A 144179-nucleotide genomic window follows, 5' to 3' on the forward strand; every position below is an offset into this window, starting at 1 on the left:
TGACTTTCATTACATCACTCACAGGAATAATGAGTTCTAGAACACCAGTTTGGATGGAAGACTTCCAAGAAATTGGTTTCTTGTTTGGATCACACTTCTCAAGGGGGCACCCAGTCTTACACAGGACACACCACCCTGTAACCCTGCTGCTCCCAAAGAAAGGGGTGCATGGCTTACCCCCAACCTGAAAGCTCCAGGAGTAGCTGTGTTGTGTCTGCAAAGCAAGATCACAACAGAAATGAATCCCTGGCTGGAAAATTGCTGGAAGTTTGCTTAGCTCCAAAAGAAACCCTGAAGGTGTGAGGTCTGGTGCTGGTTGTACTTTTTTTCCTGTGTGAGATAGTGGTACCCAGCATCTCTCTGACTCTTTCTGCTGATGGATGCAATGTAGTGCTGTGAATTTTATCTGGGTTTAGATCAGCTGATGCTCCTCTTTAGAAAGAGCCCTTTATCCTCTGGAGCTGGTTCTTGCCCAGTTCTTGCAAGGATTCATCTCAAATGACAAAGCCTTTACCAATGCTGTTCTCATTCTGGCCTATCTATAATTCTTAGATGTTATCTGAGAAGAGCAGGATGGTTTGGCTGCAGTGCTGTGCACGCAGATGGAGAGGCTGAGCCTCCCAGCCCCTCTGCTCCCTGCCTGGTCCTGCCTCAGCCATGACATGGGCACAGGGAAGGGACAAACGTCCAGAAGGCAGAACTTTAGGAGTGAAGGGAACATATGGAAATGAGAGACTACCAGTGACTCTAGAGTTAAATAAAACCCAGAATGGTTTACTTGGAAGGCCTTAAAGCCCATCCAGTCCCACCCCGTGCCATGGGCAGGGACACCTTCTACTGGACCAGGTTGCTCCAAGCTCTGAGTGTCCAACCTGGCCTTGGACACTTCCAGGGATGGGGCCGTCACAGCTTCTCTGGGCACCCTGTGCCAGGGCCTCCCCACTCTCAGGGAATTTCTTCCCACAGGGAAAAATTTCTTCCTAAAATCTAATCTAAATCTACTCTCCTTCAGGTTAAAGCCATTCCCTGTGTCCTGTCCCTTCATCCCTTGTCCCCAGTCCCTCTCCAGCTCTCCTGGAGCCCCTTTAGGCCCTGGAAGGGGCTCTGAGCTCTCCCTGGAGCCTTCTCTCCTCCAGGCTGAACACCCCAAGCTCTCCCAGCCTGGGTTCAGAGCAGCGGGGCTGGTGGCCCTGGGTGGACCTGGTGGCTCTAGGGAAAACTGGTGACCTGCACTGCCCATTGTGTTTGAAAGGTGTTTATTCCCTCTTGTGCATGCTGCAGTTTTTGCCTCCTTGTTTCACCAAACAGCATGGGCTCAGCACATCCCATCCCAGCACGGTGCTCCCCCTCAGCAGCCACCCCTCTCACGCCTTCTTTTGCAGCCAGGCTGTATCAGTTACATTAATTCGGGCCATAACTGAAGGCAGTGGCCATCAACCTCTCTTTTATTTTGACTTGCAAAACTCAAAACATTGGCACAGCCAGAGGGAGCACTAAAACAAGCGGGGAATGGGCGCTGTGATGCCCTTCTTGTCTCACTGCACAGCACGTGAGCACCCTGAGAGAACACCCCCGACTGCCCAGTGCAAACCCAGCCTGTCCCCAGGCCCAGAGCAGCACCAGGAGCTTTGCAGAGGCTGATAGAGCACCAGTTTCTGCAGTGAGATAACTAATCAAGGTCATTGTGGGATAACTCTGCAAAGCAGTGGATTACAGCAGGGAGGACTTGGGCTCAGGGCAAGTGGTGTTGGCACCCTCCGAGGCTGGCTGAGAAACTGGCTGGGGCTGCAGCCAGAAAAGGTGAAGGGGTGCAGGTGTGGGATGCAGTTCCTGTGAAAGTGCTGTGGTAAGGGAACTGCTAATTAATTCAATACCAAAATACTTGCCTAGGTAGAAGGCTGCTTGTGAATCCCATGCAGATTGAAACAGCAAAACTGCAGCTTTGACGCTGCTCTGAGGTTTCCTTTCCTGAAAGACTCCAAAGATGTGAATCTTAGCAAGGGAGTGAGAGAACTGCAAACCAGTTCCCTCTCAGCCATATGTGGTGGGACCCCCATTCAGCCCACATGGCAGAGCTCCCACCTCTGTCTTCACAGCAAACTTATCTCTAGAACTGTCCTGAGACCCATTCCCCTCCTCTGCCTCAGTCAGAGCCCTCCAGATTCCCACTGCAGGGAGCAGAAATTCATTTCCCTTCGCACACCTGAGGGGTAAAGAGCACACATATCACTGCCCCTGGGGAATGTAAAATAAATTGAGGAGCACTGGCGTGCTCAAAGCCTTGAAGCAGCTGCATCAGTTTTATATAACAGGTTCTAGTTGTCTCTGACAGCTTGACCTTGACTGTCAAGGCAAAGTCATCTTTTCCCTGAAGGCTCCTTTCCTTGGGCAGGTTGGTCCCTTCCCTGCTGCCAAGGATGTCCTTCCTTCCCACTCACCCTGCCCTGTCTCCCTCCCAGCTCTGGGTGCCATTTGTTTCTTCCCAGTTGCCATAATCCAGTTTTGTTCTGGGAAAGACTGAGAACACGCTGCTGCACCATCACCTTCCAAGAGCTCACACAAAGCAAGAGAAGGGGTTGCTTCCCAAGTTAGCTCTTCTTTCCCTGTGCTGCTGCAGAAGTACAGGCAGTGTTTTCATGGGTTGTTACTCCTTCCATTTCAAACAGGAAGGGAGGAAACTCTCATCACTGGAGCAGTGATGGAGCCCTGGGGTCCTGGGGATCCAGGAAAGCTCATCTGAGCCACACAGCACAGCGGGCTGGGCTCAGAGGTGCCACAGGAGCAACTCGAAGTGCTGAAACCTAGGAAACACAAAAGGCTTTTGTCAGTTTTCCACTTTACGCCCTATTAATGCTTCATCCAAAGACGAGCTCTTCAGAAGTTAATGGAAAACATCTAGCCAGCACTAAATTCTTCCTGCCAGTTTTCGATGAAGAAAATCCCTAAGGCTGCAATTTCAATCAATCTGTTTGAATATACATTTTTATTCCTTATTACTATTACTTCTGCTTATACAGAAGACAAACCTTGTAAGATTCAACTCTCCTATGGTTAAGCAATTCTCTAGCTTAACATCCAGCCTGAATGCATTTCACTTGTACAGGGTGCAGGAACATTATATTTCACAATATATCTGAAATAGTGCTGCTGGTGGACCTGACAGGCAGTGAACACTTTTCAGTCTGAACATTTTACCTGATTTAGGGAATAAATAAATGAATAAATAAATAAAATCTGTCTTGAAAAAATTCTACAACCATAATCCAGCTAAGGATACCTTCTGGAAGAAACCCAAACCTTGTGAGCATCTTGTACCCTACCTAGTCTGACAATCCTCTACATGAATAGCAAATAAACACAATTACTGCCTTAACAGTAACCCTATGGCTAAGGGAAACCAAAATGAGGGGGGAAAAAAAGAGGCAATTGTGTTCTTTCCTTACTTATTCCTTGAAAGAAAACAAGCAGCATCTCTTTCATTGTCTTTCTGCCCATCTGTTTTGAAATCCCCCACAAAAGCTGCTCATTGTCCTTGAGAGCACTTTCCCACTGCAGCCTTGGTTTGGTTCTACCCACAGCTTTGGGAGAGCCTAACATCAAAATCAAAGTGGAGAGAGGAGGGTTGAGCCCAGAGCCCCTGTGAGGGTCCCAGTTGCTTCAGCAAGCATAACAATACTCCTAAGACTCAAGTTTTGCACAAACTTACTTAGTACCATCCCAAGGTACAGCTTACGTTAAGTTAGGGCTTGAATATTTCTCAATTCTTCTGCAAATAAATCATTAGATCTGTACCCATCATTTACCAGCCTATCTCTGCCTGTTCTAATGAGCAACACATTGCATTTATCACCCACTCTGTCATCATTTCTCATGGTGTAGTCCATGAAAATCCTTGAACAAACCTCTCCCCTGCACTGAGGAGCTGCAGGATTTGACCCACTTAAATTTAATAAGAGACAGATTCTTTCTGAAGTCGCTCTGATGTTAGTAATTCACATGGGTTTCTTTTTTTAGATTAGGTATTATTGCCTGGCATTTAAGGCTCAGATAATTAAGTAGATTTATATTTATATTGTCTTATTATTTACTCATGTCTGTTACTTAAAACCTAATAACAAACAATGAAATTATTACTCAGATACTTAGGATATCCAAAATTGGAATTAGGATCCAGTGCAAATGACTGCTTATTCTGACTTGATGGATAAATAAACATCCATCAGTAAAAGCAATGAGGACAGCAAATAAAAAATAAACCCTTGCTCTCTTTATGCTGTGTCACATGGCCAGGACATTCAGCATTGCCTTAAAGGTGGGAAGATGCAGACATCAATAGCAAGGATGGGAAAGCAAGTTAGAAAGTCAAATCCAGTATAATTTTGGACATGAAGGTCTTGGGATACAAGCAAGACAAGGTTTGAGGGAAGAGATAACATCTTTATTGCACATAGGGACAGAATGGTGAAAAGAAATAAGCATTCAGGCTCAAAATGCTTTTTCAGCTTGCATGCTGTAAAGCTTGTCTGCTTTTCCAAGTATATCATTATGTCTCAGGAGCGATATTATCTCTCCCTGCAGACTTGATAGTGCTTAAAATGTCAGCTCTTCTTGAAGATGTCTGCTCTGCACCTTCCATCTGTTCCCACGGACGAAGCTGCTGTCCATCTCTGCTTCTCACCCCTCCCACAGCAACGTGGGAAAAGGTGTGCTTCCCTAGAGGAGGGTTTCCAAATAAAACATGTCTTTTAGATGAATATTAACCTCATTTCCATACCTAAAGCTGTTGGCACAGACCACAGAGCATGGGTATTATATGTCTGCCATGTGAAATACTATTTATACGAGCCAGCTCTCAGAGTAGGCACAAGAAAAAGTTACCAGTTGTTTCAGTGCAATATATGTACAGTAAAATCAGTCTAAAATCCATAAGAAAAATCTTTTACTGGGAAGAAAAAAGAGTTAAGGAGAAAAGAGTTGGTGTGTGTAGCAAAATTCGTTTGAGTTCTTTCTAAAAAGAAATATCAAAATCTAAAGCAAACAGGAAATAGCCTAAACTCATATTGTAGATGCTTAAGTAGCATTTACTTTTATTAGAACTGCACAAAAAAAAAAAAAAAAATCAGGCTTGTGTGTTCATGCAGTGTGGGTTAGGGGATGGTATATTCCCTGTTTTTGAGAGGAAAGAAAGGTAGAGTTTAGCTGATTTGCCCAGTCCCACCACATCCATACCAGCACATGGAATTAAACCTTGCTCCTTTCCCAAGGAGGTGCCCATCCCACTGTCCTTTGGGCAGAGCAGCCCCATGAAGGGCCAAAGCCAAACCAGCTCTCCCAGGTGAAGTCCCACCATGGTTTTACTGAGGGCAGAAGGGAGGAGTGAGGCCTTTTGGCCAACAAGGCACCTTTTACACCCAAACCATTTTGCAGCTTTCTGCCAGGGCGAGGTGGCCTTACAGTGAGCACAGGCCCAATTTCCACCCCCAGAAATTAATTTATGCACTGCTCAGGTGGTGCCTGGAGGCCTCAGCATAGGTGGAAATGAGGCCTGGGGATCAGTTCCCAGCTCTGGGCCGGCTCTGGGCCGGCACGGCCACCACCCACACACAGGGGACGGGTCCCAGCCAAACACCGGCACCTGCACTCCCAGGAGAGACCCCAAGCCTCCTGCCAGGCACAGATGGGCAGGAGCTGCTGCCTGGGGCAGCCCAGCCTCTGTCCCCCCGGCCCTGTGCAGTGCCATCCACATGCCAGCCGCGCTCACGCACACGGAGCGCCAGCACCATCCACCCCCTCTTCTGGCTCCTTCCCTCGGCATTATGTCAGTCTGTTCTACACCACCGGAGCCAGGCTGCTCCCCCGTCTGAGCCCTGCACTCATAAGCTCAAAAATATCCCTCCCTTCTGTTCCTGCCAGCTTCCAGCCAGGGGGAGTTCTGCTCTGCTCCATTTTTAAGCCATTCTCATGCCACACTGCCATGACTTCACGTCAGCCCATAGACTCGTCTCGCCCAGAGCCCAGACATGAACTGCATCCCCTGGACCACAGCACTCATGGACTGCGGGATGTGATTCCTGGCAGCGAGCTCCTGGAATGGTGCTTTTCAACCTTCCCAGGGAGGCCTCCAGAGTCACGTCTGTGCCAGTGTCCCGCGCTGGCCTCCGCACGCGGAGCCGGTGGCACCGTGGGGGGAATGGCTCACCCCTGCTGTGGGATGTGCACTTCTCCTCACTGTGTCTGGAAAACGTGGGCACAGCAGGAGGAGTGGAAATGCCTGGAGGTGTGCTACTTCCCTGATGGGTACTAATTAAAAGTACATTATGAACCATTCCGTTTATTGGTGTAGAGTCCTTAAAATTTTGCACTGTTAAGGCCAGTTTTAAACATTTATTATGCCTGCCAGCATTAGCTGACAGCATGGCTGGGACCACTGCAGCTCATTCAGTTGTTGCTTTTACCAACATTTTTCCATATGTCTCCCTCCCCTCCATTTCCCCCTTTCCCCTCTTTGTTTCCCTTTTCATGTGGTTCCTACATTTATGGTGGTCCTCTCTGGAAAACTGATAATGATCAGGTGAACAATCCCAGGGAGCAATTTTTCTCCCCTGCCATCCTTCTACACACCAAGGAAAGCCAAGATCTAGAGTGCTCAGACATCCAACTTCTTCCCAGGTGCTTCTGCTCTCCCCCTTTTTGAAGTAGAAATACTGCATTACTTTCATCCCTGTTATGGGTTTGTGGATGTCAGAAGTAACATCAGATGTGATTTTGCCCTGTGCTTTCCCAGGATATCCACTGGGAATATTGTTGTTCATACATGCAAAAGCAGGTCACAGACATACTGAACCCAACTGAAACGGAGTCAGGTCTTCAAAACAAACTTCCTCCATATTCAAAGTGAAACACTGAGCTACCTTGAATCATTGAGACTATTTAATGCCACCTTCTCTTCCAGTAAATGCATACTAACAATTTCAGACACTTTTCCCCTTCTGTTCCAAATCAAGGAGTTGTTTGTTGTTTCCAAGATCTTCCTTCAATACAAGAATGCAGGACAGTAGCAATTTCCCCAGGAAGCTCGTAAAAATCCTTTTTCAGTATATTCCAGAACACTATTCCAAGAAAGAAAAAGCAAAATAGAGCACCCACCTCCCATATTTCTGGGAGTATTTACATGTATTATGGATCTTGAGATGATTAAATGCCACTGAGTAAGCAAGGAGACTTTTACCAAAGAAAACCCCAAGCTTTGTTTAAAATAATAAGTTATCTTCTACCTCAGCATCCAACTATAAAGTGAGGATTACCAAAGACACCAGTGTTTCTGTGAAGATGGTGCTCATGAGATGATGGAGGAGTCTGTGCTGCACACAGGCTATCCAACACCTTCCCTCCCGGGGCACTGATCATCCCAGCCCTGGTTTTCCCTGGGAATTCCAGCCCTCCAAGCAATTGCGGCGAGCTCCTGGCCCTTTTCCACTCAGTCCAGGATATTCTTGGCAGCAGTGATAAGGGCACTCGTTCCAAATAAGGAGAAATCTAGAAACTGGTTTGTCTCGGCACTCTTGGAGCCAAGCAAATCCGCCAAAGCTCACGGGGCCGGACACAGGTGGGGGAAAAAACACCCACAAAGAGCCCAAATGAAGCAAGAGTGAACTTCTGACTGTCTGTCTCGCCAGCACCAGCCAAATCTCATTAAAGAGTCACGATGATGAAATACATTGACAGTAAGTGCAACAGACTTGATGAAAGACCTTAAAATGTTTATGCTAATCCAAAGTTTCAGTTTCACGTTCCATACAAGCTTTCCAAACAAGCACAGTGCCAGACAGCATGGAATAATGATCTTAACTTTCATCTTTCTAAAAAAAAACCAAACAAAATATCAAGCACCAAACCCCCAGGTTGACATTTTTTTCTCACCACCTGCAGATTTTGCAGGACAGGTAAAAAAAGGCTTTCCTCAGTTTGCTTGTGAGACAAACCTGTGTTGGAGCTACAAGCTCCTCCAGAGTCTGCAGAAACAACGTGGAGCAGCTGGTGCCTGATTTACACCATGGAGGAACTACCCCAGTACCTTCACAGTTACTCCACACCTACCAGGGAGGCACCCCTATGCAGAGACTGAACGATTCAGCACTTTGAAAACAAAAGAAAACCCCCAAGAAAGCTCCAGCCCCAGTTCTACTCCAAACATCTATTATTTAGTCTGACTGCCCCTGCTCTATTTCCTCCACTTTGATCAACTAATGACCAAGAAAAGCAATTACCAGCATAAGGAAAATATATTCTTGGTATCTTTGAACTGCTGTGGCAAGTGTAAATGCATTCCTTTCGTGAGAACAGAGGAAATATTTCTTCAGTGGCTGAGAAATGAGGGGGAAACAAGTAGGCGGAGGTAGGGGAGAGACCATTATTTTATTAACTAATTAGATCAGCGTTGAAAGAAAATGAGCCTGCAAATCTCTGCATTATTGATTGTGAAAAGAAGGCTGCAGTATACAACAGAGGTGATGAAACACTGAGATTTGCATTTGGAAATGGCTTGTCCTGCCTGGACAGGGGAGTGTGACAACTTCCAAAATAATGGAGTTATTGTCAGGGGAGGGGGGATAAATCCATCACTGACAGGTTTGGGAAAACGGTGTGTGCAGGTAACAACTGGTCTTGTACTCTGTTCTTCAAATCTTCCAGTGCAAGCACGTGAGAGAGAAGACGAAATCCCTCTGCCATTTCTCTGGTTTTTGTGCGTTTCCAGGAACATCTCCACTGCCACTGTTCCAGTCAGCCACAGCACCACCGAAAGCGCCAGAATAAACGCAGGCAGCTCTGCAGTAACAATGGGCCCAAAACTGAGAGAACCACTTCAGCACCAGCTGTGGGCTGGGCCAGACACCAGCACAGCAGTGCCCCCACCCTGCCCCACACTGTTCCCTAGGGTGCAGATGATGCTTAAGGACATCAGCTGAAAATTCCAGTGCCCTCTCAAAAACGAACACACGGGAGCAAATATTTAACATTAAACTCTACATTTCTACAAAAACACTCCAAGAAAGAACAAAACATAATGCCTTCAAAAAAATTAAAAACAAAGAGCGGGATTTGGGGAAATATAAATCCTGCTTTATTAGTGATTTCCCAGGGCACTCATTCAACAGCACACTCTGAAGTCCCGAAGGCACACAGAGTAGCTGCCTTCCAAACCTGCAACGCTGCAGCTTAAAGCCACGGTGTAGTTTAGAATAATATTATTCCTCAGGATCTGGCCTGGCAGCCCAGAGGCACTGCCAGCAGGGCAGTGAGCTCCTCATGCTGGTGCAGGCTCCCAGGCATCAAGAAGAAAGGGTGGATGTTTCTCTTTCTGGCCTGTGCTCTTTTAAAAGGGAGAGAAGTGATGAAACAAAAACCTCCTGGCAGGGGGGTAAAAGCAAGAGAACCCATGGGAGGCAGCTGCAGAAAGGAGAGGCTGCAAGAGGAATTCCTAAGAGAAAGAGATGGAGATTGTGGGGGGTTAAAGGTACCAGAGTTACCAAACAGACTGGGAGCTCCAGGGATTGCCAAGGATGAGAAGGTTGGGAAGTGAGGCTGCTGAGGGCTTTCAGAGTCCTGAGAAGGTCATCACTACATGTGAAAACCAACTGCACCGCCTGCCAAGGGACTTGGACTACCCAAGTGAGGTGCAGATTATCTGCTCAACACACCCATGGCAGAGATGTGAACACCCACTGCCTCCCTCTCTGCACACTCACAACTCCAAACCACCAAACACACAAAGAAAACCTCCTGAAGTTTAACCACTGACACCCAAACTGCTCCTACACCCCCTCCACACAGGGTGCAAGGCTGACTGAAGGCTGGGGAGCCCCACGCTGCATTCTGGCAGCTGTAATTCTGCCTGCTGGCTTTGAGTTTCCTCCCAGAGTGGAGGCCTGGCCTTCATCCTCCTCTGATCACTTCATTTAGAGTGCAAACAGATGTTTCTGAAAGAAAATACAGGTACCTACATGGAGTAATCATGTTTTTAAATGGCCTTCGTCATTATATTGGTCAGCATCTTCCAGATGTGATTCAGGCAACGATAGCAGCACGTGTCATTTGTGTCTTTGTTCCTCTCCCCAGAGGAAAATTAAGGTATGATTAAAGCTGTGCCTTCACTCGGCCCATCCATTTCAACGGAGCTCTGCATCAACAGCTGTTGGGAACCTGTTGAAAGCTCTTTCTCGAGAATATTAAGTCTTTTCCTCAGGAAATCATCCCTTTCAAAGTCATTGAGGTTGGGGTTTTTGTTGTTTGCTTGTTTTCAGTGCTCCCTGAGTTAGCAGGAGATGTTGGTGGTAGGCAGCACAGCCCAGCACAGCTGCAGGTTTGTGGCACCTGAGGAAAAACTCAGCCTCAGCCCTGCAGCCACCAGCACCACCTCTGGGTCTGCTGTGGGGAATCCTTGGGTGAAGGGAATCAACGTCAGTGGGGTTCATTCAGCCTGCACATTCCATGGTTTACTCAGACTCCAGGAGTGGCAGTGCTTCACCTTGAGTGTCCTTCATCAAAGATTGATATCAGTGTTTTTCCCATACTGAAAGTATTCCACATACATTTTCCTCCTGGCTATCAGTGCTGGGGAGGACCTGCCCTCTTCTATGGTGCATCTGGCTGCAACCAGTAATTCTGCAATCAGAGTGAGCCAAAATCCCTCTCTGGAGTGGAGCCCAGTGGAGTCTGTGCAGCCTTAAGGAGCCCTCATTGACAGAGGGAAAGGCATCTCCTCCCTCCCATTCCCTCAAGGCATTTATATCTCCTTTTAGGATGTATTTTCCTTACATTGGATCAGCTGGTGTCCCTAATATGTTTCACAGCTCCTTTCTAGTAATGGTGGCACAGAGGAGAGATGAGTACTCTGCACACTGGACTATTATTCCTAAATTAAATTAGATTTTATGTTTCCCCCCTCCACCCTTCCCCAGAAAGGACAGCATTCCATACTTGCTCTATTAGGAAAAACTTCCAACTCCTTCAGATGGCCCTTTCCATAATCAGTGTTTCTCTCCAGAAACTCGGTATTTCCTCAGGAGATTGAATGCTCGAGTTACAGACTATTAGCAGTGAACCAAATCCCATGAACCCTGCACAGAACTAATTTCAATTCCCTCTCACACATTCTGGGTTCACTAACCTGCCCCTGGGTCACCTGTAAGCACAAGGATCTCACCTGAGACCAATTCTTCACCCGGAGTGAGCCCGGGGTTTATGTCCCACGGGGCTGGCCTCGGTCTGTGAGCTCAGAGACCCTTGTGCTGCAGGAGCTGCCCCAGCCCAGCATCACCAGTTCAGCCCCTCCATCCCGTTCCCATTGCACCATCCCACGTTCCAAGCAGTTAAAGCATCCTGCTGTGCATTTATGCAGTGAACAATTCTTGGCTGCCACACAGGAACTCACTGATGTACAAAGGCTCTCGTCCCACCCCTCCTGTCACAGCGTGTAGGGCACCACAACAGCATCCTCTTCCTCCCCAACCCCAGCTAAAAAGGGAACATTCACTGCAGATGTTGTCATTTTTAACCCCACCATAACGGGAGCCTCAGCTCGTGGGAAGAGAACGTGCAAGAGAAAGAATTGTGTTAGAAGGCAAAAGGCTGAAGTTTGTGACTTCAGCTTTAGATAATTGGAACCAGATATAATTAAATCCTGCTTTTCAGTAGCCACTTCAAAATGAGTGTCTCTGTGATGCAGAGAACACGGAAAGTGTGAAGACACTTTTTATTTGACCTCAAAATCTATTTTTACTCCAGAATCCTAATTCTCCATGGCTGGAACTTTCTCTTCTTCCTGGCACGGGTGGGAGCAGTGGAAAGACAGACAATAAAAGGCAAATGAATGGGAAAAACTCCCTAGGTGTGAGGCAGGTCTGCAGAAGGACACAGAGGGACACAGAAGGACAATGTGTGTGTGCCCCTGTGTGCCAGGAGCTGCCAAAGGGAACAGGGCTGGAGGAGGCTCAGCTCTTCCCCTGCTCTCCAAGATGCCCTGAGCTGACAGAGGCACTGGGACCTTTGCACAGGAGGCTCTTACAATCTGAAGTTGAAGAGCTATTGCAGAATGGCCCTTATTACAGATTTGAGCCATAAAATCTGTCTGAAATTCACTTCTGTCCTGAATCCGATATGATTGATACAACTGACTGAATAACTGATGCAGAGAAGTAACAGTGAATGAAGGTCTGTTTGGGGTATCCTGGAGGAAATGTAAGGATTTGGGCCCATTAGCAGCTCCCTCCCCTGCTCTGGTGCCCCAGTGTGAGGAGAAGGAGCGAGGCTCAAGCTGAGCAATCCAATGCCTTTCCCTGCATCAGGCTCACACAGGAATGCTGGCATGGCCTGGCCAGCACCTGCAATGACCCACAGACATGTATTTACACACAAAGAGACTACAAACCACTTCCCCCCTGGTCCAGAAAGGGTAAAATATGAGATAAAAACATCCCTCTCACCCGTGTGCTGCTCTTTCAACTTATGTTATGTGCATTCCAGTCAAAAGAAAACCTGATGTTTCTTTCGGGAACAGACCCATTCAAATTTCCAGCAAACACACAGAGTAACATTTCTTCTCCTTTCCAATGGCTCATTTGATCTTGCTCAGTCTCTGGGATCACTGGATCTCCCAAGGAATACAACAGCAGAGTGCAGAGAGGTCAGATTTTATCGAGGCAGGAACATGTAACCTGCAGAGCTGAGCAGAGCAGGCCTTGCCCAGGCAGGTCACAGCAAGGCCATTTCCATCCTGGGGAACACACCAATAATCCGAATTTTTACACATATAGAACAGATGCCCCAAGTCAGCTATAATTCTTTATTAGGTTTGCAGCTGTTGTCTTCCTCATGAGTTTATCAGCTTGCACATCCCTTGTGTAGCTGTTCTTAATTCACCCCAACCAGGCAAGGGGTGGGGTGGCCACAATGGAGCAAAGGGAACAAATGAAACCTACTCAACTCACTTGTTAGAAATGGAAAAGGAAAAGCAAAGAAATTACCAAAAAAAAAAGAAAAAAAAAAAAAAAAAAAAAAAAAAGAAAGAGAAGTATGGCTGTTCAAGAGGGAATTCAGGAAAGCTATTTCTGATCTAAGGAAGTGTAAGGGGCCATGAAGGTACAGCCCAGGCCTGAACTCTGCCCTGAGACCTCCTGTGCACATGGACACACACCCATTCTCTGTCCAGGCTACCCAGCCAAATAAAGGGGAAGGAGCATTCCTGGAGATGGGGACTGAGCCTTTGGGAGCTGGACCGGTTGAAGGAGACCAAAATTCCAGTTCAAGGCCACTGACACCATATAGAAGCACGTCCCCCCTGTGGGTGGGGCTGGGGGGGTGAGGCTGCTCAAGCTCAGCCACGGGCACTGCCCCAAGACAGAGCAAAGGGTGCAGTGCTGGCTGCTCCTGCTCCCCTTGAACTGACAGGGAGAACTCTTTGGGTTGGAGAAAGGCAAAACCCTCCTCTGGTTAATCTGGAAGCAGAAGAATGTGAAATTACCTCCTGTAATCCCTCCCCTTGCTCTGACCAGTTGCACCCAGCAGCCCTTTCCAACCTTTCCCAACTACAGTACACTGATGAAGACACCTTTTTTCCTAACTGAGCATTTTCCCTATAATAGTATGCAAAGCCTTTCCTAAAACTTTCTTCATCAATTACCTGTCTAGAAAATGAAGAGTTGGTGCTAAAAACTGCCAGATCCTTAATATGATTGACTATGGCTGGTTTTAGTCAGCAAAAGGTCTCCCAGTAACAAATGACCTGTCCATTCATTCTCTGACAAGGACTGTCGAGGCCCGGCTATCATTTACGCTCAATCAAGTCCTAATGCTGATGGAAAACTCCGGGTTTTGGTGGCTCCTGACGTGGCCCAGTGGGGCTTGGAGAGATGTGTCACCACTGAACGTGTACAGGATGGATCTGGAAGGCCTGGAGCTGTAAGATAGGAATTAACTGGAATGACAAATTGCACAAACGTGTTTCTCAGTTGCCACTTCCCTGCGACATGCTTATAAAACTGTTAACTGTGGAAAACAAAAGATGGATGGAAGAAGATCTTTTACTAAATGATTTTTATAGAAAAAACCCAGAAGTTTGATGTCTGCAAGCTCACAGACAGTCCTTGTTTTACAGCTGGGGAACATAAATAATTTTTCCCTGCTAACGTGATTTTATGATCCCAGATACAGAAAGATTTGCCCTTTATTTTAAGAACGTCCAAATTAAAGGAGTGACTTGAAGTGGTAGAGACTGGCCTGGGGACATAGTGAATACAGAACATTAACTCTCACCATATAGGTGATGTTTACAAGATCTTTAGATGCAGTCTTTTACAGTGTAATAAAATTGCTGAATATGGCATAAAACCTCATAAGATTTAACTCCCCCATTTCCTCCTGTGTACACATCGATCGAAGTAAGATTGACTGTAAAAAAGAACAGGTTATTGTTTTCCCAAGAGAGGTTGGATCAGATGATCCTGGAGGTCCCATCCAACCTGGGATTCCAGGATTATTAAACTGCAGAGCAATAAACAATCCATATTCTGTAGCTATGCTTTTGCTTCAAAACATTTTGCGGAATAATTACAGCTGGAACAAAGGAAGCTCAGGAAATTGCAACACTGGAGCTTTTTGGGGAATGGGGAAAAAAAGAAAACAGCCACAAAGAAGTTCTGATCTTCATTTCTAAATTCTAATAAACACTTTGATTATATTATGCTGTGCCAGATCTGGCCTCCAGCTTTGGACTTCACCCAGTTCCCTGAAGAACCAGAAGAAACTGAGCTCAAAACTTTGGTTGTGCTCTTTTCTAAATGGCAAAATGCAACCCACCAGTTTCACTGGCATTTTTCTCTGCATCATTTGGCAACACAACTGGAGGAATTTCCCTGAAGCAGAGAAGCAATACCCCTTTTTGTCTATTTAAAATTGAAAGGGATTGCTCAGGGACATGCCCAAGCTTTAAAATACAGAGCAGTAATGATTATTTCATTGTTTCCATTTGGACACTCCTTTAAGAATTATAAAGCATCAAATCTGCACTTACATATAACAGAGTGAGGAACAGAGGAACACCAACACCTTTAAAGACAACTACTAAAAATGGCAATGTGAGCTTTTACCTTGAAGTATAATATTCTGGAAAGGCCTTGGTCTTGCAAATACTTTGCACATGAGCAATCCTACTAAAGCAAGACTCATCCATAGGCTTTTTCACTGGTGGAGTTTCCTTTTATTTATATATATTTTAAGGCAACACATTATGAAAGTTGGAAGGAGGAAAATAACCCGGGAGCAGGAGGTGGGTCCACCCTCAGTGTCCACGGATGGCCTCGGACTCAGCCCCTCAGCAGAGACACCCCAGTGAGGCCACTGGCCCGGCCAAACCCAAACTTGGTGTCAGAAAGAGGAATCACCCAATGTTTTTTCCCAGTACTCCCATGGGAACACCTTCCCTCTCTAGTGCAATACCCTGCAGAAGTGACTACACCTAAAAATAACTGCTAAGAAAAGGTTCCAGCATTTATCACAAGGCCTTTCTAACCCTTCCTTCGTTCGTTGGCAGGTGATGATGTACAGAATTGCATAAGGAAACAAAACATAAAAAGATAAAAATTAACTTAATTTACACAACCAATAAAAAAGTTTAAAGCAATGATAGAAAAATAATATAAAGGCTAGATACATGAAATGCCAGTTCAACAGTATTAAGCTTTGGTAGAACAGTTAAAGAGCATAGCACCAATAAAATCCAGCGTCAGCACAGGCTTCAGTAGGCATGAGCTGTGATGAAAATGTAAATTTTGGCAAGAAAAGTAGTGTAGGTTCCCTGCCGCCACAGTTTCATTTCCACATCCAACAGGAAGTCTTTGGGCTCCTTGACCTGCCGCTGCAGGTACACGATGCCCGTGTAGGAGTTGAGCCTGCGGGTGCTGAAGTAGCCCTCCTCGTTGCCCTTGGTGATGGTGAGGACGATGTTGTCCCCGGCGTAGGCGGGGGAGGGCCCAATCCGGAAGATGTGGGCTGGGACCACGATGTTGGTCTGGAAGTTGAGCTGGTAGTAGGTGATGCGTACAGGGGTGTTCTGGCACTCCAGGTAGTTGAAGCAGTTGATGCGTTCACACCTCCTGGGGAAGGAGAAGGGAGGCACCCTCAGTGGCCAGGGAACAGCAGGGAAGAACACAAACCTCGGAGCACTGCAAAGGATCGGACAAACCGCAGTCCCAAAGCCCGGAGTGTGACCAGCAGCTGCCTGCTCTGCTCTCCCAGTGCCCAGGAACATTTGTGAGTGTGTAACTGCCAGAGAACTGCAGAGTAAGGCAGAGATCAGGGACGTGGGCAGCTGTGTGGGGAAGCTCCACAAGGACCAGCGAGCCAGAGTCGCGCTGCGAACGGCACCGAGCCGGGCAGCGGAGCCAGTGGTTCATCTCCGACGGGGCTGGGGCAGTGCTCCAAGAAAGTAAGAATGAGACCCTTTGAAAAGGTAGCTCAAACACAGGAATGGGAAATAAACTCCTCACCTGGCAAAGCTGCTCTGGTCTGTAAGGCAGGAAAAGTATGTTTTAAGCCATAAGCAACTAAATATGGGTTCCCAAAGCACTGGCAGCCACCGAGGCAGGAAACGGGTAGGGAGATTTTGGGGCTCCCAAGCCCCAGCTGCTGAGGAGCTGGGGATGTGCCATTCCCAGAACCCTGTGGCCTGGCAAGATCAGTATCCTGCTCCCCTTCAACACTCCCTGAGGAACTGCAATCTGAATATTAAACAGGGAGACCCAAACCTGCAGTAAAAGTGGAGCACTGAGCAGCCTGGCTGCTCCTGCTCTGACACACAGCAGAGAGGATCTTACTTTAAAACTTAATTATAAACAGAGCCATTTTGGAGCTGCAAAGAGAGCTGCAGGCTCTGATCTCTGCTGTTCCAGCAGCAGCTGGAGGGAAAACAGAGGCTCCAGGGCTTGGAAGAAGGAAAGATAACCAGACACGAACTCTGCATGGGGAAGGTCTAGGAGCTCCAGGTGCCAAAGCAGCTTCTCAGAGCTCTGAGCACCCACACCCACCCACAAACTAAGCCCTCCATAACACCATGGCCACTGGCCTGGCTCTGTTGCTCTCCAAGGCCATACTCACATGTCAGACACCTTCCTGTAGTTGGAAGGGCACTCGAAGGAGAGGCAGCGGAAACTGCCCTGGATGTTGTAGCAAGTCTCTGCAGCTGAACAGTTGTGGGTTCCTATTGCACACTCATCAATATCTAAGAAGAAACACAAGAAAAAGATGTTCTAAGTTCAAAAGTAAGAATTAATTCCTAATAGTTTTCAGGAATAAACAAACCCCACCAGGACATAATTAACCCATGCTCACTGACTTTTTGAGCCTGGAGCAAGCTGGGCTGTGCCAGAAGAATGTATCTGTGCGTGAAGGTAGCTCTGGATTAAAGCAGAGCAACCAAATCAAATCTGGATTTAAAGCAAGCAAATACAAAGTGGTCACTGCTGTCCCGCAGGATCCAGGAGATGTGAAACATGGGAACTTAGAACAACCCCTCAGAACAAGGCACACAGTTTCGAAAACGTAAATACAAATATCTCCCCATAATGAGATGTAATTACAGAAGACATAATAAAGAGCATTTAAAGCTCAAAGACACTTTATGGCCCAGAGCATGAGCGTGGTTACCTAAATAACACATATCCACAAGCCCAAGCCATGGGCCCTACAATGCTGAAAACCAGATGCAGTGACAAGGATCCAGCCTGAGCAGAAAGCACTGGCAGGGCCCTCACAATCACACTGTGTACTCCCAAACGTTAGACAATGCACGGAGGCTTTAAAATGAAATAAATTCTAACAGACAAGGCATGTAGACTGTGTAGGGCCCTGAAGCTCTGCCAATTGTCACAGAGCAGAGAGACTCTTAGAGGGAAACTATAACCTTCCACTCCCTCCCTTCCCCTGGGATGAGAACTGATCTCAAACACTGAACTGGCTGGTTTAAAAGTCTTGCAAAGAAAAGTATACAATAGGAAGTAGGAGAGAATCAAAGACAAGTAAATCCCTTGCTGGTTCTCAGCAGTGCCCGTAGGTGAAAAGCAAATTTCTTCCATATTGCAATCATTGTCATGAAAGCACTCCCTGCACCGCCTTGGCTGCGCTGCAAAACACCACAGGCAGTTTCTGCAAAAAAAGATCCATATGTTGAGACACTGCTCCATGAGATACAACTCATCTTTTGAAAAAAGGGTACAAGGAACATTTCACCAGTGACTCTACAGAACTGGTCAGATGATGAGCAACTGGAGCCAGATCTTTAGCTGGGGGACACTGTGATTGTCTTCCTGCGCTCGACAGCCAACACCAACCCAGCCTTCCTCTGACCATGTTTTCAGACACACCTCACTATCTGCCCAAACTTGTAACTACAGACCTGCAGAGCTCCACACAAGGGGATGTATCCAGGGGGCTCCAGTGCCTGACTAAACTCCAGCTCAGGAGCTGCCACACACGTGCTCAGTTTCGCACCTCACCCTCCGTGTGCTGGTGCCAGGCGGTAGAGGCACCTGGAGAAGCTTTTCCAAAGGTAGAGTAGCCCAAAGACTGGGCTACTCTGTGCACTGGGAACCCCCTACACACAGGAGGGTCATGCAGGGGAGCTCCACACCGCACAAACACCACCAGTGCAACCCACTGCTCTGGCTGGGTGTCTGTGTCCCCCTCCTCCAGCAGCACTGGGTGCCTCCAGCTCAGCCTGGGAGAGCTGTGCTGGCTGACTGACACTGTGACTCACTCTCTTAACCCTGGAATACATTCTCAGCCCAAATCTCACTGCTGGCAGAGGTGGCAACTAACATGCCCGAGCTCAAAGTTAGCAGGAAAAAAAACCAAACAAAGTCAGAGGAGTTACAGCTGCAGTTTTCTAAAGGTGAATTTTACGTAAGAATTTAAGTGCATGTGGACATTACTGCAATCATACTTAAAAACACATTTTAAAATACTTCTAAATGTTTTAAAAGGATTTTAATTGTCATGTAATCTGCTTCACTGCTCTACAGTCAGGATTAAGTATCCTCATGCTGCTCATGATTTACACAGTGCAAATTCACTGCCATTACCACTCAGAATTCAAGCACAGGAGATACAAAACCGAAGTTACATGAAGGGTTCCTGAAAGAGCAAGCGCAGGAAATGCCTGGCAGTTGGTGTAAGGACTGCGGGAATGTGCAGAGGACTAAAGGTAATCAGATCCTCCATGGTTACACAGGCAGTGCATCCTTTGGAAATGGGGAGTTCAGCTCAGAACCACACAGCTGCACACCAGATGAAAACCACCAGACTCCCAGAAGACACCTCCATGATTCTGAAGAAAAGGGGTGTGTGAGGGGAGGGTACTTGTCATTTCACTAACATTTATTAATGCCAGCAGGATTAAGCTTAGGTGACATTGCTGGATGGCCAATTCCAATTACAGCTCCAGCATTTAATCTCCCAGTTTTCTGGGGCAGAAAACTGTAACTCATAAAGAAGCCACAGATTTCTACATCTGGCGCCTCTAAAACCCGCGATCATTTAGTGCTGTGCCAAGGTGCACACACAGCTCATGTGAGTAATCAAGTGCCTCAGTCTGAAGGATGAAGTGGGCTCCTTGGGAATTCATTTAAGCAATTAGCTCACGTTGACAGCTGAGTTGCCACAGCACTTCCTTCTAGCACAGGAGAAAACCGACTTTGCAGATTCCAATATTTGGCAACTTTGTCAAAGACTGACTGGAACGGGGCTAATATAAAACACGGAGACTTGACTGAACAACTGCAATGGCTGAGCTCATTCCAAAGGTATCAGGGATACAAGCCCTGCAGTCCCTGAGCTGCTGTTACCTCTGCAGGTCCTGCCATTGGCTGCCATGGTGTAGCCCTGCTCAGGACAGGCACACTGGTAGCTGCCGGGGACGTTGATGCAGCGGAAGGTGCAGAGGATTCCGGCGCTCTGCGCGCACTCGTCGATGTCTGCGGAGAGAACACAGGCACACCCCAGCAAACAAACACAGCACAGCTCTGCACAGGGAGGCTGCAGGACACCAGGAAATTCTTCTCACCTGACACATTCATAACGTATTGCTAAACGTGAATGCAACCATGGAGGTTTGGCATTGATGTAGCACTGCTGATGGTGCTGTCTGAAATGCTGAGCCCAAGACTGCTGCCAGAAATACTGGCTGCAAGTAGTACAGACTCGTGGAAAGGAATAATGAGAGTAGGGCACGTCTGAGTTTTTAAACACTCTCTCTGGTGCCTCTGGAATTGAGAGAATCATAGAATCACAGACTGGTTTAGGTTGGAAGGGAGCTTAAAGCTCATTCCAGCCCCTGCCATGGGCAGGGACACCTTCCATAAGACCAGGCTGAACCTGGCCTTGAACACTCCAGGGATGTGGAATCTCTCTGGGCAACCTGTGCCAGGGCCTCACCACCCTTTTAGCAAAGAATTTTTCTAGGATTTCTTGCTGGGCTTCCCTGTGCTAGGACGGGTGTTGGCTTCCTCACCATTCCTTAAACAGAGACTCTCCAATGTGTCAGTGCTGGTAACTTCAGGTAATGGGGTAAAACCCCTCCTTTCTCCATTCTGATCACTCTGCTCCTCATTCACCATGAACAGCAGTCAGGGCAAACCTTCACTCAGCAGTGCAGCCGTTCACTGATGCAATACAGGGATATCTTCCCACCTGATTTTTTCAATCATAAGCTCTGGCCCCATGAAACCATTACAACCACCTCCCTGGCTGTGCAGTCACACAGGTGTACTCCATCCACTGAACTGCACTGTCCAGCAGCTGGAGTTATCTTTTGCAGCCTCTGCGGCAGCTGGAACTCAAAACCATCCTGCAGCAGCACCAGGTGCTGCTGAGGGTCAGAGATCTCTTCCTGCTACAGAGAATAAACACACCCACCCTAACCTGGTGGGGCAGCACCTTACCTTTACAGGAATGCCCATCTTCTCCCAGCTGGAAGCCTTGCCTGCAGTAACACTGGTAGGAACCATAAACATTGGCACACTCCTGGCTGCAGGGACTGTTGTCACATTCATTCACATCTGCATCCAAAAACAAACCCACAGCTATGGCCACAGTGCTTCAGAACTGTGCTTTCCACCTTTTCCTGCTCCTGGAAACCTTTACCTTCCAGTCAGAGTGACTAAGGAAGGACTAACTTGTCCCTATTTTTTCTGCTCCCTAGGCAGAATGCCAGCAAGCCTGAGAACGTCTGTTGCACATGAACTTCATTTATCCATATGCCAATGGAAACACACACACATGCAGACATTCGCTTCAGGCTTTATAGGTTTCAGTTCACTAAAATATGTAATTGTTGCCTTACAAAAACCATGGAGAACTAAAAAATTTTCCATTCGATTCAAAATAATTTTTTATAAGTTTTGTCACTACCAAGTTTCATCTTTATCAAAATTGGAATGAAGGGTTTCCTGTTCTAACTTTGTTCTGTTCTCCTTTTCTGTCATCTGAACAGGAAGTGAAAAGTACGTGGGGACAGGAAGAAAGAGAAGAAACTTGTTGACACTCATCTGACAACTCCAGTGTTTGACTGTCTGCAAATTTGAGCACACAAAGTTTACTGTATTTGTGTTTCACCTCAACTCCTTCTCTAGAGGCCCTTAATTCCCACTGCAATTTCCCCTTCATGGAAAAGCAGCCTGGTACCTTCGCAGTGCTTGCCATCGTAGGAGAGGCGGAAGCCGGCGGAGCAGGTGCAGTGGTAGGAGCCAGGGGTGTTCTCACACGTGTGCTGGCACAGGCGCCCCGGGTAATTCCAGCACTCGTTTATGTCTGCCAGCACAACAAGCAAAGACACAATCAGCTGAGGGACACGAGCAAATGAGGTGCAGGAGGATATTTTTTAAAGTGTCAGAGATTGATCTGCAGAGAGTGAAATGCTGCAACCTCAGGCTTGATGCGGTCTGACTCTGTGCTCTAATTGGTGCACGGGAGGGACAAAAGACAAAGTGCTGCATCATGGCTCTTGGGGGAAAGTGGTGAAACCTTCAGACACACCAATTCCCACAGCAGCAGAAGCATCACCCACAGGGAAGTACTTTGCAGATGGCTTTAAGGGATAACCTGCAGTTAAACGAAGCCAAGGGCACCTTGTACGAAATCCCAGCTGGGAGTGACAGGGCTCTGAATGCGCTGCGCAGCGCCAGCTCTGGAGGTGATGCCATCCTCTTCTGAGGCACTGCACTGCAGAGCTCAGGACTGCAATGGTGCTGAACGCTGCCTGGGGCCCAAGGCTCAAGCAGTGCCAGCTCTCAGCTCCTCCCGTGCCCCACATACCAATGCAGCTGCGGCTGAAGGCGTCGTACTGATAGCCCATCTTGCAGTCACAGCGATAGCCCCCGGGCAGGTTGTGGCACAGCTGCCCCTCTCCACACCGGTGCACCCCCGTCTGACACTCATCCACATCTGTAGGGCCAGACAGGGCAAGCTGATTAACTACAGTTTGCTTAAAACCAATGTTCATAAAGAGAAACAAAAAAGTCCATTGAATAGCAGGATTGGAAACTGGACAGAAGAACTATCACCAGCTTCTCCCACCGTGCTCTTCTCAGAGGCAGCTGTCTGGTTCTCTAAGTCAAACTTGGGAAAAGCAGAGCATTACCTTCAAAGGGAAAATGGTAACTGGACCTGCAATGGGCTCTCCCAGTATATTCTGCATTTCAGTGTAAACACACTGATTCTGAACAAACCATGACAGTCAAACCCCCCCTTCTGATGTTCTGCCATTCCATGAGTCACACCAAGCCATTTAAAGCACAACAAGAACCAGCCAGAACCCTTCAATTAAAGCAACTGCTATTTCCATCTCCACTTGCCCTCTCAGTCTTGCTCCTGCTGTCTACCTTTAGCTCTTTCCCAGTGTTGATCTTTTTTCTTTTCTCAATCAGCTCCCATTTTGATATTCCCCATGGCCTCTCAACCAAAATTCAATACCAACAAATTAGTTGCTTCTCCACTCACACACAACATTTCCAACCTCATTTAAACATCCTCAGAGGACGATGAGAGTTTTCAATACAGGCTGATTTACAAGACTTGCAACATGACTAAATAGCTCATCAGTATCTAACAAATCCTTCTTACCATCTGTGACAAGAAGCATCAAAAAGTCTGATTAACCCTCACAATTGCGTACTTCTTCAAGTATTCCCAGCTCTGCCACTTCCTAAGCCAACAGATCCTCCTTTTTTCCTATTGGTGACATCTTCAACTACTTTTACAACCCAAATCCCTGTTCATGTAATAATCATTGGGATGGATCTCTAAGGCTGGAAGTTCTCCATGCTGCCCTATTTGAAATCATAAATTTGAGCACTAAATCATTTCAAGGGTTGCTGGGCAGTTCTCCATCAAACAGCAGCCCTGGAGAGGCTGCACCTAGACAGACCCTGCTGGCACTGGGGTCAGGGATGGCAGGGAATGCTCCTCACCACGCAGGGAATTTCTGACAGGAGCTGAGATTTCTGCTGGAACACTGAGTCCTTGTTTTCTTTGAATCAGAGCTAGCACCAAAACAAGGAAGTCTCTAATGCAGGCAACAATTTGTAAAGCAGCAGCTTTATTTGTTATGAATCCATGTGTGCAACCATTTTATTAGGTTGTCCAAAGTTTCATATTCCATTGCACTCAGACTTTAATTAGTTCTAGGGCATTACACCATCAGAAGTGTGCTGTATTTCACACTTACAGCAGTTTTCAGCTAAATAGAAGAGGTATTTTTCAGTAACTCATTTGCTAAATCAGAAAATCTGAACATTTTAAAGACAGATGAATCGTCTAAACAGAGGAGATGACCCTACAAGTGTCATTCTGCAGAAGAAACACGTGCAGATGATGTTTTTACTACTGTGAATAAATCTGATTCAGGAATCTAATTAGCCATTGTAATGCCTCAAAGAAACCAGTCTTTATCACAGAGAGAGGAAATTAGGACCATATGCTTTTCTTCTTTCTTTTCTGTGCTCTCTGCCTGCTTTAAAAAAGCCATTCAAAAAAATACCAAACAATACAGACCAGCAACAGGAACAGAGTGCACACAGCAAAGACAGACAAATCACCAATTAACATCGATTATGCTTTCCCAAAATCGAGCTAGAGAAGCCTCCTTAAGCCTGCTCCTGAACAGCCTTGTCAGGTGTGTAAAGCAGAGGCAGAGGGCCATCTGGAAGCACACTGCATTGTGCTATCTCACTGTGCTTTAGAGGCAGAGATGCTGGAGGATTAATGGCAATTTCCTCCTCTGCCATGGATTTACACACAGTCACTCCTTTTTAGGAACAACTGTGGGGAAAAACTGGATTCTTTTTGTACCATCAGTTTGGGATTTAGGAACGTAATCTGCCCCAGCCATTACAGAATCACAGGATCATTATGGCTGGAAAAGGCCTCCAAGATCACCCAGTCCAGCTGTTGATCCAGCACCACCAGGCTCAGCACTAAGCCATGTCCCCAAGTGCCACACGTGCAGGGATGGGGACGGCAGCGCTGCCCTGGGCAGCCTGCCCTCGTCAGCAGGGCATGCAGAGCAAAGGCTGCTGGCACTGCAGCCTGGATGTCTGTGCTGCCCAGGGTGGGCTGCTGCCCTGTGGGAAGAATGGCATTCAGGGAGACCTCGGCATGGTGGTCACCCTAAAAATCTCGGGGTCACCACACTTCAGGTGGTGCAAGCATACACAGCCCTGTTGACTTGGCTGAGGAAGGACTGATGGAAAGCAGCTGAAGAACTGCGTCTGCACAGCAACTGAGACAGACAGGACTTTTGGAGCTTCCCTTTGTAACAACTGAAATATCTTGGGCTGTAACAGGACAGCAAAGAACACTGCACTGCTATGGCCTGAACTTACAAAACACAGTATTTGGAAGCTTTCTCAATTTCCTCAGTTGCACACATGAACTGTTCCTTCCAAATCTGCTACTTCCAAATCTTCTCCACCTTTCCACTGGCCATGCATGGTCTGGACAGTCCTGGGGGTAAAACCATGAGGGGAGGTGGAGGATAATGAACAGCAAAAAGGTGAATGCAGAAATATCTGTGGAAATGGGGTCCAGCTGTACCACTGGGCTGCACTGCAAGTTGCTAACCATGACCAAATTAATGGCTCTCAACATGGTTGAGAGCACCACAAAGCACATTTTGTTCCTCTGTCATCCTTCCTTTATTCCAAGGGAAGGTAAGGGAGAATCACTGGGGTATCACCACTAAGCAAACCACTGCTTTGTCAAACCACTGCTTTGTCATTTCTTTTCTTTTTTCCCCCGCTGTCATTTTAGGATTTCCTACCTCGTGTAACTCAGAACATGGGGAATTGGAGAACACACAGCCAGCCTTGCCTTGGGCACCAAGGACCAAGCTTCCCAGTCCTCGGTGCCTCGTGTGCTCATTTACAAACAAATGCTAACAAGCACTGAAATCTGCTATTCTGAGTCAGTAACTCCCTAAATACGCTGGAACAAATACAAATCAGGATCAAGCTGCATGCCAGCCTATATGAATATTTCATATACTCATTCTCCTCAGAATTCTTTTCACAAAGTGTGAATTTATCCTAAACACCCTCACAAGTGGATGTAATGGGGAACACCATGTACAGAACATCCCTACAAAGAACATCCTCTTGGTGCTACTCCTGTGAGCCCACAAACCCAGCATTCCTCGTTTGCTGCAGGTCACTTCACTTCCAGGGAGGTGCTACAAAAACGACCAAGGGATCGTGGTCTTGACTGACAGCAAGAGTTTAAAAGGAAACTAAAACACGTTCTCTCCAGAGTGGAAGCCAGTGGATGCCATGTGCTGAGCGTACCAAGAGGAACTCCATGGACTGATCGGGCATCAGTGCAGGATCCTGCAGCACAAACAAATCCCAGAGCTGCAGGGACAGCAAATTCCTGTTCCTCAAACACATGTGGGAATCTGGAGGTAACTCCAAACATCTCTTTAGAAGTGAAACACACTTTTTCCCTGAGAGACCCCCTGCCCAGCCCCGAGCCTGCCCTCACCGACGCAGCGCGTGCCCTCCTCGTTGGAGTGGTACCCTCTGCTGCAGCTCAGCATGTTCCTCTGGCACGTGTAGGACCCCACGGTGTTGATGCAGTTGAATCCTGGCTTACAGGGCTCAGGGAGAGATGTGCATTCATTGATATCTGGTGGTGAAAATGAACAGAGCAGTGAGAGATGCTGTTTAACCCTTCTGGTCTGTTTTCTTCCACCTGTCACTTCTTGTTCTTCATTTCAATTTCTTGTGCGACCAAGAGAAGGCTGGTGAAGGTCTGCTGTGGGAATACCTTGAAATTCAACATACAAGTATTCACCCCTTTAAATGGGGAGCAGTGCTGACATTAAATTCACAGCAGGGTTTGAGGAACACTCCACATCCAAGGTGGTCAATCCACAGCTCCTGAAGGGCCCAGGAGCTGGCAGTGCTGCAGCACAGGGCACAGACACGTGCTGCCCACACTTACCAACGCAGTTTCCCTCAGGGTCTTGCAGGAACCCATCCATGCAGCGCTGCTTTGACTCGCAGTAGAAGGACCCCTCTGTGTTCTGACACACAAAGTTCACTTTGCAGCTGTGAGTTCCTCTCTCGCATTCGTCGATATCTGTGAATCACATCAAAACACCAAACTGGCATGAGCTCAGCTCTAAACTACAGCAGCCCTCATGGCCAGCTAACTTCCAGGAAGGAAATTAGGAGGCATTATTTAAACAGACACACGTTACCAGTGGGAAATCTGAGGGTTAAGTGTGTTTGCTCTTGAAAATTCACTTCAGGACTTGTCAGGTCCTGTGGCAAATTTGATTCAGGTCCCTGCTGCCTCGTTCACAGCATCTCTTGCAACCCACAAATATCAAAATATCTGCAATTTTAAAATCCTGAAGATCCACATTACAACTAGGAATAAGATGCTCATAATAAAATATGTACCACAGACTTTCACAAGCAAGATAGTCTCTTATTCCGCATATACCTCAGGAATTCAGGTCTGTAAAAACCTCCCTCCTCTGAACTTGATACTGATAGGGCACCTCACTTGAACAGGGCTGGGATTTCACTGTGTGCACACAGACATGCAGGCCTCTGTGTGTGTGTATATATATATATATATATAAAAATACATATTTACACTTATGTACACACAAAACCCACTTACACAACTCTGAAAACTATGCTGAGAAATTCTGAATGAGGCAATAATATTAGTAACAAATCTTGCTTTTTATTTCTTACTCTGCAGCCAGAGCCCAACACAGCCTTCTCATTTTTTACTGCATACATGAAATTATTTCTCAAACTCTGCTCACCAACTCAGTGCTTGCTTTCTAGAGACATTAAAAACACTTCCTGCAAGTTTCAAACTTATAAATTTCCAGCCAACTGCTCTGTAGTAACTGTGGTGTAATGGCATTGCTGCTGTTTTCCAGCTGAAGTAACCCCACCTTGGAGCAGTCTCAGCTATAAATGCACTTGAAATTCAGATCATGGGAATATTTTCAAATGCTGCTTTAACATGTACTGGTTCCCCAGAAATATCTTTAGTAGAAGATAAAGACAGACAGAGGGAAGTCCAGGATGGAGGAGTCCCCAGGCAGCCAAGGGAGGAACTGCTGGATTTCTCTTCCTACTCCAACCCCTTAAATGTTCAGGTCACGAGGGAACATTACCAGTCTCCCACAAGCTACTCTATTAATAAGTCTGCCTACCATAGTTAGAGACTGAGGCAAATAAAAACGTGGGATCGAGTATTTCATAAACCTCTGCAAATTCAGTAGCTATCTGCAGGCAATTTTACATAGAGCAGCTCTGAAATTTCTTATAGGTCACTCACTTACAGGCTACTTTAAAACGATTTGTAAATTTTATAATCCTCTATAATCTAACTTTAGGACTATAAAGTAAATTAGATTAGTAATAAATGTTAGAAATGCTCTAGAATCAGACAGCAGAACAAGACATTCACAAAACAGCCTCTTCAAGTAAACCAAGCTTTACTTATGACAGCTGTTTATAAAGGGAGATTTCTGATAATTTCTATTTTATAACCTTATGTTCTATGCCAAAAGCTAAGATCTTTCCTTAAGCATCTCTTACTCCAGCTGTCAGGAAACTGTAAAAAGTGCAGGTGCAAGTAACAGTGAGTTCTGTCCTGAAGGCAGGACACGTGTGTCCCTTGCACACTGCCGTGCTGATGTTCCCTTCTCTGTCTAACACCCACAGAGACCAGGAGAGGGGGCATGAAGAATACCTTCTTAACCCCACGACCATTCCAAATGGTTAAATGTAAATGTAAAATGCAAATAAATGCAGACAGAGATCCTGAATACAGGAAGGATGACACTGGCAGCCCTGTGATCCATTCAGGCCAGGAATTTTTGCTGGAATCACCAGCAAACAGCATCAGCTGAGCCAGGCAGGGGAGCTAAGGGGAATTCCTCCATCAGGGGGATCTCTCTCTAATGCCTTAAAAACAGGGCAAACCCTAATTCAGACGGTTTCATCCATTTTCTAGTAATTCATAGTTATCACTGGAAACCACTTCAAATAAGTGAACGTGCAGAAGGAGCCTGCAAAGCCAAACACTTCCATGATGAGCAGCCTATTTTAGCTACAGCGCTGATAGCACAGAGCAGCAGCACCAAAATGCTCTGCAATCCCTTCCCTTCCCTTTGTGTCAGAGCTGAGGGACACAGTTCTTACCCACACACTCGCCATCCTTCAGCTCGTGGCCGGGCTGGCAGCTCAGCTCCTGCACGCAGCGGAACGACCCCATGGTGTTGACACAGTGCTCTCTCCTCTGGCAGGTGTGCCTCTCTGTCACACACTCGTTGATGTCTGTGAGAGAGAGGGAACAAATCAGTGCCAAGGCATCTCCCTCTTCCTGCCCTTTTGGAAGGAGTGGAAAGCTCAAATGAAAGGCTTTGTTACAGTGCTCTGATGGAAGATGGTTTTATCCCAGGGTCTTTAGTTAGCACACAGTGACTGAAGAGACACAAACCACAGGGAGATTTCCTTCTCCTCCCCTCTTGCCAAACCACGGGGATGGTGCAGGCACTGGGCACAGGGATGGACAGAACTGAGTACAGGCAGGGTGGGCAGAGGATTGATGACCAGCTGAGGGGAAGGGATGGGAACTCCTGGACAAGTGAACGAGAAAGTGAGGAATGCTCATGGCTCCTCCCCAGATTTCCACAGCCCAGGCCACTGACCAGTCCTGCTGCCTCAGGCCAGGCAGACAGGGGCTGCTGGGGTGGCCCTGCTCCAGGATGGGAGCTGAGGCTGCCCCGCTGGGCTGGAGCATGCTCGTGCTGATTCCCTAAGGAATGCATCGCTGGGACCGGATATGCAGGAGCTCATGGAGAGAGGAACCCTGATGGCTCAATCAAGTTTGTAAGTTTGTATTTAGAGCTTTAAAGAGATTTGATTTCAGCAGGTGGAGTAGTGGAAAAGTTTTTTTAAAAAAACCACTTGAACACAAGATTGCAGAGTGTGGGACAATTAGGGAAGGAATATGAAACACCTTTAAAATGATACGTTTTGATAGGATTGGATGAAATCATCTCAAATGCAGGTTTTGCTTATGTTAATAATGAAAGCTAGAACAGCATGATGAACAAATACTTAAAAGCAACAAAAAGGGGCAGATAAACTTTCTTGCCAATCTCCACAACGCCTCACACATTCACGGTTCTATATAAAGCTAAGAATTGCTAGAGCTAACAAAAGCCAAATGTGACCAGAACCATTACCAGTCCTCTGGCTGCTCTGTGCATGAAGCTGTTTCCATACTGCACAATAAAGCAAGCATTGTTTAAATCACATTTTCATTTTGGCTGTAGAACCTCATTCTCAGATAAGTACATCAGATATATGACTTCCCCTGTGGAGCACGAAAACAGGAAAAGCTATTTGAAAAGATTTTTTTCTTAAAAAATGTGTCAGCTTGTTTTCTAGCAAAGAAAGTGAAGAGGAGCACCAACAAATTTCAGTTCCTGGTGGGCTCAGATAACTGGTGATGTGCACTGAGTTTTGCAAGATCTGTATGAGCTTCATTCCATTTCACTTCTCAGTTATTTTATAATATTGTATTATATTATTCCTTTTGTTTTCCTTCTGTTTGCCATTGCTACTCCTCACATACTGTGGCCTTGCTTTCCAAAGCAGCTGGTTAACCCACAGCAAGGTCCTGGCCATCATCCCAACCTCTTTCTACCAGTCCCACACGAAGTTTGAGCTCCTCCTCTGAGGGGCAGGTCCTTGCCTGCCCCAAAGTTCCTACAGGGTTATGTCCCCTAATGCTTGTGCAGTTTCCCAGTTTCTGTTCATTACAATGAGGAGTATTTTCACAGGTGGTCCTATGGGGGTGGCAAAACCCCCTCACGTGCTGGGAGATGAATACAAGGTGCTGTGGTAGATCCCTCTCACCTACTTTGACTTTGTTCTTTAAGAATTCTGGGGGTTTTAAATTCTATTTTAGAGAAAACCAGCTACGGATGGCCACTTAACAGTGCCAAACCAGGGCAAGACTTTCTGCTGGCTGTACCACGGATCTGAGATTATCTGTTCTTGCAAACCACGAAAAGGCCTCCCATATAAACAAACTGCATCACACTGCAGCTCATGAGCTTGAGTCAGCCCAGCACCACGTCCAAAGAGAAAGTGTTTGTCTGAAATACGAACTGAAGAGGGTAGGAGGCATTCCACATGATTAGAAGGTGGAATATTAAGTAACAGGCAAAAAAAAGGTTGTGATTTCATGGAGAAAAAAAAATCTAATATAATTTCATGTTTTGTCTATATTTTTGATTCAATTTTCAAAACTCTGAGTACTTGAAAAAATATGCAGAACTGGCTGGAACACATTTGAGGCAATTAAAATGATGGAAACTGGCAAATTACAATGCAGAAGTCTTGCTTTTCTATGGAAGTTTTGTGCACGTGGCACGTGAGACACCGACAAGCTCTAAAGCCTGACTGTGAGCTGGGCTGAGCTGCAGGGCTGGAACCCTGAGCCATGGCCATGCAAAGCCCTGCTCTGCCTGTCCAGTGTCAGGGCATGAGCCTCTGTCTGTGCCATTAGGCCAGCTGCCAGCCCAGCAGAGTCCCCTGTTCAGTTCATGATGCAAACATGCCCTTTTCTGTTCACTTTTCTAAACTAACTCCTAAATGCACTGTAAAATCCAGAGTGCCCACGACCTGTCTCCCTTCAGTCCTGGGAGCCAACTGTACAAGGCAGGAAGATGCTTGGCAGAGCACTAGGAGTAACAGGAGTTATGCTTTCAGTCTGAAACACAGACCATCCCAACACTGGACCAGCTGTAGCATTCATCCAACCCAATTACGACTCTGAGGTAGGGTTAGATGGTATTTACTTTAAACAACAGGAAAAAGAGGAAAAATAATTTGGTCCTACACTGCAAACAAGTCACACAGTTAATTTCTGAGGGATCTGCTCAGTCTATGTGTGTGGCAGCAACATTCCTCACTCAACGTCAGCAAAGCCCAGAATGAAATGTAATCACTTAACAGCTCTTTTTCTCCCCAGAACCGTTGCTGCAAACAGCAACACACACACAATCCTGAGCACATCTGCTGCATCCAAGAGCTGGCATTTTTGCAGAGGAATATCAGCATTTACCTAGTGCTATTTATTTCAATATGCACTTTGACATCAAAAACTAATTTTGATGCACCTTCTACAAAAAAAGTCAAATGTAGACTTTTCTTGTCCTGCCTCTGCAGTTTCTCATTATTTTTTTCTCTTCAAATCGCCTCAGCTCTGTTTGTTTTATGGGACACATCTGTGCAGAGGAGGCACTCAGTTTGGAACCACCCACCCTGCGCTCACACCCAGGTTCAGGAATAAAGTGACCACCTACTGCTCCCTGTCAGGAGGGAAACTGAGGTGGGAGTAGCAAAGACAGGAGCAGAGCAGTCAGTGACACGTGGCTGGTGGGAATGACTTTGCCTGAAAGTCAAGGGAAAAGCAAACCCCATTAACAACACCCGGCCTGGCTCTTATCTCGGGAGAACACGGAGCTTTCAGGCCAAAGCCATTTCGGGATCTGCTCAAAGTGACACAAGGGGGCTGTGGGAGAGCTGTTTGAACAGCTGCTGACTCCTCTCTCTGCATGGCTGGCTTTTGGGAATGCTGGGCATCTGCTCCTGAATGCACCTGGAATTATGATCCTCCACGTTTGACTGAAGGAAATCCTGCAGATCAAAGATTATCAGCTGCTTTGCTGCTGTGCAAAGATTGTTCCTCCTGTCCCTAAAATATGCAAAGAGTAACATCATCGAACCCACAAGAATTCGCAAACAAATCACCAAAGGTTTTCTTCTGGTGTTCGAGACAGCTCAAGGTGGAGCACAAAAGCAGTCAGGCTGCAAAAGGATACCTCAGGAGAAGGAGGCAGTGAGCAAAACACAAACCACAGTATGCCTGTGGCTTTCCCCTTGGACTACAAAAGTAGGAAAAAATGTTAAACACGGCAAATGTTCTCCTGGCACCACACACGGAGCAGAGCTGGATGGGAGGAGGGAGCACACAAAAAAAAAGGAAGAGAATTTTCAAAGTTTCTTAGATTATTTAAAAGGGTTCCTGTAAAAACTGCCCTGCACTGGAGGAACACAGAGGTTTGGTATTTAGTGAGGGAGAAGGGTTTTCCAGCTTCACCAATGAGAGTTGTGTCTTTGCCTTCATGAGCTGTGCCTGAGGTTTTTCTTGTATCAGTCATAATAAAGCTGTTCTAATGTCATGGGGCAGAGGCAGAACGTGAATCAAAGGAAGCTCCTGGCTCCTGGCACAGCAGCTCCTGCCAAAGCTGCAGGCATTGGCTCAGTTTCACAGCACTCCTGGGAGAGGTGAAAGAGGACAGCTCCATCCTTCCTGCACAGTGCAGGGGAAACATCAGAGGACTCAGAGGTGAGAGCCTGGAGCACAGCTCGAGGAGGGGCAGTTCCTGGAGCTGCCAGGCTCCCATGCAGGAGTGTGGTGCCTGCAGCAGGCTCTGGGCACACCCTGGGCAGCACCCGGGCAGCTCCAGCACCAGCCTCAGCTCAGGCTGAATCGCCTCATAAAGGCCTCCTTCCTTCCAGTACTGTTCTCTCAGCCATTTCATTTAAACCAAATCATTTCATTAGTTTTCCATTCTTACCAGTACCTCTGATTTCAAAATAAATATTAATAATAATAATTTAAAAAATCAAAATCCAATGTTGACAATTTAAGGAACGCCCAAAAGATGGCAAATCAGTTCTTCTCAGGATTCTGACACTGCAGAAGTTTTCCTGCTCAGGCCCAAACGCCACGTGGTGCTCATTAATCAGATGAGATCACAGAACTTTAAAGACAGGGACAAAACCAAAGCTGTGGTGGTCACAAAAACAGTGTTATAAATGTAGGGAGGGGGACAGGGGTGGAGAAGGCACTGCATTCACACAGGACATTACAGCCACAGGCACTGATGCTTCCATGGATGACTGGAGGTCTCCAGGTGCTCCATTTTTCCAGGCAACACTGCTGCTGCCTCCTAACCCAGCATCCAGAAAAGTCCCCAAAAAAGGAAACTGTTCCATAAGCTGAGGCCCTGGCTGCTGGAAGCAAATTAAATCCTCATAAATACACTTTAAAAATACACTGTAAAAATTGATTGGTTTCTTACATGAACTCAAGCAGCAGGGATGATCCAGCAGAATTATGATGCATCCTTGACTTTTACACAAAGAAATTTGTGCCAGAATCAACAAAGGACTCATGTGAATTTTAAAATGCCCTCCCTTTGGATTGGATCTTTTCCAGAGCCTGGACTCAAGAGGATTTTTGAGCTATATTTCTGAAGTTTTGTTGTTTGGTGGTGTCTGGAACTCGGCAGTACTGAACTGTCCAGAGAGATGAGCTGCTCTGTTCCCTGCGCTCAGTCTGCAGCCACCACTGCTGCTGTGGTGATCACACCTACGGGCTCGGGGCCTTTGCACAAAGTGATTTGCATCCTGACAATGCATTGCTGGGGAAAAAGCCAAACAGCACACAACTCATGAGGTGAAGGGGCTGAGCAAATGGTGCACATGTGTTTGTACTGCCTGCCTCTGAAATGTTGTATGCAGAGATGGCCAGAGAGCCTGGAGCACAAATGGTGTGGGGGCGTTGCAGAGCATGGAGGGTTATGATGCTGTGGTGAACGGCGTGTGCCTCTCGTCTTACCAACACATTTCCTATGCCTGTTGAGAATAAAGCCCTCTGCACACATCCCACTGTGGCTGACACAGGAGAATGATCCCAGAGTGTTCACACATAATTTTCCGCTGGAACAAGCCTGAGCACCTGCGAGGCACTCATCCAAATCTACAGCAGCACGTGGCAGCCAAAAGGGAAAAACAGAACTCCATTAGAACAGCTCCTGAAATGAAACAACATTTCTTTCACGCCGGAGATGCTGAGATGAAGTGTGCTGGAGCTTCCACATCAGCAGCAGGCTGTAATACATGCAGTGTTACACTGAAAATAGGGCTGGAATAAACCCTCGGAGATCAGCTAGTCCTTGCTCACACTCCTGTGCTTTTGCCATTCCAGAAAGAAATGTCCTTAAGAACAGGCAGGCAGGCACACAGAGACAGTGCACACTCCTTGACTTGAAGGAAACCTGTTCCAGTGCACCACCACCCTCACCATCAGATCCTGACTTCAACAGAGATTATAAATGTCCCTTGCTAATGTTTAAACTTACTGCTTCCATTGACAAATACAAATTTTTTCATTTCCTGAAGGAAAACTATTGCCTTGAAATGTCCCTTTTGATTCTGACATTAATTAATCAAATTAGCTTCCACCACACTTGAGTAAGCAGTGCACTGTGAATATTTCATTTGGTAATATTAAAATCCCATTTTCTTCGCAGACTGTCTGGAATTTCATGAAAATGATTTGTTATTCAATAAGATCTAAGATTAAGAGCGATGTGGATCATTTGTGAGCAATTCTGAGCATTGGGAGCTCCTGCTTGCATTTCACTGCTACTGCTCCCATACTTAGAGATTTATAATCAAGGTATATCACAGGGCATTGCTTCTGACCCCCAAAGCCTCCCTGGGCAAACATATCCTTTGTCACTACTCAAGAACGTCCATTTAAAATTTACATCATGTGAATGGTCATGGTGCAGCTTTGGAATTCACTGCTCATCACGGCAGGCCAGAGCTCCAGCAGCACGTGGAACACCTGGAGATGGCCCAGCTCCCATGGCACATCCTTCCTCAGCTGTGAAGCTTCCCTGAGTTCAGGTTTCCAAGGCAAGAGGAACTAAAATCAAACAGAGCAGATGCCAGAGCAGAGCTGTGCTCTGAGCGTGCCCCAGGACAGCAAAGGTGCCCAAGTCCTGCTCGCTGATGCTGTTCCCAGCAAGAATGCTGCATGTCCAGAGCTGTGCACCCTGGGAGGAACCTGAGTAGGAACCAGAAGGGCTGAAAAAAAGCCTGCAATGTCAGAGGAAAAGAGCACCAGTCCAGACTTGCCTCCACCTGGCCAGGTAACAGCCATGCTGTGCTTCAGGAGGCATCTGCGAGGCAGAACTGGGACTCCTTCTGCCAAACGGTCTCTGCTGACCCTGCAATCCACAGTTCTGCAGATGAGGAACACCCAGGGGTGTGAGGTACACGAACACTTACCCACGTCCCTGTGGGGAGCCCAAAGCACTCACCTTCACAGGAAACCCCATCAGCCATGAGCGTGTACCCGGCCATGCAGGAGCACACAGCATCTCCTGCCACGATGTTGCAGAGGTGCTTGCAGGGGCCGTTATCTGCACAACACAAAATTGCAGAATGCATCAGGACCCCAGCACAGATCAGCCACAGTCAGACACTGCCAGGTCAGCTGGGCACGATGCCAGCTCAGGCAATGGGGAGTAACCAATCAGTCTGTAACCAAGCTGTCCAGGCAGCCCTCAGCACTGCTTCCAGCCCTCCTGCTGCACACAGACACACCTGGCTGCTCCTGCCTGCACTGCTCACATCACCCTGCACTGCCCACCCCACACGGAGGAGCAGGAGGGGAATGACCCTGAAAGCAGAGAGCAGCCTCAAGTTTCTCCCTCGGGTTTCCCCTGACAATTGCTCAGCCTTGTGCCAGTAGTCACAAATTAAAGCTGTGCACTGAGATCAGACTGGTGAAGGGATGAGTGGAGTTTTGTTCTGTCACTGAACATTCCTCACCCGCCTGCCTCTGCAGCTGACACCCCCAACCTACCTTTGCACTTGTCCTGCTCTTCCTGCAAGGACACCACGAGGATGGGCTGGGAGGGAGAAGCTACTGGAGGGATGGTGGCTTCGGCTTCCAGCCTGGTCACCTGTCCTCTGTCAGGATCTGTAAGGTGAGGCAGGCAGGGAGGATCAGGGACAGCACCACCCTGCCAGACACCCCACAGCAAGGGGAGACCCCATTCATCCCACTCCATCACGGTTTGGAGGAGGAAACAAACATCATGGATACAGATCAGAGAGCCTGGCTGACAGTAACTTCTGTAAAGTATGGCAATATTTGAATAAACCAGAAATTGCTAATTTTATTTTTAAAACATTTGTTGTATTTTAAATACAGCAGCTGTCTTTCATTTGGTATTTGATAGAAAAAAAATCCCAAACCCAAAACAAGCCTTTGACCTTATTCTGTCCATCCTATTTCAACACAGACAAACAACAAACACCCACCTTTACAAGCACAGGATACTTTGGAATGACTTTTGTACGGCCAAGTGGAAAACGTGACAGCTGCTGTCTGCCACTAATATTTTCAACAGACAGTAGTGTTAAAGGTATCAGAAAAAAAGAGCTCTGTAACATGAAGAAGAGTAACCCAGTTTATCAGCATCATCAAAACAGAAGCCTGAATCCATACGGCTAAATTCTCCCTTAAGAGGGATGTGTCCTGTTCCCACTGAGTCCAAGGGTCACCTGGAGCAAAGTGTGAGCCCCCAAGCAGTGACAACCCTGAGTGACTCGGGGTGACTGCAGTGCAGGTTCGGGGTGTGGGAAGAGTGATTCCTTAAACAGGTGAAGTCAGCACAGACACACAACGGGCTGTGGCACAGAGACAAACAAAAAAACCTCAGAGAAACTGCAGAGAAACTAAAGGAAAGCTGGGTAGATGAGTGGAGGAGTCACAAAGATATTGCCCTTTTCTCACCTGGAGAGCAGCTGGTGCCATCATCCTGCAGAGTGAACTCAGGGAAACATGAGCACTTGTAGGAGCCCACGGTGTTGATGCACAAGTGCTGGCAGAGCTCCCCCCCGTAGAGCAGACACTCATCCAGGTCATCTCCAGGCAGGTTATTCGACAGCTCAGCCTCATTGCTGATGGACAAGGCTTCGTGGTGATTCTCCCTCTCTGAAACTACAACAGAACATCTCTGACAGCTGTTTTGGCACTGGGACTGGACAGAACCGGGTGTGTGATCACACAAATGCCAAGGAAAGTCACATCTGCCCAAACCAGTGACTGCAAGGGTAAGAACAAAGGAACCCAGCCTGGAGATAATACCACTGTGCTGGAGGTCCACCTCCTCCTTCCCTAAGGCTGGAGGGACAGATATTGTACAGAGCCACAGAGTCACAGGGGAGGTCACAAGCTCACCGGTCACAAGACTGCCCACCCCATTCCTACTGACATTTGAACCAAGGTGCTGTGCTGAAGCCCCATCTGAAATTTCCCCCACACTGAATTTCAAATTTCAGGGGAAAAAGTTATCCAGCTGGTTTGGAAACTCTTTCCAGCACCACAGTTTGTTGGCTCCTATACTGCATTACCAGCAGCCTGGGAGCCACTGAGCAGTGGCATGGCTGTCCTTCCTACTGCTCTCAAACACCAGCCAAAGCACCACCTGCTTCCCTTCCTGACCAAGGCTGACCAGACTTTCTGTGACATTACAATTCTTAAGTGAACCAGTTTCTCAGTCAGCTTCTCTTGAATACACACAGGCAAAGTTCCTTGCTCAGGGAGGTCTCAGCTGGATAGAAATAAACCCTTTCACTTGTTGGTGAGAGAGAAAACACAATTAGCTCATGAGAAGAGAATGGACCACAACTGCAGCCCAGCATATACAGGAGGTTACCACGGAACTCAGGGGTGACAGAGGGGCACAGAGTGATGCTAAAGGGAATGGGATCTAAGGCTGAGGGAGGAACATGGCTGTCCAAGCTCCAGATTTGCCACATTCCCTTTGTCAGGCCTCTTTGGCTGCAGGATTTGGTTTAGCTCTTCAGCATCACTAAGTTCATCCCTTTAAAGAGTGAAAACAAACTTGCAGAGCTCTGGGGCTTCTCCAGAGTGTGCTGTGAGAAAGCTGCCATGGTGTTCAGCAGCACAGCATGAAATCTATTCCCAGGACGTTTCACTGATACCATAATCCATGGGATTAGTTTGACTGAACAAAACTGATCCTTTGCTTTATGCAGAATCTTTCAGGATCGCTCCTGCCCAAAGGCAGCTTCAATTTGCTTCTTACCAAGGGCCCTGGGCTGTTGTGACTCGGGAGGGAAAGCAAACAAGAAACCAAACTGCTAAAGAAGGGGGTCTAAGGATCAGAAACATCCACACATTCTTTGCGTTTTCCAAACTGGAAAAAAGGAAATAAGGAAATCTCTACTTGGTCTGAGAGGAAAGCAGCTGTGCTCCTGCTGCACTGCTCCTTCCAGCACCTCCCTGAATGCCTGTGTGACACAGAGCCCCTGTCTGCAGTGTCCCCAAGGTACAGATGGACACTGACCCTGCAGTGTCCCCAAGGTACAGATGGACACTGACCCTGCAGTGTCCCCCAGGTACAGACGGACACTGACCCTGCAGTGTCCCCAAGGTACAGATGGACACTGACCCTGCAGTGTCCCCAAGGTACAGATGGACACTGACCCTGCAGTGTCCCCAAGGTACAGACGGACACTGACCCTGCAGTGTCCCCAAGGTACAGATGGACACTGACCCTGCAGTGTCCCCCAGGTACAGATGGACACTCACCCTTCTTGGGGGTCACTGTTGGCAGAGGCTCAGGATGCCGTTTTATCTCTGGATGGATGAAGTGATCCCCCCCTTCACAGCAGGACAGCATCACGTGGCTGCAGGGGTAGCCCAGGTTGATGTTGGCCTCGCAGGTTTTCCCCTCACTCCTCAGCCGCAGGCCCAGGCTGCAGCAGTCACAGCATTGCTGCAAAACAAGGGGACTGTCAGCAACGAGCATCTGGAAGCACTGAACAAACTGCCAGGGCAGTGGTGGAGTGCCCATCCCTGGAAGTGTTCAAAAAATGTGTGGATGTGACACTTGAGGACATGGTTTAGGGGTGAACAGGGTGGTGGTGCTGGGTTTGCAGTCGCACTTGATGATCTCAGGGGTCTTTTCCCACCTTAACAGTTCTGTTCTGTGACTTAACACAGCTTCAGGGATGAGCCCACACACACCTGGAACTGATCTGCACTTCCCTAAGCAGTGGAGCATCTGGAAAAACATCTGGAGTTCAGACAGTTGCAAATACCAAAGCTTTACTTGTGCTTGTTTTTGCCATTCTGCACCAACGGGTCAACTGCAGCCACAACAAACACAGAGTCTGGCTGTGCCAGCGATTTCAGCAACTCCACACGTCAGGAAGGAGGGGTGCTGCACATCAGCTCCTCCCAGCTCTAGCACACAGGCCTTGTTCGTGTGTAGTACAAACAAAAATTATAAACAAAATAACACAGATCTGTACCTCTGCATTAGAGCTCAAAACATGGTCAGTTTGAAGCAGTGTGACAGGAACTGGAAATATCTTGCACAGACATGAGGGTCAGCAGCATCTGAGCCCTGTCAGGCATCAGTAAAGACTCTCCTCTCTGCACTACTGCCCTGCAAACCTGCTCTGACCTTCAACTACCTGGCTGTGGCAGACAGCATCCTGCTGAGACAGTGGCTGGAGGGAGGCCAGGGTGCAGTTAGGAGTTATTTGCCTCCCTCTTCCCTCCCGAGAGCATCCGAACAGCAGCTCCGCTGACACGCTGATCTCCCACCTCTTGCAGTCTGCTCTGCTGCAGGTGGCAGACAAATGGTGGTGCTTTACTTAGTCACAGACAAATCTGCTGCACAATTAGGACACAAAAAGTGCATCAGAGAAATGACAGCAACTTCAGGAAGTCTCCACTGTGGATACCTCACCAAGCAGGGAGGCTGAGGAGCTGTGAGTCTCTGCTGCAGAGACAACAGGGGTCACACCTGAGCTGGAGATGCCTTTGTGGATTTGAATTTAAGTGTCCTCTCACCCCTAATTTACTTATTGATTTGTTTATGTATTTTAGCTATAAATAATGTCTGTTTCACTGACAGAAAAGCACAGAGCCTCTTTCCCTCTGCAACTCCTTTGACAGTCGCGCACTCACAGAGAGTTTGCAGTTACACTGGAACAGCCCCTCTGAACCCAGAGAGCCAGCTTCAGTCTGTTCCAACATTCACCCTGTGGAAAGGTGTCAGACACGGGAGCTGAAGGGCAGGACTCGAGCTGGCAGCAGGAGCTGTGTCAATAGAAAGTCCAAGGAGGGAGATCCCTGACCTGGCAGGGCAGATAAGAGAGGCAGTGTTTTAAGGGCTGGAGGAGTATGGAAATGGGGAGGGATCACTTCTCATCATCAGAAATCCTAGGTGGGCATTGCCACTAAACCAGAGCCTGTCTCCAGCAGGGAAATGCATCCACTGCCAGCTCAATGCTCAGAAACTCTTCTGCCAAGTCCCTTTTTTCAGGACAGCACTGGGGTTTCATGAGCATTTCACACTCAGTGCACAGCCTTGCATGTTCAGCCAGTTTGGATGGCTGCAGCTCATGTTTTATGGCCCTGCTTCCTAATCTGAAAAATCCCCAAACATCATAAACAGCAGACATTACTCACATTTGCAAATATGCACAGCCACGAGGAGCTGCCTTCACGTGCCCAAAAACATTTGTGTAAAATTTACAGCACGCCCCTTGAAGAGGATGAATTATTTTGCATGCTAAATAGGCTAAATCATCTTTTCAAAAGAAGTATTTAAAAAAAAAATCTAGCAATAATGAATTGTGGTCATGCTAGAAAAGGGAAAATTCCTCTTTCCATCCTCCCCAAATCCAGAACCTTCAAATTCAAAATTTTATGGAAAAAAAATTCTATTTTCTGCATTTTTTTTCAGTTTTAGCTCAGTTCTGTCACCTTCAATATGCAAAATAGAAGAAGTTCAAGATAATCCATGGTTTTACTGAAGTACTGTAAAATATGCAATATTTGCCTTGAAGACCCTGGCTTCTTGCAGTCATAGTTTATTCACAATTTATCCCATGTGCAGGTATGACAGAGAGTATTCAATCAGTCAGACATCTTTGGGCTCACATATTTTCCAGGTGAACAAAACTGTCTCATTTTCCAGTGGAAAAACTTGTTTGTTGAAAAGTTCCTTCTAAAATGCAAAAATTGGAATGCCTCGACCTTCTATTAGCTGCTTTCTGAACTTCTCAGGAATTCTACAACTGATTTAATAGCAAAGATGACTTTTTTTACCTTGCAATTGAGAAACACCTTGAGAACCATTCTTTGGTTCACAGCTTTCTGCATTCCCCTCAAAACTATCTTTGCTGGAATCCAGCATAATTGGATTTTCCACGGTGGAGTCTCCATCCACTGGGAAAAAACCCCAAGCATGTGCTTTTTGTATTAATAACAACTAAATAAGTAAATAACAGTTAAAGCACCCTAAGATTAGGCTGATTGAACACAGGCTGAACTCCTGGATCTGAAAAACCAGCACTGCCACCTCTACCTTGAAGCAAAAGGAAGGATCCCACACCTGAAAATGCCTGAAGACCTACAAATGTTTGTAACCTGGAGTTAAAACCCTGGCTTTTGGCAGGACAGTGTAGATAACTTGCTGGTTTGGGGGGCAATTAATCAATCTTTCCACATTCCAAACAAACTTTTTTGATTCATGCCACAGCAGTTACTAAGAGCAGGGGAAACACCACTAAGGACTGTCAGCATCTTCTGCCAGATCACCTCTGAAACAATGTCTAACCATAATAAAATTAGAAAACCTTTCCTGTAGTACAAAGCATTACAAAGTTGGATTATTTTGCATTACAGCAGTACATACTGTAATGCTAAAGTAATACAAAGTCTCAACAGTCTCAGTATTTATTGATTTTTTTGCAAGCAGTAGCTGCAATGACTCAAGAGCTAAACAAGCTAAATAGGTGAGCAAAGCTGTTCAGTAATTTTACTGTCTCAGATGGTTTATCTTAAAGGAAAAATCCCATTGGAACTGGCATGAGCAACCATTCCACGGGAGTATTTTGTCACTGGTTTCAGCTCAGACAGGAACGATGGAGTTCTCCCTCCCCACCTCTGCCTGAGGAATGGCATGTGCAATCAGACCGACTCCACAGCCTGCCTCTGCCGGCCATGCAAACCACCCCTGGTGAAAACCTAAGAACAACAATTCTGTCACATTTCAGACATATTAATGTCTTCTCCCAAGTGCACAAATTCTCTTTTTACTCTAATGATAGGCTTCAGACCAAATTAATAATAGTTCTGAAGATGACAAATCAGCATAGCTAATTAAACCTTACACTCTGCAGTGGATGTCCACGTTCTCTGCTCTTCCAGTGAACAATTATCTGTGAGAATCTCCGATGTACAGGAACAGATAGAACTAATCAGGTTCCTGCTGAGCCCACGGAAGCTGCACTTAAGCTGAGCTATAGCTATGTAAATTAGGATCAGAGGGAAATGAATTCTGAAAGGCACTGTTCTGGTGAAAACAAGACAAGCGAGCTGCTGAATCTTCAAACTGGTTTAAATTGGTTTGGCTCCAGTGATTCTCATAAAGCAAATCTCATTTATCTAAGCGGAGGCTGTGGCTCAGGATTTGTGATTTGTGCTGGCCGCTAATGGTTTGCCTTTATTTATGAACAAAAGCTTCCATCATCACCCAAATGCTTGTTCCTCTAGTCCAGCATTGTGTAGAACTGGGAAATGGGGCCACAATTCAACACTGGAGCCAAGCAAACTGTCCAGTAATGGGTTTCACATTATATCTTCAATTAAGTTTTGCCCCATCATTTCCTAAATTCTTCTACACTATAGACACAAAAACTAAAATGGACTTTTCAGCTACTCCCAAAGCAAGGAAGCAAAAGCAATACAGCCAGTTAGGTCTACAAAATGGAGATGGAAATAATTCAAAACAACATCACTGTGAAGTTTTAAAAGGGGCTGCAAACTTAAATGCAAGCAGCTCCATTTCCCTGCCACATTCCTGCAACTTCACCTTTTCTGTGCCCCACAGTAGTGCACAAACAAATTACTGCTGAAGGCAGGCTCTGAGGACACCTTACACGTCTGCAGAAGCATCAGAGGAGCTCACCTTGTAGGACGAGCCCGCGCAGGGATCGCTCTCCTCGGGGCCACACGTGTCCCCCTCCTTGGCAGCGATCATCCCGGCCAGGCAGCTGTTCTCCCTCACCGTGGACACACAGCACTGCTTCTGGGCAATCCTGCAAGGGCCAAGCCATCACATGTAACACATCCCACAGCCTGGGCTCCCTGACACGCTGTGGAACCATCCCCATGGCACCTGAGCTGTGCCAGCCGTGCCCTGGCAGCAGCACCGGGCAGTGCCCGTCCCCTGCGCTGGCACTGCTGAGGGACCTTGGGGTCAGTTCTGGGCCCCTCAGGACAGGAAGGACATTGAGGGGCTGGAGCGTGTCCAGGGAACGGGCTGGAGCACCAGGAGCAGCTGAGGGAGCTTGGGAAGGGGCTCAGCCTGAAGAAAAGGAGGCTCAGGGGAGACATGTAGATTGGGCAATTCACAAAAAAAAATGGAAAGGGACGTCTCTTATCCCAGCAGAAACCAGGCAGTGACAGACACTTGGCTGCTTTTCCAGTATCAGTGGCCAAGTGTCACTTTTATATTAATATTTTTATGTTGGGTAGCACAAGAGAGGTGAAACTGGGAAGCAGGGGATTAAGTTGAAAAAAAACCCAAACAAATGCTCTTAGGCGCTTTTTTGTATGTGCAAAGTGTTTTCTGTATTTAAACACTGAAATCTCTATAGACATGTTCTTCTGAAATGGGACATTTAGACAGGAGAAATTCCTGGCCTGCTGGAGTATCACTGGCCATTCTTTATTTTAGTATTTTTACTTATCAGCAGAGCTCAGTTTCAGCTCCTCTATCACCAGAAAATGAACTGGGAACCAACAGTGACAACCACATGCTCTTGGTTTGTTCTGTTTCACAAACCTGCTCTTTGCAGAACAGATAAGCAAATTTTGAAGAATATTCAGAACACTTCTGCTTCAGGAAAAGAGTTAGTGAGTCAAGCTGAGTGAACTGCTGCATCAAACTGGTGTGAGTCTCTAACTGGGACACGTGTCAGCAAAGAGCAGGGCCCGTGCTGGGACAGTTCATGCAAATGCCACCCAGATAAGCACGGCTCTGTTGTGATAAAACTCACCAATTATAAGATAAAAACTACTACTCTGGGTCAGATGAGATTTCATCTAGCCTAACATCCTATTTCTGACACAGCCAGCGGTACAAGCTCTGGGAGTATTTTTATATCAGACTATCCATTGATTATCTAAAGATTTCCTGTAACCTGCTTTAAGTTCAGCCATCAAGTTACTGCACCTGATCTCTTGTAGCCCAGTGTCCATCGTGCAGTTAGTGTGGCTGGTCACTACACAGAGACAGGCCAGGCTGGTCCTTGAATGCCCAGAGACATCAAGATACATCAAGAAGTAGCTTCAACAATAACGTTTTTACCACATGAACACCTCAAAATAGCATTTGGAAACAACAGACACCTCAGTCTGCAACCTCTGTGTAACAGGGAGGCTTCCTTCATCTGCATGAACTGAGAAAATGAATCCTTCATCACGGTGATGGACACTTGTAACACCCAAACGTGTCCAGAGAACTGTCCTGGCAGAACAGGAACTAACTTTTGAAACTAGTGTCTACTTTCTATCTATTCCCATCCCTGGCAGTGTCCAAGGCCAGGCTGGACGGGGCTTGGAGCAGCCTGGGACAGTGGAGGTGTCCCTGTCCATGGCAGGGGTGGCACTGGATGGACTTTAAGATTCTTCCAACCCAAACCATTCTGGGATTCTGTGATTCTACTTCTTACAGTCTTCAGGCAGTGAGCTGAGCTGGCACAGACTCTTGGGAGCTGCAGGGTTCCAGCACAGACAGTGCCCCGGGGCTGGAGAGGGGCAGGGTCACCAGCTCTGCTCACTGCCACATCCACCAGCGGCAGCACCAAGTTGTTGTTCTTGCCTTCCAGGCTCTGAGGCCACATACTTGAATATTTTTTACATTAAATTTTTTCTTTGGACATAATATTTATAGGCGGGCTTAAATCTTTAAAACAGGGACACAACTGAAATTTTAGAAGTAAGACAGTTGAACCCCTGATCTCTTATTCCTTTAAATCCCAATAGACTCACAGGGACTGAAACATTTAGGATCTGGCTTTTTCATCTAAAACCAGCCTCAGATGTGCAGGTGCAACTCATTAATGTACTGGATTTACACCTACTTAGGCCAAGGCTGGAATGTTTTAATCTGCCTTTACTGCACAGACAGTTGGCATGTGTCAGTTACGTCACGCCAGATCCCAGTGGGGAGGATTTCCATCTCCCACTGACTTCAGAGAGGTGCAATGATACTAAATGTGATAAAAGTCATTATGCCAAACTTTTTCAGTGCTCTAAATGATGGGATCACTCTTCGAGAATGTGAGTCTGGAGTAAGTTTGCCTTCATCCCTCCCCAAGGCCTGCTCCAGACTGGTGGGGAGGGAAGGGGATGAAGTGCAGCTCGTGCAGTACTGGGACCATGTTACCCTGCACCCATCCTTGTTGTCCTGCTGTGCAGAGAGAGCCTGGCACTCTCTCACACCAGATGCTGCTGACACCAGCAGCAGCACCAGGCATGTGCTCCCCCCTCCAGCAGAACCAGGGCCCACTCACAGTGGGCAATAAATACATCCCATAAGGACATGGACAATCACTGCATTTAGCACTGCCAAGGGGAAGCCAAGCTCTGCCCTCCAATTTAACTGCAACTCCACAGATGTGCTGAAAATGGGAAACAGAAATCTGTGCTCTGCTCATGTGGGAGACAAAAAGAAACCTTAAAAAGCTTTTGTTTAGATTAGATTTTGGGCAAATGGAGGGAGAAATCCTCCTTTCTAATTTGCCACGACATATTGCCAGTCTACCAATAATTTAGGCAATGAATGACAGTTCCCTGTCTCCTGGATATCCCATGAACTTCTCAAGGGCTGCTCTTTGTGTTAACCGAAAATGTTCAGTTTTACCTTACGTACCTGCAAATATCACCATCCATGCCACTTACAGGGATTTCTGTGCACTCCCCGTTGTCTATAGCCCACTGCTGTCCAGCTCCACAGCAGCTCTCAATCAATTCCTTCGTGGAACCTGTGTGAAACACACACACACACACACATTTCTTTAGATTATTTTGTATGGAATGGATTTGGCGTAACTCTGTTTCTTAATTGAGAAGACCTTTAAAATAATGACAGCTCAGGGTGAGGTTTTTCCCCTTCTTTCCACATTTTGGCTGGTTACAAGGAAAACAAAGAAAGAGACAACTGATACCTGGAACATCTTGATATAATTGTTCACCTGGTGATGTCACTCAGGGGGGAACAGCAGAAGGAAATTAGGAATTTTAAACAGTACAAATAATATAACTGGTTTGAAGAAAACTCCATATTTGACAACTCTGAACAAACTCCCTGAAAAATCATGCTTGGCCACTTGATGCAAGTTGATTTACTAAGTCATTACACTGCTGTAACAGTGCCCTCACTACTCAGGCTGGGTTAGCATAGAGTGCCCCAGCCCTGGAGGGTTCAGCTGGCTTAAAAATACACTGAAAAGGGTTTGGGAGATGTAACTGACCCTGTGAAAAACTGGCACTGAGATGTAGTGAGAGATGGACATGCAGAATGCTGCTCTAGTTCCCACATTTTCCTTTGTGGATTTCCAGCGAAGATGTACATCTGCAGGTTGCAGTGAAATAGGGTTTTGCTGTATCCTACACACCTACTGTACAGACTTGGGGCACTTTGTTCTCCTCCAGCCTTCGGGGAGAAACAACCCAAACCCACCTGGAGCCACTGTGCCCCCACCCCGTGCAGGTGCAGGGGGGTTAAGGACCAAAGCCATTTGTGTCCCCCCCACCCTGCCCAGTTCCTGCTCACATGCCAGGGCACCACGACAATCTGCACATGGCCCTCAGGCTCTGCAATGCTTTCATTTTATACAGCACATTAACAATCTTAAAATATCCTTGAGTCCTGAAAGCTGTATTAGGTGTAAGAGTTGCTCTGTGACATTGGAGGGTTGATCTATGCAGTTAAACTGGCAGGAAATACATCCAGTACCAGATAATTACAACACATTCCTATAAAACAGTTACATAGTTTTAATTCACTCCCTCGGTGGAAACTCCATTCATTTGACCAAGTGCTGAAATACATTTGTTGCTCTTGCTGGAACACGAGAATAGAGCAGAATTTAACTATCTCTATTGCAGTAATCTACATGATTTATAATTCAAATAAAACTGAGTTACTCATTCCTCACTAAAGATTCAATATCAGATTGCTCTACTGAAGTGCCATACTATTAAACAGTCATATTTGCAAAATATATATTCTTTTGTTGTGATCTTATGAATAATTAAACCCAGAATGAAGTTATCATAAAATAAACAAACCACTGCATTTTATCATCATCAGGAATTTTAAAGAACCTAGAATAACTCATAATAGGACTCACAGACATTAGCACGGATTTATGATATTTTAAGTCTCCATTAGGAAGAACAAATGTATACAACTAAATACATGCACAGGACTGAGGACCACAGAGTTTCTCTGCTGGATAGAGACTTTCAGCTCTGTATGTAACTAAAACATTCAAACAGAGCTTTGTTTATTTGGGGCTTCCATGATCTTAGCAGATTTAGAAGCAGATTTGCATCTGCTCACAGAAAACAAAGTAATTTTGTTTGAGAACTCTGTAATCCTGGGGTTTTTTTATATACTGTGTGAATCTTTGATACTTCATAAAGTCCTTTCACAACCCACCTGCTAATAGATAATTTGCTATTTATAGATTTCTTCTCTAAGGGAAAAAAAAGGTAATTTATGTCAGGCTGCCCTACAAAACAGCAGCAGTTTCCTCACTTGTTTGCAGTTCAGTAACTCACCTCCTGCAATTATCACTCTGCATCAGTCTGAAGAGACGAACTACAGGACATTTTGGCCTAATCTCAAAAATTTGTGCATTGTCTTCTAAAGACATTTAGAAGTTAATTCAAATATTTTGAAAACCATTTTTCCCTCAGAGAATTTAAACTCCTCCCTGCCTGTGCTTTCAAGTTGTCTCAGTGCCTGATCCAACACTGAGCAGCAGTGGGATGGCCTCAGTCGGACCCAGGGACACATCCAGGTTTTCTGCAGGATATCCACGCAGCTTTTACATGCTAAGAATTTCAGCTTCCAGCTACAAATGCTGCTATGGGTGGGTATGTGTATTTTAAGACGTTTAGCTGAAGCTCAAACTGAGGAAAACACACAGTTAAAGGCTACTAAATTATTTCCTCCCACCGACACAGTGAACCAAAAGTTTGTTAGAGCAGCAAAGGAGACAAAGGAGGATTTTCCTCCCTTTTTTCCCTCCCAGTGTTCACAAATTATGTTTCGAGAGCGAGAAATCATCAGCCAGCTCCAGAAGGTCAAGAAGGGATAGAATATCTCTGTCTCTTGCCAGAACTTTTTTGACACTGAAGTTTCCCTGATTTCAGCTTCACCTGAATTTCTACTCAGACCATTTAACACCTTTAACACCGCCAATTTCGCTGCTTCCTCCCATTCTCACTTCGGGTTTGCAGCTCTGCAGAGCATTTGCATTGATTGAATAACTCCTGTTATGCAAATACCCATTCCTGGAGCCAGCACTCCTGACTGAGCTGTCAGCAGCTTTATCCATCAGTCTGTTCCAAGTGTTTCTTTTGTCTAAGTAGAAAGACAGACAAGCCTTAAGACATCAGCACTTCCTCACTGAGCCTGGTAAAACACTGGCACAGGGTGCCCAGAGCAGCTGGGGCTGCCCCTGGATCCCTGGCAGTGCCCAAGGCCAGGCTGGACATTGGGGCTGGGAGCAGCCTGGGACAGTGGGAGATGTCCCTGCCATGGCAGGGGGTGGGATGAGATGAACTTTAAATCCCTTTCCACACAAACTGTTCTGTGAGTCTACGATGCCTCACATGATGGGAGCAGTGAGGACTAATCCATCATATCAACCAACCCACCCGAGCCTCCCACCCACCAGTGGACAATTATTTTCCTTTCTACTAAAATTACTCCAGGAGCCGTGACATTAAGGAGTCTTAGATAGTAACTTTAACTACAGAGAGACCCAAGTAAGGCAGACATAGCACAGGGGCCTGGATAGAATCAGTTGGCTGCAGGTAGAGGTGAAGTTCAGAACTGGTATTAACCCCAAATACAATTATCCATAATCCAGGGAAATCCAGAGCACTGCATGAATCACCATGAGGATCAGCATGTCAGGGGCAGGGCACTGTCAGCCCCAGGCACCCACATCTCTTCAGTGCTGGCTTTAATTCCAGCTGTTAACTGCTGGGTCAGCACTCACATGTGAGAGAGGCAAAGGTCATACCGGGAAAACCGAGCTGAGCTCTTGCTGTTCTGATGGAGCATCCTGCTCCACTCCTACACCTGAGGAAAATAGTTTATCTTCCCCAAAACGATAGTATTTACACTTGGGGGAGGGTGGGACAGGGGATTAAACACCAGCAAACAACACAGGATCTTGCAAGGAAATGAGTTTGTGCACTGAGATTGATTTTGATGTGGAGCCTCAGAAATGAGACACTCCATTAGGAGCCATCTCCCTCTGGAGGATCTCATTGCTCACCCACACGGGCAGCTGACAGCCACGACTCCCGAGCTGAAACATTACTTTGATAAAAGCAGCTGCACAAACTGCCCGAGCGCTGAGCTGGCATAAATCACCCACACTAGGGAGCTGGGTGGGGGCAGCCTCACAGCCCAGCATCGCTGGGGAGGGTTCTGTAAGCCCAGGTGAGGGATCAGCTCTGAGCACGGGGAACACCTCTGCCCCGCAGCACCTGGGGGAACTGTGCCTTTCCAGGGAGCAAAGCAGACGGGCTGAGCTCCACCAGCACCTCCTCACAGCTTGCAGGGAAGCTCTTCTTTGATCAGGGGCGTAGGTTCCTTTCGCCTGCTGCAACCATCCTCACCCACCAGGAATGAGTGGAGAAAGAACAGAAGTGGGGCAGATAGGGAGCAGTTTCCATCACTTTCCACGGGCACACACAGTCAAGGAAGGGATCAAAGCAGAGTCTAAGTCGGTGCTCATGACTTGTTTCCCTTATTAAAAAACCCAAACAATAAATGCAGCTTGAAAACTTGTTTATAGATTTACATATGTTTAAAGGAAGGGGTATCCATACCTGCAATGTCCCCAGCACATACACTGAACAAGGATTGCTTGCTCACACTGGAGAAAAAAAGTTCTGTTTCCTTATCAAATACCTGCCTGAGAACATAAAACCACGTATTCTGAAAAATAATGACAAAAACTTCACAGAACAACTTGGTGGCGTTCTTCAAATACTGAAAAATAACTGTTTCCAGTGGGTCTTTTTTTCTGCTCCAATCTCTTAATCATTTAAAGCTCTAATAAATAAATAACAAAGTACTGTAGCTTTAGCCTTTGATAGGTTGTAATTTTCTATCTTATCAACAGCCTGAGAAGCTTTATTAAATTCCCTCACTGAATTTCACCATTTAGGTGTGCACTGTAACATGTTCTCAGCTTGATTTATCTGGGATGGCTGGGAAGACGTTTTAATGAGTAAGGTAAAGAGAAGAACATTTATCTTGGCAGAGACAGGGGAGGGGAGAATGACAACACAGCCCCAAAGCCAGCTGCTTTCACTCCAAACGGAGCTATCACTTACGTCATTAGGGCTGGTTAAGCTCTCCCCAGGACCTGTTCCCAGATAAATGAGCGAGGGTTTGCTCCGTGCAGGTTCCTGCAGGCTCCTCCAAGCGCCTCAGCGTTCAGGATGTGTCTGACTCTAAATCTCCCTGAAACGAGGGCAGCGCTCGAGTGTTTCCATGACCAAACCCCCAGTGAGCTCACTGCTCAGGACGGGGCTTTAACCCACGTGCAGCTCCTCAGTCTTTGAGGCTTCTCTCCTTGGAAATGATGGAAAAGCAGATCGCAGGAGAAATACAGGCTGAGCTGAGCATTCAGCACACATCTCATGGATCCAATCCAGTGCCTAATCCTTCTTTTCCACTACCCTCTTCCATTCCTGCTGAACAGCCTGCCATGCCATCACCACCGCAGTGTGAGGGAGCTCCATCACACTTGGAGCAACCTGCCTTCTTTTTAAACCTCATGCAGCAAAGCATTTTTCTACATCCTCCGAAGGCGCCCGCGTCTCTTTGGGAATCCATCCCACCACTCATCCGGGACAAGTTCTGTTATATTGCCTTCACTCCTTGGGAAGCATCTGCTTTCTATTTCGACCTGAAAACATTCTGTTTCCTACGTTATTCTTTTTTCATAAATTCCTTATGCTGGCTTGCTTGGCAAAACACAGAGAGCCGTGTCTGCCCCAAGGCACAATGAAAAACTGGATAACCCAAGCCGAACATTCATTTTACTGTGCACCATACAATGGAGACATACATCAACATAACCTCAGCCAGGCCTGTTTGGCAGATTGTGTTCGAAGTGTGAATGAATAGCAACCTTATATTCCCTCTGGCTTTAGTTCTGGATAATCCTTGTAAGTCAAAACTTGTATTACCTGTGGCAGAGGCCAGATAATTTAGATGATGTTTGGTCTTTAACGTTTCCATGACAGCATCCTTTATTAGGTCCAGGTTGAAAGAAGGAGGGGAGGGAACAACTAAATATATTCTTTAACCTTTTTCACCAGCAACAAACCCAAGCAATTCCTCTTCCTGCCGTTTCAGAACGTGTCTCATTTTGCTGCGTCCTTCTGTCACTGAGTTTGAAGCGGAACAGTTCCTACACAATCGTCCTTCTATTCGTTACAATAATAACTCAGAGCAGGCAGAATGTTTCTTGCCCTTCAGCATAGTCTTGGCTGTATTTTCCTCCTCAACCTTCCTTCCCCAGATATTGCACAGAGTATATTTATGCTGGCTATTAACTTTCAAAAGAGCTGAGGCTTTGGAAAGCCTGGTTCCGATTATCCTTGTAATTCCTGTCTGAAGAATTTTATCTTGGGGGAGAGCACACTCTTTGCATGCTCTGTTTTGTGGCTAGGTAGGCTTCCTTCTTCAAAGCATTTCCACCAGCCCTGTTTAATTTTAAAGTTAAAATTCAGAGGAATAGTGTTTATCAGGGAATGTAGTCAGGGACTGCCTGTCAGAGCACTTGGGAAAATTAGGCAGGATCACTGAATGTGCTGCAACTCAAACACTTGAGTAAGCCAAGCACTTCCAGTACGTTCTTAACTCATTACAAATGAGCTGAGGTTGTAATGGTAACTAAATTATGAAAACAATATTCCTTCTTCTTAAAAAATATGAAGGCAAGCAAACATAAAGAAGCAAATAGATGTGTGTGTAAGGCCTTCATTCAGCTTATACACTTCCCCGTACTTCTGAGTGTTTATCTACAGAAAAAATTGCATTAATTCCACCACTACCCATTCAGACCCACACACTGCAGTGTTAGGGACAGCCATCTATTAAGACATGTTACTGCTTTAAATTTAAAAGTGCTTTAAAAGTGCTGCCTTAATTTTAAAAGTGTAGCAGTGAAAAAGGTCTTTGTTTTGGACTGGGAGTGTTGACCAAGGACAAGCCAAGCTACTGTGCCATTTTAGAGTTCAACTGCCTAAAACCATGACACACACTTTAATCATGCAATCCATACAAATACATAATTTATTCTCATACCAATCACACGGAAATTGTACTTTTGTTTGAAGTCCTGAAGGAGGATTGTACATCTATATCTGAACCGTATCTGATTTGCTGGGGCACAGATTGCTCTGTGCACACCCTGGCAGAGCTCACATGGGATAGGGAACTGCTTATGAATGCCCCTATGAAGCTGACCCAAAGGCCAAACATCTTTCAGGTTGCTGTTGTGAGCCTTTTGTAACTCTGGCAACTGAAAAGAAAATCCCCAGCACCTGCCCAGTGCTCAGTCCACTTCCACCAGTTCAACACACGCAGCACAGGCTAAAAACACATAGCCTTAGCTGCCCTCCAGGAGAACCCACCCAGAAACTATTCATAGAAAAGTCTCAAATCAATTTTGGGGGAAAAAACCCCAAGATTTTCATTTTTCTCGTGACCAATTCATCCAAAGTAGAAAAACTGTAAAATTCCTCAGAGGAGTGAACTGAGTGTTCATCTCTGTTCAGAATATCACTGGAAACACCGGGCAGATTCACCCCCTGGCTCATCCCCAGCTGCTGGTGTCAGCTTGTGTTCTCTGCTCCGCTGCGCAGCGCAGCCTTCACAGGAATGGCACAGCACGAGCCCTGCATACCTCGAGAAGGTGAGAACAGAGAGGAAATGACACCACAGCAGCAGCCAGTGGCCTGGACAGCCCCAGGAGCGCTCCTGACCAAGCATGTGCCCTCCAGCTCTGCTTGGACTGAGGACTGCGGACAAAAAGATTCTGAATAGCAGAGGAAGAAAACCTCTGAGTTTCACTGAGTTTCTAATTAGCGAGTAGGGATGCTTAAACCAGACGGAAGAGTTGTTGTAGAGCTCCATCTCCTTATTTGGGAACCCTCCAGGATTCCTCCCTCGTCCTTGTCAGGTTTATAATCATAAATTACACTGTTCCTTTCTTTTATGATGATGTTCTGAAGAGATCTCTCATTTCCTCAGGCTTTTCTTTATGAAGTTTTGTAATCAGGCTTTGGGGAGAATTTCAGCAGTATTGATTGTGGCCCAGGGCATTTCCTGGATTAATGACAGGCTGGAAGAGCTGATGGCCCCCAGTTCTGCCTTGATCCAGTAACCCAAGGAGGTTTAAACTCTCCAGGATACACCCAGCGCCAGAGCAGTTATTGTGAAGGAATTTCAGTGGGACACTTAAGTCAACAGCAATGAAACAAACCTCCTTTTATCCCTCACAAAAGTAGGAGGAAATACTAATTTGAATGGGCTGATAATGAGGTTTAGATTGTTCCAAGGGAATTTCGCAGCCCTAGCAGGAAGCACAGCAGGAAATCTCTCCTTTGCCATGCAGTATGCCTCAGAACCACAGATGTTTGGAAACAAGGGCGTTTAGTTCCCTGAGAAAGTAATGATTTGGGGTAGAAATTAGGAAAATGGAGTTTTTAACTTTTAAATGAAGCACCTTGTTTGATGCTGTCACTGTGGTTTCACACAACAGCTATTGGGTGACTCATTTTGCTCATTCCCACTTCAGTCTGCCTCCAGCTCGGCCAATCCATGGTGCAGCTCAGTGTAACCCCACAACACACTAAGAGAAACACAGTCACATGAACTGTTTAATTCCCTAAGTCCTCCCTGTCACAAATCTACACCACTTAGATCACACACAAAATTCCTGTGCTTTGTTTCAGTTCTATGTTCCTGATTGAAAGTAGCGAGCCATTCATGTACGTGTTCATCAAGATAAATGGCACTCCTGTAATACCAGCACTGTTACTGAAGTCACCTTCAAACAAGGCAACATTTGAAAATTGTTGTAAACTCTGGCAGAAGTGGCTGTTTTCACCTAAAGTTGGGGTTTGACCCCGTGCCCATGGAAGCCTACAGGCCCTGCAAGCTCCTTTACCAAAAATCAAAGCACAAAGCTCTTGAACACAGAATCACAGAATCCTTAAGGTTTCTGTGGAAAAAACCTGAGATCAAGTCCAGCCATCAACCCAGCACCACCACCACTAAACCAGTCCCCAGGTGCTGCATCCACACCTGTTCTGGAACACTCCCAGGGACGGCGACTCCACCACTGCCCTGGGCAGCCTGTTCCAATGTTTGACAACCCTTGCCATTAAGAAACTTTTCCCTAATATCCAATCTACACCTTCCTGACACAGCTTGAGGCCATTTCCCCTTGTCCTGTCCCTGTTCCCTGGGAGCAGTGCCCGACCCCTCCTGTCAGGGAGTTGTAGGAAATGAGAAGGTTCCCCCTGAGCCTCCTTTTCTCCAGGCTGAGCAACTCCAGTTCAGCCTGGGGTTGTTTATACATAGAATAAATATGAACATATTAATATTTAGGCCAGTCCTTAGTGCAGCAGCACTGATGGAGCTCAGACGTGCTGAAGGTCACTGCTGATCCTGGTCCTGTCTGAGGCGCAGCAAGAATGGGTAGGACAGTGACTCCTGCAGGGAACAGCCAACAAGCAACAGCTGCAGGTACAAAGTATGAAACCATCAGGAGAATGTTATGGAGATCAGCATTCCAGCCTGTATCTGAATCTACAGAAACTCCTTCCTCAGCCACCTCAGCATTCCATGCTTTTCGGGAGCTGCAGAGACAGTCCCAATCCCTCTCCCCTTCTTAGGCACACAGCACTGCAGCGAGCACCAACACGGCTGCAGGGACAGAGCTGGCACCCAGGTCAGCTCAGAGTTCTCCTGCTGGTCCTGAGCAGCCAGAGGAAGACCATGTGTGCTGGGGCAGGTTCCACACCCCACGTGCACAACCTGAAACAGGCACAAGCTAAATTGCAGCCGGAGCTCCATCTCCTGCAGTGCACTCTGGCTCACACTTCCTACTTGGAAAACACAGGCTGCAGCCACTTTTAGAGGAATTTACATTCCCAATTGCATTTTAGTTTGGAATCAGAGATGAAGAGAGAAAAGGGACTGACTTGTGAAAAGCTCCAACTATGTGATTTAAATGTGTTTTGGAGCATTTGGGATAAGGCAGCAAATTCTAATGAAGGGTGGAGGAGTCTCTTCATCTCTCCTACAAATTCTCATTACAGTTACTTTCTGCAGGAGACACCTAAAACAGAGGAAAGGAAAACATTAAAAGAAGCAGAACTTCACATACCACTTCATCAGTACTTTTCAAAAAAACCCCAGTCTTTATCATTTGTGTGTGTAAATAAGTAGAGTGCACTTCTCAGGAAAGCAATGTCCAATCCCACACAGCACTTTTGCAAATTATAACTGCATGATCAAAATATCAGGATGGTTGAATTTTGAAGTCTTTTATCCAGGTTTCTAGTTCAGGGTGCTAACAGCTCGTGATGAGAGTAAAGCCTTAGTGCTGCTCAGAGGCTGTTGAAAATAAGATCCATATGAGGCTTTGTGGTGATACAGCAACAAGAAAGGAACAAAGTGTCTGGATACTTAAAGGCAGACAAGTCTGGACATTGCTGGAAAAAGACAATAACTTGCTGAATCATCAGCCAGGAGAAGGGACAGAAGTGGGTGGAACACTGGGCTCTGGGTGGCTGAGAGGATTTGGAGCACCACCAAGTTGTGCAGACTCACACACCCAAGCACAACCCTTAGCAAGGCCACAGCCCTTCACATTTTTCTCAGAGTTTTAGTTGTCAGTTTAACAACTGTACTCCACTGGCTGAGTTTGCCAATAGCTTTGACTGGGACAGTGTTTGTTCATAGCCTTGGGCTACAAAATGGTGATGCAGAGTCAAGATTTTTAATGTTCACATGTGTTTAAACTAGGTTTTTCTTTCACCCCTCCTGAGTATATATTCATATATTTTTATATTTTTATATATTTTTTTTATATTGTTATATTTTTTTATATATATCCTGCACAGGGACCCAAATCACTAGGCAGATTTTACTTTTTCAGTGCTTTTAATTTCCTGTGTCAGTCACCTCATGAAAAACTGATTCTTTAAATAAGGTCTGAGAGCATTAAGAAGATGCATCAAAGATAAACTTACCCCCTCTTTAGATCCAGGCCAAGAAGAGAAATATCTTATAAACACTGTCATCAATCTGCAAAAATGTAGGGTTTTAGGTCTGTAGCTGATTTAATCAAATTTATTTTGTTATTTACGTACACAAAGGTAAATCAGCACAAAATAGGTCTTTTATAAACTACTCCATAGAAGCAGGACCTGCATACTGTTTGGTCTCTCCAGCAATTTTACAATTTTGACTTCTTGCTGCCGAGATCTATTTTGGTTTTTTTTTGGGTTCAGCACTTACACCTTTCTCTGCTGCGTTTGCAACTGCAAATGGATGCAAACTGGATCTTTAAAAGCAAGATACAACACTAGGGAGCACTGACAAGCAAACCAGATCCCTCCCCCTGTATGAAGTGCACCCTTCCTAACCAGGGGAGGTGGGGTCAGCTTTGAACCTGCTGCTTCTCCCGGTCAACAAACACCCTTGGGTAACTGTCAGCTGTTTCCCAACCACTGCAAGGCATCAGCTTTCACATGGAACAAGGGCCACACAGTGGGGAGAGGTGAGGGACTGTTCCCTTCTGTGTAGAGCTGGAAATAGGGGTCACAGTCAGACTCCTTTGCCACTCTCTGTAAATCTTCAATGAGAAAGAGGAGGGGTGGAGGGAAGGTGGGGTATATGTGATGATAACAGCATATCAACACAGTGCCTGCAAACCAAAACGGAAGCCTGAAGCCCTTCTCACATCAGATAGGTGAGTCCTTAGGAAAATCTGAAGTAAAATCTCAACGTTTTCAACACATTAATATTCTGGAAGGCCACTGACCCAGCCAGCACAAGCTGCAGGTATCGAAGATGCATTTTCATTTGAAGGATTTTCCAGTCCTTCCCACAGATGAGATAAAGCTTTCTGAGGTCTGACTGTCCCTGTGGCTCTGATGTTCAGCACAAGGTCATGGGAGAAGGTCTTCTGTAACAGCAGCACAGTTAAAGGTTGAAGTTGCCATGTCAGGGGCAGCTCCAAAGCTGCTGGGACAAGAGCTCCAAGCTGTGCTCCGTTCAGCAAGGGTTAGGACCACCAACAGAGTGTATTGGCAAGGCTGCTTTTAGGGAGGAGTTGTTTGTTTATAAATTCAAGTAAAATGCGCTGCAACCACATTGTAATGAAAGATTGGCTATCTGGCAAGAGACAGAAACCCTCTTGGGATCACAAGCTTTCTAGGCAATTTGTTACAGAAGCTTTCATAAAAAATATGAATATTCCATTTTCAGTAACAGAAAAGTGCCCTCCACGTGTTCCAGGTTAGGACCTCTCCCTTTAACCTTCCTGTCTGAGGCAGCTTGCAGGGGCAGCGCTGCCACATGGCCGTGACCGGGGCCATGGGCACGGCCCCACAGTGACAAAAGCAGCAGTGACCCAGCTGCTGGGACAGACAGGAGTAACTACAGCAGCCTTACAACACCAGCCAGTGTCATCTGCGTCCAGCTGGAGTCCTGCAGCTCTTCCCCTTGAAGGTTTCTCTGTTTCCCTACTGCTTTTCCTCTCCAGAGTCCCTTAGTCTCCTCCCTTTCCTACCTGCACACATTACTCCTATTTTTATTGACCCTTTTTCCTTATCTTCCCCCAAATGCTATCTCTTTTCCCACATCTCTTCAGAAAATCACTGACAAGAAAACCCAAACCAATCCATTTCCCTCCAAGTCAGGACACAAAACAACCATCCAGCAAGGCCACTACTACTGATGCTACATTTCTCACCCAGTCTGCCTTTATCAGCCCCAAACCTCTGTGCACATCCACTCGCTGACTCGGCAGAGGTTCTGATTTCAGTCAGGACCACTGCTCAGTGTGTTCAGAGTGCTCTCCCAAGTGCCATTAACCCTGAGCTCGTGTTCCACAGCTGCTAGGGGAGAGCAGATCCATTATCCTGCCGGCAGCACCAGCACGTGCTGTGTCTGTGCTGCACCACCCCACTGCACAACCCTGTGTGCAGCCACCCGGAGCCAAGGGGTGCACTCAAAGGAACATGACACTGGCACTGAATCCATACAACTGGAATAGATCTCGTTCTGTGCAGCGGCTCATTGACTTCTCAATGGCTTCTAATTCCCAGTGTCGGCACGTGAACTGACTGGCACCACAACCCCAGGAATAACGTTTCAGGAACCTGAGGGAACATGGAAACCCGAGCTAAGAGCTCCAAGAATTCCCAACAATATCAAGATGACTTACATTTACAGTGTATGCAGTACAAAGCACCACTGCCTGGCATAGTGTAACCATTTCTGACTGAAGGGTAATTACTTTTCCTCACCATCATCTGTTAAAGTCCTGATTAGCACAACTCCATGCACTTGATTCGTGGAGCAAAGTTATTTCATTAGGAAGTAATATGAAATACTGAACAGAGGGAAAAGAAGCCTCCTAAATAAAATTCTGCTTTCCACATCCTCATATCTCCACAAATGTTCCCATGTTATAGTTGTTTAATTACCTAGGAGTGGGAAAACTGCTTAGCCACTTCCAGCTTTCCAGGGCTTTATGTCAATTTACAATGACAGAAACAGGTTTAATGACATCAATTGTCCCTGAGAATCGGTGATAAAAAAGGGGGTTTTTTGCAAACCTCTGTACAGTAGTGTTGGTACATAAAAACCAACTGCAAATGAGGACAATACAGTGGCCTTTAAACACAGAAGGTTACATTAGCTCCCAAGAGTCAGCAACTGCCTTCAAACAAAACCACCCCAAAACCCAAATTGCCCAGTTCTCTGCCAGCACCAGGTAGATCCAACTCAAACAGAAACACCACGGGCAGGTATGACTTTCTAAATGCTATTTCCATGGAATAGTTCCAAAACACTTCGTATGTTTAAAAAGTCAATTAAATTCGATATGTTTGCTTGACATCCAGTGATATTTGCTAAAAAGAAAGACTCAACATTTTTAGCCCTTGATGCAGTATTTTCCCAATCCAGTTTGGCATACAGAAACAAGTTCCAAACTGAACTTAGGAACTGTGTACCCAGCACCAGCCAGCACCAGCCCTGCTGGAGGAATGCAAGGGATCTGACATTTTACTAAGCTATCATCAATAATAATTTTTTTAGTTGCTGATTACAGGTATAACTCCAGTCACACCTCCACAAATGCCCAGCCTATCCCGATTCTTCCCCACTGCAATGCATCTGCTTTTTAAGCAACAATTTTATGACTTTAAATTCTGAGGACAGACTGACCTGACACCAGTTAGAATGGCTTCAAGCTGAGGATGCTTTCCCTCCAACACGGCCATAATTTAAATCCCAGCAGTCTAACTCACAATAATCTCTCTCTATGCATTTTTTGAAAATCCCCTCAGTGCCTTAAGAACTGCTTTGGCTGCTAGCAAGAGGTATCGTTCCTGTCTCTGAAGATATGTACAGCACAGCTCAGGTCATCTTCATGTCAGACACATCTCAGATGACTTTCTCCTTTTTCACCTCAGATAAACAAATGGGTCCATCACACATCACCTTTACAGAATAGGTTTTTTTTAAGAGGAACCCAAGCCAACATGCAGTTTCTATACATTTTAAACATTTTTTTCTCTTAATAGTGGTAATCTTCACTTACCAGAGCTGGTACAATACAAACTCCCCCTTCCAACCCTTCTTCCCCCATATAAGAAAAAGGTGATTTTTCATGTTTTACAGAATCATGGAATCACTTCGTTTGGAAGAGACTTTTAAGATCATTAAGTCCAACCACTACCCTAAAACCCACACTCATCTTCTCTTTGTAACTGGCAGGATTTGAGGAATCCGGGCTGCAGGGATGATGGCAAAAGACAAAAATGTGCTGGAGCTGATGTCCCCTGGGCTCTGACAGCAGCGGGGAGGGCCAGACTCCTGCGGCCAGCAAGGCCAAACATCCCGGTGGAGCTCCTGCTCCACGTCACTCCCTCGGCGCCGGCTGCCAGCCCTCGTGCCAAAAGCCTGGCCAGTGCCAAGCCCCACGGCTGCCAAGCCACAGGGAGGGGAGGCTGTGGGCCTGGCTGGGCAAGGAGTGCCAGCAAATTCCCTGGAGCTGCACGGCCGGACACACCCAGGGCCTGGGATGACCCTCCAGCATGGAACGGTTCCTGCGGGCCAGGACTGCCAGCGCTGGCCCCGAGCCCCGGCCAGGGCTGTGGGGCACTCCAGGGCTCGGAGCAGCCCACACTCCTGCTCCAGCTGGGAGGGAGCCAGCAGATCAGCCTCTCTGGGCTGGAGTTATCCTCCTGCAGCCATCCCTGCAGCTGAGGAGGAGCTCGTGCAGACTGCGTGCTTCGTTTGCCTCATTTACCAAAGCGCGTCAGTGCTCCCACCTCCCCGAGGCCCAGCTCAGCCAGCTCCAGCTCGCAGGCAGGAGCACTCTGAGTCAGGATTTACCTCCACACACCTACAAGTTTATTTCAGCAGAGGAGGAAAAAGCAAAGAAAGAGGCCAGCCATGTGTCCTGTTTGCCATGTGTCCTGTTTGATCCACTTTCTACAGCTTAATCCGACGGTGTGGAAAATGAAAACCTGCCTTGTCTCATCGCACATGGCTTTTGAATGACTTTCCCAAGGAATCCATTCGTAAATAAATTATAATTGGAGTAAATCAAAGGACCCGGGTCAAAAAAAAAAAGCAACGCCCTGGCACGAAGCCAACAAAAAGTAAGAACTACACGGATGACTGTGATTCCTTCTGACTTCCTTCAAAAACGGGTATTCACCAAAAAGCCCCCACACTTTACATACTATTCTGTGTTTCTGTAAAAATATCTGAGAATTAGCACTGCCAAATATGCCAGTGTTTGGAAAACAGACAGGAAGCTGCAATTACTTGCCCATTTCTATCTCCTTAACCCGATACTTATTTTCTTTTCCTGTTTTCCATAGGATTTCACAAGCTGCAAATGACAGAAGTGGGCTTTTACCTGTGGGGTTTGATGCTGTTTAGCATAACCCAGGGCCCAGAGGCAACTAATTTTGTGTACATCAATTGTTTGTAGGAAGAGCAGCCATAAAACTGCAATGACAGCTGAATGAGGGGTGCCGAGTACACCTTCCACCACCCCAATCTCTGCTCCACAAGCCTCATGGCAGCTTTAAGCCCTGTGTGATGAAGTGCTGGTGGCTTTCCTGGACTGGAAGAGGAGAAAATTAGCTTTTCCTTTTCCTTCCTGGCTGAAGAGCCTGGGTGAATGACCTTTCCTTTGAGCATGCTGAAGTGCAGGCAATTCACACAGCCCTGTGCAGGCCTCCCTGCTACTCACTGCTCCCTCAGCCTACATGTCAGCTACAGGCTTTGCAGCAGGGACCCTCAAATTTAAATTTCTATTTAGAAAAGGAAAAAAAAAAACCCTAAAAGCTGTTGGGGAACCCACTGGATCAGCACACAGACTCTCCTCTGCTCTTGTGGCTTTTTCCCTTCCACATCTCACGCAAAAGAGAAATGGCCCAGAGAGCTGCACACTGCCCGTCCCTACAACAACCTCCAGTTTCATACATTGTTTTCAATTCAGAGCCTGGAGGAGGAAAACCAGCTTTGCCTGGCTTTGAAATCCCATCCCACAGAGCAGCTTCCAGGCTCTGGCAAAAGGAATCATAGAATCATAGGATCATAGAATTCCAGTCATAAGATTGGAAAAGTCCAGCCATCAACCCAGCACCACCCTGCTCATGGCTAACCAGGCCCCAAGTGCCACATCCACATGTGTTTGGGAACACGTTCAGGGACAGTGACTCCACCGCTGCCCTGGGCAACCTGTTCCCATGCCTGACAACTCTTTCGATGAAGAAATTTTTCCTAATATCAAACCTAAACATCCCCTGGTGCAACTTGAGGCTGTTTCCTCCAGAAAGGAGGTGACACTCTCTGATCTGCTGTGGAACCTGTAACACCCAGCACTGAGGGACCGAGAGCCCAGCTGCTGAATTCCCCTCTTGCAGTTCTGCTCAGTTCCCTTCCTTCTTTTCAGAGAACTTGAGCTGCACATATGCAGTGATCCAGCAGCACTAAGCTAAATGTCAGCTAGTTCATTAGTTAATGAAACCACTTCTATTTCCCACACAGAAACACCACATTGCTCATCCTCTGTTTCAGTCACATAAATCCTTGTCACATAAAAACACCTCTGTTTGCCTTGGCCCTTCCAAAGCCAGGTATTAGAGTGTCAAGAGGCATCCCCTTCTCTCCTCACAGTGGCGGGATTTCGGACCAAACCTCTCATAAGAACTCAGGGCAGAGTCACCCTTGCACACCAGTGGAGCCAACCCTGCCTAAACCCCTCTTCACTTAGGCACAGATGTGGTGCAGCCACAAAACCGCCACATCCCTTAGCAAAGCAGCACCATATTTATCCATTTTGTATTTTTCTCAACACACCTTCAGGGGGTGTTTTGGATCACAACCTGGGGACACGTCACTGGTGACACTGCAGGACCAAGTGGGTCCTACAGCACCAGAGCTCTGCTGGGAAAAGCCTTCCTTGGACCCAGAGCTGCTGCTCAGGTCACACGTACAAGCCCAGTGATGCCAAAGTTAAAAGCCATTACAACAAATATCGTTCCTTCAAAAGTAAAGGTAGTCTTCAATTTTCTTACACGACTGTTCCTGCAAATGGCAAAGAAAGATTACAAAAATAACGTATCACAGAATCCCAGAAAAGGTTAGGTGGAAAGGGACCTAAAGGTCATCCCATTCCACCCCTGCCATGGCAGGGACACCTCCCACTCTCCCAGGCTGCTCCCAGCCCCAGTGTCCAGCCTGGCCTTGGGCACTGCCAGGGATCCAGGGCAGCCCCAGCTGCTCTGGGCACCCTGTGCAAGGGCCTCCCCACCCTCACAGGGAAGAATTTTTCTCTAATCTCTAATCTAAACCTGCTCTCTTTTACTTTAAAACCATTCCCCCTTGTCCTATCACGATCTACCCAAGTAAAAAGTCACTATTCATAGAACTGAAAATCATTTAGGGGTTCATTCTGGCTGCATAAACTCCATCAAGCACCAGATACACAGAAAAAGAAATATCTCTAAAGAGAAAGGTTCTTATCCTTCTTTTAGCTGGGGTATTTAAACTCAGGCTCCATTAAAACCAATGGAAACTACCACAGCAGGCTGATACCTGTCCAAGAGATAACAACTTCCATTTGTAAAAACAAAGTCCTGAAGTGACAACCCACAGTTTTAGTGATACAGAAACCTGCTTATCTGCTTATTAAAAGACAATTCAGAAATAAATTCCTCATTCTGACGAACCAAATTACCAGCAAACAGAGAGCTATTAAATGCTACTAAATAAATCTTTGCAAGCCTCAGACTCTTATTTTCTTGATTGCATATGTAATAAATACCAAGAGCTCGAGGTAATACAATATGCAAGAGGAGTGAATCATTTTTTGGCCATAGGAAAGGAGATAATTTAAAAATGTTATGTAATCCTAACAGACTGACAGCTGAGGTAACCACCTCATGACAATCTATCTAAAGAACTATATGAAGCATGGCACTGTCCCAAAACTCCATCTCTGTCATCATTCATTCAGTGAAAACTCTCATCCATGTGCAACTTTTAATACTAGAAACTGTTGTCAGTATGGAAAGGAAAACTTTACCCAAATATGACCTAAGAAACTTAAATAACTGCCAGAAGTACGAAGTGGAGAAGTCAATTAAAGGTAAAGAGGATCTGCCCTGAGTCCCAGGTACACTTTGTGGTACAGGTGACAGGAGGGCAGCTCCATGGCAGTGCCAATCCCATGGGCACAACCCGAGTAGTGAAAGCCCCAGACAAGCACAACCAGTTATGTAGTCACTGCAGTGCAGCCTTTATTAAACACCAGGTTTCATTTTGCTCATAGGAGTGTGAGGTTGACTTCAAAAAGGAAAAAATAGCTCCCCTGCATGGCTCAACACTACCCAGGAGCTGGGGAATGAACCTCCAGCCCAAGTCTCACCTAGAGCAGCACAGAGGGAATAACTGGGAGGAGAAGGAAAGGCTCATCTGTGCAAGAGGTCTTTGCTTCCTCAGCCTCCTGGCAGAAAATTGGAGTGTTTCTTCAGAATCACGACTCACTGTAGCCTTAAACAAGAAGCAGAGGAAAGTCTTAAAAGTCTACTTATGGCCATGGTAATTCTAGTGGGAGTTACACCCTGGTAACACCTGCACCCTCCTCTCCTTGAGCCCAAATGGCAGAGTTAGGAAAGGTTTTGCTGTATCCCCAGAGCTGGCAAACCTCTCCCCCTGGCAACACAAATGTCAGCCAGCCCTGCCCACAGCTCTACCCCAGCTCTGAGGGCTCTGAGTTCACACATGGAACATTCTGCATGGACCTTATGGCACCTCAGAGCACTGCAGCCCTCCAAGCTCCATCTCCAGCAAGGATTTCTCTGAATCCTGCGGTTCTGTTGCTTAGTTCACCACCCACCAATCAGCCTTCTCAAAGCTTTATATTTACCTACAAACCTCAGTAGCAAAAGCTCAGGCCTTGCTTACAAAGGTGACAGCTGAGGCACAGTCTCCATTTAGACCCTTGCCTTACACCCCATCACTTTTAACCGCTTGAAATTTAATTTCAGCTGTAGGAAGCACACATCACACCAGGAATGTTTTATACAGGCAACCACTCACTGAAAACCTGAAAGGAAGAGACACTTGTTCCTATCACACATTTCTGCAATCTGGGCTTCTCAGTTCCAGATTCAAGACTTGCGACAACCTGAAAATATGAAATGTGAATTTTTAACCAGAAACTTTTTAAAAATTCGAGCTAAATGTAAAAGCGCAGCCAGGAGCACCAGTCATTTCCAGGCTGGAAGGAGGCTGAAGGGCTCTGCGGGCAAACATTCCCACAGCTCACCAGCAATGGGAGGAGATGCTGATACACAGGAGCTGAGTCAGATGGGGAATACACAGCTTGAGAGCATCTGCAAGGCAGAATGGATGAGAGCTCTGCTGTGATGAGTCACCGGAGAGATGCAGGAAATGATTACTCAAAACAGGACCCATTATCAGAGCAACATTATGTTTTATAATGGGAAATTAATGTTTTATTCAAGTGATATTTGCTAGATATAATTCCTTGTATCCAAGAGCATCTAGAACTCCAGCTCCACCTTGGATCTGATTTTCTGCTCAGTCCTGAACTGCCCCAGTTGCACAAGCCTCTTGATTGGGCCTTTTCACAGGCTGGGAAGCTGAAGGGCATGAATGGGTTTTATCACATATAATGGGATGTAGACGTGGATGAACAGGGTTTGGGGTTTTTTCATAGATAAAAGCTCTTTGGGAACAAATATTTATCCCAGTGTATGGTATAAAAGATAAACAAGCACTATAAAATCTTCCATAGATTTTGAGAAGGACTGAACCTCAAAGAATACCCAGCTCCAGCCTCATCCAGAAATGTAAACAGTTTAAGGGGGCTGGTTGTTGTCCACAGCCTGCAAGTAATTAAGCACTAATTCTCTACCACCTACAGAGCAAGAAATTGGAGAGGAAACATGGCACATTGCTACGTGTGCACTTTTCAGTCAGACTCCTGCACCTCCATCATCCTCAGCAGAGCACTGCAGATCTGCCCTCCCCTTCCCAAACCCACACATGACACCAGCGATCTCCAAAGGCAGAAGGACAGATTGTTATCTCAAAGTGAGGCATTTCCAGAGTCAAAACACCCAAAACACCCAAAACACCCAAAACACCCAACACCACCCACAAAGAGGGAGGACAGGGAGAAGCATTGCCAATTCCCTCAAGTGGGGCTCTCATCTGTGATAACCAAATCCTTGAAAAGACCTTCATTCATTTCAACAAAATATTTTCCATGGTATTTGCAGAGGTTTTTTTCACTGAAAGAAGATGAAAGGCTCAGTTGCCTTATCTGTAATTAGACACGCATTTGCTACACATTCCTGGGACAAATAAACCAAATTTACCTTAATAGGGTGGTTTCATCCAGCTGAACTAGTTTAAATTTGCTGCTGTTTTGTTGCACATAACATTTTACAAATAAAAACCAAACCCAGTGCCAGGAAAGCAGCATTCCATGGCATTTTTTTCCAGCTCTACAGACCTCCTGGGGCAAAAAAGGGGAGGAAAGCATTTGAAGCATGAAGGAATTTTTTTCCCTTCCCAGTCTCCAGGCCCAAGCAAAGCCTTGCTGGAGCTGCCTGGTGATGTCAAACACATCCCCACATCCCCATCCTGGGCTGAATCCCTGTGGCACCGCAGCCTTGTGGGGCTGCTCCAGCCCACTCGGCTCCCAGCACCCACTCCAAGGCTGGCTTGGGTGGACACACTCCAAACTTGGGCCAGACCTCTATTTTCAACTCAGATGAGTATCTATGGCAACTGTGGGGCTATTTTAAACCATTCCTATTTAGCCACCTCCAGGCTGAAAGTTAAATAGACAAAAAAACCCAGCCCACCCCATCACGCACTCCTCTAACAGCTCACGGGTGTGTGACAGAGCAGGATCGCTTTTAATTTGCTCTCTCCTTACAGTGTGGGTGGGTTTTGTTTGGTTTTAAACATTTGAGATTTTGTTTTTCTCTTTGAGGAAAACTGTGAGCCTCCTATTTTTCTAAAACACATCTTTTAAATGAAAGGTGATGATGGCTCTGGGCAGCCACATGACATCAGGGAATCGAACCTTACAAATAACCTCAAATATCAGATTATCTGAAACATGTTGTAGAATCTGACACTCCTTTAATTTTGTAGGGGATGTCCAAGGCATACATTTCCATGCTGCAAAGAGTTTATTCATCTTTTTACAAGCACAACACTTGACAAGCAACTGTAACCTCAGGCTAGATTAACTCTGTTCCTTGTTCTGAACAAGACTTGCTACAAAAGGCAGGAATTCATCAAATTAATCAATTTGCATAACTGGCAGCTATGGAAGAAAAAGCCAGGCGAGTGTTGCAGCTAAGCAGGAAGCCAGGTGCAGTCTGTTTACACAGACTTGTTATCAAGCTACAGTCACAAATGCATTTGCTGTGCTGTGTTTGCTTTGCAAACCAGGTCCTACTTTACATCACTTTGAGATTTTCTGCGCCCTGGGGCTCAGCTCAGTTCCCCAAGCAAAGGCTCCCTGTTTCACTGGGGACACCTCACGGAGTGCCTTGACCTCCAGTGACCGAACCCCCAGGGCTCTGCAGCACCACGCTTTTAAGGGACATGCAAAATTTCCATCTGTCTGTATGCCAAGTGTTCACATGGAGCCAGCCAGCATTCCCACAGCACCTCACACACCTGTGGAGCAGCTCTGCCACTCCTGAACTCCTGCTTACAAAGATTTTATTTTCAATTACATAAATTGTGGCAACAGCCATCACTGCCATGGAACTGCTTGCCAGACTAATTCAGGGGATTTAGGAGCTATTTTAGCCTCTGATGAAGGTGGTTTTTAGTCCACACAAGTAGTTAAAAGTTGCTCAGCCGTTTGAAAGTTAACAATCAAGTCTTAGTACCAGGGAATAAGGAAAGAGGGCAAACAAGATAAAGGCATTCTCCAGCCTCAGCACACAGTTCCCAGCACACAGCTGGAAGCTCCTCTGCACCTTTTTTAAGGCACTGGATACCCAACAGAGTCATGCCCATTGTGCCCATCAGTGCTGGCTGTATGGACACGTTCATCCTGCATGCTGTGGATAGTGTCTGTACTGAACACCAACTTTCAACCCTGTGCTGGAGCTCAGCCTGCACATCCACACACGAGGGTACAGCTTTCTCCTGACTCTCCACCAGCTGCACGCACGGCCAGGCCCCCGAGCTGGGCTGCAGGAGCCCACATGGAGCACCTTCTCCTAATCAGACCATGATACTGAATGAATAAAGGTTAAACTTTGCCTTCTCTACCCCGTGAGAGGCAGGGCCAAACAAACCTGCACTGTACTCTAGAACTGAGGGAGCAGCAGAGAGAGGACAGGTTATGAAAGCAGATAGTTTGCTTTTCATCCTTGGATGCACAGATACGAGGCAACACGTACCCACATACTGAGAGTGCCATGGGCTACTATGCCAAAACCATCGCTCCTCTGCACCCACTGCTAGCCTGCCTTCTCCTTGCACTGCACCAACACTTGCTCCCTCTTACTTGCCATGAGCTTTGGCAGCTTCCAGGTTCTGAATCTGGAGCGGATTCAAGCAGCAAAAGGAAAATCTCAGCAAGGTGGCAGCAAACAGCCAGTCAAAACAAACGAGAGGGGGTTAAAAAACCTCCCTAGTTCATCTTTGGGAACAGAATCAATCACCACGTCAGCAGCGTGGTCCCCTGGCCCTCCAGGAAATGGACTCTTTCCTGAACCTTGCAGGGGAGAGAGAGAGAAAGCTTGGACTTGATGATCCTTGAGGTCTTTTCTAACCTTATTGATTTTTTGATTCTATGAGATATTGCCATTAAAAAACATAAAATGGGAAACTGCTGTGGAGGTTTCTTCACCACTACCAGGACTACACCAAACTAAGCCAAGACTTGCTCCAAGACAAGCATCATTCTGACCTGGTATGAATGCAGCACACAAGGACAAGTCTCAAGCTAAACACTTAGAAAAATGTGCAATGACTCTGGGTATAAAACTGACCATATGGCACAAAACCGAGCACAGTCCAGACACTTATGTTCAAGTGCATGATTAACCTTCTGTGGGAGTCTGAAGCTGTCTGTGCCACATTTGAAACAGAGCAGTGAGAATCTCACTGGCAAGGGTGGGGGAAGCATATTAATCAATCATCACCAGCTCTTCTTTCCTAAAGGAATGTGTTTGGTGATGTTGGATGAGTAGGCATCAAGTCCTTTCCTGCTTGTCATGGGAAGAGGAGCTCATTTGTGACCCTCAGCACCGTGTCGTGCCAGGGGCTCAGTGCTATCAGCTGCATGGCCATAAACATCCATTACCCAGACATTCAGTTTGGGGAATTTACAAACAAAAGAGACAAATGGCTATAATAATGTATTCATATAATGATCATATGGTTTATGAGGTATTCGTTTACTATAGATTAACTGTAAGTTCTGGGAGAGGAATTTGAGTCTGACCAAAATATATAACAAACAAGTTAATGCTTTGTTACTGCAAAGGAAGCCTTGTGAAGTGAGAGCAACTGCTGTATGTCCATGTGAGATGTAAGGAGTTCTTTCTTAAAGATAGCATTTCATTTTCAGAATTTCTAATGCTTAACCGTTGCTCTTCACCATTTTAAAGTAATACCAGAGGAGCAATACAGCTAAAATGAGTATATACCTTACTGAAACTAATGGGGTTAACATGGCATTGACGAGACAGGGTCTGACCTTCAAAGTCTTTTTTCAAGGAACATTATTGACTCCATGTAAAGGCTGAATAACAGCAAGCACTCTCTCTGAAATAGCAGGGTCAGATTTCAAAGCTGTGTAAATCTGTTCACCATACCAAGAGGAGACTTCAGTATTACCCAATAAAGGTCAGATCCCATGGTTTAAGGGGTGCAGACAAACAGCAGTGCTGATGATGCACTGGCTCTCTGCACGGTCTGGAGTGAGAATGGGGACTTGGGACTGGAGGCTAAAGGAGGCTCAGTGTCAGCCCAGCAGTGTTAAACTCGTTCATCCTCCCTGCAGGAGTGTCCCAATGCTCAGCCTGACACTGGCCTCTCTCTGCCACATGCCACAATTTTTCTGCATACCAAATTACTCACACTGAAAAGCAAATGTTTTGGAGTCAGGTTTGGCTGACTCCAAAAGCTCCTGTTCATTTTAACTGGCTGGTTACACTCCTCAAGAATAAGAAAACCAGCAGTATAATTCTTTTTTTCCTCTAAACTGGTTAGCTTCACCTGGTGCCGAGGCACTGAGAGTCCCTGCCTGTCCCACAACGGGTTCTTGGCCATGCCACAGCACAAACCTGCTCCTCTTGTCCCTCAGGGCCAAGGACGAAGGAGAAAGAGCACAGACACTACCAGGAAAACTTTCCCAGGGCCACAGGCTGAGCAAGGCAAAAGTCTGTGCTTCAAGAACACATGCAAAGCACATTCATAACTTTAAAGCATCATCCAAAACTCCTGACACCACAGCACAAGGTTTTGGAAAGTCTCCGTATTTATCTTCCACCAACAAAACCACCACAGTCAATCCAAAGTGACTGAAATTAAACATTTATGGAACTTTTAATGTAAAGCCCAGCCATCACCAATGGTCACCATGCTTTTGATTTCAGACATGAGTTCAGACAACACTTACCAACTTTGATCCAGAACCAGGAAAAGTACAAATTGTATCATTACTACATGAGACGTTACTTAAGTGTGTGTTATCTTCAATGAAAACAGTTCCTCAGAGTGAATCTCTTACAAAATCATTTGGCTAGAACACTGTAGGTTTGAATCTGGAAATGAAAACTACCAGTAATTCCATGCAAGGCAATTCCAACACCAGGAAAATTAATGAACATTGCAGAGGAAGGATTCTTGGATAAGAGGGAGAACTATATTAATCTTCAGCTGCTTATAGGCCATAAACAAGATGTTTTATAGACGTAGCTGCAGAACTACAGTCGGGTGTAGTGGAGCTTTAAAGCCATCAACTGGAAGCTTGATAGCCAAGCCCTGACAGCACTTGGCAGAGCTCTGGGGTGGGTGTATGGCTTTCTGTGCCACCAGGCACACAGTGCATTGCCTTCACACTCTTACCCAAAAGTCTTCCTCCTAGTGATTTCTCACAATCATTATTAAAAATGAATAAAAAAAGACTCCTTAAACACCACTAAACTCGCTCAAAGCTTCTCATTCTGCTTGTGCAACGTAAAAGAACTCTTTTACCTGATGGAAAGAGCCATGAGAAACAACCATTATATAAGCTCCATTTTCATGACAAAGATACGTTTTCATACATTTTCATTTCATAGTCATGAAGTTCACTTTTGGAATGACACACTGGACACGTCTGGACACGAGTCCTCTGCTCTCCCCTGCTCAGCCGGCCGGAGCACAGGGCGTGCTTTGCTGTTCAGTGTTTGCCTTCCAGGGAATTCTGCTCCCCTCCAAAGCCAGGTTTGTGTGTCTGGAATGTCTTCTCCATGTGCCATGGGCACGCAGGAGGTTTGGTATCGAGTATAACAAATTCTGTGCTACAAACCACTGACAAAATATAATTGGTTCCTAAGTCCCTGCAGGATGTCTCCATCAGAACACGAGTACAAGAAGCACTTTAGGAGATTCACCTCATACAAAATGTGTAACTCTCTACTATTAATCAATTTAACTTGTGCTCAGAAATTATTCCAGTAAGTAGCACATACAGTGTCTTTGAAGACTCAGACTGAAATGAACTTAAAAGCAGTGAGAGGTGAGAAGAGAAGGAAACTGAGGTACAGCCAGATGTTCTTGTTGCAAGAGCTCATTCATCTTCTTCTCAATTCTTTCCCTGCCTTTGAGCCAGCTCCAGTCAAACTCCAGCTCCCCTGCTCCAAACACAGCTGATGCTGCTGCTCACAGAGAATGTACGGAGGAGGTGAGTGCTGTAACAGATCAGTGCCAGACTGGAGCCCTCACACAGTGCTGGGGGGATTATTACACAAAAAGCATCTCAGTGCCGCTCTGAGACCAGAATATATTGCATAAAATCAGCTAAAATTTTTCTGGACTATGTAAGACATCCATGGAAAAACCCATTTTTCTCATCTGGTACTCAGTCCCTTTTCAGCAGCGCTCATGATCATCCTGTACTGAGCACACACTTGCTTTTCCAGTTGATTTGGATTTTGGTAACCTGCTGATTTCCCTTACACCACTGGAGACATGTCTCCCCACATTTCTTGCCTGCAGCTCTCCCAGAAGAGTTCCTGTACTGGTCCTTGATGCCTGGTGGCCAACTCCAGGCTGCAGGGTCCCCACACTGGGCCACCAAGTCCCGGTGCTGGGCAGCCCCCCCCAGCCACCTCCAACCCCCAGCCATCAGCACCCCCAGAGCCCTGACTCAGCTGAAAGGGAACATTTCCTGAACTGCAAAGCCACACAAGGGCCTTGGCAAGGGCAGGAGGACATGCAGCAAATGAGGAGAGGGGAAATCGGCACCGAGCTCCAGTGGCAGCCAAACAAACAAAAAAACAAAGCCAAAACAAAGCAGGGAAGGCAAAGGTGCAGCCCAGATGGCAACACAGGAGAGAAGATGCACATTTTTCTTCTAGAAGTAACATTTCTACGTAGTGACCTCATACAAAATAAAGCTCATCCCAAGCATTCACCCTCCTTACCCCGGAGCCATCCTCACGTCCCCAGTTCAAATAACCTTGGTGGAAGGGTGTTCAGACTGATACACACCTATTCCTTGGGCAGTCCAGGTCACTGCAGCTGCAAGCAGTCACTTGCCCTGTGCATGGCAGCAGTAAGGCTACGAGATCTCATGTGATGATTTTCATTATTTTCAAGATGTACAGTTTACACACAGCAACAGCTCACAAGAGCGTCAACTTTTACACCACCTTTTAAAAGTTACTGATGCAAATCCTCCCCTTTCAGGCAACTGTTTACAGTGTTAAAAGGTTTTAAACCCAGAGCTGTTGAAGCCATAAACATTTATTTTAGTACTTGGTAATTCAAAGCTATGGTCAAACAACTGTGAGCCCTTCTGAATGCAGTTGGCCTCGCTGTGGTTCACAACAGCATCACAAAAGCAGGCAGCACTCAGACAAGAAGGGAGAAGGAGTTACTGCTCTGGGGGCTTGTCTGGATGGCTCCATTTCTGCTGTGGGAAGCGTTGGAGAAGCTGCAGCCAGACCTGCAGCAGCGTGGCCAGGCTGGAGGGGGGCAGGCAGGGCAGCTCCAGCATGAGCCCCAAGCCCACCCTGGCTACCTGGGGGGAGCAGGCACCTCCCCTCTCACCCCCTGCACCCACCCCAGCCACTGCCACCACCTCATTAGCCACCCCATCACCATCAGAGCACCCCGTCACCATCAGCCACCCCATCACCATCAACCACCCCATCGCCATCAGAGCACCCTATCGCCATCAGCCACCCCAGGATGGAGGGAAACCAGCAATTCCAGCAGGCAGTGACCAGCTGCAGACACGGTGACTCAGGAATGCTGCTGCCTACAAACCTGCAGGGTGCTTTGTGGGTCGCAGCCACCCACAGGCAGTGGTGGAGCAAGGCAGGTGGATCCAGGGGGGCTCTGCAGCTCCCTGGCCCCTGGCAAGGGCAGGGAAGGGGAAAACGTGCACAGGAGTTTTGCTGGCCCCAAATACAGCACAAACACTTCTTTCTCCTACCCCTCTGTCAGCCTTTGGCTTAGTGCAAACACCCCTGGTGCTTTGGGATGGCAATTTAGGACTTTCTGGTGGCTTTGGAAGGGAATTGGTCACCTCAGGCACAGCACAGACAGACTGGGAACAGTCAAGAAAACATAAAACCTGCCCACACATAAGGGGATCTTTATAAAATTCCAATTACTGCTGGCTTGTTACCTAAGAATCCCTGAGAGGTAAGAGATATTGCTCGCTGTGAGGCCTGGGGTAATGAAATTACAAATCCTTTCATGAGTAAGCATATGCTAGAAAGCTACGTTTATTTGGCCTACATATTTGAAACTGTTCAAAAGGTTATTGTCTCACAGAATTTGGATCAGGAATTACTACTTATATACTTTCCTTTCTCTAACAAGGAGCTATATTCAGAGTTGGTTTTAATTCCTGGGTGATCGATTAGAGTAACAGACACATTACTGCAAAGAAGTCTCATTTAAATTCTGTTTTCTGAAGGAGTATCAATCATGCATACAAAAAAAATATACTCTCAGATACCTACTATAAATAACCAGCAAATTGAGTCCCCTTGAGAAACCTGGTGAGCCCAACAGCCTCGTCTGCTCAAGTGGGTAATTAATTTGTACAAGAAAACTCCCATCTTATTTTCATACTTTGTCTGCAGCATGTTTGAATTTCAGAATTGAGATTCAATGTTCTTGTTGCAAACCATGGATGGCACTGACTTTGCACAAATAATGATTTTTACCTCTACAGAGCAAGCACATGAGATGGGTTTTCTGAGGTATTTTGATGCCATCCTAGGTTAGGTGCCCAACTCCAGCTGCACTATGGCAACAATTTGAGATTTAAACTATCTTAGTAACTAAACCCCGTGAAGGCAGGGATATCTGAAAACCCTCCTGTGTTCCCTGTGGAAAGCCTGTCACATGCAGGCACTGTCCCTGGGTTTGTGCCAGCAGCACAGTGCTCCAGGGAGGATGGGAGGCCCCTACACGCCCCAGCCAGGTGTGAATGCCTCATCCTGTTTCACTTTCAGCCATTCTCTGCGCAGTCCCTCGGTGCCAGCACTGAACACAATGGATTTCCTTCTCCAGAACGCTTGCAGCCAACTGTGTGAGTAACTCCTTGTGCTGCAGCAAACAGCTCGGGGCATAATGCACTACCAGCAGAGGGTCTGGCTGCACCTCGCCTTCACACCAGAGCTGGGACAAGAACTGTGCTCTTCAGAGGGTGTTTAATGAAGGCAAGACTGGCAGGAGCTGCAGGAACACACGTTTGTCCCACCCTGCAGACTGTACCTGCCTGTCAGGTCCCCAGTGATTCACACTGAAGTGAGGAGCTGTTACCCCAACTTTAAGAGTAACACAGGAAGATGGAGAGCCACCTTCTCACACATCTCTGTTTACTAGACTGGCAGGTACTGGGGTTTGAAAAGAGAAGAACTTAAGACCTGGCTCTTAAATGTCTGCAGACATCTGACTGTGACAGTCTACACCACTTTCAGCAAAGCATGGCATCCAATCTTGGCATTCTGCATACCAGGCTTGTGCACCACTGCACAGATCTCTGCAGCTTGGAAAGGATCACCTAAACTATACTCTCTAACTAAAGACCACAAGCTCTTGGTTCAATATACAGCTACAGCTTAAAATACTCTTTTAGATAAGGACCAAAACAGCCCCAGAAAGCCTGACACGAAAGTATTGGTAGCCAGGAGCTCACAACCTGTGGTTAATATCTCAGTTTTAGAAGGAAGATACACGTGAGGAATGGAAGAAGGGCTGTGGTGAGGAGGGTTTGGGCTCTACAGGGGAATTCTTGCAAGGAATAACATTCCCAGTGCAGAGCCCTGAAGCCCAGCCAGCTGGAAAAGCAACAGCAGGATCTGACCCAGAGCAGCTCCCAAAACACAGCCAGGCAAGCAGCAGCCATGCAGCAACATGTCCAGAGACATCCCCCAGGCACAAACCCCAAAGCACCAGCAGTGACCCCAAAAGCACACTCTGGGACAGCTCTGGACACTGGGATTTGCTGCTGCCTACGTGCCTGGACTGGGGGGCTCCATCAGCCGCCGATCCCTGCTCCAGCTCCTCACGTGGGACTGCTCCAAGCACCTGAGACAGACCTACTGCTGCATCCACTGGAAGCAAGAGCTTGGGAAGCAGAGAGCCAGGTCACACCTGGCCGTCTGTGCCTGGACATTGGATACCTTGGCTACTGTTTATTTCAGAGTCTGCAGACAACTACTCTGAGTGCACTCCCGTGTGTCATTTGGGCAGGTCTGGGTTCTCCTCGCACCCTCTGCTCCCAAATTTATGCCTGAGGTGACAAGGGAAGGGGTCCAGGGAAGGCTGTGCAGTAGCAGCCATGAGGGAATCAGCCCCCCCACATCCTACATGGGATGTTTTCATTAACAGAAATGGTTAAATTATTTTCCTTTTTCCTCCTGAACTAGCATCTGGCTGCCTAATAAAGTACAAAGGCCATTTTTTGCCAGAACAGATAGCCACTTTTTAATTTTATAGTATTTTTGTCTTCCTCCTTCTGCAAGTCTCTCAGCCTGCCTCTTTCCTATTCGTGCCACCTCAGAACTTCAGCTACCAAAGAAACCACTGAACACTGTCACCCGGGGCTGCAATTCATGCTGATTCACACCTGCTGGCCCAGAGGCTTTTTCTCTTCGAACACCAGTCTCCTGAGGCTTATTTTTATTCCTCAGATATCCTATTTTGAGTGCTCAAAGCTGATTTCTTCCTGCTACAGAAAGGACTGGGATAAAGTAAAGAACACAGGATTAAGCCTGAGGTAATTCAAGGGAATTTGAGACAACACTTCACCTGATAGCAAAAAATACAAAGTAATTGCAAATAGTGTGTGTGTCTGAAGGACCATGCAGGGATTCTCCCACCTCCAGTGCTTTTTATGGTGGCAGTAAGAGGGACAAAGCTGGGTGTGCTCAGGGGATGCTTCAGAAACCCTCACTGCAGGTCTGCTTTCAGAGAATCACAGATTATCCAGAGTCAGAAGGGGCCAAAAGGATCATCAGGTCCAACTCCTGGACCTGCACATGGATCTGTTTGTCCTCAGTTTGGAAATCCAAGGTCATCTTTCTCCATGAGTTTCAGAATCAGCACACACGCAGCACGTGAGCTGGTTGAGATCTCAGCTACATCCCCAGAAGTTACACAGGAGCCTCCCAGTAGCTCCTGCCTGATGAGGATTTGCCTGCAATAAATGCCACTCTCACATCCTCTGATCTCAGCTCACAAATTGGTGCAATTCACTTCAGTTCGAGAACAATTATCTTTATCTCTAAAAGCCACCACCATAAAAAAAATCACCAACTGTGGAGGAGAGTAAGTGGAAAACCACCTCCACTCTGAAACATGACAGTTCCAGCTAGACCCAAACTGCTGCTGAGCCTGCCAAAACCAGAATGCAAATCATAAAACATTCACAATGAGGCTGCATGCTACCTGAGTTACATTTATCCAAGGAATAGCACTCTACTGCCAGAGCATGGGGAAATGGAAGAAAGTGGGAAAAACATAACAGAATTTGACAATAAGTTCTTGAAATATGTTTTAGGCAGCCCTCCCCTGATCAGGGCATTTTTAGGATGAGGAAACAGGCAATACAGAAATTAAAACTCCCCCTGTTTGCTGCTCTTGCAGTAAGTGACAGGGTAAGATCAATATTTGGAGAGAGACTGTATAAAGAGAACAGTCTCCATTAATCTCACCCCTTCCCATGGTGAAAGTACTTAATTTACACTCTCTCAGCTGAGTAATTACCTCTGCTGTACACTTACAGCTCCTTCAGGAATGCAGTAACCAGCACTTGCACAGAACTCCAGAGGGCCTATGTGCTGCTGCAGAAGTTCTCCTCAGTCCCTATTCCGGATCTGTGACCAGAGCACTCACCTGGAGCGGATCGGATCCCCAGTGAGGGAATGCTGGGGCTGGCACGGAGCAGGGGGGCTGGAGACCCCTGAGCAGGAGGCACCATCCCTGGGGGAGGCAGGAGCACATCCCTGGGCTGCCACAGCCCACAGAGCTGAGCCTGGCTCCCCCCCGGCACAGGGAGAATCCAGCTCCCACAGGGACCATCTCTGGGACGCTCCTCCCTGGGGCTGTGAGTGCTGCTGCTGCCCCAGGCAGCCACCAGAACATCTGCAGAAGGGCTGGTCCAGCAAAGCTCAGAGCAGCCAACAAAGGAGAGGGGAAAATCCCCAAACAAATGGCAATTACCAGAGTCCACGAGAGGAGATGCTACAGGGGTCACCTCAGCTGGCTGGTGTGAACACAGGGCAATACTACAAGATGAAAAAACAATGCTAAAAGGAGAAAGAGAACCAAAACACAAAGTTAACCTTTCCTGAGCACCCAAGTGTTCCATGTTGCTTCCACCATTAGATCACGTATGAACCAGCAGAGATTTGGGAGATGAAAACTCAGCTACATATAAAACCAATGCGAGATATACAAAATACAAGTAATAAAGCCAGGTTTTTAACCAAAGGCATCAGGATCCAACCACAGCAGAGTTCTGGAGCCAGCATACAGCTAAATAGGAGGAACAAATGCAACAGCCACCTAACTTGGGCTGAAAGCCTCTGTGGAAGCTCCCATGGTTCTCTAAACTTTTCTAAACTCTGCGGGAAAAGAAACACTAAACAAAACATAAAAATAAACCTGAAGTGGCCACAAAGGCACAGAAATGTACCCCAGAGCATTCTGCTGAGAGCTGGTCGAACAAAACCCTGCACACTGCCAGAGTGACTGCAGCCTCATTAGGGAACAACACAACAGCCTCACAGGCTCTGAAAATCAGGGGATTGCTGCAGTTTACATCATGCTGACGATTCCTGAAGGGAGAAAAGAAGTTATTTGGCAATTCCGGTAGATTCCGTCATTTTATAGTTGGAAATACATGCACAAAATTTATGTTTTCGTTCCGTATCTGGAGGCGAGATTAATTTTTCTTTCAAGTCTGACTAATATCTTCACTCCCCCTCTACCACTGGCTCAGGAGTCACCAAGAGACAAGATGTATGTGTTTTATTACTTGAAACATATGGAGCTACTCACATGAATCACAACCACATCAATTAAACCAGCAGAACAAGTGGAAACACTGCTATCCCTGGGCACGAGCGCTGGTGCTAGCCATGGCAAGAGAGATCCCTCATTTCTGGAGAGGGCTCTTAGTTCCATACAGATCTTCCACCAATATTCCGGATGGGAATGGTGGGGCAGATCAGGGGCTGCCTGGCCAGGTCCCACTGGTCAGTGACTGTGGGTGGAGGCACTGGTGCTGGCTCCCAAAACATGCAGCAGCTCCGTGGGGCAGGGAAACAGCAGCCTCAGAGCTGCAGCATCTACGGCCAGTCAGAGTCCTGTGCTCCCAAGGGACATTTATTTTTCATTTCTACTTCTGCAATATTTAAAGGAAATCGTAGGTATGTCAGCTAAGGGGAAAATGGCACCCAGTGATCCCCAAGCCTGCTTCTGTCAGCTGAACAATTCCTGCCTGACATGCCATCCATCACATTTTGCTCCAGGAGCCTCAACCTAATCCAGCCCCCAACCAGACCTGTCTCAGCCAAGCAGTTCCCAGGAATCACAGACTGGAAATCACCCAAGCAGACTCTGAAATGCAGTACTCAGCTCTGCTGCTGAACACTTTCACGGCAACAGACTTTCTTAAACCCTCTCATTGAAAATTTCAGAGTGCTCCACCCATCTTTCCTTTTTGAAAGAAAAAGAAAAGGCAATTTAATTTAAAAATGCTTCTTTTTTAATGTGGCACCAGGAAACAGGCCCATGTATCATACACAGCCTTGGTGCATGGCTCAGCTCAGATTTTGAGGTAGGCTGGAACAAATAAAGGGAAGTCAAAGGAAAAGGAAAAAGTTGCCATCTCCATCCATGGACCTGGCACACCTTCTGTTTGAACAGTCACAAGGTGCTGCTTGTGTTGGGACTTAGAGTCTCAGCTCCCAATCTGCTCTCCTCCTCCCATCTGCCTTAACCTTCCCCAGGAGATGGACTGGACAGCTCAAGATGTTTAAGGGCTACCTACACAGCACAGGAGAAATGCCACTGCCTAGGGACTAATCAGTATTCTCTGCAAGCATCCTCCAGCTGAGTCTCGTGGGAACATTTTGTGCCGCATCTTGAAAGAGGAGGTATTGCTCTTGATTTGATGAAAAACGAATTGGAAGTACGAGCTGTATGTGTGCTAATTTACAGCGACAAAGTTTGCATTCATTACAGTAATGAGCACTGCATAAAGCATATAATCAACACTCCCTGCAGATGTCAAGAGGAATCCAGAGGCAGGAAGGAAATATGTATACATGCCACAGTTGATCATAAACATCATAAACTTCCAGCCCCAAGAAAACACAAAGCAAGAGACAGTCCTTTTTCTCCCTACTAGTCCTCAGGGGTGTTTGGGTGTATCTCTCAAGTTCTTGAACTAATGAGCTTAGACAGGCTTTCAGTCATGGGATAAATATTACAAGTGCTCTAAATATTTTTATTTAGAAGGTGAAAGCACAACTGTTTCACTTCCTTCCCAGAAGAAGACAAAAGCTACAAATGTGATTACTGAGTTGGTAACTGGAGCTAACTAATTAAATCCTTCTATGCAGAGGAAGATGTCTCTTGAACATCACAACAGAAGTTAAAAGCAAGTAACTGAAGAAAAATGCCAGTTTAATAAATCATCACCTGAAATAAAGCTAAAATGCCAGAAAACCCCAACCACTGTCTGTGAAATCACAGCAAGGTGGGCAACAGTGAAATGGTACCTGTTCTGTGAAATGAAACACAAACCACCTCCTGAAGGGATGGAAGAAGGTTGGTGGTGGTTTGCTTGATTCCATGGCCACGTGCAGCAGTAAGAACAACACACCAGAGGATGTGCACCAACGCTACTGTGAGTGAGAGTTCTCCAGACACCTACACTGGGAGCAGCTCTTACCTTCTGGCAGCCTGGGGTTAGCGTGGATGGAGTTGGGGTCCCCGTCCTCCTCGGGATGGTAACGATACAGCGTCTGGGACTGCTTTGGGGAGGACTGGCTACGGTCTTCCTTGAGAGCAACAGGCGGAGAGGTTGTTGCACTGAACTTCACCTTGGGGAAATCATTCCCCTCGAGGGTTTCATGGGATGATCTTGCCCAGCTCGGCTCTGTAAAGTTCACCTCTTTCAAGTCCTGATACATGCTGTTCTCTGGCTCTTCCTTCCTGGCATGCTTTTTCGTTTTGGAGTGGGGGGCTCTTTCTTGCTCGTGCCTCTCTTTGTTCCCTTTCGGTCTCCTCTCCAGCTCCTCCAGGCGCTGGGGTGTCTCGGTGGTGGCCGTGGTGTGCTGCGGAGGAGCCCTGGTGGTGGCTGGTGCCTCTTTGCGTGTCACCTGCTGGAGGGAGGCCGCCGTGGTGCGGGGCAGCCTCCTCCTCTCGCTGCGCTCCGTGGCACTGCGGACCTCGGAGGGGCCCCTGGGCAGCGCGGTGGTGCCGGGCGCGGCCGTGCCCTCGGTGTAGGCGTCAGCCAGGGCCAGCGCCGAGGGAGCCATGCTGGACGCGAGGTAGTCATAGTCCTCACCCTGCTCCTGGCTGAGGCTCTCGTGCTCCACGGACGAGTAACTCCTGTACTTTTTTGGAGACTCCACCTGGGTGTTGTCTCCTTCGGAGGCCTCCTGGTCGTAGCTGTAGGGATCGTCGTAGTGCCTCTCGGGCTCGCCGTCCTCGGCATCCCCCGGGCTGGCCGTGTTCAAGGCGAACGTGTCACAGTCTGGCAGCTGGTAGCACATCAGCTCCCCGCCGGCGTTGGGGCAGTGGCACACCTTGCAGGGGGGCATGTGGAAGGTGTGCCCCGCCACGTACTTGTGGCCCTCATGCAGGCAGCCGATGCGGCCGCACTGGGGACACCCATCCGCCGGCACCACCGCGTCGATGCAGTTCGGGGGCAGCTCCGGGCACAGCATGAACTGGCAGCTGATCTTGCCCCCTCCCTTGGGGCACGAGCACTCCGTGCTGCCAAAGTCCACGAAGTAGGACTGTCCCTCGGGCACCTTGCCGTTGACGAAGCCCACGTTGACGCAGTCGTAGTACTGGTAGCCCTCGCAGGTGCAGCCGTGCTGCAGGCACGTGGCGCAGCACTCGCCGGCCTCCAGCACGTCCTCGATGCAGTTCTCCAGGGGCTGGCACTCGGCGCCCGTGCAGTCCCTCTGCGCCCGGCAGCTGCCCGAGCACAGCAGCACCAGGAGCAGGGCATTCCAAGGGTTCTGCTGCCAGCTCCGGGCCCTGGCCATCGTCCTCCCGAAGGAACACGGCTCCGGTCCAACCTCGCACGTTCAACCTTGGCTGCTTTCCTAGAAGGCTGGGGGTTCAGCTCCGAATCTGCAGTGGTTTCCTGAGTTACCTTTTCTCATAGATCCTAGAGTTATGAAAGAAAACTCTGTTACAAAGACTACACTCAGCACATATCCTGTTAAACATTAGAGGTCTTTAAAAGTTGGGACAACATCCAACATCTGGAAACCTAAGGACAAAAATTAATCATAATGTCTTCCAAGCATTATAGGCACTAAGTTTGGAGTTGGATGCTTCCCCCACCCCTATTTTGAAAAAGAAAGGAAGAAAGAAATGGTTGTGACTGCTCTGTTTTGAATCTGTTGACAAAACATATATATTTCAATAAAAAGAAGGCCCTTCCTTATACTTCAATGCCTTTTTGTTAGTCTTTCCAGCTAAAAAGATTTTTTGGCAGAGAATAAGTAAATACACAGTTCTTCCTCTGAAGATATGAGCTTAAGATAATTATTCTTTATGTTTTAATTACAAAGACTCAAATCTTAAGGAATTTTTATAGACAAAACTTAGCCTTGGGACGTGAGAATTTGTCTGTACACATGTTAACTCAAAATACGCATTTTTTCCTGCCTCCTTCCCCCACTGAGCAATCTTTTGCACTTCAGTCTTCAGCATTAGCAGTTATTTCTTTGCTCCAGCGGTGCTAAAATAGAACTTCTTTGTGTATTGCGGTTACTTTGTGGTTACACATCGCATTAACTATCCTGTAATACATACTGAGGGCTGGATCCTCCGCTCACAGAGGCTGGCACAGCTCCACAGCAGGACTGTGGTGCACAGAGGGATCAACTCCAGCTTCACTGAGGACATTTACAACAACCGAGGATGTGCCACCACTGGCAACCACTTCTTTTACTTTTGACAACCCCAGCAGTACTCTTTAGTGCATTACTACAGTATGAACACACAATATACATATATACATACGTGAATTGGTGTAGTAACACTTTGTTAAAATGCCCTGAAGAAGAGAAAATGGTCTTCTTTTTAATTACTAAGCCCTTTGAGCGTGGAAAAGTTCAAGGGTTAATCAGCCGTTGTCCTTTCTATCAAAATTACCCTCAAAAAGATACATAATTAACATGGAAAACCACTTACAACAGGAAAACAATTTGCCTATAGAATTTTACTGAACCAGCAATCTGATTATTTTCCCAGGACCCCTCCCATCATAAAAAAAACCAACAACCCTAAAACACTTATCTAGGGGGTAAAATACAGTCACATCACCCAGAACAATAAACCACACACGCAACAGGAATTGTGCCAGAAAACCCATTCAGAAAGATTACTTCTCCCATTCAGAGGGGGCTTCCACCACGCCTGCTCGGTCGCTCTGGCAGGCGGCCAGGCCGTGGGAAAAGCGTGCCTGTTCCGATAAGATACGGACTAACTGTGCTCAGAATTTCCACAGTTCTGCCCTGGAATCCCAATTCCTTTAGGACGTTGTGCAGAGATAGAATTCTTACAAACGTAGGCTTCCTACTGCTAATTTGAGTGTATTAGCTGAGTGTGCTAAAGGAGAGTGTTTGAAGGAAAAACATAATTGTCAGAAAATGCAATAGAGTGGCTTGGAAGAATCTCACTTTTTCAGAACTGCTCTCAAAACCAGGCTATTTCTCATGAAAGAGAATTTTCAATATGTGGTGCTGAAATTAATTCTTCAGAATGCAGCCTGGGAATGAATAATTTATCCTGCTTTCAGCAGCTTTTCCAGGTAATCCAAATTTGTAATTGTTACATTACTTTAGCTGGGAGATAATGACGGGGAGGACAACTACAGATACCTTCTGTAAGGGTCTCACAGCAGGATTTCGCCACATCCCCTCCCATGGTACCTCCTGGCTTTAATGCTTCAGTGCCTGTGTGTCCCCTGGGTAAAGCCCACAGGGAGGCAACTGAGCTCAGCTCTGCCCTGGCCCGTCTTCCCTTTTCCACATCAGGCTTCCCAGAGAGCCGCAGCACCCCACGGGCCACCTGGGTGCCAGAGGCACAGGTCTGGCAGCCTCGGTGTGCACCAAGCAGGGCCCAGCATCACCTGTGGGACAGGTAAGGGATGAGCTCGTGTGTGTCACCCCTGAGCCCAGCCAGCCTGTGCTGCCCTGCGGGGGCACAGCTCCAGGGAAGGGGCCCGAGGCAGCGGGACACCCCAGGAGCAGTGGCTGGCTGCCCTGCTCAGGCATTCAGGTTCCCCAAAACTCCGCAGGCACAAATTCCAACTCCCAGCAAGAAACTCCACTGACCCCTATGCTGAAGCAAGAGGCAGAGAGTCAGTGACATCTTACAGGTTCAAGGACAGCTGAGGGTTTATCACAGGACAGTCCTGCTCTTGTGAAAGGAGCTGCTCGGTGGCCCTCCCCTGTGCTGTCACCTCCTGCCCCCCTCACCCACACCCCTTTCCATCCAAGGGTTTGTTTGCTTGTCCAGATCACCGCCAGTTCTTCCTCTGTTCCCATCCTTGCTCCCTTGCCTCTCGCCCACGGAGAGCCCAGAGAGCTCATGGCCAGCCCTGTCCCTGCCTCTCACACCTTCTGCTCCCTGCCCTGCTCAGTCCCCCTGTGCCTTTCTCTTCCCACCATTTCCACATTCCTCGACATCTGTGTTTTCAAGCTGAACTGATAAGGCTGAAATCCTTATAAACCCTTCCTCCATGAATGACACCACAACCTTCCCTTTCTTCAGGCTCACTTTCCTTCATCAGAGGCTCCTTGTTTCTGGTGTAATGACTCCAACAAAAGTATCTTTTTATTCCTTTAACCCACTGCGTTTCCCTGTGCTTTCTCCATCTGTTCCCCACACCCATCACTCCCCCCAACCCATAAACTCGCATATCAAAGAAACAGCCTCTGCTTTAGCACAGAGAAAACCATCTCTGAGTGAAGCACAGACACGGCTGCTGAGCCCCACCGAGCCCGCATCCCTGCAAGCCGAGAGTTGTGCTCCTGCCAGCCCCCGCAGCTGATGTGCCCCGCCTCTGGATCCGTGCCCTTCCCCAACACTGCAACGGTGCTCTGGAGACAGCAGCTCATTACTTGGGAATGGCATCAAAAGCTGGAGCTGTAAATAAAGGTGTCTGAACCAAGAGGGTAAAAGAAATACACTGTCTCTGTAGGACATGGGAGTTCAATACAGCAGATGTTATTGCAAGGATTTGTTTCCATTAACTATTTTAATGCTTCCCTCAATGTCCTTTTACACAACTGGGGCAATACACAAGGGCTGCACTAAAATGAGAATTGGTTCTTTGTACTCTCCCCAGTGCCCTTCACCCACCCTTACCAACGTCACTGACTTTTGCTGTTCGTTGGGTGACAAATTAAGCCCTGCACGCCTCAAATAGAAGTCTTTCAAAGGCTCTGTTGAAAGCTTTACAGAGCTCTACAGCAAGGCAATCATGTGCCACCCGTGCCAGCCCTCATGCACTGCTTCATGGCCCAGGAGAATTCCATTCATGTCCATTGTGGAATTTCCTAACCTGAATATCCCGCTCTCCTTTGGTTCAAGGGCCAACTGTGTTGGCTTTACTGGGTTTTACTGGGCCATTATTTAAGAAGATGTTGTTATATTCCTGTGCTCAAAACACCTCCTGAGCAAGCAGGAGTGCCCATGCAAGGGAGGGACAATGCTCTGGACTGGGACTGAGTGCCTCAAACTCTACCCAAGCAAACGTGTGAGGTAAACCAGCAGTGAACAGCAGATGGTCAGACCACTGTTGTTCCTTGTGCCCCGATTCCTTCTTCAAAAAGTATTCCTAGGAAAGGCAAAGTAAAGACACCTTATGGAAAACCAGCTTTAAAAAGAGTCCCAGTAAGAATGAGCTGCAGGCACACATTTTCATGGAAAAGGAAAGCAGATGAACCCAGTATCTGTGTGATGGGACATCCAAGGCTAACAGCAGCAGCCATCAAAATTATAACTAGTCCTGGCTGAAAAACATCATAGTCCTGTCTCCTGGCAGAGGAATAAAACAAGATTTCAAGATGCTTATTTCAATTCAGTTTGGGGCCAAAAAGTTATAAATTCTGACATTTTTGCAAAACAATATACTCCAAGTGATTTACTTCAATCAAAGCCATAACATAAAACCAAAAGGAAGAATGTTGACTTGATTAAAATTGTTCAGTCGTATTACTCGAAAATGTTGATGAAACCAGTGTGTTCCCACAGAAGATCTAGACATTTTAAATGTGCAACTTCTTCAAATTAAGAGGAGCATTTTATTGGGAGATTCTTTTTCCAGATGGTTTCATTTCAGTGCTGAACCAGAAAGCTTATTCTAGGTAGGCAGAGGTGACAGGAGGCACTCTCCTTCAAAGGTTTCACACAACACAACCTCTCTGTGTGAGGGTTGCCCCAGAGACATGCAGAAGGTGTGCACATGTGGGGGAGATACCACGGGAGCAACGGCATTCTGTCAAATGTTCACTGAACAAAAAGAAGCAGCCATTGATAAACAAAGAGCAGAAAAGAGAATAAATCCAGTGCACTGCAGGAGAACCCACTGACTTCCACCTTTGAAGATGTACCTGTGATTTCACCAGGTGCAGATCCCTGTGAAGAGGTTTAGATGGAACAGTTCTTTTCTCTGTCCCACCTCTCAGTCCCTCACTAAACTGCCATTTTTGAGGATGACAATAACAGAAACGCTGGCTTGATCTGTATCTTCTACTTTGGAAGAGTGAGCAGGGCCAGATGCCAGCCTGATGTAACTGGGGGCAGCCCCTGAGCTTGCCCATGAATCCACACCCAAGTTTCAGACACACAAAGAAACAAGCTGGGGGAAAGCCAGTGCAGGGCTGGCACTCGCCACCCGTGCACAGAGCAAGTTCATCAGCCCACAGAGCTGCCATGAACGATTCTCCTGGTTTCCCAGTGCCAGCCAGCTGAAACTGGCCCTCCAGGTTCGAGCTGTACACGAGCTGGGACCGAACACAGCCCTGCTCTGTGCTGGTGAATCTTTTGGTGATGTTGAATCTCTTCTCAGAGTGGCGAAAGCCCCGCAGAGAGCAGGGCAGTAGGCAGAAGCACATGAGCACACGCATCCCGAAGAGCAGGGGGAATGCAGCTCCCCAGTCCGTGCATTTTCACACCTCTCCCAGCCAGAGCTCTGGGCTGCTGCCGCTGCCAGCGGCTCCTCACTGCCTGCGGTCACAGTTTAGACTGCGGGAGGAAGAAGGGAGGGGACGGAAGGAAATAACAATTTAAAAACAATCCCTTTTAAAGGCAAGAGAAAATGGAAATTTGTGAGAGTATTTGAATCCTGTATGAAAACCAGGAAAAAACCCCTTAAGCCGCGTAACTCCTGACTGGGCTGTGCCAGCCCGTGGATTAGATCTTCCTTTCACACCCTCTCAATCCGGAAATTTGTGATCTCACCAGGCGCTGGAAGGGCTTGCTGCTGGCAGGGCTTGCTGCTCTCCTCGCAGAGGGAACTGCACTGCTGTTCACCAGGAGGATGAATGGAAAGGGAGAAGCGTTTCCTTCGCTGCTCCTGTGCACCATTCAGTGCCCAGGGCCCATCATCTCTGCCTGCTCATTGATGGACTCGGAGCTGAACCCTTCCCATTCGGGGCACCTGCGTTGGGCAGAAGGAGCAGAGGGGTAGGATAAACCCCAAGCTAAACCCCAATCACACGAGCTGCTTTTTGTTATCGAAAGTAAAGCGCTCCGGAGTTGTCAACGCTCTGGTTCTTGGCTAAACAAGCCCATGTTCAGGGGTCATTATCTTTTGCAGGCAGTTTTCCTCAGCTTTATTTTCAATAAGAAATCAGTTATCATTAACCCCCTTTTCATGGAAAAGCTTTTAAAAATGGACATTTGGGAGTCTGGAGGATTTTTACTTAATTCAACAGCGAACTCGAGAGCGGGACAAACAAGAAGTGAGCAGGATGGGATCAAAACTCATGCAGTCTCCCAAGAGCCACTCCGATAAGAACTCCCTTCCCAGCAGAAGCACCCCCGGGCAGAGATGCTCCAGAAGCTTTCCAGGACATTCCCCACGCTCAAATCCAAACAGGAACCTGACACGCTGCAGTAATGGAAAAGCATCACCCGAGGTATTTCAGCTCAAGTAGCCAAGCATTAACAGAAGTGACCAGGCAGCTCTGGGACTTATTCTTCAGAATGTGCAGCGTTTGAAGGCGTTTTTGAAGTCCTGGAGAGTGAAGGCAGCCTTTTTCCAAGGGAATGACAGAGCTGGGGAGGGGAGAATCATGTCTTAGGTCTGGTGTGCCAGTGCTCCCCTTCACCCCAGCCCAGCCCAAAACAACAGGGCAGGTACTCGGATTCCAGAGGAGTGAAATTCTGTGTCATTGGGAGTCGCCGGTGCAGCAGATCCAAAGTGACTCAGTGGGAGCACAGCAGCTGGCGAGGAGCTGGAGAGGAAGGGCTCACATGGGACACAGAGAGCTCAGCACGGCGCTGTGCAGGGACCAGAGCAGCAGGGCTGGGCCCAGTGCTCTGCCAAGGGGTCCCTGACAAACTGACCAGGGCCGGGTTCCTCTCCGGACAATGCACAGGAGGCTCCTGGCAGCTGGGCCGGGGTCACAGCTCTGCTGCAGAAGGAGCCAAACTCTTACACTGCAGTGAAAATAAACGTGTTTGCTATTGATGCACTTTTTTTTCCTCTTCTTTTTACATCATCAAGTTTCAGGTGACTATATATACTCCTCAAAAACACAATTAAATAATCCAGCTATTTCCACACCAGCCAAAGAAATCTGGGGAAAGATTAAAGCAAACTCAGCAACAGCCTCTCAAAAATGTTTCCCAAGGCACAGCCAACAAAAACTTGTCAAAGCTCATAAGTTATGAACTAATTTGCTCAGAGAGAGCTCTTTTGGCAGCAGGCAGGTCCCTGAGCTCCACAGCACCTTGAGCAGCCGGACACATGTGGAGACAGCCTCAAGATGGGGCAGCACAGCTCCCAGGAGCCCTGCCCAGGAGCCAGCACCAGCCATGGGCTCTGGGCTCAGGTGAGCACTGTCAGTACTGGAGGCTGCTCTGATCAGTGAAAGAAAGAATTTTTTCTCATTTTTTTCAAGAGCTGTGCTCCTCTCTTCCCTTTCAGGAGGAACAAATCCCTAGTTTCCATGAGTTCCCCATTATTTAGAGATTCACCATTTCCCACCAAAAGTAACTCAAGCACAGCGCACCCCTGCACAATCTCATAACTGTGCCCCTCAAATATATCCTTTCAAGGATTAGATTTCTCTCTCTCTCTCTGCTTCCGTTCTCTAATCTTCCTCCAGGATGCTCCAGCCCCCTGCCCCTTCCCACTGTTTCACAGAGCTCCCATTTGCAGGGCTGCTGCAGCCTCAGGGACAGTGGCATGCAAAACCTGAGATGGCATTCCCACTCCCTCTGTGATCCCCTCTCCCCATTTCTTCTTTCCTCCATCAAAGAACTCTGGTGCTACTTAGAACTCTCTGTAAGCAGCAGATTTAAGTTTTGGGTTTGTTTATTTTTCTTAATCCAGTCTTCTATTATGCACTTTGAGCCCTGCTGCCCTGAGCACTGACAGCAACACAGACCTTCTGTTGGGAAAGGTGCTGTTGGTTGGAACATCTGGGCACTCCCTACCTATTTCAGGCAGCTCTTTCGGAGCAGTTCAAACTAAGAATTTCCCCACCCCCATCTAAAATATAAATTAGGCAAAAGAAAGCCTACTATTTCACTGACAGCTTAGCAAGTGGCCTTTCCTGCCCTGTGCGCTGCCATGTGGCAATTTGGAAATAATTAACAACAGTTTTCATACAGGGAAGGCTGAAGGGAGCTGCCAGGCAGTTTTTGACAGCGTACCTGAGAGGCAGCACTGCTCCCAGCCAGAGGAGCAGTGCTTCCCTCCTCCATCGCCTGAGCTTCAGCCTCAGGACTGAAGAACTGGATTTGAGACTCCAGAGTAACTCAGAGGGGTTTGCTTCAGCCTGTCAACTAATTCCAAACCAGTGTCAAAACAAAATGTCAATACAGTAAGTTTGTAGCAAATAATTTTTCAGTAATTGCGTCCTGACTTTGTGTCACTATCGTGATTAATGGTGAAAGTCTCGCCGTTGGTGTGAAGAGAGGAGCACGTACAGTAGTGAACATTTTATAGTATCCTGCTAACTTGGTTCCCAGTTTCTCCACAACAGCTTTGTCCACGTATCTCTTCTGACCCACACCACACACAGCTGCTGCCTACAGTCAGGATTTCTCCAGGAGGAGATGGTGAATCTTGACACATGCCACTCAAAAGGCACAGTGGTTTCTCACATTGTAGCAGTCCCACAAGGACCCAAGATGAAACTCTTTTGCTCCGTGACTCAACAGCATCCAGATCTGTCCCTCAAGAGAATAAATGTGCTCTCAGCAACCAATTGTAGCAACAAACCAATTCCTTTAGCCAAGCTCTGCTCCACAGCTGAGAAAATACATCTTGTGCTGCTCCAGCTGCACAGGCACCTAGCGAGGCTGTGTGACAGCAGGTGAACTCTGCACACCCACTCCTGCCTGTGCTCTGCCCCAACATAAACAACAGGACACCCCTGTCTTGGCTTCACAGACAGACAGCATTCTCTGTGCTATTCCTCAGGGGAAATGCTGGGGGGAAACTGGAGAAGGAAGACTCTTAACTTCCTGTAGCTAAAATGCTGGCTCAAAGTTATCCATCACTTGGGCTATCACTTCTTTCAGGTTTCAGAGGCATCACTGCTCTCATTTTCACTTCCATCTCTCACTTCAAGGGACTATTTGTCTTGAGTCACTGGGATTGCATTTTCTCAGTTACAGTAAGTGTTCCCAGAATTTGTCATTTACAAAATTTTCAGCCCACCATGCAGTCCTGAGCACATTATTACTGCTGGCATAATCCCAGTCCTGCTCTTGACTGTGACCCTGAGAGTTTGCTGTGCTCTAATCTGGGCAGAGTGAGAGGAAGGAACAAGAAGGAGCAGTGCAAGAAGAAACAACTGTCCTGACCACTCCTTCTGCCTCTAAGACCTACCTGAGGTAAGCCTGAACAAAAATCTTTGAGCTTCACTGCAGGGCAGGCTGCACAGAACCTCTCCTGCCAGAGCCAGTCTGTGCCTGAACCTGCACAGCAGATCCATGGACACGTCCATGGTGTGGGATGCATCTCCCAACAGGAAAAGGAACCAGGATCACAAACAGTCATCTCCTTTGCTCTGCTGCTGCTCAGCCTCTCTTCCTCATTCCCAGCCCTAGGGTTTTCTACAAGCCATGAAGGAGACAGGATTTAAAAACCAGCTCCAAAAAAGCAGGCTGGGTTAAGGATCCAGCCTTGCAACTCTGCACTGAAAAATGCCCAGTTAATTAATCTGGTTGAGCATCTGCCCATGTATCCTTGGTCTGAAGAAAAGGAACTCAGATTTGTTTCAGCACGCATGCATGTACCTTCTCTCCCTCCATGGAGTGCAGACAAGAGCATATCTGGAGTATGGACTGGATGTACCACAAGGCATATTACCAATTATAAATTAATAAAATCCAGAAAAAGCAGCAGTGATCATTCCTTGGGAACAGTTTCCCCTCATATGATGACAAAAGAAAGCCTGTATCAGGGGTATTATATATACTAATTAAATTCTTTAGCTAAAGCAAAAAATTATTATTTTAATGGAGGAAAAACTAGAACACTTGGTTAAAATGTTCTCATAGAAATGTTAATTACCACAGGCATTAAACAAATGGAAATCAAAGCCTACCATTTGTTGAGCACTTTGAACAGTTTTAATGCAAAAAATGTGCTGGAAAGAAACCTTCAATTTTTCCTCATGAATGAAAGTAAATCCCTGTAAATGAAGCTGCATCTATCATGCTGCTAATCAGTCAGCAGCCACAGATGTAATCCATCAATCCAAAGTGTTCCTGCACAAACTTTCCATAAAAGATAATGGAATTAATTTGGTTTGCTGGATACCAAACTGAAAAGGAAAGGAGCCTGCTCTGCTATTCCAGCTCAGAGCCCATCGTGCAGAGACAACGACAGTGCCAGGTGGAGCTAACACAAGCCCCACTTGCACCACCTCCCACCCTCCACCTCGGGTTTCACAGACAGACAGCATTCTCTGTCTTTCACAGACACCCAAAGGCTGTAAAGAATTGCCCAGGAGTGCAGAGTTGCTGCCTGACTCCCCGGTTTGGAATCTGAACTGTGCTGTGCCTCACTGGGGGCCACGAGTCCTCAGGGTGATGGCACAGGGCAGGGTCCCACGCCCCCAGCACACACACACACACTGCCTGCGACCTTCTCCATCCACTGTACCTGCCCCTGATGCTGCCCTGCTGGCTCAGGCAGAGCTGAGCTCCTGCAGCCTGGGGATGTGCCAGAGGGAATCAGATGGAGAGCACTGGGAGCCCTATTTATCCTTCAGGAGATGCCAAGGCCAGGAATGCCACCCCACTCACTGCAGACTGGAATCCAGAGATGTGCTCCAGAGGAGGTATCACAGCACGTGTCTGGTTCACTTCTTCAGTGGTAAGACCTGTTCTCTTACAGGCAGTAAATTTATCTAGAACCAAGCTGAAGTAGTTTTGAAGCTATTTAGAGGCCATTATAAAATGAAGTGGGTGGTTGCTACAAGCAAAATATCTAGTATTAATTCTTGCTGAAGATTTTCAACACAAACAGATAAAGAAACATGTAAACACACACATTTCTTGCAATCCCTGGCATCCTTTTGCTGTCTAAGGAAGGTGCACAACACTTCTGCCTGCAGTAGATCTGGAATCCTGGATCTTGACTTCCTTTGGTATGGACCAGATCCAAATTGTCCAAGGGGTAACCTTAATTTGCAGAATAATTTCCTGGAGACAGGAGTGCTGTTTTTTTCTGTTTCTGAGCAGAACCCCAAGCTGGCATACCCAGTGATAGTTTGCTGAGTGTCCAAATGCACTGAGACAGCTTCTGCCCTCAGATGCACGCGTGCAGTTCTTGTGTTCATAATAATTTGTGGTTCTGTACCATATTCACTCTACAAACCAGAACGAGATTAGAAAAGCAACTCTTGTTTATTTTGTAAATTATACATTACATTTTCTAATACCACGGAAAGTTACTGTGATCTGCTGGGTAAATGTGCAACCCATACTCTTGAATGTTTTAAGTTACTGATCATCACCAAATACAACTAAACCCATGACCACTTGCAACTACAGGTGGAACATTCAAAACAGAAATCCCAGCAATCCAGATGATACTGCATGAACAGAAAATGTTGACTGAGTAATTTTATATGTTACCTTATAGACATGCACATAATTTAAACAAGAATACTTCTTTTCCTTTAACATCATCTTGGTTTTGTTGAACACACTGACCAAACAGTAAATTCAATCTGATTTTTGTCACAGCAAACAATACTCCACCTAAAGTGGTCTCTTGACTGGTATGGACAATTTGTTTGGTGTTGGCACATTAAAATACATATTTATGTTTTGGTCAATGATCTTCTGGAAGGGAAGGAAACTACTTTATTTTCCAGCTGAGGAAATCCTGTAAGCGTAAAGGTAATTAATACAAGGGAAAATAAATACTTAGTACAACAGAAGAAGAATGAGATTGTAGTCCCTCCTTCCACATTAGCTACGCACAGTCCAGCCCATGACTGAGAAGGAAAATCAAGATGGAAAGTTACTAACAGGAGAGATGAAATAAAGTCTCCCAAGAGCACAGAACATTTGGTATTTAAAACAATACAAGTAAAAGAAAAACCCCACCACGGAAAGCAAAGGCAGTGCAATGGGAGGTATTTCCAGTCTCCCCTGCCAGCACTCCCAGGAGCACTGCCCTGAGCCCGGCTGAGCAGCAAGGGGCACCTGCAGAGAGCCTTCCTGGGGCACGGCCCTGCCTCACCCCGCCGTGACTGAAACACGCTGGCAGCCCAGTCAGACGTGCACTCCCAGCTGACTGAGCTGCAGGCTGGGACAGGCAAGGTTTTCCCTGGATTTCAGTAATATAAAGTACATGGAATTTGTAGGCTCCGTTCTAAAAGCGAGTGGCTGACACCATGGTCTTGGGGATCCAAATGACAAAGAGCAGGAACAGAACAAAGAGGTCTGTGAGTTTAAATTCTCAGGAGATCACAGGTGCAGTTGAACATCAGTTTTCTAGAAGTCACCTCACTGATGAGATTCTCTACAATCAGTGGAGGGGTGGGTAAGCCTTCAGAGGGCCATTAATATCCCTTATAAACTGTTTGGGATTGATGGATTGTCCCTTTGCTGTGTGCTTTACCAGAGAATTCCAGACTGGTTTGGGCTGGAAAGGACCTTAAAAATCATCCAGAGCCTCCCCTTGCCATGGGCAGGGACACCTTCCTCTACCCCAGGCTGCTCCAAGCCCCATCCAGCCTGGCCTCTGACACTTCCAGGGATGGGAAGTCCACAACAATGCACCACACAGAGACTTTACATGATTAATTATCTTACTTTGGGGTAGATAAAGATGAAGAGCCTGTGATTTTCCACTGTGCAAAGAACTCTATGGGCAATATAAACAAAATTTATAGAATTGTAAGAAGCACAAACAAACTGGTGCTTCCTTCACCAAATGTGGACCACAGTAGTGGCCAGGGAGGATAAAGCAATCATTCCCTTGGAGGTCAACTGGAAGAATCCCATCAGAATCCTGAAAAAAATGGATTGGATGGATTCTATCAATCTAGCAGTTCCTGATCATCCATAAAAATGGAGAAGGAAAGTGGTGCAACTTCTCACAATTCTGCCAAGCCTCTGCTTCACTTACAAGACAAACTTCTATGAAGGATGCAAGATGTGCATCCTGATGGAGATGTTCCTCTCAGTAACGTGGGGGTGGCCACATTATACATGGGCACGGTAAGGACTGTCAGGATCTGGGTTTTCATTGTTTCCATGCTCTTCTCAGAGAGCCAATGCTCTATAAATCAATCAAGACAGGTCTTCAATGTGTGGAGGCACGATGAAGCCATCGGCCATCTACCCAATTATAGATGTAATGCACTCTTGCTGTACACAGGCCACTGTCAGTACATGCTGACCACCTCACATACTGACCACTGCCTCCTGAGGCCTGATAAATGTGATTTCCTCTTTGGGATGTTTCATCCAATGTTCACCTTTAAAATGATATTAAGCAGTACCTTTCCACATTACTTTCCAATCTGTACTGCCACCTCAGCCTAGAGGCACTGTTTTTCCTTCAGTAGAAGATTTTGAGTTGTTTGACTTTATCTTGTTTACTTTACACAAATGCTATTCCTTTCTTACAGATAGATAGGATCTGTTGAAGACCTGGAACATTTTATCCCATAGCAAAACTCATTCAAAAGTACCATCTGTTCTTCCTGCAGGGGCACAGTAATGCCAGAAACTGTTTAATATTCCATAAATTAAGACCATATAATGGATAGCTCATTGTTAAAGTTAAGCAAGGAACTGTTTGGAACCTGATGACAAACATTTTGCTGGGGTTTTGCCTTAAAAATAGTATCCAATGTATTATTTTTGGTTTGCTTTAAAAACGTCAGATTTGACATTAAACAGCAAAGGTGGGTCACAATGAAACCTTAACGTCTGGCTTTATCCCCACCTCCAGCAGAATCCTTTGTAATAACTTCAGGGAGAGGGAGGCTTGGAGTGGGCCACTGGGTTGTAACAAACTCACTGCAACACCAAATTATGTTCTCCTTTCCCCCGGCGTGTGTCTGTTGTATCTGCAGCATACACTTCCTAAGAGAACAGAATTCAATCTTCAAGTTTAAGAGCCATTAAAGCATGTCTTATTTTATAGATGTTACACTTTCTACACTCACACACAGCTCCACGCTCTGCCTTTCACTTACTGGTAAGAAACCCCAGCCAGAAATGAACTGCCATTTGCTATTCCTTTCTACAGCCCAAAGCTGAGACATTGAATCAATAAAAACGCTGGACATAAAGCCCTGCTATGTGTTTGTATCATCTGAGTCAACACTAAAACAGCCTTCACTTGCCATTCATACGAGAAAACCACAGAATAAAGAGGAGGGGAAAAAAGAGACCTACAGCAAAAATCCCAAAACACGCACAAAAGAAACCAATAGTGCTTAATTGGAAGAAAATGGCACTGTGGAATCGTGCCCCAAGAGTGGGACACAGTGGCCCCGTGCCCGGGATCTGCCGGGGCCAGGCAGCCCCTGGCGCTGTCACCCGCAGGCTGTGGCAGCTGGGCTCCAGCACATCCATGCAACTCCGGCTCCTTGGAGCAGGAACCCAGCCCGGACCATCACTGGGACACAAACCAGCACACGGCACTCGCACGCTGCCAGGGGTAGCGGCAGTCAGCTCAGAACTCCGCTATTCCAGCCCAGAAAGTCGTCCTTTCAGACCCTGTTCCTAAGTGAATATAATTGCTACCAGCTCTTTGGGAAGCTCTCACACTGCTATAATAAAACCCGCAGAAGCAAAGCACTTCTAGCCCGGCCATTCCTAATCCCAGAGACAATGCCTATATTTTTCCATCACATCAGATCCTGGATGGTGGGGGAAGGGCAGGAGTGTGAGGAGACGGGGAAATGCAACTTGAGAAGGGGTAAGTGTGTCAAAATCTAAATTACTGGGAGATATTTTGCAGCACAATCCTCCTTTATGCCTGTGCAGCTCGGTTCATATGGCTCACATTCAGCCTGTCACAGTGAATCATTGCTACTCCTTGACTTACATTAACAAAAACAAACCTAACTTTCGGTCCAGCCTGTGAGGTAAAACTTTGAATTCCCAGTCAAAAGGCCAGAAGTGGCATTAAAAATAATTGTTTTTGTAAGAAGCTCACTTTGAGGAGGAAACAGAAAAAAAGCCCGTGAAGATCTGACTAATAGCACAAACACATGTGTTGCTTATGGAGCATTTTGCAAAAAAAGCAAAAAGCTTTGTCCACGAGCAGCAAAGACCCAGCTTTAGCAGCCTTAACTAACAAAGCAAACCCGCCCCTCTCTACTTAAGTCTTTACACTGCATCAAACTGGAGATATTTAACAACAGCTTTAGAGCCCAAAGAACAGTTAAAAAGTAAATCTGGAAAACAAAGTACAAAAATCAAAGTGAAACCCAGCCAGATAAAATCTTTGCAACTAGCAGAACACAAGGCACGAAGCAAAGCCAGCACTCAAACAAAGTTATTTTACGCTTCTCCCAGCAAATTTGCAACAAATGTCCAGTTAGGAAAGATTTCTGCTGACCTGTGTATGAGCAGCAATGCAGATGTGGCGAGTTCTCCTGTCACCTTTTGTTCCCAGCCATGTCAGCTGTGCTCTGCTCCAAGTGCTGCTCACACTCCCAAATCCCCTTTTCCAGCTCTATCTGAGGAACTGCCCAGATTTTGTAGTGTAATCTGAGCAGGGAAGTACCATGTGCCTATGATATGGTTAATTCACTTTTTACCCCCTGCAATGCTTAAGGAAGCTGCTTCACATTTCAAAGCTGAGCCTAGGGCTGCCTGACCCAGGTACAGCCAGGGCAGCGCTGGGGCTGCCTCCTCCACCCCAATGGGGCCCTAAAATAGCTCATTTCCCCATACCAGACCCCAGGGGGGATTCAGGGGGCTGCTGAGACCCTTGTCTCCCTTCCCCTGGGTGCCTGGTGCAGAGGGGACCGCAGCCCCAACACAGAGGGGCCAGCTCTCCTTGCTGAGGGCCACCACCATCCCCATGGCCAAAGCCAAGGCTCTTCACCGAGACAGCTCTGGTGAGGCCCCTCAAGACCCAGCAAAGCCCTGGGCATCTGGTCTGGGATCTTTGGTGAGGAAGTTGGGCTGGAAGAGTCCCATCTGTTCCTCTCCAGTGTTGCCATCAGCTAAGCTATTAACAAATCAAGCCTCTAAACTTTGTCAATTAACTCTTCTGTTAATATTCTTCTGTTGTTATTGATCTAGTTCTGGTTTGAATTTGCAGTTGTCATCACGCTTGACAAGAACACTACACTTGAGAGAAGAAGGAAATGCCTCTTCTCCCCAAATTCTGCACAGGGAGGAGTTAAACCTGTTGTGAAGCTGCCAAAGACGAATGCACCAGAGAAGGTGCAGAGGAGAAAGAGGGAGAATAGTCCTGAAATGCTGTCACTCCTGCTTGTCCAGCCCCACGTGCAGGTCCTCAATGCTGTGCACCAAACCCAGGTGGTAACAACCAGCACCAGCCTGGTACAGACATCTCCTGAATGTTTGGTCTTGGAAAGGGTAAAGTGCACACTGACAATGGTTGTGCTATTCCCCAACTTTTGTGAAAGCAAATTCCATGTAATCCCAATGTCAACATTGTCAATGACCCTATCACTGCTAAATGGAGTCAGGGAGGCTGAGGGAGCCCCATTTGGCAAGGAGATGGGAGGTCTCTGTTACTTTTTCCCACAGCCCTGGGCAGATGAGGGGAGCAGATAGAGCTGCTTTTCATCAGCCAAGGGAGGGCCCCTAAAAGAGATTAAAGGGAAGAAACAGTCAGGGATCTTGGAGAAGAAAAGATGCAAGACAAAAAGATGGTAGAAAACAGAAAACCTTTGGGGGAACTTTAACTCTTGGCCGGAAGGCAGCAAAGCAATTTCATGTAAGGAACCTGCTTTTTAAATTCTTGCCCTGGTATTTAACACCTACAAATACCTTGTGTGGGATTTCTAACAACTGCGTTCTGCATCTTTGAGCTTTCCTGCCTTCAAACTCTTGATCTTTATTCTAAAGCAAAGGTGAGAGGTCTGTCTTCCCTGTTGCATAATTCACTAAAGCCAGTTATGTTTGAAATTAGCATGTGGGTAAGGTAAAACCTGGAATAATGTAATGGACTATTGCAGAGAAAAATATATATCCTTCAAGGATGAATTCAACATCTCAGCTCAGAAATTTGATCTTGATTGGTTATAATGACAATTGTTTACCAAAAAAAAGGAACAAAAAGCAAGTGAGGTGACCTCAAAGGTTAGGAATCATAGAATGGTTTGAGTTGGAAGAGACCTTAAAGCTCATTAAGTCCCACCCGTGCCATGGCAGGGACACCTTCCACCGTCCCAGGCTGCTCCAAGCCCCAATGTCCAGCCTGGCCTTGGGCACTGCCAGGGATCCAGGGGCAGCCCCAGCTGCTCTGGGCACCCTGTGCCAGGGTCTCGCTGTAAGGAATCCACAACTTGCACCTCTGCCAGCCCCAGCAGCACCTGCACTGCACTCCAGCAGCACTCCGTGGTCCTCACCTCATCACTCTGGTAGTCCAGGTGCCCCATCCCTGACTCGTGTGGGTGACCCCGATTTCTGTGCCCCCCAAGCCCTCCAGGTGAGGCCAGGCAGGGGCTGCCCAGCCAGGGCAGGGCACAGCCCCCTGCAGGGAGCCAGCTCTCCGCTGCTTAATTTCATTAGCCTGTAGAACAGGCTATAATTTGCTGAAATGATGATTAATCAAATCTTATTTTTCTCTAAGGCAGCTAATGGACAGCCAGTTAAGTGTCTCAGTAATTCTGAAATAACAAAGGAATACTCATGGAGCAACAAGCACCAGCTATTTAACAGCACAGCCTGGCAGTGGCAGCCAGCCTGCCTGGAAGGGCAGGAGGTGCTGACCACCAAATCCTTTCACCCACATCATCCCAAAACCACCTTTTTTTTCTTCCCACTTCAGATCACCACCATCACCCCATCCTCCCTGCTTGCTCCCAGGCCTTTGTGCCCACTGGTGCGGAGGGCCAGGGAGCCCTCATGGGGCCAGGGGATGGGGTGCCCAGGAGATGGGGTGCCCAGGGGCCAGGGGATGGGGTGCCCAGGGGCCAGGGGATGGGGTGCCCAGGGAATGGGGTGCCCAGAGGCCCCCCCAGCACCCCCCTCCCGAGCTGGAGGAGCTGGGCACCCAGGGCCTGCCAGTTCCATCGGGCAGCCGCCGCCTGTCTCGTGGCTCCGTTCACATCCTTTCCAGACTCCAAACAAATCCACGACTGATTTGTTTTGATCATATAAATCAGGGTAAGATTAAGAGGCATAAACACAACTTAGTGCAGTACCCATAAAGCAAAGAATGACATTTTTTACAAGAATCCATAATCTTGTTTTTTGAAGTATTTCTTCAGTGGGAATTGTGTTGGAGCAAAGAATGCAAAACCTAGTAGCTTCCAAGAGGGGGTCATGTGAAATTACTCTATTTCAAGATTTTTCCAAATCACTAACATTTTGATTCTGAATGTATTTGTAAGAATATGCCAAAAAACATCAAACCAGTCAATTTTTTTTTTTTTTTTTTGCAGTTCGTAGCTGTCTCCTTTTTTTCCAGGTCTTAAAAAATGTTTTTGTAGAGAACTTATGTCATTTCTGTAGAAACTTCTGCAATCCAAAATGACATTGCATTTTTTTTCAAGTAAAAAGCAACCCTCCCAATAAAGAACAAAGAACATCCTTTGTTTCAGACGAAGAATTTCAGGAGAAACCACAAAATGTTCAAGCAAAACATTAAACATTTGATTTTCCACCCATTTTGCCAACAGTCTAAGTTTTCCCATACTTCTAATATCAGTGTCAATAAGGAGGGGAGGAGACAGGAGGCAGGTCAGATGGATGACTACAACTTAAAAGCTGTTAATTAAATAAAGATGAAAACAGGGTATTTTGCAGAAAGCATTTTTCTTCTTTGACTCGGCTTTTCTTTTTAATGAGGAAACAAGACCTGCTTAATTTACCCATCAGGAAAAAACAGCATTGAGCTAAAACTAGAAGTTGTTATTCGTGTTATTACAGAAACCCTGGGCTCTGCTCCTGGGCACACCCAGCTCTGCAGCCACCCTCATCACCAACCCGAGTGTCGTGTCCTTTGTCCAGACCCAAACATTCCTGGTGGCAGATGTTATTTAGGCTCTTTAAATGAGTTTTAGAAAAGCAGGCTAAAAACCAAATGGAAACATTTCATTTTGAACCCAGTGGAGATTATCTGAAACACACACACGCCTCCCTGACACGCTTCACTGCCCGTTTTCACAGAATGGTTTGGGTTGGAAGGGACCTGAACATCATCTAGATCCAGCACAATTATGGAGTTCCAATTCCCAGTTAGTGGGAGTTTTCCCAGTGCAAGACACCCCCCAGCTGTGGCAGCACATGGGACTTCAGCTGCATGCTAGAGTGCCACAATGCCCAGCACTGCACAGACACACAGCCAGGGCTGTTTAGTCAGAGACAAGTGACCCCGAACTACAGAAATGGCACCAAGAATTAAATACACGAGCTGTCTGCTCTAGACATATGCTTCATCTTCATGGCAAACATCATAAAGTGCCGATTTACTTTTTTAATCGTTGAAGAAAGAGAGATTTTAGTAAATTTAAGTATAACCCAGCGAGTTTCCTTCTTGATTACCAGCATCTTACTTCAGTCTATTTAAATGCAGGAGTAGAAGTGATGCACTCAAGTTAACCTGTTTGCCCAGACTGGAGAGACATTATTAAATGTTCTTGTTCTTTTACACATCCTAAATATTCAGACACTTGCAGCACCCCAGGGTATAGTGTGCTATGTCAACACCTCGAGAAGAATGCAAACATCTTAATAAAAGTGAGGAGAGATTGCTTATCGTGCACTCTTGTGTTAACATCTGCATTTTACAAAAGCTCTGAATTATTACACACACTTTCCACAGGACATATCCTCCTGGATATGCAGGCAGCCATGCCAGGAACCAAGCAGCATGTCAGAAAGCAGACTGCATTTTTGGTTTTGCTCTCAAGGCAAATGAATGTTTCAGAGCATTCTGCAGTTCCCCTGAGCAGAGCCATTTACTCCACTTACCAGCCCAGAACTGAGGGGTAAAGCCCCCAAATCAATCTTTTCTGTATCTCATTATATCCTTTCCAAATGGCCATCCACATTTTATACATTAATCATACCCAAGATCATACTTTCAGGATCACCAGGCTGGATGTTGTATTGACTGTATGACAGAGCTCCACGCAGGAGGCAGATTAGATTAGGAGAACGTGACGTGCTACCAAATGTAAGTGTTCTGGTTCTGAAAACTGAGTAAGTAAAAATTAGCCTCCATAGGCCTGGCACAGCAGCTCAATCCAAGAAGTTCTCTTCACTACTGACCCCTCTGGGCTGTGGCAGCCCTGGTGCCAGTCCCTGCCCTGGGCTGTGCTGCTGAGGTGCCCCCAGCAGCCCGTGGTGTGGCACACCAGCCCAGCTCCTTCAGGTCCCCCCGATTCACTTCAGGAAAGAAAGAGACAAACCCAAAAGCCAGCAGGATTATCTTCAATAGTCTAATTAGTGTTTTGAGATAATCCACTTGGTTTTGTCTAAAGCAAATTAGGAGGTGCTCGTGGGAACTGTGCAGGGGCAGTGACCAGCACAGCCCAGAGCAGGGGAGGGCTGGCAGTGGTCAGTGGGGTCAGATATCTGCACAAGCTGCCCACCCTTGACCCCGGGCTCAGGGGCTTTCAGGAGGTGCACGCCAGGTCCAGTAACTCTGCCCAGTAGAGCTGCTACCACCTTCTATGCCAACTCCATTTAGAGGCAGCAACACACTTAGTAAAACAAAACTAGATTAAAAATAAAACAAAATTGGGCTTTGCTATCAAAACTAAAATCTGGCAGCCTGTTCCCATGCAAAATCCTTCACAAGTGATATGTTTGTGGAGGACAGCTGGAATAAATCCATGACATTTAATGACATACTAAAAGCAAACCTTGAACAAACAACTTTAAATCATTTGAAATACTACTGTGAATAGATGAAACCTTGCAGCACTCACATGTTACAATAATTAATCGTTTCTAAACAGCGGAGTTTAATTATTTTTGAAAAAATCATTTTCAGAAGCGTTTTTTTTTTCCCCATTCCAGACATATATTTAAAGTAGCACTCTCCTGTGAAAAGGTTTCACTCCAGACTTTTAAATGCATTCTCTCATTCTGATCTGATTCATGACACCAGCAAAAGAGCTTTTCCAGCTTTCACCCTAATGTTTTTTATACGTAACCTCGCCTCCAAAGCCCAGGCACAGCACAGCAAAGCAACAGTCCTAGAAGCTGTTTCTATGAAACACTTCAAATGTGATTGTCACAGAAACTCAGACAACAAATTGCCTTGTAATTTAAACAGGAATTTAGATCCCACAGGCATCTCCTAAACCTCTGTCCATGCATATCCAGTATCATCCTCAATGGCTCACAAATGCTCAGGCAGAAGAACAGGTCTGTCCTCCATGGGTGAAAGAGCTGTTCAATAGGAACCTCACAGATGCCCTGAAGGATTCCAGCTGGCCCCACCAGCGACCTGTGGAATTTGCCAGAAGGAACAGCGATGAGCTGGGGGACAAGTACCAACCTGAGATGATTTAGGACAGCACAAACAGAGTGTAAGGGGCACATCTTAAGCTGCTCCTGGCCAAATGGCCCAGCTCTCATTAAGCGAAGCCTGGGGGACACGCAGATGGTGTCTCCTGGCCGTGGCTACGGCAGGAGTTGGCCAAGGACCAGCAGCTGGCTGGTAGTCCCCTACCACACGTCTGGCAGCAGGGACAGAGGGAACATTCACTGTGCTAGTGCAGACTCAGCTAATTTAAGTCAAAAACAAAGCTGGTTTGAGCTAACCTGGCTGGATTTGCAGTGAGGTGGATTAAGAACACCCATAAGACCCCTTCTGCCAGCTCTGGTGGGGATATAATCTTTGCTGGTTGTATTTTCTATTTCCAAAATGTCATGTATGCCTGCCCCAGGAATTGTTTTCTCTCTCTCCGTCCACCACCAGTCTAGACAAAACTGCATTAAGATCCTTTCTTGACTTACGTGTACAGGTGTAAGGGGTTAGCAGTTACTAAAAGGTTTTGCGGATACAGGAAAAAATGAGCTCCTTGTCTCCAAGGTATTCTCAGCGAATAGAGTCCGGAGCAAAAACTAGAACTAAACTAAAAGAAATTTCGTGCCAAGGATCACAAGAAAAAAAAAAAAAAGAAGAAAAAAAGCAATTCCTACCAAAATAGGCAGAAAGTCTGCGAGGAGTGGAAGGGCACTTCCTGAGCCCTCATGGCACACAGAGGAGCGTGTGGGGTGCTCGCTGGTGGCTGTTCCTGTGGGGTGCCCCGAGCCCAGCGCCAGCCCAGCCGCTGCCCGAGCAGCTGTGCCACGCCTCGCTTCCCACGCTCCCTCCAGCTCCGCATTCCTGGCACCGGGCAGGCGCTCCCTGCCTGCCTCCATTCATAAAAAGGAGACCACGCTGAGGAAAGCCACAGGCTCCACTGCACCCAGGCAGAAATGGCAGTGACATCCCCGCTCCAGCAGTGGCTTCCCCGGCCGGCCCGACGCGGGGAGCCGCGAGGTCACATCTGGATGGGGAAGGCAGTGCATCAGTGACAGGGCTTAAACAACTCCCCGCCTCTGGATCCAAGCCACAGAGCTCATTAGCAAACAGGACAGACAGGAATGTACGTCTGCCTTAATGCAAACCAAGAGGTGTAATTAACATGGCTTAATTTCCATGAATAATAGGTTAGGTTTGTAACACACAATAATGAAAACGTAACTCGAAGGGTCTGGTCTTGCTCTGGTCATGTTGAGCAGCAGGAGGAGGAGTGGCCAGGCCACAAGCGAGATGCATTTCTTCATACCTAAGTGGGACACGTTTGCTTCGACAGTTTGATTTCCAACAAAAAGACCACAATAACATAAGCAGGAGAAAACAAAGCACTTTTTGGAAAGCCCCTTTCCAAGTCTCTTTTGTTTAACTCCTGATCTATATGAACATGGAATTGGAAAGGACTTCTTGGGATACTAAATACAGGCCCTTGTTATTAAAGGCAACATGTCACTTCCAGCAGAAAGAAAGGTTAATGTTATGCCAATGAGCTGGAAGGAAATCCGAATTTCAAATGCAAGAGAATGGGGGGAAAAGCTAAACAAAAGTGAATGCATGAGCCCATATCATGAGATCAGAGCCTTATACTAAATACAAGGGCTGGTGGCACATCGAAGAGGAGATAAGAGGCACAATAATTAAGAGTCAGGGTTCTTTCTGTCACTAGGGATCTGCATACAACTAAGAAAAACACCTCAGCACGCTCAGCCCTGGGACAGAGGAGGAAGGGGAGCTCCCAGGGCACTGTGAGGCCACCTGAGATCACAGTGGCCCCAAGATCAAAGGCTCGTGGAAGAGGCAGCCAGGTCCCAGCCAGCAGCACTCTGGTTTCTCCTGCTGAACAGCCAGAAGGCAGCCATAGGAAAGCATGTGCCCACTGCAAGTCTTTCAGCAACCACCAAAAATCTCTGGAGAATGTAAGAGACACCTTCTGGTTTTGCCAGAAGCAGTTAAATCCCACCTTGTACCCACAAACTGCGGGAAGAAACTCCCAGGCATGGAAACATTTCCAAAGAACAGTTTGAAAGAGAAGACCAACCCTGTAAACACTTGTCATCTCCCTGGATTAAGGAGAGCAGCAGCAGAGAGAGAGGCATGGTTGGCAGGAAGCTTGGTTTGGTTCACATGGGATGCAAAATCTGAGGGCACAGGGATGGTGGGGAGGGACAGCCAAGGTCCCTCCCCCACCCAACAGTCTCCATGCAGCCTGTGAGAACTCAGCCACCAGACACTACAGCAATGAGAGCAACAGGAGCTCTTAGAGGTTCCAGTACACACACAAAAGGCACAAAATCATGGAATGAAAGCAGCCCGGAGAAGGGCTGTAACTGCTCTGCTCCTGCAGATCCAGAGGAAGGGACATCCGCAGTGCTGGAGGGGCTCTGGCAGCATGGAAACCCCAGCAGTGTCCCCTCCTGTCACGGAGGAACTGTCCAGCAGCCTCCATCCCAGCCGGGAACAGCCCTGCAGAGGATGCCATGGATGCCACTTCCTCCCTGCGCTGCTGCTCCGTGGCAATCCACCCCTGAGCCCCAAGAACCAGACCGGGGTGCTGCTCACACACATGCAGGAGTGAAGCTACACTCAGCAGCGCTCTGGTCAGGCCTCCTGTGAGCTCACAAGCCTCTTGCAGTGGGCCAGCTGATCCTCAGCCACACTCACCCCCAGCCCCCAGAGATGGGGCTTGCTGTAGCTCTCCCACGAGCGCACGCCAGAGCGGGACAGAAAGGGCTTTGTTTGGAATGTCATCTTTAATGCCACCAAGCACTGTGGGACTCTCTGCCCATCACCACCTCCCAAAGGCCACCTACGCTCAGCACACAAAGCTGCAGAACACCATTTCTTCCAGCTTCAAGCAGATCAGCTAAATTTAGAAGTGTCTAATAGCACATGATCACCTCATGCGACTGGAAAGGTATTAAATGGATGGATAGACAGATGGACAGAAAGAGAGATCTCTTCAATTAGAAAAACTCATTTAAATTAAAAGAAAACCAGTTTTCCTAGTATTTATATACACTGCAAGGCTACTGTTTACTTATTATTTTTCCCACTTGCAGAGTAGCTTGCTGCAGTCCCACAGAAGTGGAATCCCCGAGGATTCCACTTCCAGGGCTGAAGAGCTCCATGGCTTTGCCATCAGTTTCTTGTCTTTAGTGGAGAAGTTAAAGCTCCAGCCACTACACTAAACTCAATAAATCCTGCTCAGAGCGTCGCCTTCGTGACAGAATACATTGATGCAATTAAAATAACATGGCTCTCCAAGAGTAACGCAGCACTGGGAAAGCTTTGCCAACAAAGCAATGCCAATTAAGAGTGTGATTTTTGGATGATATTTTTAGGCCAACATCAGCCCTATTAATGCGGGTAGAACTGTCTTCAAAGTGATTTTGAAGGTCCAGCTGACTCCACTTGGGAAAAGAACCAGTTAAAAGACTGGGTTTTGGCCTCTATAGCCTCCATTCTGTCATTAGGGGAAAATCTTTCATAATAAAACTAATTTCATCCATTCCACTAGTAAGGGTGGTTTGTGTCCAAAATCTTCTCAGATAATTTTACGCCCATTAACTGTATACCATGGGCTGTAGTTTTTGTTGTTAAATGCCATGAGTTACAAGTAAAGCCACATGTATGGGATGCGCCCATAGCCTCCGCTTGCAACTGAAAGGACCAGGATGCCTAAGAGCAAAGATGTGTCCTGAGGAGGAGCAGGAAAGGAGAGAACTCAGGTGCTGATGGTCTGTCAGAAAACCACACACACTCCAAACACCGCCCCTCTACTCATCGCCTGTGGGTGCAAAGAAGCCAAACTCGGTGCGGATATAACCTGGCAATAACAGCAACCTTCCCTTCCAAAGAAAACCAAGGGTTTACAGAGAAAACTCGGTACCAGTGGGGCACACGCGAGCTCAAAGGCCCTTCCTGCAGGTGTTACAGCCCGTGTGCCCAAACCCTCCTCCCCTGACCTCACTCCCCGCGGGCGGCTCAGCTCGGGGCGACCGACAGGCTCCTGCACCAGCGCCTGAGCGACAAGGGAGGAGATTAAGGTGAGGGGAGGCGTGGGGGCAGAGAACCGGCTGCCTTTCGCTCAGCCCTGAACACACCGAGTGATTCTGTGCCGGGAGCTCGGTTTCTCCACTGATCCCACAAGCCTGGTCCCCCAAACTTGCCCAGCACATCCCTCCCCGGTGCCCCCGACCCTCCCCGGTGCCCCCGACCCTCCCCGGCACAGCGCCAGCTCCATTTAAACGCTGCTCGCTCCAGAAATCCGAGCATACCAGCAAAGGCAGGCAGAGAGCGCTTTTCTTAGCTGTGCCATATACTTTCCCCTCTTCTTTCGAACTTCCCATTGGTTTTCGCTCGGCTCACGGGAGGCGAGCAAGCCTGCCCGACTCGGTGAACGAACGCGTTTATGGAACAATCTCGGCAGCTCTCCCCCCAACGCCAAATGACATTTGCTTTGCAAACACTCCCACCGCCCCGCGGGCTGCTCTCGCCTCCACCCAGGGACTTGTTTTCAGTAAAGCAACAGCTCTGAAACATCCACAGCAACTTTTTTTTCCTTTGACAATTTGCCACTTTCAAACCAACAGAAAAAAATAAAAAAGGAGAAAGAAGAGGAACAGCGCAAGGAAATACCCGCGTATTTGTCCCGGTAGCCGCGAGAGGGCTTTGGGTCGAGGGGCTGCAGCGGGCTCCGCTCCGCCGGCTCCGGGAGCGGCCCGGGAGCCTCGGCCGGGGCTCCGCGGGGCACAGCGGGGCCGTGCCCGGGGCTCCGCGCCCGCGCTGCCGCCGCACTTACCGGGCCGCCGCCGCCGCGCTGCTCCGCTCCGCTCCGCGGGGAAGGGGCCGCGGGACCCCGGGAGCCGGAGGGAGGGGCCGGAAAGCTGCGGCGGGGCCGAGCGGCGGCGGGGGGTTTGTCCAACCTGACACCGGCCGGGCGGACGGGCGGGGAGCCCCGGCGCCCCGGGCGGGCGGCGGAGCGCGGCCGGACACGCCGGGACAAGGAGGTGGGCTGTGTGGGGAGGCTCACGGGGAGCGGAGCTGCCCGCAGACGGGCTCCTGGGGACCGCAGCTACAAAGACAAAAGGAAAAGCCGGGGGTGAGAGGTGAGCGCCGCGCCTGCCCTGGGGCCGGGGGGCCTCACCTCCGGCTCTGCCCAGGTTAACCCCGCTCTGTCGACCAAAGGTGGCTTCGAATTTGTGCTACAAGAAGGGCTTTTCAGAATTTATTTTTGTGCCGCAGATGCTCACTGAGATCTAAGGAGCCCCAAACTCACCTCGCCCTCAGGGAAGCATTTGGTGATCGGATCCCGATCTGTTCAGCGAGAGGGTTCGGCTGTCGTATGACAATAGCGGCTGTTTATAGAAACCCATCCTGGGATAAATTAGAGACAAGTCCCTGGGACGAACGAGGTCCCTGCAACAAACACTATGTCATCGGGAAAACATCCCTCCTCGGAGGGTCTCAGGAAGAACCGGGTGTGCTCCCTGCCAGACAGGGGCTGCGCTTGTGAGCGCAGGGGGCTCGGTCAGAGGGAGCCTCTTGCCCTGCATCGGGAGCTCTGGGACGTCTCTCTGGGCACCAGGCTCGGCTTCCCCCTGCATTTCTGTCCCTTCAGGACAAGCTGTTTCCAGCCTGACTGTGAGGCCAGCCCCGAAGCTCTGTCCCTGGGGCAGGCAGCACTGAGACACGCAGCTGGGATGTTTTTACACTGCAGAGCTCCTCCATCTTCTCAGGCATTTGGTTATGGGAAGAAGAGACCTTGTTTGATGCTCACTGGAGCTATTGGCAGGACAGTTCTGCCCAAGCCTGCAGGGAAGAGCGGCAGGAGCGTGGCAGTGTCCCACCAAGGCCCCCCGTCCAGCCCGCAGCCGCACAGCTCTGCGGCACCAGCCAGCCCTGGCCCGGGCCATGGGGACAGCTGCAAACAGCTGCTGGAGGCACCAGAGCATCCATGGCCTGCCTGCCAGCTTTGCCCTTCCCAACAACCAAGGGATGCAGCAGAATCTGCTGCTGCAATCAGAGGTGGTAGCTCCCTACAGTGCTTGGTCACCTTCCTCCTTCTTCTCTTACTGCAAACTCAGCCTGGCCCAGTGTAGGACACTGAAACTGCAATATTGTGAAAAAACTTTGGAGCTGGCCCTGGCTCTCAACTCCCATTCACAAGGAAGACTGAAGTCTGCACAGACAAAATGTGCATACAATTAGGGGAAAGTAGCAGAGTAAGAGTTTCCATTTCTGAAATGTGGTATCCTGTCTCCAACACAGCCAGTGCTTGGGAAAGTGGGACTGTCTTATTGTGTGATGCTGCAGTGGATGTGGGAAGGGTCCTGCCGATTGCTGCTGGGCTCCCCGAGGGATGGACCAACTACACAGAATCATTGTGTAACTTTAGCCAGAGAGAAAAAGGCTATTTACTTTGTAAGCAAACAGTCAACCCTCCCAAAGTGTTCCTACAGAGTCTTGAATTTCATCTGGAGAAAAGAATGAAAGCATAGGAAGACCAGAGGACTCTGATTTCTCTCCACCTCTGTGGAGGTGACCCTGTGGTTTGACCCTTGAGGTTTGTTGGAGCACCTTAGCAGGGGAGAGGTGTGGAGAAGTCGTGTGCAGGGTCTCTGTCTTGGCCTTGCTTTCACTCAATTTATCCAAGTAAAAAAAATTAAAAACTCTGTCTCTGAGCCATATTTTTAACAACCTGAGATCACTTAAAATATTTAGCTTTGACTTTAAGTGATACTGAAGAAGGATTTAATGAAGGAACCTCTAGGATTTAATGAAGTGAGGCTAAATGGAAATATCCATCATTTCTGAATGAAAGAAACCTGACAGCATTGTCTGGGGACTGAAAGGATATGGCAGGTCGTGTGAATCCACACAAAGACAGGGCAGCCATGCTCATGGGTGGGATAGCACATGCCCACCCAGGGACTAGCTTTGGAAAGCAAAACTCTTTGGAAGTCTGACTTCAGGAGAAAAGTTTGGACTTGAATTCAGCCCTTTTTTGCATCTCCAGCATTCCTGAAGCTCTGAGCTCTGCACTGTGCACCAAAGGGGAGAGGGTAGCACTGCCTCCTTCCAAGAGACAGGCAGGGAACCAGAGCACAGAGAAACCTCTGGACATGGGGTGGTTAATCCTTGACCCACTTAGAAACAACTTATTTTCCAAATAAAAGCCCCATAGAAGAGGAACCAAACCAGGAGAAAGAAGATGTGCCATTTTAAAATTCCAGAGCTGAGATAAAAAAAAAAAAAGTCTCTAGGGATTCCTAAACAACAATTTCCTAATTGCATACCAGTGAGAATGACACCACCAGTGTCCTTTGCCCCTGTAAATTGTAGGAACTCTTTTGCCACATCTCTTCCATGACTCTCCCTTCCACATAGCTCTAGCATTCCCACTTTAAAGTGGTGCTGTTCTGGTTGAACAGCCATGGAGCAGAGCAGACTCAGACAGAAATATTTGTTTGCGTGTCCTCATCCAACCACAGTTTTTCAGAATTTGGGAAGATGTCACAAAGCAACAGAAAACAATGCCTCCTTGGCCAAAGTCAGAGCACTCCACAGCACGCCTTTCAGTGCAGTGTATGGTTGAGAAACATAAGAAATGCACAGCTCACACAGGAAAAGCCTTCAGCAGATGTTGCTGCTTTAAAAAACCAGAGAGTCACTATTCTAGCACATTTCCTACAAGAGGAAATAGACTAGCTCAATCCAAACAAATCAGTCACAGTCTACATCGACTCTGAGCCCATGGAGAAAAGCTCACACCATTCTGGGGATTTCTCATCACCAGGACTTGTAAAGGTTTGCTGGGACATGCACAGCAGAACTTGTAAAGGGAAAAGTCAAAGCAGCAGCTCACAGGAGAAGATTCCTGCAGTGCGAGAATCACCCACTCAAGCAGTTTAGGAGGCATCTCCCTTTCCTTATCATCAGCCAATTTTTCTGCAGGTGTTTGGTCACATTCACTCTCTGCTATACCCATTGAGTGCCCTGGGAGGAAATAAGGTGGTACATGTAAAACAGAGTAAAGCCTAATTCTTCAAGCCAGCAGCAAGTGTGCCTGACAGTGACTTGCCATTAATTTAATGTACTGGCAAGGCAAGAGCACTTACAAGCAGCATTTGATAAAGTATTCTTTCAGATTCTGGCATTTTACTGCCAGTGCCTGAGAACTGTACCCAAATCTAACATCAAAAGGCTTTTCAAGGGAAATAGCAGGAAAATTATCTTTATCTTGGAACCCGATTTGAAACTGCTCCTGGTTCTCAAACTTCTTCACCACTAGTAATTGATGGAATTCAGCACTCTGATGGCAGCAAATGTCACCTCAGTGAGGAGCCTTCAGATGGCAAAGGCTGCAAAGACAGCCAGGGCGAGCCGTCCGTCTACCCCATGGCTGCAGAAACAGCCCCTCTGCCAGCGCTGGTTACCTTCCCTTTTGTCACAGGTAAAGCTCCCAAGAAACCCAAACCAAGCATGTCAGACACACTTTAGCTTGGACTGATTTCCAAATGTGCCACAGAGGCTCAGATCTGACACAGGTGTGCAGGGAGCAGGCAGAGTGGTGTTTTTCCCCAGTCACCCCTGCTGGTATCTCCCGTTTCCTCCTGGCCATCCCAGTTCCTCTCACTGGAACCCTTGTACCTGAACATTTTGAGAGTGGGAAGTTAAAGATGCAACTGAAACAACGAGTTTCTTCTTACTGTTTTCTCTTTTGAAACTGGTCAGTATTGACCTTGAAAGTTTTCAAAGAACAGATGAAGCTCTAGTTCTTTCTGTGGTGGATGAGCTGACTAATGCAGACTGTCAAAATCTACTTTAGATTTGTTGCAGCACGTTACATGCAGGTTGTAAACAAAACAAATATCCAAGATAAGAGTGACGGCCAGCAGGCTGCATCCCGTGAAGCCGCGCTCAGAGTCATGATCTGCATTATGATTCTGAAACACGCTGCTAATTTAGGAAGGATCAAGTATTGAAAAGCCATTTCAGCAGAACTTCACAAACATTTAAGGTTGCCAGCCAGGACCCAGAGCCCACGGGCTCTTTCTGTGTGGGCTCTTCTCGTGTGGTTTTTTGCACCCACGTCCAGCTCTGCTCCTCAGCAGGATCCTCTGAGGGTGCAGAGATCTGCCAGCACTGCTGGGTACGGCAGGGGGTGGGACACAGGAGAGACTCCAGGGGGAAAGCCACAGGGGATACCGAGAGGAGGACGACAGCAAGCCAGGGGGAAGTCTAGAAATTTGTAAAGGTGTCCTTCTGGGCCTGGATATTCCCACCTAGATTCCAGCTGCAAGTTCACCTCCCCTGTAACACGCTCCATTACCCACCCAAAATGAGTGGATTGTGTTTTCATCCCTGAAGTGAGGTATGATTTCCATCTGCTATTTCTGCATTTCACTGCACGGGAAGTCTCATCTCCCAAGCTCTGCTTTGCTGTCTGGAGTTACCTGCTGCCTCTGCCCACTCACTGAGCTACCAGAGAATTGCCACAAACAGCAGCCCTTCAAAACCACTCGAATCATAAACAGGACTAGCTCTGTCTCCTCTCCAGTGCTCACAAACACAGAGGGAAACACTGCTTGAGCCTCCCACAGTTCCCTGCTGTCCAGCTGGATCTCAGATCCCAGCAGCACCTCACATCACTTTGTTAACAGAGACTGGTGCTTTGCCTCATCCACTCCAACACTGGGCACTGCTCTGTCCTCACACACACGAGTCTGTCCTGAGCAGCAGCTGAGTGTGAGGGGCCTGCTGTAAGCCCAGCCAGGTGACACAGGGGACAAAGGAGGGACTGTCACTGCTGCTGAGAGGCTTCCAGCTCAGCCCACACAGGCAGAGACCTGCTGCCAGTGAGTGTGGGTCGATGGCAAGCTGGAAGGTACAGCAAGGTCCCATTTGACAAAGGAGTGCATAAACCCTTTTAATTACTCATCACAGATCATTGTTTTCCTCTGGTGAATGGCTTGAATAAAAACGTTTGCACTGAGGCCAAGAATGCAGGGTCTGAGCCCAAGTAACATCCTGCAATGGTAATAAATACCTACTACACAAATAAACCACCAGAATGGCTGTTTCCCCAGATGTCACAAAGTCACCCCATGCACAAGCTGCTCTTTGATGCTGCCTGCTATCCCAGCCGCAGGCTCACAGTGCCTCTTCCACAAGAAAACCAGTGTTCTGTTAAAATAAACCAATTGGGACAGAAACTAAAGCACTGTTACTGAATATGCAGTTATTGTCATTGCTACTGCATCACTTCTTCTGAAATGCAGATGATACAAAGCAGAAAGTAAAACTGTGTTTTGACTGCTGTGGAAAACGGGTGACAGTCACCAAGTGCTGGCAGAGCTGCTCTCTGCTCCAGCCAGAATTAGAGGCCTCACATTAGAGGCTTTGCAAATTGGGTAAGGTGTGCAGCTAATAAAAACTTGAACCAGCCTGGGAAACTGATGATTAAATCTTGGAAAGCTGAAGGCCATGTGAGCTGGTTAGTTCTGACTTCTGCTGTGATGGGTCTCTAACAACATGTGAAAGTTATCATCTCACGAGGCAAACATCCCTGTTGTTGGGCAGCACAGACACACAGCCAGCCAAGTTCTGAACAAAACCAGCTCAGGAGCCCCACAGGACTATTTGGACATCTCATCCTGCACAAATATACCCAGTTCACACAAAATCATCTCAGTTCAAAGTTAAAAATGACTCCTAATGTGACCTGCTCTGGAAAACCCCACTGCGATGTTTCGTTTTCTTTTTTTCCACTGTAGCTGAAACTGCACCATTGGGGCTGGATCCATGCAGTAGGCATCCACATCCAGCACACACTTCCTTGCTGAATTTATGGATGCTGCTGTGCAGGAAAATAACAGGGCTGTAATACTATACAGCCCTGACTCGTTCATGCTCAAAGCCCAGCCCATGATTGCCTTGGACATGGCTCCCATCACCACTGAGGGGAATAGCTGACCCTATGAAACGCCCCTTTCACAGCTGTCTCCAGTTTCCCTCGTGAAATTTGGCTGGATGTTTACTTTGAGATTCAGAACACACATGTAAACTGTTTAGGGATATTCCTATATCCCTGCTTCTCGTTAAAAATGCCAGAGAGAATGAAAAATGTGGCCCATTAGTGTTATAACCATCAGAAGGAAAAAAAAAAAAATAAATAGAAAAAACCCCTGCAGTGAGGGTCTGGCCTGCAACAGCCCAGTCTGTTTCCCCAGCACGTTGCAGTTTCTGGGGAAGTGCTGCTCTGAAGAGGTTTTCAGGCAGCAGTGGGCAGATCCCTGCTGCCCACAGGTCCCACTCCGGTGGTCTCCAGCGTAAGCCGTGAACATCTCTGGGACAAAGAGAGGGTCATAGAGGAAATTGTGTTTGTTTATTGTTGGGTTTTTGTTGTCCTTAAGGTGAGATCTGGAAACTGGGATTACCAAAGCCCTGTGGTAGCTGCCCATCAGGACAGACCCACTTCCTTGTGCCACCTCAGGCTCTTGTGGAACAGTTCCACGTGGCCCCATGTCCTCGCACAGGGGTGAGGAAGGTGCTGGAGTCACAGCTGAGCCCTGTGCAAACACTGCTCTCAGAGAAGGAAGGGGCATCTCATTTTACCCAAATTTAACCCAAGGAGGAGAGACGACTGCAAGGCTGCCGAGGGCCCTGATGGCAATGAGGACCCCTCAGGGGGCTCCCCGTGCAGGAGGCTCTTCCTCCCACCCCAGCACCTCTGGGGCAGCCGTGTGGGGTCTGGGCTCCCCGGGGCACACCTGGGTGAGCCAGGGTGCCCTCGAGAAGTGCTTTGGCTCAGGGTAGGGGAGCAGGAACAATTAATGGAGAAGCCACCTCAGGAGGGAGGAATTTCTGCCCAGATCTCATGAGCCTCTCACCACAGGGCAGCTCCAGGCATGGAGAAGGGGACAAGGCAGGGCACAGCCTCCTGAGACGGAGGAATTGTATTTCCAGCACCTGCTGTATAAAGTAAGAGCCGTGGGAGAGCATGGCCTGGCTGGGGCAGGCACCGGCGGGTTCCGCTCAGCCCCTCGGGGAGGCTGTGGCACCGCTGGGCTCAGGGAGCACAGAAAGGTTAAAATGCCACAGGGCTGTGAGGAAAGAAGTGTCAGAAACAGCCCACTGACACCCAGGAGAGAGGAGGGGCGAGGAAGGTGTTGTATGTTTTTGTTCCTGACCATCTCTGTTTTAATCAGCAATAAATTAAACTGGTTTTCCCCCAAACTGCAACGCTAACGCTTCTGTGACAGATCAGCACCACTCCCAGGGAAACTGGAAAACACAACGAGTATTTCTCCCTTCAGCATGATCCACATAAAGTAGCACAAAACATAGCTACGAATTACTGCCTGGTGACATTTGTGATGAGAGTGGCCACAGCTCCTCACGGTCCCAGCTGAAGCCGTGCCAGGGCCAGCACCCTCCATCCCAGCGAGGGGATGCCCTCCAGGTGTGGGGAAATCCCTTCTCTACCTTACAAGGGAGCTCTGATGTTCAGTCAGTGCTTGGGACCAGCTTGGAGACCCTCTGGAGCCAAGGAAAGGCACATTCCCATCCCCACACCCAGGAACTGGTTTGCAGTAAGAAGCGTTCCAGTGGAACTTCCACAGTCTCCACAGGAGGCTCAGAAGGGCTACATTTAACCTTGCTGTTAGTTAAGAATTTTTTATATTTTTTTTATTTTAATGAGGTTTATCTGTGTGCAAAGCACTTTGCAGATAGAGTGTGTGGGTTTGAGGAGTGGGAGAGAGCTGTGAATAGATTCAAGTCCTTCAGCAATTACCAACAGTCTGCTCGAGATGTAAATTCATCCTTCTAGCTCTGAGATCTTTGGAATGTGTGGAGACCTGAGCTGATACTGGCTTTTTTTTATTTTGTGTAGACCTTTATCTTCAAATAATAAACCAACACTTTGCCTTATGCAAGGCACTGAAGAGGGAGCAAAAATATCCCATATCACCTACATTCTTGTTATGTGGCATCAACACAGCATTTAATAAAAAGCATCTTGATATAATAATAAAGTTTGTTTTCCAAACAAAACTGTTGTTTGCCTAGAGTAATGTAAATTTGCAGTTCTCCTTTACACTTCACAGACGACGAGAGAAAAAGATTTTAGGATCTCCCCAAAGAAGAGATTTAATTGTAAAACAAAGCACTAAGGATGACATTTAGCTGAGGCTGTAAAGGCTACATTAATTAAAAAAGACTAAAACATATGGTGCACTTCATGAGGCTGGTTAATATGAGCTCCCAAACGGAACCTTTCTGGTGCGTGAGAAGAAACAGGAAAATGCAGCTACTCTCCTCTATCTCGAACCATAAAAAAAGCCTTTGCTGTAGTCCTCATGAAGCAGGAATGACACTCCCATCTCAATTCACTTATTCTGGAGGAGAGGGATTTCCTTTCACCTGCTAAGCAAGATATGAGCAACTGCTGTGATCTATTAATGCATTTACAATATGATATGAGGGAAGGAAGTTGTCATTAGTGGCCTGTAATGGCCTGTCAGCTGATGCCAGCTCAGGATAGTGCCCCACTTCTGGGAGAAGTGTCTGATAAGCAACACTTACGTCACCCTTGGAGCACCCTCCCTAATCCCCAGTGCAGGGTCATGTTTCAGTGATTAGAGGAGCACTGTGGACCACAAGGAACCCTTTGGAGCAGGCCCTCCACAGGCACCGAGCTGGAGATGTTGCAATGTGGTCGAATCCCAAAACAGCAGAGATAGAAACAAAACAAACACAGACCACAACAACAACTTGTGTAATCAGATCATACAGAGAAGCTGGGAGCCAAGTCCCTGGCTGGTGCTAACCAGCACAGCTCTTTCTACACTCAATTTCTCCATTTTGGGTTCAGTTATCTTTATTTCACAGCTTTAAAGCTCTACCTTACCACTTCAACATACAGAAAGTCTCTAAACACTGGGCTACCAGCCTGAAACCGTGTTTTGTGAAAATCTCTGCTCGGTTGAAACCCACAAAAGTCTTTTCCAAACATTTCCATCTTCTGCTGCTGTGGGTGCACACAACTTGGCCGGGTGTAGGGTCTGTTTCTGACACTGTGTCCGTGCTGCTGTCCAGTTCGGCCCTCCAGCTGAGAGGGCACCAGCAGCTGAACTGAATCTGATGGGTATTCACAGCTTTTTGCCTTTCAGGAAGATAGTCCAAAAGGAAACCAAGGAAAAGGGTGTCTCTTTTCTTTCTGTTCCCTGAAAGGGTGGTCAGAAAAATCAGGGTATCAGCAAAAGGCAATAATACATATATATGACAAGAAAATCAGGTAAGCAAACACATCTGACCACCCTTGAGCCAAACATTATTTAGCACCCTCAGCTTCCTCCTATAACCCAGGCATGTGATAAATTGGAGAATCACAGAATGTCTGGGGTTGGAAGAGACCTTAAAGCCTGTCTGTTGGCCCCAAACTCACAGTCCAGTCACTTAATCACAAACAGCAGCACCCACGAGCCTGTGCTGCCGTAGCCATGCTCGATGCAAGGGCAGCCTCTCTGCAGGCAGAAGGGGCTGCTCCACCCCACACAAACACTCAAAGCAGCACGTTCAAAGGGAAGGAGAGGAATTTTGGCACATTTTCCCAGGAGGGAAGCCTGAAGCTCGTAGCCCTCTGCCAGCAGTATGTATAGGACATAATTTGCCCAACTGAATTATGTCACTGGTGGAGAAAGGTGGGCTGACCTTTCAGACCTGCAAAGCAATAAATGTCAGCTCCAGCAGCAATAGAGAGCGAGTGAATTGCAACGAGCAGCCCAAACCATTCACAAAGGAAGGAGAATTCTCCCTGAGTTACACCTTTACTGAAAAACAATAGCAAGCTCATTAGTTCTGGTGGTTTGTTTCTCTTTTCTTTTTTTCCTTCTCCTGTACAAGTAACATGGAAACAGAAGAAAGAGGGTAATTTCTCTGGTACTGAAGTGCTTTCTGACTGCAACTATTTCAGGATTCCCCAAACCCAACATTTGCAGTTTGATCCCATGAGAAAAATGTGTGGTTTGCATTTTTAGGAAGAAAACCCCTCCGATCAATTTGTGCAGATTTGTATATAAATGGCTTTCATGCTCAGCATCCATCACGATGGCAAGTCTGGTTTGTGACTCCCAACTGTCTGTGGTCTCCAGCAATCACAGCAGCCTCTCAGTATTCTCTCAAGTTGGGTTTGCTTCCTTTGCATGAGCTCAAGGTCAAAATATGTTCTCTTCTAGCAGAGAAGATGTGATTTACATACAGGGAAACAGCGTGAGAAATATCAATATCTGCATTTTAAACATGATTTCAGGATGTCTGTCGTGGTTCATTCATCTGCTTTTTGGCTCTTCCACGCATTTAGTTCACTTTTATTTGACTGCACAAGCATATGGGTCTCATTAGCTTAATGACGTGCTTATTCATCCTTCATCCTTGCTGGCACTTCTTAGCTGCAGGACGGGGGTGTCAGGTGAACTGTGCTGGTACTCAGAATTATCCACGTCATAGCTAACCTGACTGGCAGCTCCTTGATCCCAAGGAAATTGTGGGTGATGATCATCTTCGTTTTGCTCTTTCCAGGTCAGATGTGGAACCTCCCCGCCAGGCAGAGGCTTTGCAGAGGGAAGCGTTTCCTGGAGGTGACTCAGGACTCCAGGTTTTCATGTTCTGGGTGGGTTGTGTCGGCTCCAATGAGGGACACACAAACAAACATCCCTCCTGCTGGGTGAGACCACAGGTCCTGCTCCAGCAACGGGACAAAACCCAGAGGGGAGGGAGGAGCAGCCTCCCCAGGTGCTGGGAGTCCCCAGCTTCACACAGGCACCACATGGGCTGCTCGCTGCCCCAGGGACACTGGGGTGTCCCAGATGCTTCCCTGGAGCCCCAGGCAGCCGCCAGGGCAGTTCCTCTGTAGGTCCCATGGCCACCTCCACCTTTGGTTTAAGCTCCGTGACGGTTTTCCCTTCAAGTCTCTGCAGGTTCCCTCGTCCCCTCAGTGAGTTCCACAGGACCGTGCCTCTGATAGGGACAGAACAGCAGATATTTTACCTCTTCCCTGAAGGAAAAAAGCTACAGAAAGAGAGATACATAAAATCATTAAATGACTAAGCCAGCTCCTGGGACACATTAAAAACCGTGTGCTTAGATATGTTCAACAGCCTTGGAGCCCGCAGAGAGAAGGTGGGAAAGGAAGAAGTGCTGCTTGGAAAAGCTATTGAGGAAACGAAGCAGCTGTCTTTGCTGAGGAAGTTCTGCCACAGCCATGTAGCACTCCAGCCTGAGCCCACAAGCCCAGGAAATACGTGGGTAATTCACCACCACCGAGGCAGAGAGTCAAAGTATCCTGAGCTGGAAGGGACACACAGTGAATGCCCAGTCCACCTCCTGGCCCTGCACAGGACCCCCAAGATTCCCACCACGTGCCTGAGAGCATTGTCCAGACTCTCCTTGAACCGTGGCAGGCTCGGTAGCCTGGGTGGTGTGCCAAGCCTTGCAGGCACAACCACAGACCTGTGCGGTATTTGCAGGAGCACTCCGAGCAGATCTCCTTTTTCACTCAAATCCAACTGATAAAAACAATAAAGCAGCTTTGACCTTCCATGTAAATTTTTTACTTTACTGCTTCCATTGCTGTTTGTGTTTCTCCTCTCACCTCTCGTGCAGCCTGGGTGATGATGGATCCAGAGGCAGGGCCCTTCCAGCACCATCCTGCACCGCCCGGTGCCCGCTGTCCTGCTGCTGCCTGACACCTGGCTGTGGCTGCTGTCACAGGCTTCTTCTTCTTCTTCCTCAGAGCAAATCCCTGTGGTGGAAACAACTTGGAAGCATTAACACCCACCTGACATGCCAGAGATAAGAAAATTGTTGAAAACTGCAGCAACCGAATTTCCTGGCTCATCAAGCAAGGGGTGCTGAACAGCCTTCCCCCCCACCTTGAGATTTCACACTGAAGTCTCTCACTTTATCTTTCTGTGGCTCCATTGCTGCTGACAAGCTTTAACTGTGCAGCAGGTTGTAGTGATGGAGAGTTGGTTCAGAAGCTCCACAAACCCCCTGCCACTGGGGCTTTCTAGCTTTTCACCTGCCCTCACTGTGCCTCCCAAATTCCACCTGGTAAGCCACCAAAATTATCTTCTGATCTAAAGTCTGCTTTGTACATGATACACGAGAGCATCATTTCCATAAAGAACAACTTTGCAGCATAAAGAGAAATAACACATGAGAAGGATTAAATAGAAAATTGGTTGTGTTTCAAGAAATCAGTGCCATGACAAAGAGCCATCAGCTCCCGAAAGCAGAGATCCTGTTTCCTTTCAGATTTCTGCATACAGCCAGCGGGGTTATCTATAATAAGTAATTCCACTAAAATATATTAAAGACAAAAAAAAGAAAAAAGAGAAAAAGCACTCTCCAAACTAAAGTCTTCTGCATGCAAGGGCAAATGAAGATGATAAGTTTTTACAGCAAAATTCACTCTGCTGCAGCAGGAATGTCCCTGGGGCCCAGGGATTACATGGCTTATCCAACCTGTCCTACTCCTCGCTCCCTCCTGCTTCTGCATCTCCCACACCAGAGGCTCCACCAGCGCTCAGGGTGCTGCAGCTCACAGGACTCTGCAGTCCCATGGGAACTGGGGGATGCTCAGAGACCCATCTCCATTTAGCTCAGGCAGACAAAGCAGAATTCTGAGCACTTCTTCACAGGGATGGCTGGGTTTGCATCCATCACTGGTTCCATCCTAAGCAGATCCCAAAGGCAGAAGCCTCCACTTTTCCAGGGGCCCCATGGGAAGACAGGCAGCTCCTGGCAGGCCACGTGTGCTGCAGACCTCCAGCCTCCCGGGCATTGCAGGTCATCTTCAGCTGATTTCCCCTCATTGCATACATGGCCCTTGCCATTTTTGTTGCCCTCCATGTCCATCTAGGGCTGTAATTAAATAGGTATCTACCTGCAAAGCATCTAAAAACTGCAAAAAGCCATGAAATATTACACAGTGCTGGCAGTGGGAACCCATGCTGAGCTCAGAGCAGCCTCTCCCTGGGGTCCCTTCTTCTGTCATTTACCAATTCCATGCTCCCTCTTAAAAGACGACCTTAAAATGCAGGGGATAGCTTCACCCATCCAGGAGAATAACTGAATAAAGCAGTTGGTTGCTGACATGCTCCCAGCTCCTCTCAGCTCTGAAGTGTTATGCACAGCTATCAGTTTCACAGGGGACAGGAGCAGTAAAGCAGTGGGTAGCATCATTACGGACCAACATCGAGAAGAGAGGAAACGAGGCTCTCTTGACATTCTGTTTGTGCTTCTGGCGTGGCAGTAACAAAGGCAGTGAAAGTGCCAGGGCAGCTCTAAGCCCAGAAAAGAGGAGAATCTCACTGGAATGGCAGCAACTAAAAACCAGAGGTAATGACTCTGCATTCCCAATGCCCTCAGTGCTGCAGCTGCGTTCTCTGCAAACTCGGGCTCGCAGGCGAAGCTAGCAGTGGTTTTAGTTATAGATGGAATGCCAAAAAGAGCATTACATTGGTCTGCTGTGACAAGAGAGGATCCTGCCTGGGAGTGAGGCAATGTGAGCACTAGCAATGAGATATTGCAGTTGGGGGCTGGTAAAACCTGCACACGTACAGCCCGCAGTGAGAAACAGGAACCTGTGTGAGCACAGCCCGGCTGCCCTGCACCAGCAGCCCCACCTGGGGTCCCTCCCTCCCCTCCTGTGCTGGAGCTGCCTGGCCAAGGGCGTTTGACATCAGGCTTTAACCTGAGCAAGCTGTTCTGTATCTCTTTAACGGACTACAGCCCAATATTAGGAAATGTTCCCTTAATATCTGGAGAATTAATGGTGCATGAGTAATGCAGCAGCCTGATCCAAGAAATGTTCCAGTATACTCTCGTATTATCAAGTTTTTCCAAACACCTTATTTCACGGATACCCACAGCATATTGGAAATGGCTGGTGCCCATCTGAGCAAGCAGTGGCTGTGACTGGAGCAGCTGAGGCTGTCCCAGTCCCTGCCAGGCTCACCCGGAGCACACACTCACTCCTGGGAGGCTTCTGAAACTCACTCACACAAGTTAATCTGCATTGATTTAGAATTTGCAACGAAACTTTTCCCAGAGAGCTGTCCACAGGCTCATCAACAGCGTCTCTGCAGCAGCATCCCCAGGCACCAGCTGCCTGCTCAGTACAGCCCTGCCTGGGAATTTCCAGCCCTGCTTGCTTCTGCTCTGTCAAACCACAGGATTCCTTTTAACCCTCCTCCTAATCAGAGTTTCTCAGACTTGAAGGGGTTTTGGAACTCAAAAGATCATATGGGGTTACTTAATGAGTTGCATGTTTTGTCTTGCTTCTGCTGATTTTTGGTAAGATGACACTCACCAGTCTGCCTCACTCGCAGTGTCTGTCAGCTGGGTACCCTCCCCAAGGTGTTGATGTGGTTGTGGTACAGTGCAGGCAGCTTCCAGACAGCTGCAGGATTCTCACCAGAAGGATGGCAGCAGGTATTTGAATTCTAGGGTCTGATGTGCTTTCTTGCTGAATTAACCAGAAAAGAAGAGCCATTACTTGCCAGGAGTCAGCACACAGGCAGCCAATGACTGAACACTCCCCAGTTCATCTGCACCTCCCTTTCCCTTCACAACCATTACTGTGGTGCCAGTAATTACTGACATTCTGTGCTGAGGACACCAGCAGTCACTGTATGAGTTTGTATGGGTATTTCCAAAATAATGGGTAAATTCAGGCCTTTTCAGAAGTATTTGTGATTTTCTAAGAAGTTTTCATGCAATACTTACCCTGGCACTGCCCAGCCATGGTGGTGGAAGACACAAAGCTGGGGCTGCACAGCACCTGATTCCACAGGGCCCATTGTGCACAGAGCCTTTGGTTCAGCTCCAAACTCCTGTCAGTGACTGCTTTTTCCCAGTGCAGTTCCAGCTGGACACTGGGAAGCTGGCCTGGTGGAGTTTGATAATGCCCTGGAAATCCATGGGAAATGATAATGTATGTGTAGTTCACAGGGGGCATTTTTCTTTTTTTTAATTTATTGCTAAGACTACAAACCCAAATCTGGGATCAGAAAGGCAAGCTGGATTTCTTCCTGGACATACCTTCACTGTAAAGATCTGTAAAAAACCTCCCTCAGCCATTCTGCCTAATGAAATCCATCCTAAGCTCTGTCTCCTGAAGCTCTTGGGGGTGAATTGTTGGGAGGGAGGAGGAGACAGGGCAAGGGCAGGGCAACCACCATGGACTGTACACCTTCAGAAACTAGGCAGGGCTTTGAATAAACCTAAATATTTGTAATACATGGGGGGTTTTTTTCAGCAATGGAAACCAGAAACTATTTCACATGAAAATTCAGGTGATTATTAGAATTGCAGCATCATGGTTAGATTATCTACAGTTATTTAAAATGACTGGATAAAAGGCAAAAGCTTTGACAGAGCAAAACCAAAGGCTTTGTTTGGTTCTCTCATTCCCCTGCTTTAGCCCCAGTCTCACTTTCCAGCCTCTGCACCACTCCCCAAGGATTTTATCTTGGAGGCTGATCTGAACTTTTTGGTTTTTCTCTAATTCTACCCAAGTCCCTATAGTAAGTCTCTCAGACATTTATCACCCTGAGCCTCAACCCTCTCTTCTCAACCCTTTCCAGGCTTTTAATGTATAAAATCCTCTTTCAAGCCCTTGCTGCTTAACAAAGGTAAATGCTGTGGCTCTGCTACCACCCACCAGATCCAACTGCCAGGCTGTCAGAGCAGTAAATACGCAAATATTTTGCTTGGCAGTCCTGGCTGCAGTAAGAACATTGTTTTGTAAACTGGATTTAATGCCCAGAGAAATGAGTTCCTGTTTATAATGGAATACCACGGTATACAGGAACGTATGCTCAGATTTCTGTACCTGTTATGGAAAGAAAATTGCTATAAAAACCCATAAAAGTATTAAATCAATGTATGAGCTGGAAGCACTGCTCCTGTAAGATGAGGGAGAGGCTGGTAGCTGCAGTTTGAATATATACATGTGAAAATCACACCTCATTTTATTCATAACTAAGGAGATGAGATGAGATTATCTGAATAGATCCCTGAAGTGCAAAACAAAATTACCCTTTTTTTACTGTAAGACAAAGATGACAAGTCAGTAAACAGTTGGATTTTAAAGAGCTGTGCCAAAAAAATGCTGAAGCTGCTGTTGTACCCTTGACAAACAGACACAACCATGTCAACATTTCCCATAAATCCTTATGTGGTGTGAAAAATAAATGTGGTTTATCCTGCTCCTGGAGAGCTACAGAGAAAATTGCTCCATCTCCATCCCAGAGCAGCTCGCCATGCTGTTGTGCAATGGAAAGACATTCCAGCACCCTGTAAACTTGAGACTGGATTTCACAAATGCTGGGGCCTTCCTTCATGGGTAATGCTGCTGTTGTGCAAGAAAGAGCACAGTTTGCTGCAGTCAGAGCCTTGCTGGCTGCACAGCCCAGAGGCCTTTGCACAGGAGAGATGTGGTCAGTGTTTGTCCTATCACACACACACTCCCACCCCCTTTCACCCTTCACTTGTGGGGTAAGGAGGAATTCCTGGCAGACTGGCTGGGAGGGACCCTACTGTGGGGACACGGATGATGGCGCTGCTCCCCACGTCCGTCCGTCCATCCTGGGCAGCCAGAGGTGCCCCCTTTCACAGCCCTCCACATCTGTCCCCAGTGTCCTGCTCCTGGTCCAGCTCCTGCTGGAACTGAGGCTCAAGGGCACAATCCTCCCCTCACCCCACTGCTGTACGGGTATTTTGTGCCTCACTGCAAACACCAGTGGGGTTTAGGCAGCAGTGGCCTTCTTGTCTATACTTTGCTGTAAGCAAAGAGTCCAAAGGCCAATTTAGAGTGGAAGGCAGTTTGGCCAACAGAGTAACAACTCCCCAAAATAAATAAACATACAAATAAATAAATAAACTCCAACACTCTTTCACTCGTCCCTAAGTGTCTGTAACTTGTACTTGACCAGAATACTCACGGCTTCAATTAAGTCCAGGGCTGTCAGGTCTAGGTCTTATTTCCAAGGAACCGGCTCTCTGCAGGATCTCAGAAACCAGGCTGCTGCTTGGAGCAGGCTGGAGAGGAGAGGTGCTTGTAAGGCAGAGAAGAGGCTGTGGCAGTCGGTTCAGTGACCTCATGCCCAGAGCTGCTCCTGCCATCCCACCAGAGCACTGTGCCACGTGCTGTGCTCCTCACCCTGACACTTCCACACCAGCTGAGCAGCGCTGTTCTGGGACCCTTCCAGCCCCCAGGAGAGTTCAGACTCTCCTTGCCCCCAAACACTCCCTCTCCTCCCGCTCCATGCCCCCCAGCTCACTCCCCCCCAGCAGCACACGTGTTCCCCACACCCTCCCTGGCTGCAGGCTGGGAGCACATCCCCTTGATCTTCTGCTCCCAGGCTCCAGCCCTGCAGAGGGTGCTGGGACCTCGTCAGACCTGCAGCCTCTTGGCCTTCAGTTTTGCACCTCTTCCTCACTGCTCAGCTCCTTAGAGAAACTCTGTAGGGCCAACTCATCAGAACAAGAACTCTTAAATGTGATTTGGGCACTCAGGGCATTCAGCCTTATGTCCCCCTGCAAATCCTGGGCACATTCACCTTCCTGTCTTTTTCTTGCTGCAGGTGGACCACATGGTGTCCATCCTTACAAGCTGGACTCCATTGTGGGCAGTGCTGGGACAACATGGCACCACTGCCACCACTGGCAGCTGAGGTAGCCCTGGAATGATGAGAGTCTCCTTAGGCAGCCAGAGGAAATGTTCTGCAGCCATAAATGATTAAATCCAACTCGTCTGAGGGTCTTTGAGCTTGGCTTTGCTCGCTTCTCCACGTGGTGTGTGGAGGAGTCCAGAGAAGTGTTACCATCCAGCTGGTTCTGGAGCCACAGAACATTCTGGAGGCAGGAGGGAGCGGAGGCTCTGCATACAGCACGCTCTGAAATTCCCTTTATCACACTCACATTCCCCACTAGCAGCAGAGGCATTTCTGACACAGCAGTGGCCAACTGGCAGGCACACACAGAGATCAAAGGCTTTCCCGTGGTCCGTGGCTCTCCAGCAGATCGCTCTCTGCAGGTCAGGCCAGAGCTTTGTGCTGTGAATTGTGTGACCCCCGTGAACCTGCTGAATCAGGACCAAAGAAATGTTTGTCCCATCCTTGCATCTGTAAAGCCTACAAAGAGCAAAGCTATTTTTCATTAATTGCTAACTATTCCTCTTGGCAAGCCAGTTTGCCTCCCACTTTTGTTCACTTTGGAAAAAAACCTATCAAGAGCCCTTTTAGTCCAGCACTACAATGGGCTGACAGTATTCCCCAGTTTGTCTTCCAAATTCCCATACTAGCTATCAAATGTTGGCTCCTAACAACAACTAATCCAGCCTTTCATCTCTTCAAACTTCTGACTGCTTTTTGTCACAGCCTGATATGCCCATCTGTGAAGATGTTTCTAATACAAAATCTGCACTTCCTTTTTCCTTAATGTCCTGCTAAATTTGCCTTTTTAATTTACGTAATTAATTTTTTCTCACTAGTATTCACAAATTTTAAATATTTGTTCAATTTAGTCATCCTTTAATTATCCAGTTCGCCTTTAGTGAGAATGGGAAGCAGCACAGCCATTGCCTTGTTGCTTGGGAAACTGATCCAAGAGTTATCATCATCAAATGAACATGTCAGCAAGGTCCTCTGGCAGGCAGTACCCAAAAATAACTGAGGATTGCAGCAGACCCACAGCACATGTCTGAAATTCACCCCTCCACTTCTTCTCAGGTGTGAAGAACCTCCCTTCTCCCAGCAATTGGAGTTTAAGTTTTGATTCTGATGTAGTAAATTTGGGAGGAACATTCCTATTTAACTTATAAAACCCTTAGAAGGGAAAAAAAAAAAATTAATGAATAATTGCATATCCTGAGCCCCCCCATAAAGCACTCAGTAAACGTGGCCTCCCCAAGGCAAGCACATTGGCAGAGCCAACTCTCAGCCCCTTCTGGGCAGCTGGCTGCTCTTTCCCTGGTTTGTCAATCAAGGTCTTTTAAAAAGCAGTGACCCAGGATAAACTTGTAATTAGAAATGCTGTCTGTTTATGAAATGTTATTTGATATTCCTGAGACAGACTCAGAATACCCTCTTTTTTAAACACCCATTGATTTTGTCACTGACTTGAACACTGGCCTAGCGATAGAATTTGTGTCTCAGATGTGATATTTTATCAGGGTCCATTAGTGAGAGCAAATACCTCTCCAGATTTTTCAAGACTGTTGTAAGTAGAATTCCTTCAGTACATTCATTAAAATGATTGAAGCAATCCAAGTTGGAAATGCAAAGACACCACACAGAGCATAATTACATAGAGAACACATTAAAAATTTAATGCAAAACCAGCATCACTACAGAAGCCCAACCCAGCACAGCAGTTTGTAAGAGCACACTGTGTACACGTGTACCAGCCTAACCTGCAAGTCTTTGGGGAGAAAAAGGCACAGGATGGTATTTCATCACTAGCCACCACCTTTGGGCAGTATTCTGTGTTCCTGTCAAGTTTTACATTAGATATATTGTACCTGGGAACGAGAAAGATGTAAGAGAAAAATCTTCATGAGGGAAAAAAAAAGTTATGTACTTTCCTTTGAGTTAGTAGCTCAGGAAATGCCTTCAGGAGCTCAACTTCAATTCTGTGATACAACGCTGGAAGTTCAGGCAGCCAACACTCCACGGAGCCCAAGTGCTGTTAGAGACACCAAGACAGCACTTACCAGGCAAGAGTGGATTTGGCCTTTCTGCTTTATTCTTTTTCCTCTTTCCCTTTCTGTTTTTCCCCTCACAGCCATGGGATCCTGTGCTCTTCAGCTGCTCTTGGCTGACCTACCCCAGCCCCAGGGCACACAGGAGCTGCCCAGTGCACCATCAACCAGCTCCTTCTGCCTCTAGTGCAGCCCACGAGGGGCTGGCAGGAGCATGGGGCTGCCTTGGCAAGGAAGCACAGGGGAATCTCTTTATCTGTTGATATCAGCTCTTGTGCAGCTTCTGATGAGCCTGACAAAGAGCCTGGGAGGTGAGGCTGGCTCCTGGCACGTCCAGCCAGACAGCAGGAATCAGCAGGAGGCTACTTCACAGGGAGCCACTGCTGTTGCAGTGTTCACCCTGATGACGAGAAGGCCAAGAGGAGTTTCTCTGCAAATTGTTTCGGGTGCTGGCCTTCTCAGAGCTGCCAGGGAGCTGCTGCAGCAACAGAACATCAGTGCATATGGATAAACCTTGGGATGAATCAGAATCATGGAGTGGTTTGGGTGGGAAGGACCTTAAAGCTCCTCTCATCCCACCCCTGCCATGGGCAGGGACACCTCCCACTATCCCAGGGCGCTCCAAGCCCTGTCCAACACTTTCCGGGATGATGACTAACTCCCCTCTGCTCCTGCTAACTATGGCTCTAAGACAAGGTTTGTTCTTTAATGGGACTGTTGCTTCTTTTCCATCATCTCCCACCAAGTTAAACTAATTAAACTGAATTTAGATGATACTGGAGGCATATGGGTTTGGGTTGTTTTGTGGATGGTATCTGACCCTTTTCGTTCTCATCTACCTCCACCATTGCATTGCAGAGCTAGGGAGGCTCAGCAGATCAGAGCTTTCACCCCCCTTCTCTCTTTATCCACCTTTGAAGTGGTTGTGATGCTGCAGCTCTCCCCAGAACAAAGGCATTCTCATCTCCTGACACACTGCACTGCCAAGGAATTTCGTCTCCCAGACAGACTGCAAAGGGAAGAATCACCACAGACTACATGCAATTTATGGTTTCATTAATTCCTGCCACCAACCACACTAACGGGCATTTATCAGCAGGGAATGCATGATCAATTAGTCACAGGGAAAAAAAACGAGGGAGTAGACTCTTGAAATGAAAAGGGGATTATTCCTGCTTAAACATCAAAATGATACTGGCTCCTCTTTGGATGATTAGGTGGAGAATTTATAGGAGATAACGTTAAATGCTCAAAGGTTTCCCACTTAATTGTGGGAAAAACGGTGGTGGGTGCTTTGGTGGGTGCCAGGAGACTGCTGCCAGTGTGAGACATTCTCCCAAGATTTAAGCAATGAGCGTGGATTGCATTCAGCTCTTACTGCCAAACAGTCATTAATCTGTACAGTTTCAATTTTACAATTTCAATGTAAAAGGATGATGAAGTCCAGCCCTGGGGCAGGCAGAGACAGCAGCACCAGCCCTCGTGCATTTCCTAATGTCCCGAGTTCCCAGAGTCTTCCCTCAGGAAAGGCTGTGCTCACGTTGTGCTGCACTGCAGGCACTTCAGCACGGCCCCAGAGAGCCAAGTGCTTCTTTTAGACCCCGCAGCCCATGCACACCCCGGTGTCAGCGTCCCTCCCCTCTCACAGCCCCCTCTGTGTCCCAGGCACACACAAGGCTGTTTATCCCAAAGGTTCTGGCGATTTCCGCAAATCAGACCCAGGGCACGGCGTTTCCAGGTTCAAAGATTTTATCTATAAAAATGTCGATACGATAGAAATATTCCCTGTGGATTTTTAAAGCATTTCAGAATCTTTCCCTGAACTATGGTTTATATTGTTTTCTTAATGGAATGCAGCTGGCTTAATGAATAGAAATAGTCAAGAATAATGTATTCAGTGACTGATGGGGGGTAAGTATCCCAAATAATTTATTTATATTCTATAACACTGATCTATTAATGAAGGCATTTATTAATAAGAAATATTCTCAACAATGACGGTGAAAATCAATCAAACACATGATTAGCAATTATTATTCCACCATTCTAATTGAGAGATAAAATGTCCTGTAGCTATAGTTTCTACAGAAAGTGCACAGTGAATTATTCAGGTAACAGCACCCGAAATAGTTCACATTTCAGAGGCAAAGGATGCATAAAGCAATATCAATTAAACCCATTCTGGCTAAAAATTGCAGTATTTGCCTTGGGGTTTCTGCTACTTTCTAGTTATTTTGCATTATTAATTTGGAGGAATGCTTACATAGAATACCAACAGGAATTTGACAGGAAATTAATGTAGAGACTCCCCCCAGAGATCTTAGATGTTGCTAAGCCCATTTTTCCTTACCCAGAGTTAATGAATAATCATCTCCCTGGCAATGGTTCCTGGAGTAGAGACTTGCACTTTGGTTCCTGTTAAATATAGAAAAATGAAAAGTGTCAGATAACGTCGGCATCAGGGGGATTTATCTAAAGCAACTGGGTGAGTAAATACCCTCCATGCAGTGAGTCATTGCTCCAAGCTGCTCCCACCACTGCCACAGCTAACTTCATATTTAGGGAAGTTTTCTTTACAAAGAATGTTTATCCCTTTTCAGTCTAAAGATACTTTGATGTCTCTTTCACATCCAAAAGCAGCACTCCCTCATTCCTCAGTCCTACAACCAACTCCTAAGTCCAGGGATTTCCTTCATTTTTCCATCTGAAGTTGCAGGACAACTTCTTTCATAGGTGCTCTTCTGGTATTTCATCACTTAATTTATTGCCAGCACCAAGGTGAGGGCTGGAAGTTGTTTTCCTGCTGCTTTTGTGCTCAGGAGCAGCTGACCTCTGGGGCAAGCTCACAGGGAGATTTCCTGGAATAACCTGAAACCCTGAGCTGGAGCTTAACGTCCTTCAGAAAATGGATTCAGCTGCCCCAGTCGCTGATGGGTGTGGAGCCAGCTCAGCTCTGCCCTCCTGGAGACAACATCCCCAGCCCCGGGGCTTTCCAGCCGGGATGGAGCTGGCCACGCTCGGCCATCGGAGCTGTGCGTGGCTCCCGGCAGGACTGGGACACCAGGAGGGAACTGGGACTGCAGTGGGAATCATCGACTCAGGGAATCACAGAGTGGTCTGGCTTGGAAGGGATCTCACAGACCATCCCAGTCCGCAGGGGAGCAGGGGCAGCAGAGGCAGAACAGCAAAGGCCAGCAGCGGGCAGTGAGTGCTCTTGCCCAAGCACACGCTGCCTTGTGGAGGATGGGGAAAAAACAAAGGTGTTCCCCCAGCCCCCAAACACAGCTGTGTCTAAAGCCAGCCCTCTCATCAGGAACAGCAAGGGCAAAACAAATCAATCCCTGCAGCCCACTGGGGACACTGTGGGCACTGCCCCGTATTTGATAAGCTCTCATTAAGTCCATGAGAGTTTGGGCTCCTCCTCAAATAAAAACCAAAATCAAACAAAAAGGTAAATGTACAAAGGGATCTGGCTTATCCCGAGGTCTCTGGTGGGCACTGAAGACCCCAAAACATTTCAGAGGGTAGCTCTCCTCTGCCACACACGCAGGGAATCATCATCTCTGCAATAACTCCAGGTAGTACTCTGAATCCGTGCAATGTTTCTACTGTTTCTCAGGCTCCCTTGCAAATATCAGCAGGTTCAGAGCCCAAATGCTGGTTTTTGCAAGGACTGCAAGATGAAGCTGGCAGAGGTTGCCAAGATGCAGGGATAAAATCCAAATTAAAATGAGTCCCTTGAGGCTGCTCCTGTGTGTGACGGAGGGCACTGCTTAACGAGAGCCTGTCCATCCTCCCCACAAGAACATTTATCACTGAAAGACCCCAGGTTTCTGAAATAATCTAGGGAAAATCTTGGTCATGAAGCCACTCCACCAAAGGTGGGGCTTTCCAGGTGACATCAGGACACCTTCCAGGGTGGGCAGGTGCCTTCCTGTGCAGAGAACTGGCTCCCAGCCCGCTGAGAGAGGAGCACAGCTGAGCCTGGGAGGCATTTACTCCACAGCAAAGCCACGATTTTGGCTGCAGCAGGTGGGTGAGCTGTGCTGAGTGAGGACCTGAATTAGAAGCCTCAGAATGCTCAGAAGTCCTCACAAGTAGGTACCTGTCAGTGTGGATGTGGACCATTCCTCTTTGGTTCAGGTGCAAACAGGGCATTTTGAGTCACATTTGCACCCTGTAGTGGCTCCCTCAGGCCTTGCACAGCCCAAGGCAGCAAAGGAAGACTTGGAAAAAAGCATTAATTACATAAAAGTGGTGTTGGGAAAGCAGGAGGCAGCAAAGCACTGGTGAAAGCACACAGTGTATATGATGTAAAATTATTGTATTGTTCAATTGATATACTGCAAGATATTGTTCTAATGGTAGGAGGGAAAAGAAATAATGATCAGTTAACTCATTATTAATGTTCATTTTCTTTTCCAGTATTGCCAGCGGGTTGAGTTAATTATTAAGCATGACAGTTGGGCTTTAATATATCAGCTATAGATTCCAGTCACAGCAGTGTAGTTTAATAATTGGGTTTCTTTCTCCTTCATTTTGACTAACAGCATACTTATAGCAATTATTAAAATTCATCATAGCACAGAAATAAACCATTTGAAACCTCACCAAAAATGGCAGCACAGCAGAGCTCTGCTTAGTATTTAGTGGAGAATTCAAAACAGCTTCTTGGAAAACATGGAACAGCTTCTCTGATAACTTTTCAACAGCTACAATGTGAACGTGGACACTCAGTGAAAGGCCAAGAGTGCTTCAGGTGAGCCAAAGCAGTTTTGAATAGGCTGCTGTCACTAAAAAAGTGCATTCAGACTTCACAGGAAATTCCCTCTGAAAATGCAAATTCATATGTGGTTCTTCAGCTACAGGTAGTTCAGCCAAGCCATGGCAGGTTACCAGCACTGGCAGAAAGTTGTTTTAACACTGCATCATCAAACTGTTCTGGAGACTTCACAGTCTGCCTTGGAATGGCTGTAGGTGCCAAATGGACACAGCTTCTGCTGTGAGGAACTTAAAATCCTCCTTGCTGATCTTGCAGACTCTTTAAAGACTAAGTTTAACTTCCAACACGAGCACAGCTCTGCGTAAGCTCACTGAGCTCAAGTCCTACAGGCAACAAGGCACCCAGCAGAAATCCTGCACATTCCCACCATGCCAGAGAGGAACGGGGCTCATTCCAGGACTGGCAATTAGGCAAGATTTTGAGGGGTGAGAGAATTAATTATAAAAATGTAGAATGAAATAGAAAACTTGAGAAAAGTCTGGTGTTTGTAGTTACTGGAGAAAGGACAGGACTGTGAGCTGTGTGCTCACCATCTCTTCCTCCAAGTGCACAAAGGGATGGAGCAGCCCCGTGGCGTGATGCAGGCACTGAAACCACTGTAGATTTGGAATCTGTTCACAAGTGAAAGTAAAGACAGAATAATCACAGGGTTGGGTTGGAAAGGACCTTAAAGCCCATCCAGTGCCACCCCTGCCATGGGCAGGGGCACCTCCCACTATCCCAGGCTGCTCCAAGCCCCGTCCAACCTGGTCTTGGACACTTCCAGGGATCCAGGGGCAGCCACAGCTTCTCTGGGCACCCTGTGCCAGGGCCTGCCCACCCTCACAGGGAGGAATTTCTTAACATATGATCAAGTGCTGGTCACACAGACACAGAAACTGTCACTCTACAGTAGCCTGCAGTAAATGTCTGCTGAAACGTGACCCACAGAATCTATCACAGGTTCCTCCTGCACACATTGCCTGCACTCCACTCAGGAGATGGCCCTCAAAACCAGTCCCACACTGCTCCTGCTGCCCAGGAGGAGCTGGGAAAGGGCTGTGCCCTGGTTGCAGACTTGGCAAGAGCTCACCAAGAGCTGCTGGCGTCACCACAGCCCAAGAGAAGGAACAGGGAGAGAATTTTGATTTGCCCTTTGAAGCTGAGAAGGGATCAGTTTGTGTCTGAACAGCCCTTCCTTCACACCTTCCCATACTATCTAAAAGTAGGAGGCTTAGTAATTAAGCAACCCTCAGGTTAGTAATTGAGAAAAACTAAAGGCTGGAAAGATCCCAAAGGCTTCCCTCACAGGATCGTGGGGTGATGTGCTGCTTTGGAACTGCAGAAAAACCAGGCCACAACCAACCTCATCCTCTGGCCTTTAAGAGGTGGAAAAGACGAAGCAAGAAAACACCAGTTTACTGGAAGTTTTGCTCTGACACTCCTTTGGCACAGGAGCCCTGGCTTTCCTGCAGGATGCTTTATCATTCCACAACCTGAACCATGCTCAGCTGCTGCACAGCCCATCCATCGCTCAGCTGAGCACGCTGAGCCCGGGAACACCAGAGAATATTATGAGAGCACTGGGAATGCTGCTCTAATTGTTGGTTTGCAGAGTTATCTGGATAAATGATCACCTGGGAAAAGAAACACGATGTATGTATAATTAATCTACTTAGAATTCGTTGTAAATTAATCATATTGAATATTAAAAATATTCCCTACTCTCATGTTAAACAAAATAATTCCTTGGTATTTTCATCTGATCTTACTCGAAATAATGAAGCTGGACTTTGCCATCCACCTCTCCTATTCTTACCTCTTGCACTGCCAGGAAAGTGCTAAACAGAGGAATTGCCAGCTCCCTGCTGCAAAGAGCTGATCTTCTGGGCCCTCTGACACACAGATGAGGGAGTCAAACCACCAGAGGTCTTTGGAGGCTAAAACCCTGTGTCTCCGGGGTGTTCATAGCAGCTGGTCCCAGGTAAGAGGTGAGATGACCCGAGGTCTGTGGAGGCTTTTAAATCCCAGGTATTTTGTTCATGTATCAAATCTGGGCTCTATTTGCTATACACTCCATAGGTGAACTCACTAAAAACGGCAGCACAGAGATCCCTGCAGATCAGGTAAGTGCAGAGATCAGGTCAAAGATTGGACTCTCTGACCTTGGAGATCTTTTCCAGCCTTCGTGATGCCGTGACTATAAACTGAAGCTGCTGTTTTGCTCATACTGCATTTGTGTCATAGTTCCTGAATCAATCCCTTCAGAACATCATCTGAACACGTACTGCTTTCCATGCAGCTTCTCACACAGTAGTGGGATGGGCAATAGAAACCACATGATTTTTTTATAAAGGCATATTTGTTCTTTTCTAGGACAATTTTGGAATCAAGTGCTGTAGCACAAACACGTGTTTTTCAGGTTTACAATAACCCCTCATCTTTACTGGTTCTGCAAAGCAAATTGGGTGCTGAATGCCACCCACGCATGAACTGGTGACCAATTGGCCAAAGCTCCTCTTTCTTGTCTCTGGCCCAGCTTTAGCCATGACTCTGCACACTCAGAAATCATTGGGTAATGGAAGATTTTATCCTCTTAACAGCAGTAATGCAAGATCACTAGAAAAAGTTCTACATTCTGATTAATACCTGGTCCTGGGGATGCTCCAGACTTATCTGGCTGTTCAGGGGTGTCCCAGCTCCTTCAAACACGACTGCCCCAGAGCTCTCATGCCAGTGGGCCATACTACAGAGCAGATAATCTCTTCTCCTCCTTGGCAGGGCATGGAGGAGGAGTTCTGCTTTGAACTCACCTGAAGCTGATCAATAGCTGCACCCACAAAATTGGTTTTGTTGTTGCCCATCAGGACTAAGAAGCATTTCTGAGGTGAAGGAGCTCCTGCCAACCATTGCCATGAGCTGTTTCAGCTCATGTCCTTGTCCCTTTCCCAGGTCTGCTGTGTGAGGAGCCATCTCCACAGTGCTGCCAGACACCCTGGAGGGACCAGCCCCTCGCTGGAAGGGTCCCAGCCAGGTACTGCCAGCTCTGCCTGTGCTGGGGATGTCACCTCCTGTACACACACCTCATAAAAGCCTTATAAACCCCTGGCACTGGAGTGCTGTGTGTGCATTACTATCAAGTTATGTCACTGCTTCCATAATAAAATTATTTCAGCGGGTTGTAAGTCAGGTATAAAACTCTCTTCGGGCTGAAACTTGGCGTGTGCACACGTGCAAACACACACACAGAGCCTGACTTCTGGGGAGAGTGGGGGACAGGTTCTGCATTACTTCTGGATTCTGCACAGGGGCAGAGGGTTTTCCATGGGGCATTTTCATGGGGAGAAGCTGCAGAGCTCCTGCAAGGCCAGCGGGGGAAGGCAGAGACTGCTGGAAGCGGGACAGCCACAAACCCGTCCTTTACTGCCATTGCAGCCTCCCCCTTTCCACCTCCCGGCTCCGGGAAAGGGGGAGGGCGTCCGGGGTGCTGTTAGGGACGGTTAGGGGACGGATACAAGTTTTCCAAGCTCCGTCTAAAGCTGCGAGGGTACAGGGACGCTTCAGACGCCCCTGCGCACGCTGCAGTGCAGCTTCAAAGCAGGAGTGCTTGGGAGCTCACCGGGACTAAATTCATCCTTTAAACAAGCTTTGCTTTGGAAGAGTTCGGATGCTCCTGTTCCTGCAAACTGCAGAGGGAAAACGTGTTTGCATTGCCGGGACTGTCCTGGGACACGAGTGCAGAGTGCAGATCCCGCTGCTCACAGAGGTCCTGCGCGCTCAGCAGCGGCAGAAGAAATTGTGCCACTGGAAGCTGCATCCAGCAGTGCTTGTAGAGGAGATGTACTGGGCAGAGGGGAGGAACTTTAAAGAAGCATAAAGAAAAAGGGAGCCTCCTGCTGTCGCATGAAAACTCACCCAGCCTGAACCAGCTCTGTTTGGGGCTAGAGGGGCACTGCTTGGTGTAACCACAGCATCCTTCAGATCATCTGCAGCTGCAGGTGTTTGTACACTCGACCTTTTGTAGTGAACAGTAAGGACATTTTCTTCATACTTACTTCACAAGTCTGTTAAGAAACACACCAAACTCAAGGCAGTCATTTGCTGTGATGTTTTGTTCCCTGAATAACACAACACTCTACCTTTATGTCAGTGTTCCTCTGGTTTGCTGGGTCAAAATCCACGTCTGGCCCGAGGGAGGTGAGTCATTTCCCCTAGTGCTTCCACTCCTGCTGCAGCTGCAGCCCCAAGATGATCAACGTACAGAAAGAAGAAATACCAGGAAAGAACTATAATAACATATTACCATATAATCTAGTAATAGAAAAAGGGAGTGTGGCTGACAGTAAGGGTATTCTTATTTAATCTCATGCAACTATATTTACTGGTATTAGTGGTTTGAGCATTGCTATCCATGATCCCAACTAGAAATTATCTGGTTACACCACATGGACTCAGGAAAATGTAAAGTTCCATCTTTTCAGGGAGCAGGCAGCACCAGGACCTCAGTGACTGTTTCACACAGCAGACCCTGAGCACGCAGTTTGCTCCAGCTCTGAGCACAGGCTGATCCCAACCTAAGAACTCCTGAAGGCTCTAAATTATTGGAAATATCATTACAACAGGACCTCTGATGGCTATCATGAGATAATCATCACACATCTGTGTTTTTAAGATGCGGGGCATAGTCTGGTGCTTTGCAGTCCCCAGTGGCATGACCTCATAGCAGCACACCCCTGGAGCTGCACCAGCGGAGCACTCTGTGCTGGGGACGGAGGCATTGCTGGGCTGGGAGAACATGCAGTTGGCAGCTTGTGGCTGTGGTTTGCACAAAGCTGTTTGTTCCTTGTAAACAGATTTATTTTCCTTCCGTGAGAGGGACCCAGGAGACGCACTGAGCAGCAGCAGAACAGAGAACATCTTCGTGGAGAGAGGAGCGGGGGCAGGATGGGCCTTCCGGCACGGACAGAGTGCTCCCATGGTGGCTTGAAATGAAGAGGTGTAGTGAATGTGCAAGGGTAAATAAGGGCAGGAAATCTTTTGCTGTATGAATGATCTCCCTACTATTTGTGTTGCAGAGGTTCCAGGGATGTTGCTCTGGAGCTGGGCTCCTGCTGGGCAAATAATTCTTCCCAAACGGAGGTGGTGCCACGTAATCATTCCCTGTGTCTGCCTATCACTACTGGGCTGTTCCTCAAAAGCTGCAGCTTCAGTTCAGTCCTCTGCCTTCTGAGCAGCAGCAGCAGCAGCAGCAAGATTAAAATGGGCCTTACAATTTCAATCAGCTGATTTGACTATTTCAACAACCTGTTAAATCAGCTCCCTCTGATGTAATGGTGTCTGGGAACAGTGTAACCAGGACCAAGGCGCTCAGTACAGGCTGCAAAACCTGCTGGAAACACACACCAGTATTTAGGTAGTTTTTTACAGTCGTCTCCCTTTTTCCTTGTGCTGTTCCTGCACCTGTGCTGGGTAAGCCAGGCTGTGCATGCCCTTTGAGCAGAGATGAACTTTTGGGATCAGCTGCTTAATGGCCAGGAGGTGCCAAACTGTTTGAGTCACTGGTGACCTCTGCCTGCCCTGCAATTCATAGCCACAAACCATTTCTCTCACCTCTTATTTCTTCTCCCTGCTACCCCTGCCACTACTTCATCTCCTCAAACCTGTTTTCTCTCTCTTCCCCTCTGGAAGTTGCAGAATCTTCTGTTCCCTTCCCAAGGAAAGTGCTGTGGGCTCATTTTCCTTCTCCAGTGTTCACACGTGGTTTATTCCTTCCATGTGCTGGGAGATGCACTGGAAGATGTATGTGGAGAAATTTATGGTACTATGTAGTTGTGCTAGGAGAGAGCCCACTCCAGACCCCAATGGCACAAGCACCAGCACCGGATTCTGGCTGGGAAAACCTCTGTGAATTCCTCCCTCAACTTCTGCAGCTGAAATAATAACTGACCCACATGAACCAAATCTTCACAGTGGGCACATATTTTCTCCTACTGTTTCCAAACAAAAATCAAACATAAACAGTGAGAAGAAATTAATCCATCTCTACTAATGAGTGGTAGCATGGGAACATCAGCAATGTGTTAAGAGAAAAGCTCCCTGGTACACTGAATTATGCTTTTCCTGGAGTGGAGCAGGAATCCTTGTGATTGAAAAACTCCCTTTCCAGTAAATTCTTGGGCTATGTGGAGAAGCAGCCTTTTTTCCTTTTTTAAGCCTTTCTTAGTTGTCTGTTTAGCCTCCCATACCTATTTAGCCATAATTACCCAATATACTGTTAAGTAAGAACGTGGTTTGAAGCACTTGAGTCATTCAGTCAGAAACAAGACAGAAGACTGAAGTGTCAGTTTATTGTAGGTCTCATTCTCTTACTGACCACAGTCAGCTCCTCTCTGGAGGAGCTCACTGCCCTCATCTGCCTTCCCTCTTCCCACCCTGCCCTCTCCCACACCTGGCACCAGCATCCTTCAGCACACCTGCTCTTTCCCTAGGATCAGTGTACAGTGTTTTCAGTGGCACCAGTGGCATCTCTGTTGAGGGGGTTTGGAAAGCAGTGCAAAGGGAGATGCAGAGGGGCAGAAACCCCATGGAGAAAGCAAATTGCAGAGAAATACAACATTGTTCAGGCCACGCCATTTTCTCCTGAATAGGGGCTCTAGCCTGGGCTCCAGCTGGTCCCCAGAGCTCCAGGGGCATCCAGGGAAAGGCAAATCCCAGACTCAAAAGATGTTCCAAAAATCAGCCAGGAAAGCAGTAGTAATAATTCTTCCCCAATGCCTTTGAAATTAAGCTACACTTTGCCCGAATTTTTTCAATTTGGAGGATATGTATACACAATATTGCAAACATATCCCTGCAGTAGATGTGTGCAGTAGGTGCTGCACTGCCCAGCTGCTGCCCTTGTCATGCCAGGACCTGCTGCTCCACACCCACAGGCTGCAGGTCCCCGTGGGCTGGGGCTGGGGCGTGGGGGCTGCTCCCCTGCACGGCCTCCCCTCCACCTCCCTGCCGGAGCCACGGGCAACTGCCTGCGGACACCAAGTGCGCTCAGGAACTGACCGCTGCTGCTGCTGGAGTCTTGGCGCTGAGTCTGTGAATCATCTCTCACTCGGACTTGCTCCCAAAAAAGGAGGAACAGGACCTTGGTGGCTTAAAGAGCTGCCACAGAACCAGGAGGACCTGGATTCGTGGGATTGCAGAAGCAGCATGGGGAGAACATCCAGGCAGGCTGCCGGGGGCTGAGGCTGGGGCGATGGAAAATCCGCAGTGGGAAGGAAACAACACAGCATCTGGTATTTTGAAATGAAGCTAGAGTTTTCCTGTGCATTCTGACTATGAGTCACCAATGGTAGGCTGTGAAATTCCTGATACCCATCTGGCCCTTGGGGCTGAGCCGTGGGATGAAGCTCAGGGAGGAGACCTGGGAGAGATCCTGGAGTTAGCCAGGGTCCCCCATGTCAGAGCAGAGCCCTGCTGTGGGACCCCAGCCCCCAAGCACAAGACCTGAAGGCTGTTCAGGAGGGATGCTGCAGCAGTGCCTGCACCAGGAGCCTCCTTGGGAGGCAGCAGCCACGTGCAGCGATTCTCAATTCCCTCAGCTCCGCAAGGTGAGCAGGAGGAGTTTGGCCTCAGCAGCCACATACACTGAACCAGCCCAGCCTCAGGCTGGGCCAGGAGGAGCAGGAGAGCACAGAATGCCAGGAAGAGAGGCCCAAAGCGGGTGTTTCAGCAGCCGTAGCAGTGCTGCTTGTTGCCAGCTGGGCACCTGCCCTGGAGGGCTCTCCCTCCCCAGCAGAGAGGAATCGCCTCATGCAATGGCCAGGCAGCAGCTGCCCAAGGGGCTGCAGACCCTCCCTCCTGTGCCCCTGCAGCCAAGCACCAGGAAAAGAAAGCAAGCAGCACTGGAGCAGAGTGTTTTCTTTCCATGACCAGGCCTGCAGGACAGCAAGCTGTTGTGTATAAAACGGTCAGTATGAAGACAGGAGTAGCCCAATGGTCACAGGTGCTCAGGGAGCCCATTGCAGGGCAAGCTGTGTGCAGGGCCAGCACCGTGTGGGCAGGCAGGAGCCAGGCACAGCGCTGCTGTGACCAGCAGTGGGGCCTCGAGGGGCTGGGGGAGCCAATGCTGAGGGTCCCTGGGCTGAGACCTCAACAAATTGGAGGACTGGACAATCACCAACCCTATGAAGTTTAACATGAGAAAGTGCCAGATTCTGCACCTGGGATGGGGCAATGCTGGATATGCAGACAGGCTGGGGAATGAGTTGCTGGAGAGCAGCACAGTGCAAAGGGACCTGGGAATCCTGGTGGATGGAAAGTTGGATATGAGCCAGCAGTGCCCTGGCAGCCAGGGAGGACATCCCTGTCCTGGGGGGCACCAGGCCCAGCATGGCCGGTCGGGCCAGGGAGGGGATTGTCCCGCTCTGCTCTGCACTGGGGCTGCCTCACCTTGAATATTGTCTCAAGTTTTGGTCAGCGCAATATAAGAAAGAGTGTCTAAAGGAGGGCAGTGAAGATGGCAAAGGGCCTAGGGGAAATCTGTATGAAGAGCAGCGGAGGGCTCTTTGTCTCTTCTGCCTGGAGGAGAGTGAAAGGAGACTTCATCGAAGTCTAAAACTTCCTTATGACAGGAAGAAGAGAGGCAGGAAATTATCTCTTTCTGTGGTCACCAGTGATAGGAGATGGCCTGAAGTTGTGTCAGTTGGGGAAGTTTAGGTTGGATATTAGAAAAAGGTCCTTTATCCAGAGGGTGGTTGGGCACTGAAAGAGGAATCTCAGGGCAGCATCAAGGCTGAGAGAGCTCAAGATACATTTAGACAATACACTCAAGAAAATGGCATGACTCTTGAGGATGGATGCTCCTGTGCAGGGCCAGGAGCTGGACTTCTTGATCCTTGTGGGTCCCTTCCAGCTCAGCATATTTTGTGATTCTGTGATTCTGTTTATTACAGTGGAATATCTGGACATGGACCTCCTCCAGTGGCCTGCCCAAGAAAAGAGGGGAGCCATCGGGAGCATCTCCAGGGACACAGCCTGACAAGCAATGTCAGCAAGCAAAACAAAGGTTTTGCAAAGTATTGGCCCTTTGATGAAGCAAAGCATTTACAATCAAGGCAGTTCATTAGTACAGATGGGGGTACAATCTGGGGGTGCAACAAAGGCCATGAGGTCACAGCAGGCTCTGAAGTCACAGCAGGCTCTGAGGTCACAGAGGTCCCAGAGCCCTGCGCTTGCACAGCACCACAGTGACCGAGCAGTCCGTCGCTGACCACAACTGTTGCGGCAGCAGCGGCGGCGGCAGCAGCGGTGCTGACCTTGGCACAGCAGTGTCAGGACTGTGGTGGCAGCGAGAGCTGCGGGACTGGCTGAGGGCAAGGCACCATGGCCCTTGCTCTGCGCCTCTTGCTCCTGCTCCTGCTGGCAGTGGCCCTGCCTGCCAGGGCTGCCCAGGCTGCTCCGATGGGAGCGCGGGGAGCAGGTGAGCCGGCGGCCGGGCTCCCCTTCCCGGGACAGCGCTCCCTTCTCCCCGGGAAGCGTGGGGGAGGGTTTTCCCCAGGCCTGTAGGGAGGGCTTCTGTGGTGGGAGTGGGAGAGCCCTGAGGGGCCCTGGGCTGCTCCAGCCGCCCCTCCTGGGATGTTGCCCAGGGCCTGCAAAGAGGGACGAGAGGGACCAGGAGCCAGCCCAGAGCTCCCCAGGCCCCTCTGCAGCTTTGGCCATGTCCATTGGCATCTGGCTCCCAGGGCCTTGCCCAACCCCCTTGCAGTGCCCGGTTCCCTAAGGCAGAAGGGGATCCCAGCACACCATGGAATGGTTCTGATCTCTGCTCCCTTCTAGACTGGGATCAGGACATGGAATATCTGGAAGTGCTGGCGAATGATGGTGTGAAGATCTTGGAGAATGCTGGAGGCAAGTTCTCAATGTCCCTTTTTCCTGACACAAGGATCAGTGTCACTGTGGCAAGAGCTCACTCAGGTGCCACTCTCGTTAACATCACCTCAAGGCTGAAGGGTTCTGGAAACCTTGCCCTGCTCCCTTCTCAAGCCCTGAGTGATCCCCCAGGGTCGCTGTCGGGGGAGGAAGGAGCATTTAGCTGTCAGTCTTCTTGCCGTGTGCAATGCCAGTTGCTCCTTGCGTGTGCTCTGTGCAGCCCCGGAGAAGAGCAGAGAGGGAAGGGGCCGGGCCCAGGGCTGTGGCCCGGGGCGCTGTGCCCGGCGCGGCTCCTCTGCCGGCCCCAGGGAGCCTGAGGATGTCAAACAGTGCCAGGGGAGCTGTTCTGTCCTGACTTTCTTTGCAGCTGAACCTGTTGGTGAAGCAGCTTCCCAGCCCATGTCCACGACTGAGCCTCAGGGAGAAGATGAGGGTAGGTCAGGGCCTTTCCCCTGGGAGAGTTGCCAGCTCAGAGCCCAAAGGTGGCCAGCAGGGCATCGCTGCAGGTGCCAGGACACAGCTGTGCCCGTGTGTGCCCTCGCCCTGCGGGATCCCCTCCCCGCTCCTGCAGCTCAGTGCTGCCCATGCAGAGCATCAGAGATAACAGAAGCTTCTCTGGCTGTTGAGTTACAGGTGTGTCTGCAGGGAGGACTTCTCCAGCTCCTTTGCTGGTTCCTGCACCCAAGCC

The 144179-nt window shown here is 47.5% G+C and overlaps 1 protein-coding gene across 1 annotated transcript; it reads right to left on the minus strand.

The window, feature by feature from the left end:
- Window positions 1-15263: 15263 nt before the first annotated feature.
- FBLN2 (fibulin 2) lies at window positions 15264-109392 on the minus strand. Its single transcript, XM_082288623.1, has 18 exons — window positions 109309-109392; window positions 81324-82775; window positions 46448-46559; window positions 43478-43607; window positions 39079-39265; window positions 37255-37461; window positions 36319-36435; window positions 35771-35872; window positions 34279-34419; window positions 28776-28910; window positions 26542-26679; window positions 26080-26223; window positions 22360-22488; window positions 21730-21855; window positions 20988-21104; window positions 19893-20021; window positions 17149-17272; window positions 15264-16148 (listed from the first exon to the last, which is right to left on the minus strand). Exons 2-18 carry the CDS (start codon window positions 82648-82650, stop codon window positions 15791-15793), a joined length of 3723 nt encoding a protein of 1240 aa, XP_082144749.1. The 5' UTR covers window positions 82651-82775; window positions 109309-109392; the 3' UTR covers window positions 15264-15790.
- Between the last annotated feature and the right edge of the window lie 34787 nt (window positions 109393-144179).

This window comes from Coloeus monedula (assembly GCF_965178545.1).
Source record: "Coloeus monedula genome assembly, chromosome: 11".
In the NCBI taxonomy this organism is placed as follows: Eukaryota; Metazoa; Chordata; class Aves; order Passeriformes; family Corvidae; genus Coloeus; species Coloeus monedula.

Coding starts and splice junctions, on each gene's coding strand:
- FBLN2 (XM_082288623.1), bottom strand. CDS start 82,650: ATGGCCAGGGCCCGGAGCTGGCAGCAGAACCCTTGGAATGCCCTGCTC. Junction 36,436..37,254: donor TGGCACCAGCTGCTCTCCAG/GTGAGAAAAGGG, acceptor CTCACCTTACAG/ATCCTGACAGAGGACAGGTG. Junction 16,149..17,148: donor TACAGGAAGGTGTCTGACAT/GTGAGTATGGCC, acceptor CTCCTTCCCCAG/GAGGTGTGAACGCATCAACT.